Consider the following 144,179-nt stretch of genomic DNA (forward strand, 5'->3'; position numbering starts at 1 on the left):
TTAGGTTCTTCACTTTACTGTTTCTCTGATAGGCATCAAATCCATGCTACAGTATTTTGGTCCAGCTGATATACATCATACGATATGCTGTCCTACAACTGATAGATAGAATTCTTTTACTGACTCACTTTACCGGATAAATTAGGATATTGAGGCCAAGGGACTACTTTCATTTGGCAAAATCACTTTAGTAAACCTGTCCAGCTCATTAGCTACCAAGGGCCATTTTCCAAAAATGGCCTCTTTTCCAAAAGAGGTTTAGATAAGTGTTCATGTGCTGGGCCTTAATGCAGTGACAGGGACTCCAGTGCCCACGTGCCAGTATGGCCACACAATGCCAGTGGCACATTCACAGAACCTTCCACCCTTCCTCATCACCTTTCCTTATTTCTTTTTTGTTTTTATATAATCAGTTGGTAAGGGGTTAATACAGCTAACAAAGAAATCATGTGGATTTCTGTAAACAACAGAAGATTAAGCTGATCATCTTCCTCTATATTTCTGTATGTGTATGCCTTACCAAGGGTGCATTTGCTAGGGGAACGAGAAATATGGATGCCAAATTACACAGTGCAACTACAAAGCCCTATGCAGAAGAGGATGACATTCAGCAGTGTGTGTATATGTATATCTCTGTTCATTTCTCTTTTCTTCTTAAACTTAACTTATTGGAATTGAATTACACTGACCTTTCTCTAAGCCCTTGCTGACTCTCTTCAGTATGTAATATATGTGTACATATATATATACACACATATAGATATTTCAATTCTAATACCCAGAAGAAAAGAAAAGAATCAGTTACTTACACAATTCCATTCCATGCCTGTCATTTCAGTAATATAAACAGTACATACCTTTTTTGTTTTTCTTTTCTTTTTTTTTTTTTTTAATATGTTTTTCCCCACTGAAATACAAAACAAGACAAAGAAAAACACAATTCCATACTGCCATCCACTGATTAACTTGCTAGGACAGTTATTAGCCAGATTCCATTTGAAATCCATGTGGCGTGCTGCTGAGACAGCTGACAGACAGAAGAAGGATGATGGTAAGGGGTCAAATGCTGCTCTGCTACCCAGGAGGAACCCCAAAAATAATTCCACTGACTTTGAAATCAAAGAGTAAACACATTGCCACAAAAGTCCAACATGGAGCAGGACACACACAATGTAATCATTGAGCAGAGCCTCTTTTTTCTGTAGGTATATACTTAATGTTTATTTTAAAATGTTTAAGAAAACACTCTCATCTTCAGTCAAGTTAGTCCAGCTTCAGGGCCTGTTCAAGACCATGACAAGAATCCTACAAACAGCCAGCCTGAACTCTACCTGTTACCTGTTATGTTCTTATGTTGAAGACTTTCAAATTCTTCTCCCATTATTTCACTGACTTCAGTCTGGTTTTATGTTCCCAGTCTTACTATGGAAGCTGAAGTAGGAAAACGATTATTGTATAGTTGTTGCATAAAAGGTGGGCCAAAAGAACAAAGCTGCAGGCCAGGGCCTGGTTCAGTTACAGCAACGCTGCTCTTAGCTTCGACTTCTCTTGAGGTTCTTTCCTCTGTTCATTCATTTTTGGCACCATAAATATGGAATTTCTCTCTTAAGTAAATATCTCATTTATACAGTATCCATGTATATGTTTGTGTCTCTCTATTTTCTCTCCTATAATTTACAATTATTCTAAGACTTTCTGTTTAAACACCCTGGTTTCAAACAGCAGCAAACCCAGCCCACTATGTTATCTTGATTTCTAGTAGTTTTATCTTCTTTGTTTATAGCCTGTCTTCTTTCTATTCCAAGATTTATCTGCAGTACTGCTTGCAACTCATTATTATGTGCAAACATGAACATCTCTGTGGGACAGTGCTGTAATGAGGATCAAGAAATTTCACTTAAAAGATCAGAAAAGGGAGGGAAGGGGTGGTATTAGCACCACAATTTGCTTTAAAAGCTCCTCCTCTGCCAGTCAAAGGAAATCAACCAATGTTACTCTTTGTTCCAAAAATGTATAAAAATTGACTGTAAGTAAAGCATATTTTTTACAAAGGAATACCCAATGGATTTAATTATGAGGAAAGACTGTGACACTTATGGAGTAAATATGACATTATAGTCAAACCTTTTATTATATTCTTCATCCCCTAGAGATTGCTGAGCTGACCCCACTGCAGCTGAATCAGAACTTTGAGTTTTAACGTCATAATCACAGCAATTAGTAGAGTGTGTCTGGATTTTGACAGATCAGGCAGAGGCAGAAGAGTCTACAAAATATGGTCTATTGAGGAAAAAAACCCCAAACAAAAAACAAAACAAAACAAAAAAAAATCCCACATACACAAAAACCCCAAGCACCCAAAAAAACCCTGGATATTAGGGCAATCCTGCAGATCTGTTTCTACACACACAGACGGATCAGTGACTCCAAGGGGCTCAGCTTCCTGAGCTGTAGTTCAATCATTAAACCTTGGGTGCAAATCTAGATTTAGTAACTTTTTAAAGAAAGAGTTGTCTAAATGCTGAGTTATTTAATTTTCATCATAAAATCAAAACATAGATTTGAAGGACAACATAAAAATTACTTGCAGTGTTTCTCTGTGGCAGAACAAGACCTCCAGCAAAGAGCCAGGGGCTAGTGAGCACTCTTCTTTTGGTTCTGAGATGCTAACAGAGGGTAAATGACTTGTTGCAGTCTCTGACCTAAAGAGGTCAATTTATTTTCAGTTAGAGGAAAACACAACTACATGACAGAATATAACATAAAAAAAAAAAAAAATCCCTTATTATCTGAATGAAGTAACAACTCCTAATGTTCTATGATATATCACAAGTGTGGTCAGCCACTTCTCATGTTGTTATTTTGAATAAAATAACCCATACAGGAGTGAGTGTGTATTATAAATGCATTTTAAAGTATTTCAGCTTAAGGGAAATTGCAGCAGATGTGGATATAAAAGACCATATTCTCTGTTCTATTCCATCTATTTTCTCAGTATCATGCCTGTATATGCCTATACAGCCACCTCTTACTTTCTCTGCAGGATCCTTGCTTTATGTGGAGAGATGTTGGAAGACTACGATTCTAATGCAATTTCTGACTGGTTAACAATCATTTAAGGTCTGTTATCAAATAGCACAGATCATTTCAGGCCCAAGGTTAAACTATGCTACACAAAGTCTGGTACTGAGCAGGTTCAGGAATCAGGGAGAGAAAATGAGATCCTTCAGTCTTCTTTATCTCCTGGATACAGGAGAGAAAGGATCAAGAGACCTGAAACAAAGAAGTGTGTCATTAGCCAAGATTTCTTCTCAGTTCTCATCTGTTCCAAAGCATTGCTGCTCTTTCAGCTTCTGCTTCTCACTGGGAAAGGACAGAGTATAATTTGATATCATTTAGTGTATGTTTTGATGGGCTTTTTTCTTCTGTGGTGGAAAGTAGGGATAATGTAATGGTCTCCATGGCTAAAACTTTACCTGCTTTGAAGTTAACAGGACTGGATTTCACCATTTGACTGCCATAATGAAAGAATGCTCTCAGCATGTGCTACTGAAGATGTTCTGCATGTCTTCTCCATCATTAAACAGTTTCAGTTTACAGCAGTTGTGGATCCTATTTTCTGTTTATCACAGGACAGAATTTCATTTTCAGTGTTCAATAAATACATATTCATGAAATAATTTAAATAAGGGGTTGTGGTGAACAGATATGTCAGAATAATATGTATTCAAAGTAATTTGGAAGGTCAGTTTATTAAGTCAAAATTTCCTCCTCTGCTTTTAAACAAATATGAGTTTCATTAATTTAGTGGTAGAATTCCTCTTAGCTATATGCCTAGTTTGGGCTTGTCATGGTTTTCTAACCTATGGAGAGACATGAGCACACCCAAAGACAAATTAGTCCCATTCTGTATTAGAAATCTGTTTCTGGCTATAATGACCCACACACTGAAAATATATCTACTAACTAAAGAGCTGTCTAGATAACCACCTTAGGCTAAACATGTAATTTTCATAAAACCCAAGTTAGGTGAGACATATTCTATTAAAGTGTCTATTAACTTAGCTTCATACCTTTTTTTTCAGGCTAATAGAAAATGGTTACCCACAAAATTCACATGCACAAAAACAGGTTATCAAGAAATAATATGTTTTTAATTAAAGTTTCCACTAGTTGTCAAGGAAATTGCAAGCCACCTACTTTGATGTTAGCACCCATTTTGCAAGTGCACAGTTCATTAACAGTAGCCACTGCTTTGTGGCTAGGCTATAGCAAGTTTACTAAAAATTACTGCTCTGTATTCTTAAAATGTAACCTATGCAGTAAAGGAATTCTACTAAACATCTGCATTCTCGAAGGAAGGCAGATGACATTTTTTTTTTTGTTAAAGGTGGACCTTAATTACTTTCTTGTACCCCCTTTTATACAGTCATTATGGACAAAGGCTAAAATACTTGCTTCCAGAAATGTAAGCCAGGCAAAATTTAGCTCTTAATTTCCCCTTTAGTTCACTTCAGCCTTTGTAGAAGTGCGAAGTATAATACAAATCTATTGACTGTCTATTAAAGAAAATTAATAATTAATTTATTCTGTCTCTAAATCCTCCAAGTAACATACAGTAATTTCCAGCTCTTAAGAAAATCCAGAGGTATCTTTTTCAAGTGTTTTGCATTTCTGTATGCAAGATGTGTGTAACGGTAGTTCAAGGTACTTGGTTCTAACTGCCAAACATAGAACAAGCTTCTTACATTTACTCAAACCTGTTTTATACAGAATATCCTCTCAAAAAGGACTAACACTATCTGAGACATATTTACATTTATACTGGAAGATTAAAGATGCAATTTGTAAGATGAAAGATTTTTTGAAATTATCTCAGACAGTGTTTTCCAAAACCATCTCACAGAATCACAGAGAGATCACGATCCTATTTTTATGCCAGTCCCTCTGTCAAATCATTCGCATTGTCATGATGAAATTTGCTGCCAAACAGGATGGCAGCAGATTCAGTACTTTTCCGTATGTGACAGCCATGTCACAAACCTGCTTCTTAACTATGAAATGTGAAATGTTTGTCATGTTATTGGCACGAATGCACTAGTCAACACAGTTCTGCAAAGATGATAACACATACTGTGAATAGTGCATTTTTCTGTTACATTTTCTCATTACCCACTGGGCAATGTATGTTAGGTATTGCTTTCTGTGCCTCATCTACATAGTATTTAGAGTTGTTACAGAAGAAAGTTAAGATCAAATTGTATTGATTCATGATCACACAGCTGGAAGTTCCCAGTTTGATTTTTAGTGCGTCACAGAGTCATGGCTATGGTAACACTGAGGAAGAAAAGGAACAAGAACTGAGGCTTTGAATGCTTGGTATGAGAGTTTGCAAAAAGAAGGTGTTTTTAAATGTTCTGGAATTGCAAAACCCACTGGTTAGAGCATTGTTGTTCCCTTCTGTGCCTACTTGCACATTATGTGTAAGAGGCTTACTGCTGTGAGACACTATACCAAGGGCTGAAAATCTTTTCTTACTCTTTTAACCCGATGTACCTACTAAAATACTCACCATGTTAATTCCAGGAGACTGAAGATTCTCAAAAAAATGCTCATGCATATTTCAAGCCTCACATAATCAAGAGGTGGCTCCTCTCTTGTGAAATTCTACCTGCCCTGAGCTACAGAAGTTTAATTTCTATTTAGTTTGTCTGAGGCATGTCAAAGGAGTATAATACTATACAATGCAGAACTGGCATGCACCATATTTCATATATTCTTCCCATTCACAGAAAAATCACACTCAGTAAGAGTCTGTCTGTTGACTTGGGACAACGAGAGCAAAACAGACAGACAGACAACACTGTGCATGGAGGCGGCTGAAGCTGAAAGCTTCTTTGATCAGTTCTTTCCTTTTTCTCCTTTTATTTCCTGCTCATTAGGCAAGGAGTAGACATACCACACTGACAAGAACAGTGTGAATGCTTATATTAATAGGTTTTCCTCAAAGTATAATTTCAAAACCATTAATTTGCTCAAATTATCTGTGCATAGGGTAAATCACTTTAACACACTAAAATCCTGCAGAGTTTGACTCCAAATCCTACCACAGGTCATATTCACAACAGTTTTAAAAGAGATATAACTGACATGAACAAAGTGATATCAACTTCAGGTTATACTTGCTGAGTAACGAGGGGTCTTAATATGGTTTAAATGGATATGGCATACCCATGTATTAACAAATATGAACAGAAAGACTCCCCAGTGGTAGTCCTTCTCTACAGTGGCCAGAGGAAGCTGAGAAAACTTCGTACGTCTTTTTAATGGCTAAAGTGTTATGCAATTAGAACAATGCCACTTTTAACTGCTTTAGCAGAAGAGACTCTACTTATTATAATATTGTGGAACTAGTACTTGCTATAAAGTTGCATTGTTTATTTGTACCCAAGTGATGCAGGCACCAATCAGTAATAGATTACAGATTAAAGGACAGAAGCAGGCTTCACAAGTGTTTACATGCTGCACAACTTTTAGACCATAAACAAGATAAGCATCTGAATACAGAAGGATTTTATCACCTTATCAGACCTTGTACATTTATAATGTGATGTGGACTCCAGTCTTTTGCAGCAAATAGATAAACTGATCGTTATTACAGAATGTCAAGAAAAGGTAGACCTATGGCGTCTGGTGAACACTGAGACATTTTCACTATGTGCCTTAATGGTAAAACTGATTAATATATTAAAAAATAGCTTTTCTATTTGTTTTCAATAGATCCTTGAAAGCTTTACCTACCTTTCAGGGTTTTTTTTATTTAAAGAATAACACAATACTTAGACGATACACATGCAGATGTAGAGGTAAAATATTATTAATATTTTTAATTATTTTATTATTCATACAAATTTGGACATTCCTTAAAGATATTAAACTGCTCAAATGAAATGACTGTCAGCAAGAACAAGTACCTGGGCTTTGATCCCTGGGGACAAAAAAATTTTTCTTGTCTCTTTCCTGGTGATTTGTTTGGTTGCAGCTGACGGTATTGGTGACTTGTTCCAGATTGAAGCTTAGAAATTTTGCAGAAGGGGACTATTTCTTGAAAGCTGAGAATGTGCATGAAACCTCTTGCAATACACCAGAGCTGAGAGTCAGGCTGTCAATACTAAATGACAGTTATACTAATCTTTGGAAAAGGTAAATTAAAAAATGGTAAAAAAAATCACTCAAAAAGGTACAGAACCAAAAAGATTTACTGTTGGAGATCTATAGACAGAAAGAAACTTGTATAGGAGATCAGGAAGAACACTGACACTTGCCAGAAGCATATCTACGTGAGTGAAGCTTCGTATTTGAAGTAGTTTTTCAGCCTGTCACTGTTAAGTTTCTAAAGATACTTGTTGCTTGCCATGACTGAGGATATATGTTGTATAAGAACAGGCTGAAGAGAAAGGTAACTACAACAGGTGTCCTGACTGTCATTTATACTGCAATGCATGACGCCAGCATCTCACAGGAAGGGTGCATGGAGGATTACGCAGATCTGCAGAAGAGGCTTACAGAAGTGCAGGCCAAGGAGTTTTTTTCTGGAAAAAGATGGGCAAGATAATGCAAGTGACAAAATGACAAGGTGGTTCAATCATGTGAAAATCTGGGGATGTCTTAGCACTGGGGAAATTCATTCAAGGATTAATTCTCTCAACTGATGAAATCTTTGTAAGTAGCTGGGAAAATACACAGATAAGACGAATTTTCAATTGCTAAATTACTGAAGAAAGTTGAAAAATGTCTTGAAGTTCCCATGCCTGATTTCAGTGCAAAGGGAAAGGAAAATCAGGTAATCAAAGACACAGGAAAGAGAAAGACTGCAAGAGGAGGAAAATGGTAAGACTTATAGGAAAAGGGCGCTAAGAACACAATCATTGATAGAATGAAAGCTGATCTACTTGGAAAATTTGGTGAGGGCAGTAAAAAGCTCACACAGCTTGTGTGCTGTTGCAAGGAACAGAACAGAAGAATCTGAATTACTGCCATAGGACATAAAAAACTTATATTTTACAAGCAGCAGACAGGCAAGAATAATAAAACATAGTTTCTGAAAGATATCTATTATTAAAGATAGCTAGAAATAAAAGTGCTGAGGAAACACTAAGTAAATAATGTCACAGGGAGAAGTGATAGAGCAGACAAAACTGAGTCAAGCACTGGAAAACAGCATGGAGGAATTTGTTTCAAGGTCCAAAACCAACTTTAAATACTGATGCTGTCTCAAATCTTGTAACTATTTATTCATTTACAATATGCAGAAGATTGAAATAGTCCTAAGAACTAAGGCTGGAATCCACATTTCTTATCCTGCATTTGAGCATTCATTTCTTTGTTTTTCACTTTTTTGTCCATTTGCTGTGCTCTGAAGCTCTCTGCCCACTAGTTAATCCAGGGATTCTGGCCATGAGCTGGGCCTGGTTTCCCCAGATTGGACTGCTTCTGTGCCTAGGAGTCTAAGTTCACAGACCTGAAGAACTCTGAGAAATTCTGAGGAACTCTGACATTCAAAATGTTGACACCAAATTAAGTGATGAGTTCTGGGGAATAAGCTTTCTTAATAACTGTGTTGCAAGGTCCAGCAGCATGTCTACATTCCACCAAAAACCTATCCTGGGTGCCAAAGAAAAACCTTTGAGTGCCACATGGTTTCAGCAAGATTTTCAAAATAGAGCTAGAATTCATTTTACTTTCATATACTGTTCCCCCAAGGCAACCTGTACTGATTGTGGAGAGGATGATTTTGAGGTAGAAGGAAAACAGAAAAAGTCAAATGAATAGTAGCACAATTTATTAGAGAGATTAAGGAAATGGGTCCTGCTCTCCAAATACCCTACTTTTCTACCCCTGGCCAATTGCTAATGGAAACACTTTATTTATTTTTCACACCATAGATAAGGAATGTATACATTTGTGAATGTGCTGCTCCTTTCTAAATGCATTTACAAGTCTGTCTATACAAATTTGCAAATACGTAAACAACTGCATGTTTACCTGAGGTGAAGCTAATAAATGTTTAATGTATTCTAGAGCAAGATAACCTTTTCAAGCCAGTGCCACAGCTGAGTCTAATGCTTGCTGACAGACTCTTCTTTGGCAATTATTTTTAAAGGTCTGTTTCTCTTCATTTTATTAGCGCATGATAAAGTCACGCCCTGGGGCATCCAATTTCTGAGTTAAATGATGAAATACAGTAGTTACTCAAGAAGACTAAATTAAAAACATAGAAATGATACTACATTTGAAGAAAAAAAAAAAAGCCCCCATGCAGAGTGACTTTTTTAGAAACTTGGGCTCTTACAACCTAGTAACTATTAGATGACAGTATTTTATTGACAGCCCATGCTTTATAGATCAGCTTTCATGCCTTTCAGTTGTACTAGATGGTAAGGTACATGTTGTTACTGCATGCAAGAGAGAATATTAGCCCCTCTGACTTTGTGCTGCTTAGAATCAGTTGGTTGTTAACAGACTTGGTAAGAAAGATATTGACAAAACTACTGAGAAAGGCAGCAAGCTGGCAAACCAGCACCAACCATGCTGAGGGTGAGAGAACGCAAGCTATCGATTAAAAGCCTCTTCATTTTGGAATGGCAATTACAGAGAATGAAATGTGAACGGAAAAGATGTCTATCATTTCAAAACATACGTCTTTGTCTGATAAAGAAGCATGAAATATCTAATCTAAGCTCAAATACATGCTTCGCTAATTATTCAGACATTTCTAGTACCAGGGAGAAAGGTTTTAAAGCAGAACACTGTTTCATCCTTTTAGAACTGCTTATTTATATTTTATGGAGAAGGCATAGAACTGAATAGTGTTGTGCAATATATAGATGAAAAGAGAATTCGACCTATGTCTTTTTGGATACCTGAAATATACTACAGTGTCAATAGGTAACTATTAATCAGTATACACTAAAATCTTTTGAATTGTACGTGTGAGAAAGAGGCCTGGGACAGCAGTAATACTAGCTTTCATAACCTATTCAAAATAAACAGCATCTAGTCACATCATTGCAGCACGGCTATTAAATGGTCTGTATGTCAAACAAACACTGCCTTTAGGTAAAAGAAGCTTATTGATTACCTTGACCTTTATGGACAAGTATTAGTTACTGGTGTACTGAAAATAATCAGAAGCACAGGAGATGGAATGCATGTGATCATGTGTAAATTCCTTTACTTTCTATAAGTAAGCTAGTATTTTAGACTCATTTTATAATCAGTGGTGAAAAATGGGAATTCTAGTGGTATATCTCATGTTAGAGAAAGTATCTTAAAATAAATCAGGTGAATAATTTTTGTGTTTTCCTTTGATCATAATTGAATACCTGCTGTGGATACGTACATTATAAATGTACCTAAAGAGGATGCGATGAATTCTAACTCCAAATACAACAGAGATTAATGATATGGGCACATATACATGTATGAGAAAGCAAGAAATAGAAAACATATCTATTTTAGGAAGAACACTCACTACAGGAACACTGGCTCATGCTGAGTGGCTGATTTTTTCCAATTCCATTAGTACGAATGTATTTTTTAAAAGCTTCTGCTACTTCACTGTCAATTTCTAGCACTTCTTTTTCAAGTAAAAAGAAGTATAACCCCCAAAATACGTGAACTAAGCCTCCTACTTTCTTCAGTCATGAAAATAATTCAGCCATAGTGTGATGTTCTGGTTTTAGCACTGCACTTCAAAAAAATATGAAGACTAGACAAAGAGATGAGAGGATACTAATAGAGTATATAGAAATGTGTCACATGTGCAAAAAGTCTGAAGGACATAGGTTTGCATAGATTAAAAATAACTAAAAATAAATCAATAAATAGATAAATAAATGGAATGGACATATTTGCAGTCTTTAAACACATAAAACACTGTTGAGAAGAGAAAGGAAGTAATTTGTTTTCCATTTCTGCAGTGGATAGAAACAATGGGTTTCAGTTGCAGCAAGAGACATTTAGGGTATACAGTAAGGAAACACTTCACAACAATAAAGATGATGAAGTACTGCAACTGTAACCTCAGGTGTCTTTGTGACTGGAGGTTTTAAGGTGGTCAATGAAGCCACTGTCAGAAATGCTTTAGATCTAATTGAACTTGTGTTGAAGATAGCAGGAAATGGATTACACGGCCTTGGTCTTTTCATTTATATTGTCTATGAGGTTTATTTGTGAGACCCCAGATTCAGCTTCCCAGAATTGAGGATAATCTACCACTCATAAATGGCACGTTGTTTTTCACCTTCTGATCTTCCAGCAACCACATCACCAACAAGGACAGACTGTGAATGTACTTTATAAAAAATACATAATCTATTACCCTGACCACTCTGTAACTGTCATTCCGTGTAACCTCTTTGCCCAAGGATCTTTGCCCATGTCAAAGTCAGTTATGATGTAGCACAGCTGTGAAACCCTGGTTCAGACCTCTGTGAAGACAACTAAGTTGTGAAAAAGAGCAGTGAGAAGCCTCATCTAGATTTTCTAACCAGGCACTCCAGGTGCATTGGTTTACAAGCTGCATTTAACCTCAGGCCCTGTTTTTCATGGTTGCTTGAGCTATAACATATGCATGCTGTGCATGGCCTTGTATCTTCTTGATCTTGGCCTTATTTGCTTGACTTTCTAGAATGACCTCAAACATTTTTTGTCACTACAAACTTCTCTGGTGATCACTCAATGAACCTGGCTACCATCACCGGACCTGCTCTCCTCTCCTCATTAGGGTTTTGTGGAACTGTGTCTCCTGTCTGCAAGGGATGCAGGTCTTGGAACTTCCTGTTGTTGAATTTTATGAGGTATCTCTCAACTGAACTCTCCAGCAAGTTCAGGTTCCTCTGAAGAGCAGCACAATCATCTGTTATATCAGTCATTTCTTACAGTTTCATGTCATATTCAAACTTGCTTACTCTGTCCCATCATCCAAGTCATTAATGAAGAAGTTTAATAATATTGTCCTCAGTAACAGCCCCTAAGGTATACCACTAGTGACTTTCCTCCAAATGGACTTGGTGCCACTGATCAAACCCTATGGCCCCGGCTGTTTGGCCAGTTTTTACTACAATTCAGTGTCCACTTATGTAATCCATATTTTCTCTGCTAATCTATGAGGAAGTTATGAAAGACAGTATCAAAAGCCTTACCAAAGTCAACACAAACAAAACCCACTACTCTCCCCTTATTCACCAACCTAGTCACCTCATTGTATAATGCTATCAGGTTGGATAAGTATGATTTCCCTTTGATTCCTCCCGATCACTGTCTTATGCTTTATCTTCTCATGCTTCTAGTGACTCAGGACTTACGGCTGCAATCCATGAGGCTGCATGGATTTCTGTATTTTCAGTTTAAGTTCTCCCTAACACGGTCCTTCACCATCAAGGGTAATTCTTCCTTGCTCCAGACTTTCATCTGGTCTCAAGTGTTTGTGATTCCTGAAGGCTGGTCTTACCAGTAAAGACTGAAGCAAAGAAGGCACTGAGTATCTTGATCTTTTCCATGCCCTTTGTCAGCAGTTCCTCTTCGCTTTTCAGCATTGGACTCAGGTTTCCCCTAGTCTTCCTTTTGCTGTTTATGTACTTGCATAATCCTTTCTGTTTGTTCTCCACATCCCTTGCCAGAGATTCAATTCCAGGTCAGCCTGGGCTTTATTAAGCCCACCTATGCATGATTAGAGAGCAACTCTTGCAGAGCAGCCTGTTCGTGCTGCTCCCTGGCATGGAGCTGACTTCCAAGGCTGTAGCAAGTTGCTCGAGAATTTCCCTGCTTGAGATTCCACAACCTCTCCAAGCAACCTGTTCCTGTGCCTAACTGCTCTCACTGTGAAGACTTTTTTGTGCACCTCCAAGAACAGTCTAGCTCTATCTTCTCTAACCTCATTTCAGTAGGGGAAAACCCCCTTAACCTAAACAAATTCAGCTTTGCAGTCTCCCTACATTATATGCTCCAGGCCCATAAACATGATAGTGGCCCTCCACTGGATTCTCTCCAGTTTGTTGATATTTCTCTTGTACTCGGATATCCATGCTGGGCAATCATAACTGTTTAATCACAGAACATTTAAAATTATGGACATCTTCAACATTTTCTCCTCTTCTGAGTAATTATTTTGAATAAAATAACTTCTAACATTACTAAAGGAAAAGCTATGCTGCCTGTTGCATTAAGATAATTAATTAGCAGAAGTTAAGCCCCATGCAAGGCAGCTAGGTTGAACTTCTGAGTGATGCAAATAACCTCAAGTCAGGACTATGAGTCTAATATGCTCAACGCCAGTCTGGAGCACAGATGTAAGAACAGCATAATATATAATATAGGTCCAGGTGCGTTAACATTGAATTCGCACAATTAGATTCACAAATAGTGTAGGCCAGTCATGATCATTGAATCTTCACACTGCACAGATACTCAAATAGCATAATATACACACTGCACAGATGCACGAATAGCACTATAGGTCTGGGCACATTCAATGAGAAATTCTCACGCCTAGATCCTCAAATAATGAGGTTTATTAAAGCAAGAGGTGCAAGCTCTTTTAGATGCTGTTGATAAATACACTGTTTGCAAAACCACACTTTAGTTGAAATAAGATGTTAGTTGCAAGAAGTAAGTATTGGTACCATATATATATAAATTCTAAGATGACTATTAATGTGATTACAAATACAAACATTAAGTCTAAGTGTAAAACTTGGTACAACTAAATGCACAAATCTTACCCAAGAGCATCCTCCTGAGGTTGGGGAAGATAGGCTCAGCCTGTCGACTGGTCCCAGAAGTCCTAGTATGCTGTTCCCTTGACTTCTCAGTGATGGTATCTTTCTCTCCCACAGCCCCCATCCTGTATTGTTAGAGTATTTTATACTATTTTTTTGTTTAGGTGGAGCTTGAGTGACTCTAGTCATATATACCTTTGTTATTGATTGGTTTAGAAATCCTCATTTTGATTTTTAAGGTAAAAACCTCACTACACATGCTTGAAGGTAGGCTGGAGACAGGTATCCTTTGAGATGGAGGTGTGTTTTGGTATTATAATGAGATGATAATGAGCAAAGTTGATCCATCAGACAAATTTCTGGCTCAGTAACTAGCATTTTGGATGGAAATGACCATTTATCTTTTTTAAATGACAGCAGCTATATCTTGTCTTCAAAACTGGCAGGAGCTATACCATCTGGTTATTGTATCTGTCCCCTATTACAACAGGGCCCAGCCATGATACCCTCATATCACTCCATCCCCCATCTTTTAATTGATACTGCACTGAGCTTCCTCAGGCACTACCAATTTAGAATGCAGGCCAGGTGTGTGTGGGGGTGAAGTCATACAGAGCAGATTTCTTCCACTCTGCACAGCTGCCTTACATGCTGAAGATGTGGATGTAGCTTTATTCTCAGTAAAAGTATCCTTGGGATTTAGTTTCAATCATTTGAATCCTCTCAGTAATTATTCCACACTGACATACAACAATAAAAATTTAAACAATCTAATCTTTCTGGCTAGCCATCCTCATCCCCATAGTGCTGGGATGAAATTGATTGGGAAGGATATTTAAGGAACAACAGAAATAGGAAATGGAAACTACAGTTTTAGGAAATTGAAACTTGTGAATTGGATTAGGGTAAGGCTGAATCATTCTCCTTGTTCAAACACCCTTTTTGCCTCTTCAGACTGTGAAATACTTGTGCATCCATTTTGTTTATTCTTTCCAACAGCCAAAGAAGAAAGGAATGGACTGCAGTGATTTGATTTTTCAGGATGCTTTCGGTCAATGCTATAGGGTTCAGAGTCAGTGTTTCTTTTTCTTTCAACAACAACAACAACAACAACAACAACAATAATCTAATGCAGCCTTCTTTTAACATGATGCCTTTGAAAATTTGGACTGAGAATTTTAGGCTGACTACTGAAACTCATAGAAAAGAATAAGGAACAAGGCAAAAGAAAAAAATAAGTCATTTGCTCATATAAAAATGGCCAACAGCATTATTGGTAATGTACTGAAATATAACAGTGAAAATCCAATAAGGTAATAAAAAGATATGTTTAAATAACATTTAAAGCTTTAGCTAGCCCTCACAAGCCAGATGATAGAAGATTTTACATATTTTCTTCCTACATGTTACTACTACTTCTCCAAATGGAAGCTGCAATATTTTAAGGTTTAATAGGCAGATACTATAATAAAATGCTTAAAGAATGGAGTCTAAAATGCTAATTTTGTATTCTCATGTTTTGTGTGAAGTGGGCCCCTATGCGCAATACACTTATGATGAGAGAGCTTCCTGACAAGAAAGATTTGCCTATTTGTTCAGAGGTAATTAAGAAACAAAGCAACAATAGAACATTAGTACCATGCAACATTTCCAGCCCCTAGTCTGAGGAGAGCTACTTCTCTTAAAATATAATTATTAGTTATGATTAATCATGCTCCCATACAGCCTGGCTAGGATCATTCATTCACTTTAGAACTTTTCAGTTCATTGTCTCAAAGGAGGTTATTTAAGGTAATAGCAAACAGGAGTGATGCTGAGATCAAGTGATGTTGAGATACTTAAACCAAAAGGGCTGCAATGCAAAAATATAATCAAAGCAAAAGGACAGTGTGCAAAATTTACATATTTGTTCTCACTCTTCAACAAAGAAATGCAATATAGCACCTGTCTTAAAATCTGCTTGCTGCTTCCATTAGCTTAGTCTGTTTATCCTTCAAAAATAAGTCTGTTGAAGGATGACTCCATGCTTAGTTTTTATGATAAGCAATTTTTTTCATTTGTCATGCTACAGAAATTATTGCACATAGACACTGTAGTTATGGGATACACATACACATTCACCCTTGCATTTATCCCATCCAAATTAAGGATCTCCAGATCCAAGGCAGATTATTCAGAAAACTCTGTTTCAGCCCAGTCTGTGCTACCACCACTATCTGGCTGATCATTTAAACTACCAGCTTATGTGACTGCTAGTACAGATGAAGTCTTCAAAAGCACACAAAACTTTAGTTTATGTTCCCATTGAAACAACAGTTATTTATCACTGAGATTAGCGGGTGCTGACTTGATATAGATGCCTTTGGTAGTTAAGACAAAGAATTTTGTAACGATAAATTTCTGAAATAATAAGCCATTGAAACAGAATTCAGCAGTTTTCATCTTGAAATGAAATGTCAGAAGCAGGATTTGGGAGGTGTTCCAGTCCAGATCCCTCAGCCCTCGTGATGTGGCTGAACAGTTTACTGGCAACCCAGCTGTCTGGGGGCATGAGCAGGTCTGCCATGTAACCTGTTGAATTAGCTTCACAAGCCTGGAATAGCCATTGAATTAACAAAGGTCCCCAAGACTAAATCCTATTCCTTGCTGAAACTATTGCTGGGGAGCAGCAAGAGGCAGGCTGTTCCACAGGGTGGGCAAACCACAGCTGAGGTTAACCACAGCATCAGTGTCCTCACCAGCAGGGCACAGACCCACAGCATCTGAGCAGGGTGAGCAGAGCAGGAATATCCATCACAAGGGGTTCCACCCACAGTGAACAGACCAGACAAAGCTGAGGTAACAAGCTATGTCTAATATCAGTCCAGGAAATCTAACCAACAGCTTGGGGACAGCAGTGAACAGGGCTGGAGAGAGACGGGTAAGGCAAAGACTAGGGACCCAGGCTTGAGGTAAAATGGGGATCCATGGACAGGGTGAGTGGGTGAGTGGACCAGGTGAGGCTCATCAGGGCATTAAGGCTATTTCACAACGGGACTCAGGAGCCTCAGCAGAAGTGGTTTTCATTGCCAGCAAGAGAAAAATGTTCTCAGCAGGGCCACTAAGCTGTCTTCCTACTTCTGTAGCAAAACATCCCAGTCTCATTAGAGTTAGAATTACCTTGGGTAACCGAGTGTGAAGGAAAAGTAAATGACTGTAGACAGACCCATAAAACTAAAGAAATAATTAAATAGGTCGTTGTGGATAAGTAGCATTCCAGAAAACAGAGCAATGGTTGAGCCTATTTATTATTTGGTAGATGGTGTTCTGACTTTATTGGAAGAATTAAACCTGCTTATTACTTCTCCCTTTTTCAGTATTGATCCTGATATCATAAAAAATAGTGCTTGGATTACGATGCCAACTGGTTGATGGGTAGGTAGAAAGTACACAAACCACATATTTCACATTTCCCTCTTGATGCAACAGCATTACCCATTATGCCTGTTTCATCCATGATTAGTGTTAGTTAAATTCAAAATTAATAAAACCCTAAAAGTACAGATAATCTTTTAATCTTGCCTTCTGATTGTAGTCCCTTGCTTTCTGTTCTATAATGCAATTAATAAATAACTAAGCTTTATGTTTGAAGTAACTGGTGGTTTTGCTGTCACTGCTTTATTTCAAAGCTACTCCAAGCTATTTCTTTGTATACCCTGTAGTCAGGATGTGCAATTGTCAACACTAGTAAGTCTTACAATCAAATGTTCCTGACAGATTTAAAAGAAAAAATGGCCAATTTTTCGACTGGCTGAATCAAGTTATTTATTTTATCAAAAAAAAAACCCTGATTATTATTCTTCACTGAATCCATGAATGGAAATGGAAAGACTGTTAGATAATTGATAAGTACAGGGAAGGATCATCAGCCCATCACAGTTTTCTCAGAAATATTACTGAGACTTTCTCAAAGGTGTTTATCAAACTAGTGGCCCAATCAGTATTAACAGATTCACTTGACATCCACATAGCACTGAAATGTTGCAAATAGTTGTGGTAGAGGAAATCTACACCTGACAAATATTCAAAATAGTTCAAGCTATATAGCAAGATTTTTCTGTTTATCAGGTTTCCTTCATTCTCTACTCCTTCTCCCAACTTTTATCCAGTCGGTGGCAGAGACATGTCAATACTTGCTCAATAATGGAATAACATGTGGAAGAATATTCTTTTCTCCAGCTTTGTCAGTTTTTTTCAACTATCTGACTATTTCTACTCTCTGTTTATCTTATATTTCATTTATCTTTATGCTACTGTGGCTACAAGAGTACCACCAATGGTGAAAGAATATTACTAGAGCAGCCTTAGTACTTGCAAAACAGTTTGAGTGCTAGAGTAGCAGATTTGCTGTGTAAATTTGGATAACCTCAAGTTACTCTTACTCATTAGAAAAGTTTACCTGGCTCCTGGCTTACTAGCATCATAGAAACAGAAATCTGGTTTTGAGCATAGTTCACCAGAACTCAAGGGAAGCTGTTTGGGCCCAAATAGTTACTCATTGGTCTTAGTTTAGTCTCTGAGTATTATTTAATGCAGCTATACAGAATTTCTAAAAAGTAAACACATAAAGAATAGGTTCTTCTATTTCAACTGCTAGCTTTAATTTGGGATGTTGTGAGCTGGATCCATATCTCTCTGAACACATGCAAATTACTTTTCCATCAGGAAATCTGGTATAGCAAAACACAAACCAAAACAAAAACATTAGTCCATCCAGAAAGGCTTATAATAACTTACCTCTGCTCTTTAACAAAATCCTGATGTTTTCCCTTGAGGCAAATCAGAATTTTACAACATGAGAATCCACAAATTACATTTTAAAAACCTGGGGTAAAATTCTGAGGGTATAGGTTTTTTTTACTGGAAAAGAGAAGCCAAAGTCACTACTTTTTTTTAAGAGATCCGACCCTATTTTTTATTTTACAGTCATTAAAATTTCTGATTTTTTTACTAAGTCTGCTCCATCTGACTATGGATTTTTTTCCAAAAAATAGTTGATGCTGTTGCAATTACCAATGTTTGTCCTTAATATCAGCCATTATGAGATTTCCTACTGATTTCACAATGATTGGTTATGACAGCAATATTAAATCTATGCATCTATGACAGCAGAGTTTAAAATAATGTATTATATGAATTACTGTATGCCTTTAAGCACTTCTGCAGTTAATTTTATGCACTTCTTGCATTTTATGATGTTTTGTTGCATATTGCATTTACAGGAAAGTCTATTGACAATTTTATTTCCAAAGCTTCAGTGTATGGCTTCTGGTGATTCATGAAGGGCAAAAATATTACATTCCTAGACCTAGGTAGTTGCAGAAAAAAGTTTAAACATCTGAGATATAACACTTATGGCAACTTGAAGCAATAAAGAAACCCTAACTTATTTTCTTAATGGGCCTTTTAATCAGATTCCTAAGCATGAAAGCCCCAACTTACTTTTTCTGAATGCAGTCTCAGTAAATCTGGGTTGTAGGAGATCAGAGGGAGTTTTATGGAAATCAAGCAAAAATTAAGGAAAAGAAAGACAAGACACCTGAGAATTATGCTAGTAAATTAAATTTATTGAGAGTGTTCCTGGGTCTTGAAACCAGCTGGCACAGAAAAGCCTATTCCTACACTAGTAATCACTGTTATCATGGGAAATGGGGTGGTTGCAGGCAAACTATCTATTGGCAGCCCTCACTGGAACTTTCCAACTCTAGCATCATGCCCAAGTATTCCGAGTGAGTTACTCATGGCACATGAAAAAATCATGCCCGAGACACTAGCTAAAAAGCTAAAAGCTTGCTAGTGTAGGCAGTTGTGTTCCAACACTCAGAAACAGCACTACACGTTGCATAAAGATCTAGTAGTTTGTGCCGAGCATTAGGATTGCATGAAATATATATATATATAATTTTAGATATTCATAAAATAAACATATAAAAATATATGCTATGATAGCCATATAATGTGACAACAGCTCCTGTGGATTCCTATGTATATTACAGTCTCAAACACTGTGTCTACTCTCTAGAGACAGGTTCATATTGATTCAATTTTACGTCATGTCCTTACATTGGATTAATCTAATGCTACATTTATATATTCATTATTGATCTCACACATTGCTCTTCTGCCTCAAGTTACAGCTAGCAATGTCCTGGCAAGGGAATCTGCTGCATTTTCACTGCAAAACCCTACAGAACACAGCACAGAAGTGAGACACAAAATGTCTGAAGTGCAACCATTCCTTTTGTCACATATTTTCTGACATTGCTTATAGCTCTGCCATTCTTCAAGAAAATCCTCTGACTCACTATGTCATGATCACAGAGCACTCTCGAATTGGTTCAGCTGACCCTTCCACCATTCAGTAAAACAGCACCTTACATGGGCAAAGCTGGAGTATATGGAGATGACAACCCTATTAACAGGCTCCACAGCAACCAAGCTGTGATAACATACAGCAACAGGGAATTTCTCCTGTCTAGGGACACTCTGTTGGTGTAAAGACAGCAAAAAAAGAGTATGCAAGGAGCACAGCTGGACTAGACAAAATTGTTCCCATGCAGTTACCACCATGCAGACCTGTTCTATTATGGCCAGCCTCTGGAAGGTATTTTGAGTGCACAGATCATGACCTCAAGCTGAGGAACCTTACTGCAGGACACTACCAAACACTTCTTATTGGTAAAAGAAAATAAAGAGAAGAATACTATGGCTCTTGTTGGCCAAAACCAGCCATGATCATCCCCCGTGGCTTTTTTTCAGATTATTTAATTTTTGAGTGAACACTGTCTCAAAGCACAATAAATTTTTGAAGGCTTTGTGAATAAACTGCTTCACAAATTGCAGGCTAGGACAAATGCCATGGACCCAAAGAAAGTCAAAAAACATCCTCATATTGTGAAGCATTTTTCATCTCGAGGACAGAACATCAGCTTTTGGGAATTTACAGACTTGCCAGGTGAAACAGTCAAATTGATTTCCAGAAAAGTGTTTTGAGCAAGAGTGGTTCTATTTGTCAAATTTGGTAGTTCTCTCTGCTGGCAGAGAAAATGTCAGGTGTGGCAGCACAAATCAGACTACCTCAAGTAATGTTTGCATGCATGTAGTGAGAATAAAAAAGGTTTTGTTCTTACCCTGGGCTCTCTGACACGTAACTGCCACAGCAGAGCCAAGCACGCTGGTTAGTGCTGAGACTGTGAGACAGGAGCAATTGTATAAAACATTGAAAGTCACATTTCTAGTCCTGCTTGTGACATAAATCCTCCAAGGACTTTTGTGATTTTATGAATATCAATTACACATCTCTGCCCATGCAGTCAAGCAATCTCGAGCTCATACCTCTGCCAACAATTGGAAGAGTCCTGCTGCTTTGGCCAGCACCAAAAGACCACTTCCTGTCCTCTGAAGCAATGCCATATATGTTGTTCTGATAAGCAACAAATCTGCCTTGTCTTTGTTCAGAACCTGCTATTGTTATTCAGAAAAAGCCACCGCAGTTTTCAAAGAGCTGAACTACTCTCTCCACTTCATGCAAGAGATTAAATCAGTACACAAAACAGTAAAATAATGGAATCCCTTGAAATTTTTACTTTGCATCATGCAATGCTACTGTGAATAGACTATATTGTTTGGTGAAGGGCAATGATATGAAGGAAACTTAATTCCAGTTTAGAACTCCATAGAGCCAGAATTGTTTCATAAGTTTGCATTTTTATTTTTCCTCTTAACTCTGTTTCTCCCTAGTAATTCAGATAGTTTTGCTTCTTTTAACTTGTGGGATCTGCTAAAACATGGCAAAAATCAATTTCACTAAAGTAACATAAGTCACGTGTGTGAAAAGGAAACAGAAGAGAACTGTTAAGATCTAACCTACTTTTTTTTTTCTTTTCTGCCATATGTATTGTAACAACTTCATACTCTGCTCTTCTCTGCAATAGGGAAATAAAAATAGCAAAAACTAGTAAGCATAAAACTTCAAATGGATAAAAATATGAAAGGAATAAAGGCCTTAAGTTACTTATCCAGCCAGCAAAATGAGGGGATTTTTGCTCATCCAAGTGCTTACATGTTGTATCCTCATCATTTTTATAACACACAATGAGAGTTTATAGATATGAGCCAAATATATCCTCAAGGGAAGCACTGAGTTTTCCTAGACCATTGAGATTTTTCTGAAATAAACCTTTGCTGCACGGCAAACTCTCAGATGTTGTTAGATAATTTTTAATGAGGCCAGCCTGCTACCTTCTGAGTTCTTTTCTTTTCTTGAGATTTAAAAATATCTTACACTTTTTTCTAAATTAGTCACACTTGAAGCAATCGCCAGGGGTTTCCTTGCAGGTCTCTCAGAACAGGTTGCTTCACAGAAATGTTGACTTTATGAACTGTGAAAAGATTGGAGAAACTGACAAATTTGTCAAGCCTGAAATGGAATGTAAAGACAGGTGGTTTGATGCAGTAAATAATATGAAAGCTATTTCCAAGGAGCCTTTTGACAACCTGTCAGAACACTGGTTGGACAAGCACCAGGTAGCGCTATTCAAGAGCGAGACAGTGACAATGGTGAGGAAACTAATGTCATTTCAGCTTTGTATTCCACTTCTTGAGAATCAGTTGTCATATGATGGAAAATATCCTTCCTGTCACATTGTTTCTACGTGCTAGGACTCTACAAGCTGGTTGCTTAAGAGGTGCACATTCACAAAGCATAACTTCAGGCACAAGAGTCTAAACTATGCAGGTTTCTCCTTTCTCAGCCAGTGGTGAGAGACAGGCTATTCCACAGAGCCCTTCAGAGATCACAGATGAGGCTCCTTCCATGAAATCACTCAAAAATTGCTTGTCTCCTAGATTCCTGTCAGCCCACTTCTCTAGCCTGTTGAGGTCTCTCTGAGGGTAGGTAGCACAACCATTGGCTGCTCCTTCCAGCATTATATTCAAACCCAATGAGGGTGTACTCTGTTCTGTTGTCCAGGCTATCAATGATGTACTGGCCCTAGTACCAGCGCCTGGGGCACACCACTAGCACCCGTCTTCCAGAAGGACTTTGTTCTGATGATTGGAACCCTTTGAGCCCAGGTCTCCAGGCAGCCTTTAGTCTACTCCACTTATCCACTTATCCTGTACTTAATCAGCTTATCTTCAGAGACAAGCTAAGAAATAGAGTTGATAGCCTTACTAAAGTCGAGATAAAATGCTCTCCTCTCAACTGCCAGCCAGTCATCTGTCACAAATATAAAATCACAGAATCACAGAATGTTAGGGATTGGAAGGGACCTCGAAAGATCATCTAGTCCAATCCCCCTGCCAGAGCAGGAACACATAGATGAGGTTACACAGGAAAGTGTCCAGGCGGGTTTTGAATGTCTCCAGAGTAGGAGACTACACAACCCCCCTGGGCAGCCTGTTCCAGTGTTCTGTTAACCTCACTGAGAAGAAGTTTCTTCTCAAATTTAAGTGGAACCTCTTGTGTTCCAGTTTGAATCCATTACTCCTTGTCCTATCATTGGTTGTCACCAAGAAAAGCCTGTCTCCATCTTTGTGACACTCACCCTTTATATATTTGTAAACATTAATAAGGTCACCCCTCAGTCTCTTCCAAGCTCAAGAGCCCCAGCTCCCCCAGCCTTTCCTCATAAGGGAGATGCTCCACTCCCTTAATCATCTTTGTTGCCTAAAGGGTTACCCAGTGTGCAGGTGTGTAGAGATCATGACCGTGGCTTCTCAGAATTCCATAACAGACAAGGACATGGAGGCTTTATCCTCCAAACTTCCCTACTTTATTGCAGATTACCACACGTACTACAAAAATCACCAGTAGCTAGTATAACTGTGCTTAATAAAGAAAAAAATACATACAGATATTGAGCTATTACAAATTATTAGCACAAATCAGTAATACAGTATCAATCAATGGTATAGCACCATCAGTAACAGTGGCAATCAATAATAGCAGTAATCAACAGTATAGCAACAATTAATTGTATCGCAACAGTTAACTGTATAGCAACAATCAGCGGAATAGCGACAACCAATATAATAGCAAGAAGCAATAACAGCAACAGGCAAGGAGGTATATACTATTACAGGTTATTAAAAACATCATTAGTGAAGCAAACTTATCAGCAATATAACATTCATGTTCATAGATTTATGAAAAAATACTTATATGGATATATAATACCCGTATCAACCAAACCACCTCAGAGAGGGAAACAACCATCCCAGAGGTGGGAGGACAAACTGAATCAACTGAGGAGTGTAGGCCTAGAGCGGGACCAACAGAATGACAGAGTCTCACTGCAAAGTTGATCCATGTCATGGAACCTGGAGTCAGTCAGGCATCCCCAGTGAGAGATCTTGTAGAGAGTTTGTGCAGAAAATTCAGCTGGTTTAGAAACGCAAAAGTATGTGCAGCATGGGAAGTTTTCAGAGAGGGGCTCCACTTTGTGTAAACATCAACTCATTCTTATATCATAGAGACCTAAGATGACAACAGGTCACCACCACTTAGAGCAGCAGAGCATTTTTTTTTTTCACCTAGAGCAGTGAACAGATGATTATGTTTTCTGTTCTCTCAGGCCATTTTTTATTTTTCCAGACTGTTTTCCTGTCCTTACAGTTAGAACAAGCCAACGGCAGTTACTGATCCTTACTTTCTGAGGATATTTTCCCTTTTTTGTGGAAAATTGTGAACAATTTTCAGCAGTATTTAAAAATATAATTATAACTGCACTGATTTAAAGGAAAAGCATTACATCAGACTCATATCCCCACCTGATGAGCTCTGATGTTTCACAAGACCTATCAATTGCTTACATCCTTTGGTTTTTGTAAAGGCCTTATAAAATTTTAAAGTCTACTGTAGGGTTACTTCTCCTTAGTTATCAATAAACCTAAGGACTAATTGTTAGTCTCCTCTTTCTTAGAGTTCTTAATCATCCTGGTTTATGCCCTGAAGGAGATGGCATAGATTTACAGTAAGTCATAGATGTTTAGACAAATAGTAAAATGTTAAATTTATATTTTATCTTTTTAATAGCCTTCTTTTTTCTTGTCCTGTTCCTTTTCTATCTTGTTTTCCACTTCATTTCTTCATATCACCTTTCTCTGGTTTTCTATGTAGATAACCTATGACAGTTAAATAACTCATATTAGGATTGTTCATGACATTCCATAAATAGTCCTTAATTTCTGGAACGTCATTCTATAGGGAGCCCATATCAATTCTGATAGGGTTACATGCAACACCTATTGATATCCATGGAAGCTACGCTTTGTGATACATTATCATTTGAGGCAGTACTGATAAAATTTTCATTTTACCAGTACCACCTGATAAACATTTCCAGAACAATCTGATTCCTGACACGTATATAAGAAGACTTTTAATATTCTGAATAGTGTCGACACTTTTAAGATCCAGCTGGACAGGGTGCTGGGCTATCTTGTCTATGCTGTGCTTTGCCACAATGGTTGGACCACATGATCCTTGTGATTCCTTCCAATCTGTTATTCTATTATGTGATTCTATGATACTTTGTTTTGCAAGCACATCATATGGAAAATCACTCTGTATTTCAGTGATTATTAAGTTTAGAGTAAGATTATGCTAGTAAACATACTACCAATCAATCACTGTTGTATTATTATCATCTTGCCTATGAACTTCATGATTGTCATCTCTGCATCTTCCCACTTGTGAGCTGTGCCAAAAGGCAGCACCACCATCCTAAGAAAACTCTGTAGAAAGCCCCCTCTATAGAGAGGTCAGAGGCACTGGCCCACAGAACACAGAAACTGTTATCTCCTTGTTTTCTTCTTCTGATCCCAAGAGTTTCATAAAAGGGCTATAAAGAAGGAGAGGTGAGAAAAAAGCAGTTAACAGATAGTGATGGCATTTTCAGAATTTAAGAGATGTACAAACTAATTACCTTTAATCACTACTGCTGTCTGTTTTTTTGCCTTTTTTTTTAAATTATCTTTGTGATTTTTACTATAATTTAGCCAAATACATTAGCCGTGGGATATTTGAATCCTCTGGAGTGGTTATTGGATGTTTCTCCAATGAAGGTAATGACCTACACTGTTCATTATTATCCTTTTCTTTTTAATCTTGTCTACCACAGCTCATGCCTTCTGGCTTTCTTTCCCTCCTGACTTTTTCTTCCATGTGGAGACTGGCTTCTGCCAGACCAACAGGAAAATGGACAGATGACTCACTAAGAATTGGACTGTGACCTTGGCAACAGTTAATTTGCTGCTGTGCTAAAACTACATCTCTCAGGCTGACCTTATTACCTCACTGGCCTTCTCTTGCCTTCTAGTGGTTGAAAGCACTTACTGTCAGCAGCTGTTGCTCTCTTCAGGACAATTTGGTGTTAGTTCCTGATACAGCTGCTCCTTGCTACAGTAATAAGCCTAATGAAAAAGAATAAAATTTTCTCACCTTAAGAAAAATTTATAGCTGGATGTCAATACAAATGATAAATTATCTTTGTCAAAGCACAGCAATTTCCATTGAATGTAACATAAGTCATACTAACAGCTGTAAAATACACAGTTTATATATTATTTATTTAAATTAAAAACCATGAGGCAGGCTGAGAAGACAAGAATGATGAAAGCTGATGAGAGCATGCAGAACTTCAAATTTCTTATGATTCTATTCAGTTCTTAAAGAGTGATGATGGGATATGGATTTTCTGTCTGAAAAGGCAATGTGGATAAAAGTTTCTGTGTTGGTGTGGCAAGGTTTTGGTAGTGGGGAGTTGTAGTGGGGGACTGTGTGGAAGATGGTCAGGGCCTGGCCTGGCCTATGCTGGACAAGGCCAGTTCCAGATAGCTCTGGACCCACTGCAAGCCAAAGCTGAGTTTTGAGGTGGGTGTTGCCTCTCTAAAAACATATTTAAGAAAGGACAGAATATGCCAGAGAAAGGAGGGGGAACATGGAGAGAAGGAGGGAACAGAGAGAGGAGTAGAGAATCAGAGGGAAACAGCAAGAGAAGAGTGAGGTCAGAGGGGCAGGAGGTGCACCATGGCAGAGTGGATAATCCTGATAGGACAGAACCCATGGAATACCTGTGGAGGAAAAGAGCAAAGAAGCAGCAACAAACAGAAACCACTGTGTTCTGAATGCAAACACCAGCAACCCTCCACCATTGCCGTTCTTTGTCCCACTGAAGGCACCACGCGTAACCTGCAGAGATACCAATGGGGTATGAGGGGTGTCTGATGAAGTGAGCCTGGTAAAGAGTGTGTTTTTGCTAAATGTTTTAATGCTTTTTCTTGTTCTGGTTTTTGTTTCTTAATACGCAAAAAAGCAACTACATATTTCTATTAATTTGCAATAAATTAATGTCCCCAAGTCAAGTCTGTACTGCCTGCCACAGTAATTGGTGTCTTTATCTCAATCCACAAGATGTCTTGCTCGTGTTCTATTTTCTCCCCATCATGCTGAGGGTGGGGAAAGTGAGTGAGCAGCTGGGTGGGGACTTGGCTGCCAGCCAGAGCCAACCCACCACAGACTTTCTGGTAATTATCTCTTTGGTAATGTTGCTGACGTCTTCAGTAGTCTGCACTCTTAAAAATAAATTAACCTAGTGTAGAAGAATGCACCTGTCTAAACCACAGAGAAGCTAAAACTCCTGCAATCCTCACTGCTCTAAGTACCTGAGATAGCTTCACATCTGAGAAGACATATTCAGACATAGAGTGTTTAATCAATTGTAGTGTTGTCCTGTGAACTGAATCACACAAAAGATTTACATGAAACTACCAAAGAATACTCCTGTTCACTGAGACTGAGACAAACATGATCTACATGACTATTCCTAATATGTCTTGTTGAAGAAATGTCCTGTTTTCTTGGAAAATGTCTTCTTGGAAATCCTCTCTAGAGGTATGAATTATATCAACATTAATAATCATATGCAAATAAAATGATCTTCTCTATTTGTATTAGCAAGGGTTGCAAGCTGGAAACTTGGTGTGCTATTATGCTCCTTCATGCTTGACTGCTTTGTTAAAGATGCAGAAATCAGTATGAGGAGCCCTTGTCCACATTCAGTGTAAATGTAGCATTCAACTGCAATTTTTCAAAATAATTAGATGCTTGGTTGAGCATCTAGTTTTAGCCAATTCAGCTGAATGCATGTGTAATTATGATATATCGGAAAACACTGTTTACAATGTTTACTCGTTTTTGCCAGTAATCAAATTATCAATTAAATTTTAAAATTTGGTTTCGAAACCACTTAGCACTTCTTAGATTTTTATGAGTTATTTAAAAGATGACAATCAAACCAATAACATTAAAACACACAAATCAGAAAACTGACTGACACTGTCAACATACAAAAAAGAACAAAGAACTAAATGCAGCATGAAAATGTGGCAATTAACAATCATGCAAGATTGTGTGGAATAGACCTAAATGACAGCTTTTAAGCATGTATTAACTACATCCAATCAAATGCAATGAACAAACACTAAGCCACAAAAAAGCAACAAATCGTAAATATTTATTTCACAGTCTGCATATTATACAGACTTCCATCCTTGGCTAGCCATTGCTTTGGGTTCATGTAAACAGGTTAGAATACTGCTGTCTGAGAAAAATATAGCTTTAAGAAGTGAATAAAGTTAAAGTAAGTAAAAGTTTCAAACCAAATCTTGTAGAACCACAGAAAAATAGAGTTGAAATGACCTTTAGAAGGTATCTTATCCATCCATCTACTCTGAGACAGATCAGCTATTTAAACTTTTATACTTTATTAACCTGGTCCAAAAATATCGATTCAGCAACACAGATTTCAGGAAAATTATTCCATGCCTCTACATTATTTTTTTTACTCAGAAAGTCTGTCCTGTTGTCTAATATGAATAATTCATTTTGGAATTTAAGCTTATTAATTCATTTATGTACCATGGATACACAGAAGCAACTATTTCTTCTTTGTTTTTATTTTTTATACACCACATGACTCCACATGAGAAAAACATACTCTTTACTTCAGGCTAAATAACCCCAGGTCTTTCCAGCTGGTTTTGGAGATCATGTTTCCTAACCCTTTCATCATTCTTGCTGATGTCCTTCAGAACCTCTCCAACTGACCTATGTTTTTTAAGATTTTTTAAAGTTAACTAAACACATTACTTCAGTTTATCAGAGCTCTTGAGCAGAAAGGTCATCTTATGCAAATGTATCTTACATGTTATTTATGTAATTTGTTCTTTTTCAGAACAGAATGACATGGCCGACTCGCAATCAGCTTGTGATTCATGTCTTTTTTCCTAAGAACTGCCACTTAGCCCATTGTTTACCCTCATGTATTTATGCAGTTGACCATTTTTGCTTAAGTGCAGTATCTTTTCCTTCTCCCTGTTGACTGCATCTTATTTTTAAAACCTTTTTTTTTTTTTCAATTTGACAAAATGCTTTTGTAGTACAACAAAGGGTCAACATCCTCAGTATATGATACTATTTAAGAGTCTTCAGACACCATGCTTCCCAGGTGTGCTGTATTTTAGAGACCATGGCAACAACTCCATTGCCAAGGCTGTAAGAGCACATAATTCTGAAGGTCCTGAATATCTGTTCTGATGCTTTTATGGAAATTGAGCTCAAGCAGCACCTCTCAAGAGATCAGTAGTCTGTTAAATAAGGTCTTTTATCACAACTAGAAAATCCTTATTTCTGCAAAATTCCACACGGCTTTAAGTCCACAAGAACATAAGACATCAGGTCCCACACAGGTGCACTCAGAAAAAATGGTCACTAATGGATGAAATCACAAGCACTTTTGAGTTAAGCAAACTCTAGAAGTAATGATGAGTGCAAAATCATCACTAAACTGTTACATTAGATGCTACCGCACAGGTCAGAAGCTTTTCTTTTCCTTCCCTCTTATTCAGTTGCTGAGACATACTTTTTCATTTTAGTTATGGTCAAGAAACAAATGGCGTATTTTGGCTCCCTTTGAATATTTTGGCTGTTTTCATATGAAGATGTTTATGCTTACCATGTTTTGGAAAAAGCTGTTTCTGTTTTCCTGTAACACAGAAGCTTCAAAAACCAATCATCTAGCCTAAGAAAATAAACAGATGAAAACATTTTAAAGACAAACATCTTCAAAGTTATAAAAGTTTTAAAATAAGGTTGTCTGTCATTCATGGTAGGACAACTTCTTTTCAGTTTTTCACAGAACACTGAAGCTAAAGAGCTTAAGAGCACTGGATGCCTGACGCTTTAGCTTCAGGGTACCCAAAACCACTTAAGGCCCTTTGAGTCAAAACCTGAATTAAGGACATATTTGAAAACATTCAGGATATCTCAGAACAGGAGGTAAACATGACTAGTGATAAAGTTCTATTTAAGCCTCAGGTCTTTTCCCTCCTTTATTTACTTAGTTTTGATTTTCATTTAATTTTCTATTTTACTTTTATCTTACTGAAAGTCAGAAGAAATATATAACTAAAAAAATACACTGATGCAAAGCCAAAGTGAGAATTAAACATAAAAAAGCAAGGAAAAAAAAAAAAACAACACACACACACAAACCAAACAAACCAAATGGGGATATGGATATATAGATATATATATACACAGATATATATATATATATATATAAAGAATAATCCCACTACAGTCCATGAAGATAGAATTATCAGAATTAAGCCTTAAGAGCTAAAGATTTTTCAAGAAAAAAAAAATGTTTTTTTAGGTATCTAGTATATACTAAAACATGTATTTTCTTAAATTCCAATTAATTTCATGTATTGAAGTTTTCTCCAGGCTGGAGAATGCAACCATGTCTAGAAAACTGGCACCATTATCATACTAGTGAAAGCTCAGGAACTGAATAGGAATAAGCTTCCCAGTAACACCTCTTCCCAAGTCTCCTGTTGCTTCCTGATGTATTTTTTTTGTCTCAGAGTATGTATCAATTAACTGCAGTTCTAATTGTCTCAGTGTATTTTGACTGTAAAACTAGTGGGGTGCAGACTGGTATTTTTTGTCTGCCATTGCATTGTTAAACACAAAAGGATTCCAGTTCATGATGGCATCTACAGATTTCCACAGGGAGGACAATGATGCCTGTGATAATAAACATAGTTAGACTTTCATTCCTGAAACTGAAGAAATTGAATTTTCCAAGTAAACTGGTTCATAAAGAATTCTGTTTTTAAAAAATGGGAACAAAACAAACAAACAAACCCTCATGCTTTAGTATATATCATAGAAAAGTAATTGCTCCACTTAATGAAAACAACAGAGCAAGAAATACTTTACTATTTTACAAATAATACTGAAATAGCTCTTACAGAAATAGTTCTATTTGTCTGTGCTCACACAACAGCATCCTTTAATAAGCTCTTTTAATGACTTTCTTGAAAATATATGCCTAGGTTCCTGTCCACTGTTGTCTACAACAGAAGCACACTTCCCAAAATTCACATGCATTGAATGGACATACAAACAAATGTTCCAACAGTTAGTACAAGCACTTAAAAGATTCATCATCTCAGGGATGCAATTTTATTTTTAATTACCTTGTACCTATGAATGTTGTACTTTTCTTGCATAAATGTCTTAAGATATCTCTGGTTTCATTCCTCTATTTGCAACAAAAGATACAGTGCTTCTGAAGTGCTAGGGTTTCTTTTCATTATTTTACTCTCACGATACATGTCACACTAACACACCAAACTCTTTGGGAAATTATACAAATTATATTTATTTTTGCAGTAACCTTCTTAGCCAGTATAAACTTATAAGCATCACTGAAGGAAGCACAAACTGCTATATCTAGTCAGACATCTGAGGTTTTAGAATAAAGAACAATATTTCAACATTCTTAGAGGTAGGGAATATTTCATTTAAAATATAGGACAAATACTATGCAAAGACATAACAAACATCCATTATTGTTCATTTCTATAGAAAGCTTTTGGATAGTTGCCTCATTAGAAAACAAAATCCTATTGCTAAGCAAATTAGCTAAGAACACAACCACAGAGCACACATAATTAGTGAGTGTATTAAATTTAGAAAATAAAAAAGTGTCATTTAAAAAAAAAGAAGCAGACTTAATACTGGCAAACAAAAATGTAATCTGCAGTATCTGTAATGATTTGATGAATAAGAAATCCTTGAAACCAATGAAATGACTAACATTGACTTCAAACAGCTTTGGCTCAGGTTCCAAAATTTAAGCTAACTGTAATAACTCTTTATATTCTATTAACATCCATCTTACTAATGCTCAGAACCACAGTAAGTTTTCAAGTAGCCATTAAGCACAAGAACTATTCCTTTGTGAGAGTCTCCATGTATAATTTACTGTCTTATTTTACAAGAAAACTTGGAGGTTTTCAGACATATTTCTGAGTTGCTGAATCACTGAATTGGCAAGAGCAGGGATGCCTCCAGAATCACAACAGTTGAGACCTTTTTCACATCCTTGCCTACATTCAGTCTCTTGCTTTTCTCTGGATCCTCTCCCATTTCTTTTGCTTATCTCCTAAATATAGGAGAAAGTTGTCTCCTGCCCAGAATGATCCTGCCTTCACCCACCACTCCATCAGTGAGTTCTTCAGAGTTGGCTTCCTCTGATCAGGGAGCCAGTCATGCATCTGCTCTGTGAGTGAGCTACTGAAATGCCAGCAATAGTCTGTGGAAGTGTTCTGCTACATCCATAACCTATACCTATAGTACAGCCTATAACCTATACAATTTGGTCTAATAAAGGGTTTATCCTCCCCTACAAATCTTGCTTCTAAATTACCATAATGTACCCACTAAAAACCCATTCAATGTGTGTTCTATTTAATTTACATTCACATAAGCTGTATATATATGTGAGCTTCAATTACACAGAACACTAATATAGTACAAATAATGAAGAATTACTCATTTTAATACTCCATATATACTTATTTCGAAAGACAGAGATAACAAAAATTCATGGATCTGACAGTCCTTCACAGAAAAAAAATCATCTAAGCACAGCACTTTGTAGTAAGAAGCATGCTATAATCATATGTTTTCTTATTGATTCATTGCACAATAACTACATTTATAAAGATGCAAGTAGTCAGTATGCATTCTTGGAAACCATCTAGAAATTATTAAACATTTATACTGTCATCATGTCAGTAATTTTAATAAATCTGGACTTTTACCTTCTATTAGCTTCTATTTACAAGCAACACATCATTTCAGATGTACTGCAAAGGTTCTCTGTCCCATAACTGACTGAATTTGGCCTGTATCTGTAAAAGTCTACCAAAAAATAAAGTGCTGTCACAAAAGCAAAGTTGAAGGAACAGAAAGGGGCTGCCTTCTAGCTGTGGAGGTATTTGGAAATAGTTTTACAATAGCTCTCAAATGAGATGAAAGCTGATTGTTTTTGAGAGCTGCACTATTTAGAATCTGAGCATATCTGTCCTTCAAATTTCACATTGTAGAAGCAGCCCATGAAGTACCTCATGCCGAACTTGGAAAACATTATACCAGGACAGATGCTAATGGAGACGGCCTGTATTCCTACAGGCCAATTCTCTTGCTCTTGTTTACTAAGATATCCAAGGAAAGCGAGGTGCAACATCTAGACTTTTCAATGTTGCTGTTGGACTTGACTGTCATTGGTATGTGTGTTTTTCAAAGTATATTTGAAAATCTTGCCCAGTATTTTCAAATAGCTCAAAAAAACTTAAAAAAAAAAAAAAAAAAAAGAAAGAAAGAAAAAAAAGAGCTTGAGGCTAGTTTCCCAAACCCTTTTTAGTGTCCTGCCTCACGAAGAGGCAGTCTTCAGGAGCTTCTGAGAGCAGGTGTTGATTTAATGCATAAGGCTTTTATTTCTGAAAGCTTTGATGCAATGTCTTATGTTACAGATATTTTCAACACACAGGGGGGAACTTTTGGTCTTGCTGAAGTGATTGGAAAGTTTTCATTATTCTCAGTGGGGTGAAAATTTCAGTTGTATTTGGGGATTTCAAGAAATCCTAAACCATTCAGGTGCACGGGCATCAGTTACCTGTGGACTCTCTTTGCAACTTCCCCATTTCAAAACACATGTTCAAGAAAAAAGGCCACCATGTTGCTGGGTTTGTGGTTTTCGTTCGTTTGTTGTTGTTGTTTTTCCTCTGCAGAGGACATACAGCACATACTTAATGAAACATTAAAAATCACCTTCTGATGTAATGTAATTCAATATATTGTTCATCTAAGTTCTCCTATTGACTGTAATATTCTGCTGGCAGAAACTGGCTAATTTCTTGAAGAGAAATGAATAAGTGAAGATGAAGATGACTATCATTTAAAAAACAGTATCAGAAATTCAAGAAAACCAGATTTCAGTCTAAATTTATGATAGACCTAACAGCTATTCTGCTGACACATAAAGCTGGGATCTATCTTTTTTATCAAAATTCTGCTTATATACAGCTTCTCCTTCATTTGTTTCCTTTGATTGTATACAGAACAGCACATACAAAACTCAAAGTCCTCTAGGTTTGAGGTGACTTTACAAAATAATTTTATAGTAAATTGAGAAAAGGTATCTGGGAACAGAAGCAGCAGACTATGAGAGAAGTACGATAAGATCAAGTAACCATTTCAAGTACTCAGGAGTGCAACTTGCTGTTTCTAAATTATTTTAATTTAATTCATCTACAATGTATAAGTTTTCCATGATTTCACTTCACCAGAATTAAAATTGCTAAGCAGATCTTATACAGACATGAAAAAAGACACAGAACAGAAAAGAGAAGCACGTCAGCAGGTTAAAGCAGAATTCCCTCACTTTTCGCTCTTCTGAATTTTCCAGAGTTTTTTTGACTCAATGATAAGGGACTCTGAAAATGTTTAATTCCTGATTGTGTCTTTCACTGCTTTATCAACTATTTTTGCTGATAAATTTTTGTGATTAAAACTGTTGTTTTCAAAATGTGGATTTAAAAACATGAGGTCATAAGAAAGGACAGACAATATTCCACCAGAAATGCTCACTTGACAGAACTTAATAGTCTAAAAATAAGGTTGATTTCTCCAGAACTTTTGATGGAAACAAGGAATGTGGGGAAGTGACACTGATCTTCTCAGCCTATCTGCTCTGTTGTAGTTGGCTCTTCAGATGGCCAGATTAGTCTTCCAGGTAATCAGGCATGCTTAAATTCCCAGTTCCACCTTAGCTCTGTCAGTTATTTTTATCAAGGTTGTATGACAAGGTCTTAGTAATATAACCAAGTAATATAACCAAGCATGCTACATTAATGCTCAATAGAAGGTATAGGTTTAAAATGTATTGAAAACAGTCAAAGAAAAGAAACCTTTTCCAGAAACGGCTGTCAACAATGAAAACGAGTACAAAACATGTCAGTGAACCCCTCCCAGAGGCTTCCTGAACACGGATGGGTTTGAGTTCCAACTCTTTAATCAAATTTGGATTCACAGTGGAGCTAGAACACTTCAGAGACTTAACTAAAACAGTTACAAAATAGGGGGGCAGTTGTGAGGGAAAAGATTTAAAAAAAAAAAAAGCAGCAGAAAATGATTTCCAGTGGGACTTTTTTCAAGTCACTAAGTGATGAGAAACAAGAAAAGGAAAGCTGTCCCAGATATCCAGGACTGCAGAGATAAGAGAGCAAGCGCACAGGCTGGCAGAAGACAGATCTCTGAGGGACTGGAGAAAGCAAGCTCAAGTCTCTAAAGGAAAAAGCCTTGCTGTTGCAATGTTGAGCCATGTATGCTGTAGTTTTGTATTGTTAAGCAATGCAAATGAGACCTTGGCATGTGTCAACTTGCAGCAAACATCAGCAAGCCCGAGGGACCCTGTGTCTCTGACAATGACGAATTCAGCTTTTCAAAGCTTGGCCTGATGCCTCCTGCCATTTAAACACCACCAGCAGCAAGCCGCGGGCTTTTTACCCGTTATTTAACCCTCTGAAGGTGACACCTTTTAAGTGCGTTTGAACCGGGTAACGGCATCCACGTTTTACCGGCCACCAAATTTCGGGCCGGTCCCTGCGTGTACTGGACAGCCCCTTCTATGAGGGCTGGGAGCCGGCGCTGCCTCGGGCCTCCCCCGACCCGCCGGCAGCCCGAGCAGCGCTGAGGAAAGGCCGGGAGGAGGCCGCCCTCGGGGCCGGACCAGCCCCATGGGGCGGGCCTGCACCGCCATGGCCGCGGGTGGCGGCCGCGGGGACACTTTGTATCCCCCACTTTTCCCTCTGCCGCCACCCCTGGCCCCGCCTCTCCCCGCCCCTGCCCGCGCAGCCGGTGCGGGCACTGGGCACCGCCCCCACCGGCCGGAAGGGCGGGCGGTGCGGCTAGTGCGCATGCGCGGTCCGCCCGGTCGTGCTCGGTGGGTGGCAGGCGCGTGGTGCGGGCGGAAGTGGGGCTGGCGGTTTCCTCAGCGCGCGCTCCCCGCCCCGCGCTCGGACACAGGTACAGGGGCCCGCGGGCCGCACCCGCCCCTCCGGCGGTGCCGCAGGGGCGGCGTGGCGGGGTGCGCTGTCCCCTCCGTAGGGCTGCAGGGAGCTGGGCGGCTGTCTCGGCTGTGGAAGAGGGGTCTCTTTGCCCCAGGCCCGCCGGAGCTGCGGGCGGGCAGAGCCCCTGCCCTCGCTTGTGGGGCTCTGGCGCTTTGCCAGGCCTGGCTTTCCTCTGCCAGAGCCGCAGTTACCCTGCGCCGGCCTTCCCTCCCTGAGCCAACCCGCCTGAGTCCCTGCTCTGACAAACACAGCGCTTTGCGGATTAGTTCTGTTTTTTTTCTTCATAGGCACTAAGTGTACTGAAAATCAGATTTTGTTGTTAGTATGCCTGTGCTCATACATCTAAGCTCTTGGTTTTGAAGATCCCAGCTTCTTGCAGTTGCTGAATTGACTCTGAAGTGATTACAGTTCACATCCTGAAAGAATCTGCTTTCTAGCCCTGTCTTCCTCAGATCCCTTGTTGTGCAGTGGGTTTCTGCAGCTGAGGTACTACAATTGGAATAATTGACACTGTAAGAATTCATTTTCCTCGGGTAGCATTTCATTGTGGCCTCTTTTGCACAATATCAGATAGTACATTTTAATCTGAAATTCATAAAGGAGGTGGGGTTTTGTTAAGAATTCCAGTTGTATTATTGTGAAAGTAAGTACCAGCTGTGTTAAGAGTAAGAATGGTCTAGGACATATTTCCAGAGCATAAAGTGCCTGAAGATCTGTAACAGCAGCAAGCTGAAGTCTTGCAACTAAGGGAATAAGACATGTCACGTGGCTTTCTGTTTTAGTTAGCTGACATGGTGTTTTCTCCTGAGAATTCTCAAGGAAACTGCAAGTTACAAGATTAGATTGTTACAAAAAATCTAGACAACAGATGCTGTTCTTCATGAATGGTCTTGATTTCATTAAAACTGGTGTATGATGAAAGATTTCTCTTGTGTCTGATTGCAGGGTGAGTTAATAGTAGTTCTGTACAATATGTTTTGTTCCATGGCGTTCATGTTCTTTTTTATGAGAAACTATATAACAAGTGTATGGCTATGTCTACGTATGTCTTCACATTTAAAGTGAGGCATTACCTATTTAATAATTATTTTGGCTTTTCACAATTAGCCCAAATATTGTGCTGACTAGTATTTGTGTTTACAAGGGCTTCAGAAATCTTCCATTTTGACTGACCGCATCAATCAGATGGTGATACTCTTGACTGTTCCTTCATTCTTCGTGAAACTTTGTTGGGGTTTCCTCCAGAGGCCCACACTATCATGTATTTTATTCTCTGATCTGGAGAATGAGTTTGTGTCTCTCTGTGAGTAGCATCTGCTTTGATAGATAAGGAATATCCTCATACCTCTGTTTCAGCTTCCTTTTGCCAAAATGACATTAATCCTCTTTAAGTAATTTTCATGAATCACCAAAGTATTTCTTGGTTGTAGAGAAGGGAGTAATCTTTCCAAATTACTTCTTGCATCTTGTGGCTGTTTGTTGGTGGTGGGCTTTTTTTGTTTGTTTGGTTTGGTTTTGCTTATTTTCTGCTCCAAAGCTGATATCTCATTAGTTCTTGAAGAAAAGAGGCTGTAGAGGAAAAGTCCATTTGTCGTGGTGACAGCTGGAGTCAGGACCCAGTATCTTTGGCTTAAGCAAAGGCCCAAATGTTGGGTGGATCTAAGTAATTCAGGCAAAGAAGTGTAATTATTTGCTACTCTGTGCACTGGATTGGTGTACTATGGTGATAAACCATAACAGAAGAACAGATCCAACTTCAGTTGCTCCTCCATGAAGTTAATTCTGGAGTCAAGATGGAGAATACTAATATACTAGGATGTTATCTGGGGCTTTGGACAATTATAAGACATGTTGGTACCTTTAGTTTTACATTTGAAGTGTATGAGAACCCTTTTGTATACAAAGCTTGCTACCTACTGCTTTTTGTACTTAGATCTTTTAGAAACTGTTTACTGCCTTACTATGTTAATTGCTGTACAAAATTTGGCTGTTTCAGGTTCCTTAGAGAAGCATGGAGGAAAGGGAGAAACAGTGATGAATTGTCTTGATGATAAGAACAAATTTGCCTTTCCTATGTGGCTTATTTTTCTTTCGTTCCTGTCTTTCAGTTGTGTTGTGCTAATGTTCATGTCAGTAGTTCTGTATTGTTTGTGGCTGTGTGGTGTTAACTTCATTTGCAACTGCAGCTTGTGGTTTCTTAATGATTTTCAGTGTGCACTGAGGGATGGTATAACTAATCTGAGAGTTTAAATTCTGGTGTTTTTGCAAACATAATTTAAGAGTTAAAAAAAATATAATGAAAGTTTAAAAAGCCTAGAGAAAAAAGATATGAGGCTTTCACAAAAATGCTTAAATAGTCAGATTTTTTACTACCACCCTATTTTGGAGTGCAAAGCTCAAAAATTACAGTCTTTAAATCACTTGTAGAGCCACTGTCTGATTCTCTCTCTTCATAAGGATTTAGATGTATATGTTGTCTTAAACACTGAAGATACCAGGCTCCCAGAGCTTGTACCTGGGATGTGCTACACCTAAAAGGAAACGCTAATTATTTTGCTTTCTGTGTGAACTGAAGACCGTGAGCCTGAAAGCTGCTCTTGTTTCTTGTGCATGCACTCCAGATCATACCTAGCTGCCTCCTTCAGGTCTGTGGATGTTTGAACTGTCAAGCTGCAAGGGAGGAGGTAAAGTCCTTCAGATATGTTATAGGAATTTTTCTCTTGCTTCTGGACTTAGAGGAATTCTGTGACTGCAATATTTTTACGGAATATGTCCTCGTTCCAGAAGAAAAAAACTGTAAAATGACTGCTTATTTCTGTTGAAGGTTAACCCTTGCTCTAGGCCATTTCTACTAGGCAATTGTTTTCTGGTGTACTGTGGCTTAAGATGGCTTTTATGCTTTTGGAATACACGTTAATATTCTGTACGCAATTAAGGCAGAACTAGTGGATTGTAGTAGATTGTTTCACTGTCAGAAACTTAAAGTGTAGAAAATCAAGGATAGGGTAGAGCAGCACATGAAAGTTCAGCCCATAACCATCCTCAGTGTTATGTTTCACTTCCTTAAGCAAGTGATATATGTCTCTTCCAGGGTATTACTTTTGGGTTCTTATGCAGTGCTCATCCTTTATTATAATTCTTTGCTTGTCGAAATTAATTTGGTCACTCCCTTTCCATATTTTTGTCATTTTCAGCTATTGGAAAGCAAATGATAGTTTGTAGTTCACTGCTTTCTTTATTCTACCGTGTGTGTGTTGTGCATCCCTCCTGTTGCAAGAGTGTCCCATGATGCTCTCTGCGTTTCTTGCAGCCTCTTTGTTTTTGTTTGTTTGTTTTTTTTAATCACCCATCCTTATGAATAACTCTATTTACCCCACTTACAGATTTCTTGAGCAGCAGACTCAAGTTGGAATGATTCTTGTTATTGTTATGCAGTCAGCCATTTGAGAATAACAGAGGTACTTAACAGACTTACTTTCACTTAGTTGCTATTCAGGAGAGCTGTGAGTACCAGGCACTAAAGACATCCTCATGAAGATTTGTGAAGCTAGTGCTTTAGCAGTTTGTTTTTGAAAATTTACTTTCATAGCTTTTAGAGCTGGATACAATTTTAGTTGCAGAGAACAAGAGTCTGAGATCTTCAGTGGTTAGCATTTAAAATACAGGACCTTAGTTTTATATGTACAGAAATTTAAGATGTGAAAAAAAAAATGTTTTCTGTTTGAAAGCTATTTATATAAATGTCCTAAATTGTAGGAGTATACAGTAAGTAAATAGAATCATAGAGTGGCTTGTGTTGGAAGAGACCTTAAAGATCATCTGGATCCAACTCCCCTGCCATGGTCAGGCACACCTCCTACTAGACCAGGCTGCTCAAAGCCCCATCCAACCTGGCCTTGAACACTTCCAGGGACGGGGGGATCCACAGCTTCTCTGGGCAGCCTGTTCCAGTGCCTCACCACCCTCATGGGGAAGAATTTCTTCCTTATATCTAATCTAAATCTTCCCTCTTTCAGTTTACAGCCATTACCCTTTGTTCTGTCACTACATGCCTGTGTAAAAAGTCCCTCTCTAGCTTTCTTGTAGGTCCCCTTTAGGTACTGGGCAGCTGCTGTGAGGTCTCCCTGGAGCCTTCTTTTCTCCAGGCTGAACAACCCCAGCTGTCTCAGGCTGTCTTCACAGGAGAGGTGCTCCAGCCCTCTGATCATCTTTCTGTCCCTCCTCTGGACTTGCTCAGGCAAGTCCATGTCCTTCTTATGTTGAGGGCCCCAGAGCTGGATGCAGTACTGCAGGTGAGGTCTTGTGAGAGTGGAGCAGAGGGGGACAATCACCTTCCTCGACCTGCTGGTCATGCTTTTGATGCAGCCCAGGATATGATTGCCTTTCTGGGCTGCAAGCACACATTGCCAGTTCAAGTTGAGCTTCTCATTAACCAACACCCCCAAGTCCTTCTCCTCAGCACTGCTCTCAGTCCCTTTTCCACCCAGCATGTATTCCTGCTTGGGATTACCCTGACCCACGTGCAGGGCTTTGCACTTAATAAATATTGATATGGGCAGGTCCCACTGTATGAGCATATATATGGCTGCTTTTTAGAAATTTTCCTTTGTAACCTTGAAGGCACATGTAGAATGTTTGTCCCGTTGAAATAAATGGCAAGGGCTCTTTTTAAATGAAAGCAAGGGTAGTCATCAGAGAGAGATAGAATTATAGAGTCATTTTGGCTGGAAAAAACCTTTAAGATTGTCGAGTCCAAGCGCTACCCTAACACTGCCAAGACCACCTCTGAGCCATGTTCCTTAAGAACTTCATTTGCATGTTTTAAATACCTCCAGGCATAGTGACTCAAGCACTTCCCTGGGCTGTGTGTTCCAATGCCTGACAGCCCTTTCCATGAAGAAATTTTTTGTAATATCCAATATAGGATGAGTTATTAAACCTCAGTACTGTTCTTTGTTTTGCTTTAACATTGATATTTGAATTGTAACAAAATGTGTCTTGTTAGATATCTTTGCGGGGGAAGTGGAGGTGGAACCAGGAAAATCTATTTAATTGCTCAAGTACCATAACAGAAAGAAATATATTTAGGAAAAAAAAAAAAAAGTGTTAATCCATTTTGTTGTACATTTCCCTAGGTCATTATAGCATTGCTGGATGGAGATCAATACTGCTGATTAAATTTGAAGTTAAGTGTTTCAGGGTGAAATAGATCAGCTTCTCAGCCTACTGGAATACAGTGTGAACTAGATACTTTCAACTGAGAGCTTCATAAGACTTCTGGTTGCTCTTTTCACCAGAGGCTTGAAATCCTAGTAAGCTAATGACAATGCTATCCTGGTTCATGTTTGAAAACATGCAGATAAAGGCATAATTTTTAGCACCATTTAGTGGTATTTTATAGAAATTGTAACTCCTAATAGTTCACTAGTTAAAGCAGTGTTAAAATTCAAACTTGTCTGTTGTTGTACCTCCCAGCTCTGTGCTGTGGTGGGTTGATCTTGGCTGACCCCCAGATACCCCACTAAGCTCCTCATTCCTCCTCGTTAATGGGACAGGGAGGGAAAATAAAATGAAAAGCTCATGAGTTGAGATAGGGAGATCACTTATCAGTTACCATCACAGGCAAAAGAGACTCAGACTTGGGGAAATTAATTTAATTTATGGGTATTCAAAACAGACTAGAATAATGAGAAATAAGAACAAATCCAAAAGCACTTTCCCCCCACCACTCCCATCTTCTGAGCTCATCTTCACTCCCAGCTTCTCTACCTTCTCCCCCTAAGCAGCACAGGAGAACAGAGAGTGGATGTTCTGGTCATTTCATCACACTTCATTTCTGCCACTTCTTCCTGCTCATCTCCTGCTCCAGTATGGGGCCTCACTCATGAGAGATGGTCCTTCGTAAACTTCTCTGAAGTGGGTCCTTCCCACAGGCTGCAGTTCTTCATGAACTGCTCCAGCATGGGTCCCTTCCACAGGGTGTCACTGTATCCTATTGAATATGTTTTAGAGATATGTGCTGGATCTATCTGGGATGGAGTTAACTGTCTTCATAGTAGCATGCATGGTGCTGTCTTTTAGGTTTGTGACTAAACCAGTGTTGATAACACACCATATTTCAGCTGTGGCTGAACAGTGCTTGCACAGCACCAAGGATTTATCTCCCTCTGCTTCCCCCAGTGAATAGGCTGAAGTTGGACAAGGAGTTTGGAGGTGGCACAGCTGGGACAGCTGACATTAGTTGGCCAAAAGGACTTTCTATACCATATAGAGTCATGCAGAATAATAAAAGATTAGTTTTTTCTTGTGTATTCCAGGGAAGCCGTTGGTCAGAGGCTGTCAGGGCACAGGAGGTGTTGTTGGAGGTGTTGAGTGGTTGCCATTGCATCACTTGTTTAGTGTTTTCTCCGGGGTGTGGGGTTTTTTTCCTTCTCTTTCACTTACTAAACTGTCCTTACCTTGACCCATGAGTTTTTTCACTCTTAGTATTCCTATTGTCTCCCCTGACCCACTGCAGGGAGATGAGTTAGCGGCTCTGTGGGTGCCTGTGGGCTGGGCAATCTGCCACAATAGCACAGTCAATCAGAAGGTAGAACTCGTGTCCAGTGCTTCTTACAGCTCACTGGTGGGGTTACGGCAGGACTGAAAAAAGTGTCATGCATGCTGACCCTTGATTAATGTTGTTGTGGCATCTTCCTCTGTTTCCCCATCTTTCCCTCCCCTCCAACCCCTGCCAAAAAAAAAAAAAAGCACCAGCACAGAAACCAAAATGGGTCAACACCATTAGTGGTGAGCTTTGTGGATGTGTCTTTCTAGCTCTTTGCCCATTGGGTATTATGAAGGAAAAGTGTGTTGAGATTCCAATTAGAGATCTGTGAACCCTTGTAAGAATTTAGTATCTAGTGTTTCATGTCAAGTAACTGTCATTTGATAATACTTCAGTTTTACCCCAGTAAAAGAGTGAGATTTTGTTGCTGTTTTATTATGTGCTGAAGCTCCCCACCTTGCTGTCCATTCCAGGTAGTTGATAATTGTTTGTGTCTTCTGGGTTCCTTTCAGAGCAGTAAAATTCACTATGAGGCAAAAGACTCAAAAGCTTAAGTAATTAGGCTTAAATTTGTTGCTTGCTTGTTTGGGGTGTAAGGTAGCGTCCTGCTTTGCAGTTTGGATAGGTTAACACTGTACACAAATAATTACTGAGGTGAAGAGTGATAATTTGTGACTGTAACTAATTCTTTTCCATTACCTTTCCCTATATAAATTATTTCTGCTTGTATCCCAGGTAATAAACTTTTCGAGTAGTCTCTTCGTAGTAGTCAAGTTCTTAAAATTATTTATCAGTATTTTATAAGCTATGTCTATTGTTCAAAATGTGTGCGTTTTGAGTAACGGTGCCTCCTGGAGCTTCTGTGTCTTCTGAAGATTTTAAGGCCACCTTATTTCATGCACACTGGGGAGGAACTTACAGAGAAACAAGTTGCTTGTTGACTTGTGTTGTAAAGTAGGGGAATATATATTTTAAGCAGGGCAGATACATGGCAGTGGAGCCTTGCTACTCTCCTCTTACCGACTCCTGAGTGCTTGGCACTGCTTAATATTTTGGAATAGATGAGGACTGGTTTTCAAAGTCTAAGCTACAATTTAAAATAAGATGCTCAAGTTAAGCACAGATGTTTTTTCGGTTTGAGATATGGTGTTTATCAGACTCACTAGAATGTATTTTGCTTTTAAATGCATACTTTATTGTCTAGATACAGTACTTGAGAAACCAGAGGTTCTTTTGCTATTACTGCTTTTTCAACTCTTAGATGTTAGGAAAGAAACCTGATTTTGCTAGTGAAAGGTTAACTCTTGTAAGAACTGCAGGTTTAAAATTAATGTATATTATGGCCAACATTTCAATTGCTTCTCTATATGACAAAGTAAGAGCTGCAGTCTGGGACAAGCAACGAGAGAGAAGTATGCAAACTGGAAGCTAAGAGAAAAATATACTCATTTTGCTTATAGTCATTTTAGCTGAGATGCTCTTGAACGGAAGTATTTTATTCTATAGAATCTCATTAGCGAATGTGAATACTTGATGTTATCTGTTAGTCAAGAATAACAGAGGTGGGGAGTTTCCTGGAAGATGGGGAAGGAGAAAGGATGGAGTCATTCAGAACTAGAGAAATAGTCATGAGCAGTAAGTGAAGTCTGATATTTTTGGATACTGGAGTGACAGTAAGTTGGGATTTTGATTTATCTGAATAACCTGGTATTTTTTTTTAAAGAATGTCTGTAATATTGCTGAGTGTCTGCACTTATATGCATTGTCTTACGTTTGTAACTTATGATCCAGTGGTCTTTCCATTTGGCAATGGCTTTCTATTTACATTTAATTGTAAGTGAATATTTTATTAGAATTCAGTCTGTCTAGCACTAGAAAAGCACTTCTGAAGTGAAATGACAGCATATTTTAAGTTTTATTTTTTAGAATACCAAGTTTTTGTGTGCATCCTAAAGTATAGGAAAAATAATGTATTTTTTGTACTTCACTGTCATATAAGGATTGCTAAAACTCTGAGATTAGAACTGTGTCGATAGTACTGCCAGCTGGGGTTTTAGAAAATAGAAAGCATTCTTTCCATAGTTTATTAAAACATACGGAAAACAGAAGATTGATAATTCTGTGAATTTTCTGTAGATACCCACTTCAAATAAAAATTGTACAGAAAAAAAATGGATACCCCAAGAAGAATGACATTACCATGTAATGAGAAAATACAACAATAACTACTTATGGCTGGATCACTTTCTTGTATTTCTCATGTGTGTAACTTCACCATAATAGACTACTCTTCCTCTCCCCATTCTCATTGTTATAACAATGATATCACCAAGAATTTATTTCATTGACTTTAGCACAGTGAGAACAAACAATAGGCAATGCAGACATATATTACTTAGGTTTTTTTTTCCAGTGCATTCAGTTTTTAGCATTTTTAGATGACCATCTCATTTTCTTTATTATTTTTTCTGTACTTCATACATAGATCACTTTTTTTTAATCTATATATAAGCATTTTTTGTTCATTTTCAGTTAAAATGAATGATGAGGCAAATCCCTCTGAAAACTTTTAGTCTTCTGTAATTACATGTTCTTACTATTAAATAGATACATTAATATTTCCCTTATTTCCCTTCTGAGTAAACTGCAAATTCTAGTAACTTTTAATTTGAACAAGATTAGTTGCTTCAGGAGTCTGCTTATCTTTTTTTTTTTTTTTTTTTTTTTTTTAGATAAAGCAGCCATGCCTGTTCAATTGCTGAAGATCATTAAAGGAAAACCTGAGACTCCACTGCCAAGCCATTTGCAGGAGGAGGATTTGAAAGATTTGCAAGAAGGCCTTGATCATACCAACAAATATGTTCAGGTAACTTACTAATAAAATAATTTTGGCTTACTTTGAATTACCTTCTGAGATATTTGTATGGGACCTCCATATTCCGGCTCAGTTGATGACTTGCTGCAGCTGTGGGTCTCTGAGTACATCTGTTGCATATCTTTAAGTGAGGCAAAATTATGACCCTGTTGGGCTTTGTGACATTGTTGCTATTGACTGCATTGATTGACAATTCTGCCCCTTTCTCTTACGTTGTCAGACTTAAGTTTTATAAGAGGCTTCATTTTCTTAGTTTTTAAACTCTGGGCCTATTTAGAAACATGTTAATATGCAGAAGACTATGCTGAAAATAGAGGGATTGGGGAGGTTTAGTGGTATTTTTAAAAAATGGTAATAAACATCACCATCCTGATTAAGATCAGTTTTCAGACTAATGACTTCTAAATGAGGGGTTTTTTGTAGGAAGCAATGCAATATGCAGTTTTATGAAAAGAGGACTCTGTAGCAACTACCAGCATCAGGATACAATTAGGTTTTTTATCATTATCAAGTGTGCATTTATATTTTACAATAGTCTCAAATATATTTCAAACTGAAAGTCTGAATGCTAGTGTACTAGTGAAATGCAGAAGTGTTTTTTCATACCTAGAACAAGTATACTCTGTAAAATGCAATGCCAGTTCTTGAGGGTTTTCTTTTTTTAACTGGTTTAACTTTTTTTGTGTGTGTTTAAACAGTTCTGAAAGTCCTTTTAATCATCCTGATGCTTAAGTGGTAGGAAATCAACATCATCCTAGGCTTGCCTTCACCCTATTACAAAAAAAAAATAATGGGGAGGGGAAAAAAAGAAAGCAAGTAATTCTGTAGAAAACCTTACGTGGCTTGAATCCTTAAAAAATGGCACAAATATTTTAAAAATATGAGCTGAACTGGTCTAATAATTTTCTGTATCCAAAAAGCATGTTTGCTTCTCCAGTTGTATGTTCCCAGTACGAGATCTAATGCTTATCTGACCCTGTGATGAGTCCATTCATGAGAAATAGACTGGCAGAATACTGTGCATATTGATGGACAGGGGGTAGTTTTCTGCTGCTCTTGCTCTCTGGATTGGTTCATAATCGTATCAGAGAGATACCAGAAGTAGCTCAATTAGATAAACCAAAGGAGCAAAACTGCCCTTTTTGGAAGCAGTCCGCAGTAGAGTGAAATAGGAGGTGATTTGATTGAGAATGATCCAGTGTCCCTTAGGTCTCATAAAGGGACAAATGGAAACATCAATAACCAATGCTGCTGGTAAGCAGGGTTTTTATTCCTCAGGGTGTAGTTTTCTGTCCCCATACACCTTCAGGGCATATAGGCTTTCCTGCTTTTAAAAGCCTTGTCTGCAAGCCCCCCTGACACTGAAGGATAGCAATTCTAGTTCACAAAGGAAGTATTGAAACAGTCAAAGACTGATTATCAATTAGAAAATGGTTTTTGCCAAAATAAATGTTTCCATTAGGAAAGCAGAACAATTATTACCAGGCTATCGTTTAAAGCATACATGCAGCGTGATAGCTGGTTGCTGAAAGTGCGTAGAATCCCCTTCTCAGGCTTCTGCCTTATGTTAAGAAAACTTCACGCTGCTACTGACAGGGATCAGTAGGTGACTAAAACAGCTTAGCATGAAAACAGTGCAACTGAAGAGCTGATAAAGCTGATGCTAATGCACCATTAAATAAGTAGGAAAATGCAGTTCTGCAGGCTGAGCTTGAAGTGAACCTTAGAATGCACTGATGTTAGGTTATCTTAGTGGTGACACAGCACACTGTCACTCTAGACCTGCCAAAATAGGGACTGGGTCCTGCTTTGAAGAGAGAGGAAAGGAAAAGGATGATTTTTATAAAGTGTGTTCTGGGAAGAAGCAAAAAAAAAAAAACCATTCAGGATGCTTCTGTCTAGCTTGTGTGCCTTAGTCTTTTCATTCTTCTGAAACTTTTTTGCTTTATGGCATACTTTTGAATAATACAAATATTACTTTAAATTTGTGGGAACATAGCACAAGGAATATCCATAAATCTTCAGTTGTGATGTCCCCTAACTGAACCTGCTGCCTTCTCCCATTAATTCATCATCCTCTGGATTTTACTGTGACAAAGTAGAACCAAAAATGAAAATCAGCTGCCAAATCAGCTGCTGGACCAGATTGAGGAATGAGGCTGCAGCAAGGAAGGAGATGCATTCACTAGAGGAATTGCATGTAGTTTGATAGTGAGTCTAGTGGCATATGGAATGGAAAGACTTTGGAAGAAGTTCGTCTATGGCTTAATAAACAGTGCAGATTTGTGGGGGAAGAGTGAATTTGAGCAGGTTTTGGTAGGGTGGGTTTGGAGCCCAAGAGTTTCAGGCATGCTGAGAAAATGCCACTATTTCTGCTGAGGAAGAGAGCTACACTGTAGGTGTTTGGGATACAAAGGGAAGTGGTGGGGGCAGACTAATATAGCAAAGAATGTGATCCCAGAATTTGAAAATGCATTGGAAAATACCAGGGTTTAAAAGGAAAAATAAAAAGTAAAACTGGTCAGAAAGCAGTTTATCTCATAACTGTATTCTGCTTTTAAAGAGCATGCTGGTGCAGATTGAGATTTCTTTAGTAAGAAAAAAAAAATAGGTAAATCCAGAGTGTTCCTGAGGTTACTCTGTTTCATTGCAAAAACTTTCTTACAAGAAAAATTGTGTAGTTTATTTCTCTGTGAGTACTGTTCAAGACAAAAAATCTCAGCAAGAGCAATTATATATAATATTTGGAATTTTAAACAAAGTTGTAATTTTGAAAACAAGTGACAGACCTTTCTGTAAGTATTCATAGGCAAATCTCAGAACATTATTCTGCAGATGGTGATTGTTTTGATAGTTAAGTCTCCTTATAAAACTCATTAGTCTTCCCTGTGAAAAGTAGGAACTTACCTGTTAAAAACATTTCATCATAGATTTTTGACCTTCATTGTCTCAAAAGCAATAAAGCAACATGGTACATATTAAATCGAATTCAACATGGATGGGTTTTTAGTGTAATAAAATTAAAATATACTTTGGATTGGAAAAGGATGATTTGTGAAGACTTAGTATTTCTTTATAAAACAGATAGTAAAATGAATTGTTGAATTTGATTTGGATTCCTCCTCAGTTAACGTGTCGTACGTCTAATTTTACTCTGTAAAGCCTCTACAGTAAGAATTCACTGCTATGTATTTTATCCTAATTTGGTTTAAGAGGCGCTATACTAACATTTAAGTCAAGCTTTCCACTGTATACATGTGCTATAAAAACATGATTTACCTGACTGTCCTCTTAATGTTGCTTTTTTCCACTTATAGACAGATTGCTCCTAATTTTTGTATTTTTCTTTATTGAACCAATTTCTATGTTGTTATCCTTGAGAAGGATATAGCACCTTACCTGCCATACTCTAGAAGAATACATTTGACTGCCATTTTTGCTCTGTTGAAGAAAAACCTTTTTTTGATGATATCTTTCTAACAAAACACATTTGTTCCAGAAAGATGTTAACATAACTGAAGTTGCTGACCTGTGATTTTTACTTCATTGTAACTTGAACTTCACTATAAAGAGCATTTTTACATAATCAATAGAACCTTTTCATCTTTTAGAGCATTTGTATTATTGACAAATTAATAGCTCACTACAGTTTCAAAACTTTGTAATACCCTCCTCCCGGCTGTGCAGGTTTTCATTTTTCACAGAAGATTATTTATCTTCATACGCATCTTTTATCTCTTGACTGTGGTTTTGTTCTGATATTGATGATGAAATCCTTTGCGAATATTTTCTGTATTTTGATCACTCTACCTTTTTAGCTGCCTTTTAGGTTTTGTGCTAAAACTCTAGCTGTTATTGTTACTAGTAAAAGGTGCTTCCATAGCTACTATTTTGTAGCAACTAAATTGTTTAGACTAAGCCTATCATCTAGGCAGTAGCATCTAAGTAGTATTGACCTGTAATATTTCCTTTGTTACTTGCTAAGAACATTGCTCTTCACTGGTGTCTTTTGCAGTTTGATTGTTTTTAGTTTTGTTTTTTTAAGAATTCAGATGGTAATTTACACTTATCACTTAAATTCTACCTTTTTTTAGCTTATAGATGTTTCAGCTGTTTTCAGTGTTAACAAAACTTAGAGGTGTATAGTCTTAGTTCACTTTTTTTTTTACTTTTTAGGGAATAGTTATTCTTTCCTACCCACTAACGAAACTTGGAGATGGGACAGACTTTTTCAAGGTTGTTCTTCAAGGTATTACATTTAAGTATACATATTAAATTTATTTTCTTGAACTTCTTGACACTTTTTTTAACTTCCTGTTTTTACATCACTAGTACCTACTTTTTTTTTCAGTGTTCAGTGAAATGTTATATTTAAAATACTCTTTAAAGTGTTTGTTCTCTACAGAAATAGATTGTTTTAAGCCTATGTCAGGTAAGTTAATAGAAACAATACAGTCTTTATATTTCAGTAGACTTCTTGTTGCAGAATCTGTAAAAAACTGTCCTGGAAGGGCATTAGCTATATGCACAGCTATTAATAGTGTGTTTTTAACCTGCTTATCATAAATAAGTACTATAGAAAAATACACACTTAATAATTACCATATAATACAGATAGTATGTACTATGTAATTGCACATTTAACAGAGCTCGGTAGGTTGATTGGCAGAAAAGTATTTGTATTTCATTCTGTTGTAATCTAACCAGTCAAATGGAATTTCTGCTGATTACTCAGGTATTAGTAGACCCATTAGCATACTGAAAGACTTAAGTTGTTCATCATGTAATAAATAAATGACACTAAAAAATAATATGTCCCTTTTAAGTCCAAAGCTCATCACCACCCCCAGCCAGGAAGGAGGAGATGTCCTTAGTCAGGGGTTTATGTTGGATTCAAGGAACTTTCCGTTTCTTTCCATTTCCTTCTCAGCTCCTTCCTTACACTGGCTGGAGAATCACTTGCTCCCTCTGAGCCTACAAACTCTGTAACTGTGACCAAAGAGCAGGTTGGAGGATGCAGGTCCTACCTGGTCATAGCGCTTGTGATGGTGCCAGCAGATGGGACCTGAATCAATGTCCCTGCTGGCTTCAGGGTTCCCAAAGAGGGACGCAAAGCTTCCTTGAGTCTTTCTAACTTCACATGGCTGTTCAGGAGGGTTGAGAGTTTCTGCACATTATCCACAGCCTCAAAAAACAACTTTGTGCATCTAAGTCATTACCATTGTTTCTGAAACAGTAACAGGTAGAAAAATATTTTAAAATAACAACATAATTTATGCTTCAGTCCTCCTTGAAGGTTCTTTATTATCTACATCCTGGAGTAACTCCAGTTCATATAGTTCTACCATATGATCTGCGCTAGTGTAAAAAATCAAATGTGATTGGATAATATTTCCTCTTTAATACTATACACTGGATTGTCCAAGTGGAATTTCTTGTCATTCCTGTTTAATGTACACTGATATACAATGTGTGCACATTGTAAATGGTCCATTTTTGAAGAGTATTCTTGATATACCTATAGCCACAACACAAAAAGCAGTTGAATAAGTATCTGAAAAGATTTTCTGTTTGTAGATTAATTAGAATGAAAAGTATTAGACTCTGTAGGTTAATTTATTTTGGAAATCTCATTGCTGTTTTGTGTTGGGGAAGATATGGTAAATAGAATTGCTTCTGCTTTTTTATCTAGATTTGCACAACTTGTCACGGATCAACAGCATCAATATTTTAATATACGGAAAAATGGCAGAGGACTGTGCAAAAGTTATACACAATGCGGTAAGATATATATATATTTATTTCTTATTTTATTCCACAGGTGTATGTTGACTTCATATACTATCTTTGTATAACTAACATCACCAAAATTAGAAATAGTCTATTCTGTCCAATTCTATAAATATGAACTAGAAAAAAACTAGAAAAGGAAAGAAGTATTTCCTTTTAACAACAATATTGAAATAAAGCAATTCTTGTTGTCAGTGCTGTTTACCTAGAAAGTAAAGGATCATGAATATGGAGGATATGAACATAAATGGATGACTTCTTAATTTGAATTTCTGTTGTCATTTGATAAGATAGATTTTAGAATTAAATTGATTTAAAATACAGTTACACTAAAAGCTTTAAAAAAAAAATTCAGACTACGCACACTGTTTTCTTTATTAGCTGAGTGCTGGCATCTTTGTTTTGATTAGCTCCGGAATAAAAGACATTGGCGAGTCAGCCTGTGTGTTTGTGAGACAGTGTTGCAACTGAAGAAGGAAAAAAAGCTGAAAACAATTATCTCAACTTAATACTGTTTATTGGTTTGCCCATCACTTTGCTAACATTGCAATATAAAACAGATATCAAATTAAAATTAGCGTATAATACATTATGAAGTCATTTTAGGGCTTTTTCATTTGTGATTTAAATTCACACTAAATCATAGAGTGGTTTGGGTTGGAAGGGACTTTTCAAAGCATTTTATTAGATTGCAGTCCTTTCACAGGTGTTTTTTGGATATCACGTTAAGCATTGCATATTACATGAGTAATAACCAGTCATTTAATATTATTCACAAAAAAAGTTTCCATTTATTGTCGACCTGTGTAAAGGCTTGAGTCTGTCTAATTCTAAAGTTCCTTCTGACACTGGAGAACGAGACAAGTCAAGTCAGCTGTATAGAGCTCCAGTCCTGACTCAGCAACCAAGTTCCAGAATCTTGTGTAGCCTGCAATCTAACAAAATGCTGAAAAGGGAATAAAGTATAGCAGGGCATAGCTTTTTAGATTAAGTTTGTTTTCACCGTTGAAGGAACACCGTGAATGAGCATCGGCAACAGCGAAAGGGAAGACTCATGCTAACACCTGGTTTCTGCAGAGTAGCTGAATTTTCTGAAGCTTGTGTTTGTGTGTGTTCGTATCTGGAAAGAATGAAATAACTTTAATGTATGTTAGCAGGGTGTTGTGTTCCAGGTACAAGGAATATTGAGTTGTCTAATTGTTTGGACCCATTTTAATTTACTTACTTAGAGTATGGCTTACAGTTAAGTGACTTACCTATTATCTTTTATTCAAAATATGCATTGTATTCCCATTTGTGATGCTAGCTGAAAATCACTGTGCCCTAAGTAGTTTCATTGTTACTGAACTGTCTGATCAAACTCATGTTTTCTGCAGTAGTTTTTTTTTATGGCAAAACTTTTAATAACTAAGTATCTCTCTGTCACTTAAGCTAGCAGCCTTTCTTGCACAAGCCACTAAGGTTTTGGATCAGAAATAATTTAGAATAGTATTGTCAGATTGCTGAAATAGCAAAAAGGAGCTATCATAGTGCAATGTTTGGCTTAAACTGTCAACTTCAATCAGAAAACTCTGTTATAATCAAATAAACACATGAACAAAAGTCATTCGGTAAAAGCTTATGGAAGTGCTTTCGGTAGAAGGTCAAATAGAAATAGGGTTCCAAGTCTAACATGTCTATTAGAATGGATCACAGAGGTACAGCCCTGCTATACAGTCCTGGTGTCAAAGGAGCTGACTGTAAAGGAGCTTTACATTGTATCATAGTTCCCAGCATTATCTCTATATCCTAAATTTATTTTCTATCTTCTCCTGGTGGTTTGGTTTTGTTTTGGTTTGGTTTTTTTTGGTAAAGTTGCTACTAAAAAGAAGAGCTACTGCAGGGGGACATAAATAATTTACCCCCTAAATCATTCTTTTCTTCACTTCGTAGTGTCTGAGGAACTTTGTTCCAAAGTGAAAGTGCAGCTGCAAATACAATTGTTTCCTGTGCCATAATCTCAGGGATGACACCAGAGAAGTTTGTAATGTCTCTTGCTACCAGAAACCTAGCTTTTGTCGTGGTAGCTTCAAGAGGGAAAATGTTATCAGAATTTGAAAATTTGAAAAAATATTCTTGCTGACATTGGTTAGAAATATGAATTCTGCAGGTAGAAGAGCTTAATAGAGAAACGCAGTGTTCAGAATTTGTTCTGAATTTCTGTTTCTTGAATGTCTTGACACTTTAGGGTAAAAGGTCATGTCAGATACTCTTAAAATAGAGTACGTGATTCAGTCCTGTGTAATCATCTGTTTATCACCCTCTCCCCACAGGACACCTTTGTAGTTGCAGGATTTAAGTTGGCAAAATCACCTACAGCAAAAGAGGATGGTAGACATGGTTGCCACCTGGAGGTGTCTGAAGAAGCTGGATCAGCCATTTATGTGCGTGGGTACTTAACTTTCTTTTAATTTTTTTTTTCCCCAAACACCAACATTAACACCTTTTTTTTTACAGTAGAAAACACAATAAAATCCATTAGAATCTGAAGTACTACAAGTTATGTTAGTTGGCCTGTCTATCAGGAAACAATCAGAACACATTTGTGTGTGTGTGCATACAATTCTATAATACCCTCATCCATCCAAGACCCAAATGTTCCATATAATTGTTGTCTGGCAATAATTTTAAATTTAAGAAAACATGCCTTTTTATTTCAGAAAGCTATTTTCTTCCAGAATTGACTTCTGTAGATAATTATAGCTTGGCATTCAGAGCAATGAAAAACAATCTGAATTAAAATTATAATACAGACTGTTTCATGACTTCATCTGTTGATAACAATGATATATAGGTAGAAAAAGTATGTTTCATCGAAGACAATAGATAGCAAAACTATGCCCTCAGTCTGGGTGAATGTGTCTAAACTAAATGTACCTAAATTTTAGGCATTGCATGAGGCACGCAGTTGAGTTTTGACAGGACCTCGTGATATGCACTCAAATCCCAAGGAAGATATGCAGCTCACTGAACATGTAGGTTGTACTGAGGAGATGTCTGTCCCATCATTGACCACAGAATGGAGCTTGTGGCACTTAATTTCCTGACACACTCATTGAACGCTTAAAACTAATACAAATGATCTGAATTTTTTGTGTGCTTGAATTCCTCATTTATACTGTTCCCCCAACTATTTAAAATAAATAAATAAATGTAAGTAAAACTAGCTTTAGGAATGCAGTTGAGGGTAGAGAGCAAAACAAGACCCCTGACAGGAGTCTGCAGGCGATGCACAGCTGTGACATGGGACTGTGTGTCTGTCGGACAGGCTGAGCTGTCACATCAGGATGGCAGCTGAGCCCCATGTTTCTCTTGATAGGGTGGGTATGTGCTGCTGCTATGTCAAGTCACCACAATTAGTTCTATAAAAGACCTTACACTGAAGAGAAGTCTGGTGTATAAGCATGGTTCTCGAAGCTTAGGAACTGCCTTTAAACTGAAATTATCCCATTCTGGTGAATTTTCCTGGACTTTTTTTTTTTCCCGAGGGAGAATAACGAGTCACTGAGGGTAGACCTGCTCTAAGCATTGTCATGTACAAAACCTAAGTCCATTTAAGTTCTCTGTTCAACAAGTCACTATTAGAAAATACAGTTTTAAATTTGTGGCCTACAACTTTCAAATGCTGATGCTACTAATGTGACCTGACTCATTCAGCCAAGTGTATTTCTACTTTACAAAATGCATGTGTTATTTAAAGTAGCTTTTGTCTGAGTATAATTGGAGTTAATAGTATTTTATTTTTTCTGTGGAATAAAAGTTTACTAGTTTCAGAGGTAATTCACATAGCGGAAGTGCCGATAATGCTGTTTTGTATTTGCTTACAGTGTTATATTTGCTTTAGTGTTATCGAATCTTGTTATATTTGCAATGCCTTCAATTTTTTAATCAGTTTCCTTTGTTTTTTGTTTGTTTGTCTTTCTTTGGGCTTTTTGTTTGGTTGTTTTTGTGTTGTGGTTTTTTTTGGTTTTTTTTTTTCCTCTTCAGATTTATACTACACCAAAAAAACATGCTGCTTCAGAAACTGCATCGGCGGTGAGTTTATATTTGGAATGTTTTTAAACCATGTGAGACTAACTGCATAGAAATAAGAATGTGTGGAGTTCTTTTTCTTTCCTGCTTATATTAGTTCCATACTCTCATCCTAGCAGCCATTTGTTTAGCTTTTTATTTTTCAAATAATCTGCCTAGAAAACAGAATAAAAAATGACAATGCAGTACTTTTTCTATACTTGCAGTACAGTTCCCATCTTGATCTCAAAATAGGCTGCATGGTGGCTTGGGGAATATGAACCGTAAAGGTAATTTCCATTCTAAAGATAATAGGCTTCTGCTTTAAAAAAAATGGAAATACAAATCCTCCTTTGATTTAAAATCAGACTTCATGTACTAGTCTTATCATTTGTTTGATTATTGTTTGGAACAAGCCTTATGTGCCTAAATTAAAATTCTACAGGAAATACTATATTAAAGGCATATAAATTGGTGTATGAAAATTTATTGTTTATCATAAGGTTAAAGATTTAGTATTGAAGATGATACAGCTTAACTTTGTGTTAATTTTATGAAGAGTTTCATTTTTTGTATTCTTTAAAAGAGACTAATCAGCATATAATGTAACCTTAAGATGAGAGGAGAATAGTCCTAACATAGAAGATAGTCTTTCATTTATTTAATCCACCAACAAGTGTGCTACTTTAATAGGAGGACTTTCACAATGGCTGTGAGAAGTAAACCCCCGCCCAAGACACTGATTCTGTGCAGTGACACTGCCAATAAGAATTACAAAATTATTTATGGATGTGCTTTAAAAAGCCCTTTGGATGGACGTATTAAAATCAAGTAGTAAAAAATTACATTCCATCATTCTTTATTATAATGATTTTTATTCACCTGTTTCTTGTACTGAAACTTCCTTGAACTGACTAGTTAGTTCATTGTAAGGAAGATGTCTTCACAAAAAGAATGGAAATAAGTCATGTGCTTTATTGCCTGTGAATATATGTATATATATTTAACTTTATAGAGTCTAAAGTGACTAGGATAAAAAGAAACAGATAATCTATATATTTAAGATGAAATAAAGCATATCTCCGGTTGGATGGTGTTAAAAAGACATTCTGGGTGAATATTTGAATAATTTTTTCTTTTGTTTCCCAATTTTATCATGCCTTTCCAGTCTGTTGCACCAAAATATATGTATACTCCTCTGAATCACCTTAAACACGGAACTGTAGTGAACTTGTATGGCGTTGTGAAGTTCTTCAAGCCTCCATATGTAAGCAAAGGAACTGGTATGTACTATATTCAAGAGATTTAAAATCTCCTCCTCCAAGGAGAACTGTTTCTACCATGTTTGTTAAAAAAACACCAGAACAACAAATTCAGGTGATCTTTTAACCATGGTTCTCAGCTAACATCAAGAAAACAAAACACTATATAGGTAAGGGATATCAGACTTGGCTTAGACAGACTGGTGGAGATAGCAACTGAAGAAAGTATTTATCAAGTTAATACTATGCATACAAGACAGGGAAAAGGACCTGTAGCAAAAAAAAAAAAAAAAAAGTACAAAAGCCCTGCACCTGTCCTTGTGGGAGGAGATTGTTGTGTAACTATGTATAATTCTTCCCTGAGATTTTGACAATAAGTGTTATGGTATGTTATAAATGAGCTGCCAGCGTATTTGTTGCTTTTGAAAGCTGTGCAACAACTGAATCATTTTTTCCTCTCTGTGAGGTGAACACCTACGGATTGTGCTAGTTTTGCCAGAAGACTGTCATTTTGCCAGGTGCTCAGCAAGTACACATCTACGTGATAGCCCTGCCGAATTTGATTAAGCAGAAGAATTTCTTATTTGATTCAGAATTAAAGTATTTTCTTATTAATATAAATTTACTGTGCATTTTAAAGTTGGGGTTTTTTTTCCCTTCTAAATATATTTCTCTTGAAATGAAAAAGGAGATACTATGATGGTGATTGATTTTTATGGCCTTAATTATGCATGCACGTTTCTTGAATAATGTCAAGAGCCATGAATTTGGCTTCTAAAAACAGGAATTTAAGTGAGCATTAAATCACAACCGAGAGTTAGTGGCTTGTCTACAAAACCTTTTGCAAACAGATTTGTGTGATCTTGCTTGCTCAAAAACTCCCAGCAGCAGTCTGAAGGTGATACACTCAGCATAAGTCAGTGAATATCCTTGTAAGAGCACAGCGCTACACCTGTGGTACCATGGCTTCCAAAAATGAGGTTTGCTTACAGTTAGGTAACTTGAAACATAAGCACAATAGCTGAAAGCTGTGCAAACATGGTGACATACCCCAAAAAGTGCCAAGTCCAACTGAGGTTCAACTAATGGCTTCACTTTCTGAAGACAAAGCAATCTTCAGCCTTTGTTTGAATCAGTTTAGAGTGAATGAGTGAGTGGAACGTCTGGGAGGTCTGTACAGAAATGTGTATGCTGGCTTTGGTGTGTTCAACTGAACTGTACTGATATAATCTGGGTGTGGGTATGCTTAATTGCTTTAATTTGGTGCATGTAGTATTCTAGATAAACAGATATACTGGTATGTATGAAAGACCCTATTGAAGGAAATATTTTCCCTCACTTGTCGCTGAAGTGTGGCTTCACTTTACTTGTTGTCTATCACGTGCCACAGAAAAGACAGAACATGAGGGTGCTACTCTGTGAGCTCTCATACACTGGGTGTCAGCTGTGTTAAAAGGCAGAGCTACATTGTGCAGTGCAGCATAGAGTTTTTCAAGAACATATTAGATTAGCTGGGTCCACAATCTGATTGATAGCTTCTGGAAATTCAACAGCATTTTTATATACTGTTGACCGTGTCAACAGAGGAAACCCTGTACCTGCAGCACTAGGGCTCAGTGCCCTGGTGTCTGCAGGAGAGCAGCTCTGTGCTTCCCATACAGGTAGCTGTCGAAGACGGTGAGAAGACAGTAGTGTTCCCCAAAATAGCTCTGAAACATAAACAAAAAACAAGGCTGAAGAATATGGGATAATCTAATTTAAATGTTCACATTTTAAAATAAATGTAGTCATTAAGTTGGGAACTAAGCCAATAATGGTCCATCTGTTTTTATAGCAAATATAGTGCATGTTTGTTTTTTTTCATCTTGAGACTAATTTAAAATTAATATTATCATATTCTCCGTAGTCATTGATCAACTAAAGTTATTTTGCTAAACAATAAATTGCAAATCTTTAAGATGAAATATTGTTTTGTTTTATCTAGGAAAAAGAAAATAATAATTGTTAGAGAAAGCTGTAGTAAAGTTGAATGTCACTGTTTTTTCAGAAAATAATGGGGTTTTGATAATACTGTAGACCAGTAAAATTGGAGAAGTGCAAATGTCAATTGTTCTATGTCATGAATGTTACAACACAACAGATATTTCTAGATGTAAATGAGGAATAATGGTTAAGTGAAAGTATCTGCAGGAACTCAATGCATTTAGACTGGAAAAAAACAAGCGTTCTGGCATCTAATTAGAAATGCAAACATTCATAAAATATTATACTAAATTAAGTGTGTGCATGTTTATTGTGTGTATAGCAAACCAAGTTATACTGCTGACTTAGAAGTAATAGTAATAAAAAATATTCTGCCCCTAGAGCTGAATACTTACAGAACTGTCTTGTGATTTAGCTACAGTTAATACTTAAATAATAATATTTCAAAAGTATTAATTCAAAGAAAGACTCTAGAGGGAGTTCTCCAAAGGTTGGAGGACTATCACTTGAGCAGTGTTATCCCAAAGGACTGCAGCCCATGGGAGGACCTGTTTTGGAGCAGGAAAAAAGTGTGATAAGAAAGGAGCAGAAGAGAAGAGGAGCTGTTCTGGACTGACCACAAACCCCATTCCCCTGTTGCCTCTGGAGGGAAGAAGAAGGGTGGTAGAGATGTTGGGAATGAAGCAGTGAAGTTAGGCCTGGAAAAAAGGAGTGGGGTGGAGGTGTTTTAGTCTTTATTTCTCACCATCTGGCCCTGTTTTATTGGCAATAAATTCAACTTCCCCAAGTTGAGTCTGTTTTGCTCATGATGGTATCTGGTAAGTGATCTCTGTCTTTATCTCAGTCCATGAGCTTTTTTCTGCCTTATTTTCTCCCCTGTCCTGTTGAGGAGGGAAAGTGAGGGAGTGTCTGGGTGGGTGCCTGGCAGCCAGACAAGGTCAACCCAGCACACATGCTGGGACTCTCCAGGTTTTTCAGACTTTCTTGTTCTTTGGCTTATAATAAAATGAGGACAACCCTGGAGAAGGGATCTTGAGGAAGAAGTTTCCTTTAAAAATAAGAATCTCAGGGTAAAGAAAAATCTCTTTTGTGTAAAAAGGAGAACAATAACAACACGTAGTTTTTATGCTTTCTCAAATGCAAGGACCCAATTTAAAAGTTTACAAAATAGCTTCTTTGTGTAGGAGATATCATCACTGGTACTGTTTCCTGCTTGACTGTAAGAAACTTCATTGTAAAGGTAAAAATAATCTAGACCTGTATAGGGCATAGAACGTATTTTGTTTTTAATGTAAAACTGATCAATGATTTCAGTATTCATTTACTCTGTTTGATCTTTTCTGCACAGGCTGGCAAACAACATGTTTGTCACTGTAGCGAGCTTCTCAAAATCTTCATTTTGTGGTGGTATCTGGTGATTGCTTGCTTATGCTATAGACTTGTTTAAATGCTATTATTCTTAGAATATCTATCTAGATATATAGAATACCTATATATATATATTTATATTTGAAAAGTTGGACTCTCACTGATGTTGTCAGCCTGCAATTGTAATAGATTTCTTAGCTTTGTTTATAAGGAACCAGAAACATTATCTTTATCTGTAATAATTCAGGATATTGCCAGTGGTAAATGGGATGTGCTTTCCTCTTGAAAAATATTGTGGGTTTAAAACTCAGGCTTAAAAGCAAAGAAACAAACAAGACAACCCTCACAAATCTTTTAAAGGTTTTGTTTCCTTTGTTCACATTGCTGACAACAAAACGGGTAAGAAGAAAATAATTAAAATGTAGAAAGTACTACTTTTAGTCTTTGACTAAATCATGAAGGGCAGTTCTTGAAGGATCACGTAGTGTAGATTTGTCATTTGTCCAGCTGCTTTAACAGGACTTTAGAGACTCCAGGACTTTGAATGTCTTACTTAGACAAGTGCTGGAAATTAAGACGGCCATTCTTTCCAGATATGCAAAAACAATACAGTTAAATGGACTGGGTTTCAAGGTAATATGTCTCTGAAACAACTCAGTTGCAAAAAATCTGTACTATTAATAGTTATTTGACAACTTAATCACTTCAGTTTCATAAGTAGTAGAAATTTAATAGGGAAGATGATGATTTATTTAAGAACTAGTCCTTGTCTAGATGTCATTAATAACTTCCTAATATATCTTCCCTATATATTTTCAGCTGGTAATATTAAAAAAATATAACATCAGTGGAGATCAGGGACACAATCTAAAGTTTCTTATTTATGATAATAGTTATTGTTCACTTGCTACTTTATCATTAAAATCTCTACAACAATTTTAATTTATTTGGGTTTTAGTATAAAAATATTCACTACTCAGTTAAATATTTCAGTGTTGGTTTGTTTGGTTGGCTCTTTTTGTTGTTTTGGTTTTTTTGTTTGTTTGTTTGTTTTACACTATCCAGAGCTATGTCTGTTTGAGAGGGTGCAAAATGCATAATGGTTGCTCTGAATTGCCAGTGCATGAAATGGTTCTTGTCAGAAAATTCTGTAGTCGCGCTGTATCTGGCACAATCCTGCGCTAATATGTTCTCTTTCTGACACTGTGTTAATATAATCGTGCAGCTTTCAGCTGGTACCTACTGGAAGCATGGGCAGTCAAGCCACTGTTCTTAATCCATACGAGTCTTTATTCAGTGTGTAGATATGCCCTAGATATGAGATATTGCTCCATCCTACGTATTTTAAAGCTTAAGGCTGAAGCTTTGCACTGTGTTCCCACTGAAAGCAAGTGGTACCTAAATTAACTTTGTCAGTTTATGTAATCTGTCATTAAATGTTCATCGTTTTGATTACCATTATTCCGATTAATGTCAAAACACTGAGTGAAATGAGTTTTCAATATGATAATAAATAATTATTTATTCCAGAGAAAGCTGTTGTAACTGAGCGTGCTTCAGTTTCAAATGTCTATATGGGAGAATTTTATGTGTTCTGAAAACCATCCAGTGAGGTCCTGCTTGGTGTAACAGACAGATGGTTTCTGTCTGCTGGAAGGTCTGTTGAAAGTGTTCAAAATTATATTCTAGCCTTCCTTCCTGAATAGTTTAAGAGTCTTAGATATCTTAAACTTTTTAACAAAGGTGATTCCCTGTTCTCTTTCCTACCTTAAGCCCAAGCATACCTCAAGTATTTAGCATGAGTAAAACCAGTAAATATAAAAGAAAAAGAGCCTCTGTCTTTGTACTGTCCAATTACAGAGATTATGTGCTTGACCATGAAACTTTTGTGACATTACAATGTGACACCACTGCTTCCACAGCTCTTTCTGATTTTTTTCCTGCAGATATTAGCCAGTGTTTTCCATAATGCAGGGAAGTATTATGGCAAGAAGAATCCTTGCTACTGTTTAACGACATCGCAAGAGTAATGTCCTGTTTTCTTGGGGAAACCTCCACTCTGCTTCTTCTCTTAGATATATGCAGTATATTCATATGTCTTGTTGAATTAAAAACTCAATTTAGCCTATCTAGATATGCATGTGGATGGTAACTATTTTATTTTTTACAAATGTTTCTTAAAATCTAAATTAATAAAGAATAGCGTTTTCAGAAATTATACTTCTAAAAACCTTGAACAGTTCCACGTCAGCAGTTCTACATGCTCAAAATACAACTTAAGGAATGTAGATCAGATTCTTAAAGGTATTTTGAAGCCATAAGTTTTATCTTTATTTTCAATTTTTATCTGATCTTGAGCCAAGTTTATCAATGTTCTTAGTCCAGAATTGGTTTAAAACTATGTAGATGAAAAAATATTATTTTAAACTATAGCATGTGGGCAACTTCAATCAAAATAGTAATTTTTTTAGTAAGTTATAGCAAACCAACATTAGAGTACAAAACAAATCAGTCACAGAATGTTGTGGTACCTGATGGTCTATTTGTGAGGAAGCAGAGTCAGAGTTAAATCTGCAGTGGTTTTGTTCTTTCAAGTATTGTGTTCCAGTTTGGTTTTTTCCAAATCAAAACGTTGAGGATGTTTTTTAAACTCTGCAGAACAGAATAAAAACTGTTGCAGAGGTAAAGCTTCTGTTTTCATTTCGGGCACCTAAAGATGAGAGTAATGTTCTGTTCCCTTCACAGTGGTTTGCGTGTGTTTCTTTTCTAAATGATCAGGGTTTCCTATCATCTAGTATTGAAGATGAAGTTGAAAAAGTTTTAAAAAGGAAATAAACAATTAAACGGTTGAATAAATAGTTAATAGAAAGAAACCTCAGGACAGTTACTTTGATCTACAATTTACAAATGATGGCATTAAAGCATCTGTTTAGCCAGATGCTTCTGGTAGTTACTGAAAGTATCTCGTAAGTATATCGCCACGTTAGAAATAACAAGGTGTAGTAAAACATCTTCAGTTTGGTGTTTTGTTTTGTTTGGGGGGGGGGGGGTGTTTTGTTTTTTTTTTTAAAGACATTTTCTTTGGGGTTTCTGCAATATCTGTGTATGTACCTATGTATACACACACACATAGTGTGTGTACATTCGTACTATTTTTCTGCGTTTTGTTGAACATGGTAAGTTGGCTAGTTCAACTGCTTGGTTTAAGTACAAAGACACTTGTGTACTGAATGACATCCGTAATTCTTCAAAACAGTATTATTGTTTGGTGTAGTTCTGAAGAGAGAGTAATTTGCTACAATAATGACTCTCCTTTCGTATGTACTGAAATACAAGAAACAGAAGGCAATCTCTAATTAGAGTCCCTCATTGCCAACAACATAGCCCAATATCTTTTTATCTCTTTGCAGGGGGAGGTTACTGATTCAGGATAATGGCTTTTCCACTGAAGTGTTAGTCAGGAATACATATGTGATTGTCCAAAAGGGGATTTGTAATTAGACTGAAAAATTTATGCAAGCGTATTTGTTAGGAACTGCTGAAGTCCTCAGTAAAAGTAAAATAAATGTTTAATTAGTAAGTACTAAATGCCTTCCTACAACATCAGGAACCACTAATCTGGAAAGCTTTTGTAGCAATTCTGGTTTCCTGAAGATGACTGAAAAACAAATTTGTAATTGAAGCTGTGGGTTTGGGGGTTTTGGTTGGATTTTTTCATATATCTGTACGGTGTGCAGAGATGCTGACTTTCTGAGCATGCTCATTACTGAAATAACAGTCTATAAAAGAGTGCAAAAACAATGGCATTTATAAAAAGAAAGCTATGGCTTGAAGAATGAACCTAAACCATCATCACAGTGGAGGAAAACTTACCTTTACAGGGCTACAAAATATTCATATTTCAAACTATGTGAAGTCAAGACGTAGAGGCTTGGAGATGAGCACTCTCCATGTAGTTAATGTAACCTTCTAGTGATCTTGACTTGGAATTATATTGATTTCAGGATAGTACTTGCGATAATAATGAGTTCCTTTTGTTGCATAAATTTATTTTCTGTATAGCTGCTTCACTGCATACTTGTGGGATTTTATGAAATGAAATAAAAAAATAAGGAACAAGTTAAAGTAATTGTATTTTTTAAGAATAGGAAGGATGTCAGAAGCATATCAGACAGATGCATCACTCTGTACTTCTATTTAAACCAAACATCGCTCTCCTTGTTGCTTTCATAAACACCAGTTCTGAGGTGTTAGAAGCATCCTTACAGATAGCCGTGCATTGCTGGTGGTCGCTCACATGATGTTAAACCTGAGTGGTTATACCTTTTCATAATAATTAAGTATATTTAAAAAACAGGTGCTTTTTGTAGTTCTGTATAGTATCAGCCTAAAATCAATGCTTTTACTGAATCAGTCTAGTACAAATTAAACACTTATTTTATAGTATATATTTATAGTATATAAATCTACTGAACCGTGCATCCATTGTGTCATATTTTAAGGCAGATCATTACAAATAAATCTTGCCAGTGGTAAAATTTGCCTTCTTTAAGAAGAGTAAGTTTATCTAGTGAAGGAGAATTGACTCCAATGTGTAAACTTTCGTTTAGGCATTAAGGTGTGTTGTTGTTGCTGTTGTTTGGGTTTTGTTTATTTGTTTTAGCTTCGTAACGGAGGCATTTTGCTTCATTGGAAAGTATATTGTGAAAATCAAAAGTATGAGCAGTGACATTTAGTATATCATTTCCTATAACACTGGGGCACTATTTAAATTCAGTAATTCTATTTAGAGTTTGACAGAAAAGTGAATTCAGTTGCTGAACTATAATGCTGCTATGGAAAGCCAAAAGCAATTTTCACATTCTAGCTGGAGAAGGAAATACAGGTGGCTTTTTATTTTTAACCTTCCAAAAGGACTTGCTGGATGAGGATTTATTTACAAGAAAGTCAGTCTTTTTGCTTTGTTCTTTAAGAGCTCTATTTTAGTTAGATTTATTGTAGAAGTCAAGTTTTGAGGTGATAGTTAAGAATAGAAGACAAAAATCACAGAGAACCTATATTATTTAGAAGGTTTTCCTCAGGCTATATACAGCAAGTATAATACTTTATACTACTTTGAGTAGGATGGTTATTAGTCATTTGAGTATGCTAATTGCACAGAAAATGGAGGGAGTGTGTTAACTCTTCCCCTCTTAAATAGGCAGCTGCAGATGTATGAAGCTGATCAGGTTGTACAATCACAGCATCGGAGAGTAACCACAGTTCTAATGTGGAATGTTTTTGTTATTTCACTTTTTATTTCTGTGTTTGATTGTATCAGTGCACTGTAGCATGTTATCTTGTATCCTCAAGGATTGTAAATCTGTGAACTATGTTTGTTTTTTTTTTTCTTAATGGCTCATTTTGCTCATATTGCTTTGCAGCTGACCTGTTAAGTTAACCTCTAGAATTCATACTTGGAGAAACACAACGATCACTTGTTGGGTTACAGTAGTAAACATTTGGAGTTTTGTCAGCCACTGACTGGACTATATTCATGTCTGCTTATCCTAGCGCAGAACGCCAGAATAGGTGCTATGTGACAGTTAATTGTGTGCCTTTGGTGGAAGTCTGCAAAAGAATGACACTTAGCAAATTCTGAATGCAGTAGATGAGAACCGATGATTATTGAGTCTGTGTAAAAATCTTGGGGAGGAAGAATAGAATATATCTGTAGGAAAAGTAGCTTTATTTTTCTTGGTAAGCCTTCACTAGATTTCTTCCTTCAACACTTCAGTCCCTCAAGTCATTAGAAAATTTTAACTTTTAAGGTTAAATGATAATAAAATGTAAGGATGCATTTGCTGGAGATGGTGGAGTATTTATTTTGAAGGCATCGACAGTGAACATACAAGCATGTTATTTTAATCCAGTCTAACACATGTGTCTTAAAGTTTGGGGAATCTGTTCACAGAGTTTACATATGACAATTGTCATCTTTTGACTGCCTTCCTGTAGTTTTTATATAAGGCAAATGTGTCAGTTTTAGTAGACAGAAAATGTTCTCTTTCAGAGCTTTCTAGCAGCGATTTATGTGTCCGTATCTTCATAAAAGGCATGATGGAGATTTTATTGACTTTTTTGTTAGTGCTATGACAGCTTTGTACAGTTTCCAGATACGTAAACTCTGTTTTAGTGTCATTATCAATAGCTCCCTTGTATAATTAGAGCTGGGGTTTTTTTATTTGTTTGGATTTTGTTTGGCGTTTTATTTTGGGGAGTCAAAAACATGTCTGTCATAGGAAAAACTGATTTGACTTAGGGAATTTAATTCATTGCTAGTCAAAATAGACATGTCCTACCTGATTCAGCTATTGAGAAACAAAGAAGAGAAGCATTTAAATGCTTGGGGAAAACACCTTTCCTCCACCTTTCCAGGCTCAGCATCACTGCATACACCTCTCATTCCCCCTCCTGTCTCATTCGCTGTAGTGTTACAGGACACATAGTGTTTCTTAGGAGAGCGAAGGGTGGCACAGACTGGGATTGGTATGTGGCAGTTTCTTTCTGCTTCTACTTGTTCCTTTTATTTTGTATTTTTTTTTTTTCCTCTCCCCTCCCTGCTGTACCTACTTAGTAGTGTCCTCTGCTTCAACGGGGGTTCCTCCATGGGCCTCAGTCTTTTTGTGGGTGTATCTGCTCTGGCATGGACGTACCCACAAGTCATGGCCACTTCAACCTTGAACTTCATTCATAGTCTTCTGGTGTTTATAGAAGCTGAGAAACAGGAAGCTTCTGGTCAGTTGTTTCAAATATAGTACTATAGTTCTATAGTTTGTTTAAATATCAGCAATAGAATTCATAAAGAGGTTTATTTGTTGTTTGTTAATTTTGCTTCTTTACTATTGACTTGATGCCTACTGAATTATGATCATGTGTCTGTGTTACTTTGTTTAGAGAGTTTTATATCTTGAACAGTGTTCCTATTCTTGGTATCTCAGGAGAATGCATGCAACTCGTCTTGCAAATCGGTTTTTAAGAGTTACAACTACTTTTTTTTTTTTTTGTACAGTGTTGAGATTCTGTTGTTGACTGTTATCAAAATGCAACATAAAAATTGGCAAAGAACTTTTAGTTTGAATGGGGGTCCCCAATAGTAGGATTATAGCAGGAGTAAATGGGTTCTGTATGTAGGGAAACTGTTCCTGCTTCTAGAAGGCATATCTGCGTTTTATATGCAGGTCAGCAGTGTGTATAAGTAACTTTTACAAGGAAAACTTATGCTCTTAAAATAGGATTGTGAAGGCAAAAATGTGAGTTAAAGTAGATGGCATTAGAAAATTGGCGAGTTGCCTAGGCCTTTGGGGTAATTCAGATCTAGAGATTTAGATTTTTTTTTTCCAGTCAGAATGAATAATAGCAAAATCATTTCATTCATGATTCCAGTCTGAAAGCACTATGTGCACTGCAAACAGTTTAGGCATATCCACTCTCTTCAGAGTACAGAAAAATGCTAAGATAAATAGTAAATCAGTGTTATACCAATGTGGAAAATTACAAAATTATTTGTTTCAGAAGTTTTTGTCACTCTTACTAATACCGTTTTTCTGCTTTCTCATTCTGAGATTTAAGAAAGGTATGCTCAAATTCACCACTGCAAGCGTTCAAACTTTAGAAATGTTAAATTGTAAATCATTAAGTACTGTTAATTTAACACCTAAAAATGATGTGTTTTGCTTGAAGATCTTGCTAACTCTTTCTAAAAGCCAAAATTTTGTGTGTATAAATGTATCAAGGTAAAAATAATAGGTTGTGATGTCATAGTTCTGCTGATGTGCTGAAAAATTTGCAATGCAGCCCCAAACTGTAAGTTTCACTAGCATAATAAGCATCCAAAACAAAAGCACTTGGTCATCTTGATTAAAAGCAAGTAGGACAAGAAATGCGGATGTTCGAGGTTCTGAACATACAGCCATGTTGATATTTGGTATTTGAAACGTTCTCAGACAGGTTAACCAACTACCATGCTGTGAAACAGCAAGTGTACTCTCCATTCTACGTTTGTGAGATATCTGTGCACACATGCTTCTGTAAGCTGAAATGGGAAATACAATTGTCATTTATGTCATCTGCAAATACTGTTCTATTCTGAGCTGTTTTCCTGTCATATTTGTATCTTGTTTTGAGTTTGCTTTTTAGGTCCTTAATAGAAGTGAAATTCTATTAATGAAGTTTAACTTCAAAAGGACATATTTCAGATTCTTACTATACTTTCTGACTACCACTGTGTGACTCTATCCTTGCCGTATATATCTTGCATGTTTTGTTGAAGTGAAAGATAAGCAATTTATGCTTTAATTTGCTTTTAGAACTTTCAGAACTCATAACCTCTTCAGAAGACAGTGCAAAAATAAATCTTAGGAAAGGATTGTATAAGATTGTACATGTACTCCCCATTTTATAGAGGAAGTAATTGAAAAAATTGAAAAAATAGTGTGCCTGTTGCAGATGGAATAAAAAGTTTCGTGTGTTACTGGCTCACAGACCTGTGCTGAATCACCCATTTAATTTTCAGTTATTTGGGCTAATTATTGGTGAGAGAGGCCACACTTCAGTTGTTATGCTACTCTAACTAAATTGACTGTGGATGAGTTACACAGATCACAGCAGAAAAAAATTGCCATATGGTTCTTCATCCCATGTCTAATATCTGTATATTAATAACTCTGTAATGCCTGTTATTCATTGAAACACTTTCATATTTTACAGATTATTGCTCAGTTGTAACACTCGTGGATCCATCGAATGTGAAGTTAACATGCACTCTTTTTAGTGGAAATCTAGATTCCCTACCAAAAATTTACAAAGTCGGAGATATTGTTCGATTTCATAGGATAAAGGTATGTACTAGGATGTTGGGGGGTTTATGTGCTTTCTGTTTTTGCAGTGAGAGGACCCTAAGAGTAATTTAATTCATTGCGTGCTGAAATTAACACATGCAGACATTGGATAAAACAACTGATTGATAAAACAGCTATGCTGGAAGTAAACTCAAATTTATTAAACAACAACAGCACTAAACTGGTATCTCCGTTTGAAAACAGTGATACATGTGGTTATGACAACTCAAGAACAGCATTTTTTTTTTCTTAGTACTTGTTAAACTAGTTGACAAAAATCATGTGATAATACTTCTAGATGAACAGAATTTAACTGACATAAATGTGCACGTTATCCCTCTTCAAACTGATAGACTTGAGGGATTGCTTTAGAGCTTCTTTTGTGGATCACTTTAGATTGTCTGGAGAGTTACTCAAGTAAATGTAATCTATGTCTAGTTAGTGTGCAATATGCTCTGATGGCTTCTTTGATGTTTTTCCTGCCTTACCCCATATTTGTCTGTATCGAAGGCCATGAAGGAAATAGGGCTTATAGCTTTGGTACTGTTTCTGCTGTGTGTTTTTCATATGCCTTCTGCAACTCCATAGAGAAGAGGAGCCACAATACAGAGACTGAATGAGAGTCTTGTAATGCTGGATCACACAGGCTTAAAGAAGTGCAGAATAGCACCAAAGACATGATTCACCTTGTCTGTGTGTACTCCCTCCTTTAGTTTAATCCAATTTGTTCCATGCAAGTTGGTTCCTTCTCTTTCTTTCTCCTTGATGCAATATAGAAGGCATTGAGACAGACATGCAGGAGAAGTATCCACTCACTTCTTATTTCTAGGCAGCTCTGGCTGTAGCTGTCAGGTTGATAAGGATGAGAGGGGAAAGTCTGGAGCTTAGATGTAGAACATATTGGGTGAATGTTACACTTTGGCAGAATTTAACTGCCAGATGCTTGGTGTCCTCTGAGTAAATGTGGTCTAAATATATAAACTTGGCCAAGGTTAGGTTTGAGACTTTTTGCTAAAAAGGATCTCAAAGAACATGTTGTCTGCAAGACTGCAACCCTGTGGAGTGATAGAATTTCTCCAAAAATTGAAATTTTAGAATTTTGCACATATGTTTTCTTAAATTTTCATCTGAATACTTTTGGTCAAGTTACCTGATCACGTCTTAAATATGTAGGGAATATTCCAAAATAGTAATTTTTTCTTTTACCACAATTTTCTCAAATATACTGTGCCACTTTCTCTGAGGAATATTTCTAAAGCAGTGCCTGCTGTTTTGTTAAATTATTATCGAAACAAATTATTTCAGCTGGTTTAAGTGTATATACTTTTTGCATACAGCTTTTTCTGACAAAATAGTTACGATATATTCAGGTCAACTGATAAATGAAATGTACAATGTATTGTTCATTTTCTTCTTTAATTTGGGTTTCTATTGCTGCAGATGTTTCTGATAAGCTTATTTTGCAGACAGCAATTCTCAGGAATAGTAGACGACAAGCTGTAATTTATAGCCCTAATATCTAGATGTATTTTTCATGTCATTTAAAAAATTTTTTTATTTCCATATGACTAGCCATGTTAACTTTCATTTGGAAGGTGTCTGTAGGTAGTTTTTGTAGTTCGGTCTTCTTGCTGTTATATTCAAACATGTTCAAAACGTTTTAATTTATATAAGGACAGAAATTATTTACTAAGTTACTTCAAATTGCTTCCCTATTTCATTATTACATCTCTGTTCATGGAGCTGGAGGTACATGTACACAAGGATTACATTATGAAAATAGAAGAAAATATGATCAGCATACCATATTATCCAAACTTGTTTAGACTGTGATTCACTTTATGTGAGAAAACATTTACAAAATATAAGGAAATATACCAAATGCATTCAGGTGTTTTTTTTGACAGAAAACTTTTTCATATAAACAGCATCAGTGACAATAATCAAACTGCTACAAAGAAATTAATCTCTGGATCTGATATGGTGTTAAGGCTCAGGTTCAGTTGTGGAGCATATTTTTTAGCAATAAGTTGTTAAATTAGTAACAATTTTGACAGATCATAGTGATTTTGGGGGGTATTGGAGTATTTGTCTGTTTGCATGTTCTGTTATGGAATGTGCATATCATTCACATTCTTTATCTGAAACTTTATTTTAGCTTGGAATTTTGTCTTCAGTGTTTGTGATGGGTTTTATTTTTAGCCTTCCATCCCATCCCACGCACCCTCATGCACTGCATGACACTCAGAATGGAAAGCAGGCGTTTACTGTTTCCAGATTAGTTTTAGAAATGTAGGACTGAAGTTGTTCTCATGTTGCCAGGTCTGGAGAAAGGGCTAGTGAGAAACATCTCCAAAGGTCTTACTCTTACTTTTAGCCTCTTAGCCCTGGGCAATTCCTAATAAAGCTCAAGTGTTTCAGCAGCAGTGGAACAGGGACAGACTAAGGGGAATAGTTATTAATATCCTTGTAGGTGATGCTGAACATACAGTGTATTGTATTCAATGGGTACAGTCTCCATGATGGGCAAATCATCATAAATCCAGGACATGTGTTTAACTGAGGGGAATACATTGCTATAATTCTTGCAGATACATTGCCTATAAACAATTTCGCACTCTTTCCTTTTCACTAGTATCCCGCATATAGTACTTTTCTGCAGTTAAGGGAAGACTGGGTAGCAGCACATGAACATGGATCTTCTCTTATTTTGTTGTCAGCCGTGAATCACAGGGGTCAAATGTTTTTGACGTCTGATTAGGTAAATAACACCTTACAATTAGGTCTTCAGCTGAATATATACTCGAATTGGAATAGAAGATGCAATAATTCAAATTGAAAAAAAAAAAAAAAAAACAGAAAACAACAACACACAACTTGATGTCTTGAAATAATTTTATAAGTATAAACAATAATTAAGTTTTAAGCTTAATGTACTTACGTTTCAAAATATTATCTTGAATTCCTGATCCTTCCACATATCAATAGTTAAATTTATTTTAGAAAATCTTCCTACTTAGTGTAACAACACGTACAATAGCTTAGTATATGTTGTTTTACAAGGCATTTTATTGATATTCTGAGATGATCTGTGACTGCAGTGGTTTTGTAATAGTCCTTTGCTTCTGCAATTTAACAATCAGTTTTGATGGAAAACTACCTTGAAGATGCTATTATTCCAGCTTTATACACTACTCACTATCACACTTTTCTATTGAGTGAGGTGAATAACACCAGCTTCAGTTAAAAAAAAAATCAGGTGGTTTAGGTTGCTATAAATCTTATTTATAAATGTTTCAAGATTAGCTTATTTTCAGTAGGCAGATTCTGGATAGAGTTGTACTCTATAGAAATCACTAGATTTTATTGTCCACACAGTCTGTTTAGGTGACATTTCACCTTTTGTTCTTTAATTCATATAAAGTATGCCAAAGATTCTTGCAATATGTACTGGAATTTATTTGCCTGCTTAGAACAAGCCAAATACATTGTATCTGCTCGGTTTTTGTCCCAGAAGATATTTTTGCTTAGCAACCATTATTTATTGAATTTATCTAAAATTCTCAGGGAATTTTTAAACTCACAGGCATCTGACCTCTTTCCCTGTTCTTCCCTCACAACCCAATTTTGTAAAAAAAAACAAAACCCCGTGACCTCTAGAAATGACGAAAACCTAGTGAGAGAGAATTATCATCATATACAAAAGTCCCAGCTTAGCTCTTTTCCCTAAGGTTAATTTCAAAATTGTTTGTATGTGGAAGACATAACTAGTTTACAGTATCACAGCTTAAAGTGATTTGAGATCTACTTAGAGTGCCATAATGAAACAACATTTGCCCATGGATTTAATTTGTTTTACACTCCAGTGATTTCTCGTCACTTTAGCAATGATTTGTTTTTAAAGGATAAGGCCAGAGAATGTCTGTTGACCATCATCTGTTCTGTGTGTCTGACATAAGTAATTTTCCAGCTATGAAATATATTGTTCTGTAGCCCATTCTACATTTACTTTTCCTGTTTGGGATGGAGTTGTTCACTAAATAATAATGTTGAGTGCTGTGTTTACCTTTGAGATGACTCAGTGGCTTCTTCACACACTGATGCCTAAGGACATTTGGTTTTGCTTCAAGATCATTGGTAATTTGCTCATCATGACACTTCAGGTTTACCTTCTTACATATTTTATTTCTTTTGTTGTTTTATTACTGCCTTTTCCTACATTAAGGCTGATTTCAAATCCACTAAATGAGGGTACTAGGAGATGTCAGAAGTTCAGTATGTCCAAGCACAGCCTCATGAATGCTCAAAACGTGACATAAAGGATTGGGGAAATGGGGAAAATAGACTATTGTGAAATATTAGTGGAAGCCCAGAGAGACAAAGTAGTTTCTTGAACTGGTTTCCTGGAAGGTTTAGAGCCCTCATAATCAGTCTAAGGTCTAGGACAGAATTTGTAGTAAGAAGGTATTTTGATAATGATTTAAAAGAATTAGTGAAGTAATAAATAAGTAGGTAAATTGCAAATTAAAACACTTTGAGAAAGTGTTACTTAAAAATACCTCTTTTGGTAGAGGGTGAGTGTGGAAAAGTGATGAAACAGAGTTTTCCTTCCCTCTGGATGTTACGTATTTTGAGGAGCTATGAAATATAAGGCCAGTGGCAGCAACTAAAGTAAATCTGTGTATTTATGTTAGATAAGGTCTTAGTGTTATAGTGGAACATTTTTTTCCAGATCAAGTGTAATGAGCACACATTTATTATGTACCTTTGTATTTTCCTGATTTGTCCATGGGATTTTCTTGTATTTTCAATATTTAAATGTAAAGGCTAAAAGACTAAATCTTTTCAGTGTTATAGTGAAGAAAAACTACATCATGAACTGATGTACTCCATTGGTCAGGTCTGGAGAATGCTTAGGGAAATGAAAGTTTATCCTGGAGATGATCTGTAATGCATTTAAGTGTTACGTCCAAGTGGCAGGGATTAAAGGAGTTCCTGTCATCAAGATTGAGCTGCTTTTTTTATTAATTTCCAAGGAATACTTGATTTGTGTGCTTTTTACATTTCAGCGTGTTTATGAAATATAGGCCTAAATCACTGGCAATGGTTTGGTAAAAAATGTTGCTGTTTAGACCTTCTGTCACATCTTTCTGATCCTGTACTTCTGAATCAGTAGGATTTTCAACCATTTGAAAATGGAGCACTGGGAATCCTAAACTAGATTGCCTCACAAATGCTATATGTCCTGTTGGTTTTTTTTGGTAAGCAAATTTTAATTAAAAAGGGATGGATCAAAACAAACGCTTTGAGATTTCTGGATAACGAGTCATGCAGTGCTTTGATATATATAAAAAGTGCAGGGAACAGTAAGTTTAGACTAGATCCTCGAAGGAATGCTTCAGACTTTGAACACTGTGTTTTATATGGTAGCAGATACACAGCTAAATCAGCAGGATACAGGGGACCTGCCATGTGCAGGCAGTAGACACAGGAGTAATTGTGAAAGCTGTGTTCTTTATTCAAGGGATGAGAGACGATCACTGTTTGCTTTACATATAAAAAAATAGCTCCTGGAACTGATACTTTCATTTTCAGTTCCATAATATCAGGAAACAAGGCTGTTGTTAGAGGCAGAATACAGGAATCCATAATAACTTTGTTCTGCTATTGCTCTGTTGTGTGACCCCTAAAAATTAATTTATCTTGTGCCTCAGTTTCCCCATCTCTAAAAGCAAACTTGATGTGTTCCACATACAGACATTTTGAGATTTGTGACTAAAATACTCTGCACTGATGCTGTATATTTACAAGTAGGTATTAGTCTGCCTCTTAAAAAAATGTTTGATGTTAGATTATATTTTCTGCTTATTCATTTTGTTTTGTCGTTAATTTCCTTTTTTGTTTTGTTTTTATTTTGACTCTCTTCTCCTAATAGCACCACAAACAAAAATCATCAGTGGTCCATTCTTCATCCACATGATAAAAGAGAAACATACGTATATTTCAGTGCACTGCAACCATTTTTTTTTTCCTTCGTATTTTATTACAGGTCAGGGAATACAATGGACAGATGCAGGGAATTACCAGTGCAGGATTTGCATCCTTGACATTTGATGGAACTGTAGGAGCACCAGTACTTCCTCGAACCTCTAGCAAAGTGTACACTTTCATGGGTGAAGAACAGAAAACAATAGAAGAATTACGTGTTTGGGCAGCCAGTAATCTTACCATCCCTGGACCAGCCACAAAGTTGTCTGGTGTTCAGCCAATGATGTTCTTTGATCTCACTTGCCAGCTGGTAGGAAAAGCAAAAGTAGATGGATCTTCTTTTCTTCTGAAGGTAAATTTATTTGTTAAAAATAATTCATTAGATTTATTTATTTAAGACATTGTGATTCAGTTTTCAATGAAACAGACATATTCATTGACTTAAATAATGTTATGTAGATAAATATTTTGAGGTTAAGCAAATTTATGATCCTTGACCATTTTATTTCTATGAAAACAAGACAGAAATCCCAGCTCTCTTTAAAATTGTTCATCTGATTAATTTCTTTAGAGAGGTTTTGTAAGATGGGATTGGTATGGATCATTGTTTCGCAAACATTTTTAGATAAATATTTCAAGATTTCCTAAACTCGAAAAATTAGTTTTAAATTTTAACCTTATTTTTTAGTTAGCAGTTATCGCTTTTTTTTGTAAATCTACTGGATATAATTAATGCAGTAAGCAGCACTATCTGGAAAACAAATGTTACCTATCTCCAAAGATTTTAGGTAACTTCTTTTATTTATACATAGGTACTTTGGCTGTCAGTGCTCACTGAAAGTACAAAATGCAAAGTGCCACACAGCAGGAGGCCACTTGCCAAAGGTGGCCCTTAACATCAGCTCAATTAAAAAGGAGATCTGCATAATTTTTCAGATATATCAATCTGATGCTATTCTGGAACTCCTTAGTATTTCCTTTTGTTTCTTTTATAAGTTGGTTGTTAAGATGTTAGAGATGAACAGCCTGTTATTTTTCCATTTGATGATGACTTAATAAAATTATTTATTGGTTCTGCTGTATTAAGCTGTATTGTTACAACATTTTTAGAAATGGTGCACTGCATTATTCCTTCGTTAAAGCAGCAAAGATTTTTCTTATGCAGAACAATGCGTGCATTACGCAGAAACAAACTGCAAGTGTCATCCTATAATATGCTTTGCAGCTGTTACAAATATTTCCATTATTCCTTTTGAAATAGATGTCAGATGAGACCCAGTAAAATTTCAGAACTTTGTGGACTGTAATTAAGTTGTTCATTAATAAGCACATGTTCAGCATTGAAGGACACCTTGCAAGGCCAGAGAAAAATGCTTTCTTAAATTATTAATAGTTATTTATACTCTTTTCTGTATTGAAAGATCTGAAGTTGATTTTGTCAGTTTTGTGTAGCAAAGATAATGACTCGGGGGGGAAAAATGTAAGATAGACTTAGGAAGGTAAAAGTTTGAAATCAAATAACAGTAGATAATTTTTTTCTTATAGGTAATTCCTTTGACAGTATACATTTTTAGTAGTATAAAATATTAAATAATTAAATCTGTATTAAAATACATCAGACAAGCTTAAAAATGGTAGACTGACATTGGTATGCTGTTGCTAATTTCCTCTATTTTTCAAGCAGGGCAAAATCCCTTTCACGTATCAAATGTTGGTCATGATAGAAGAAAAGCGTTTTTAAAATATTGTAGACAGATCTCATGATTATTTTGTTGATTCACTAAACAAAAAAAAATCCATATCAGCTCAGATGGAGTGATCATTAAATATTATTAGTGTTATGTTATTTTGGTTATACATTTTATAATAATAATTTAAATTTATTATGTCATTCCAAAGTACAGCAGTTATATTGACAGTCGATTAATGCTATAAAATATAATGATTATTCCAAGCATTGAGCTTATGTAACTAGTGAGGATTGCTTCAAAGACAACTAAAATGAAATTCAGTGATTTTGTGCATCAGCCAGGGCATAACTTTTAATATTACACTTGATAATTAATTGGGATATGCACAGCACCTGAGACTGACATGGCATAAACACAGTATTGTTAACTTGTTAGTGCTTACCTTTTTCTGAGAATTCTGTTATTCAAACTGCTGCAGACTAAAAACCTCACACTAGAAATTATTCTGTCATTTATGCCTTTCATAAGAGTTTTACTATTATTCTTTACTTTCATTCTGTCTGTCAGTTAAAGTTAAGGTGTGTCACACAAGTCCCATACTCTGCTGAAGGGAGAAACAGGTTTCATTGTGTGTCTCCCATTTCAGTGTTTTGCCGACCATGGTGATCAAAGGTGTAACTCACTGTTCCTTAGCTCCAGATTGTTCGTGACTAGTAATAGAACTGTTTGCTGTTTCTTATCCAGAATTAATTTAATCAGTGTTGCTTTTTAGATCAGTGTTAGTTTTTGAAATTAGAACTTCTGTGTTTTCACCCATTATTTGAATAAAGTGATGCTGGCAAGCTCCCCAGGTAGGGCGCTTGATATGTTTTCATATTTGTGCAAGTGAAAAATAAAACCAACTACCTTTCTAAGGACTTTTTTTTTGTTGTCTTATAAAGAAAGTTTACTGGCTTACAAATCCCTCCAAAAAATGGCCCGATGCTAGCCCCATTAGGTCGTCTGGTGAAGAACATATTAAAGCTAAGTAGTCATCCTTGTATCTGACAGGGAGTATTCAGGTTATTTCAATAGAATTGCTGGATCCATCTCTCTACTGTAGAACTACCAAAGTGTCCCAAGTAAAACCAGTTGAAAAATAAGGGGAAGCGTGACAAACTGGAGGTTCTTTTATTTAGTCACAGTGACTAAATTCATAATATGTATGCACTAAATCTGTGTTTCTCAAGCTCACTTCTGGAAAAGGTTTGATAATTCAAGCAATGGGCAACCTCTCTTTCAAAGATGGTTTTAAGTATTTCATGCTACAGGATCAGAAGATAATAGGCTTTTTTTTTAAATCTGTGGCAGTGTTTACCACTTCATTATCTGGGTCCTTCCGAATACACTCTCATTTGGGAATGTTAATTTGATCTTATGGGTCATTTTCACTGTGAACAGTTTACCCTTTTATCTCTCGATTTAGGATGAGTATTTCAACCATGAGTTATTCTTGGTGTATTTACACATGGCTTTGCTGATTCTTAGATCTTTTCCTGTGGGTCCTTTGATCCACAGCAGTTAAGCATAAGGGGTAGAAACGCTTTAAAAATTAAGCTGTGGTGTCTTTTTTTCTCACTCTCTACAGTAGCTCACTCATGGGACAAAATGCCTCGATATCACAAACTGTCCGAAAATTAGCTTCTGTTGAACCTATATGCATGAAATCCTATGAAATGCAGCATTTCAGTCTTACAGTCCTCATGCCTCCAGGTTTTCTCTGCCAGTATTTCAGACCATTCGTTTTTGTCTTTGAAAAGAGTATATCTTCAGGAACTCAGGAAACCATAGTTTACAGAATACATTGTAAGGAGCTATCACTAAAATGTTAATATTTGATTTAAGTGGTAAGATTTTGATTTCAAAGTGCTAAGTCTGCTGGTAATCTTACTTTTTCACAGTAACTTTGATAGCTCAAAAATAGCTCTATTGACATTTTAATTTTTAAGTGTCTTAAGAATTTAGCTTTAGGCAAACAATTTCTAAAATCTTTATTATGTATTAAATACTGATGTTTTTCTAGTACATTCTGGATAACTAGCAGTGTATACTCATATAGGTGATCATCAGTAATTAAGGGAGTATACGCTGTGTACTCAGTCTTCACATACTGTAGCTGGAGTGTTTAAAAAACCTGTAGCAGGGTTAAAATATTAAATATCGGCAGTTCTGCATATAGTGAATTCTAATAGTTGTAACTGCTGGATGAAGAGTTGAGGTTTTGCTAGTGCTATTTTGTTTTGATTTGGTTTCTTTAATAGAAATAAATCTCAGGTCTTAACACTTCATTATATTCTCTATAGAGGATGTTTTATAATCAAGAATAATAAAAGTAAAAGCAACAAGAAGCATAAAATCTAATTTAAGGACTTGGAGACTCCAATAAAGATTTCTTATTAATCAATTATTATTATTATCAATTTTTAATCAAACAACAATTTAAAAAAAAAAAGCGCTATTTAAAATCTCAGTCTAAAGTATTCTGAGCAAACTGAAGTAGTTCCTTTGCATTGCAGGTGTGGGATGGCACAAAATGTCCCTACCCAACATGGAAGGTGCCTGTGGAAACAGGAGCCCTGGAAGGAGAAACAGTTCTTCTTCATCATCTGCGAAATCTAATGGTGGATATTCTAGTCTATGATAACCATGTACAGCTGGCAAAATCACTAAAGGTAATGAACAGTTCGGTATTTCTAACTCATTTTTGGCCTATTTCCTGCTTTGAACTCACTTCAGAAAATGTATCAATTTAATTCTGCTGTTAATTAGTTTCAAATGTTCCTCTTTATCTTTCACTATATTTCCCATACCGTTTATTTGAATGCGAAACTTCTTCAACATGTGTAAAACAGCCTCATTACTCTAAAATTGCCATGAAAAAGTTCTTCTAATTAAGCAGTTCTTGCCAGACATTGTAATACCATATATAATCGTGTGAAAATAATGCACTCAGAATATGTCTTTTATGCTTTAGAATTATTTTTTAAATTATATAAAGTGGGGTTTAACTTGCAGTCCTATTAAAGGCCCGTAATTCTAAAGTCAATAAAAGATTTTCTGTTCTATAAACTTTGGCAATTTGCAGTGCAGTCTTCATTTAGTGGGTCAGTAATGTTGATTATGCTTAGAGAAAACAACAACATAATTAAACATTTGATCTTCAGCAATACTGCCATCTTGCTTCAGAATACAGTAAATTAGCAAAGAATACGTCTTTCAGTTTATGCCTTGCCTCCTATACCCAAACATTGTTTTCAATAAAGTGTTTACTGCAAAATAAAGATAAGTGATAGCCATTTGTGAGTCTGGGGCTATCAGCAGACGTCAATTCAATTTGATATATTAATGCCCATTTATAAGTAAGTGACATATAACAAAATAACTTGTCTTTGTGTAAGAATTCATAACAAAACTTACAAATGTATTTCAGAATTTTTCTCATGCTAACTGCTGTAATCTATTGATACAAATAACTACTGACGTTGCAGTGAAGCAATATGTTTGGAAAATTAATGGAAAAATATTTTAATAGTAATAAAATATATTTTCTTGAGTAGCTGATGATACTCCCAGTATTACCCTCTCCCATTTATATTCAGGAATTCCTACTGAATATGTGGGATGTCTTCATCAGCTCTCTCAATTTTTTCCTTCCTTTGAGGCCTTTGTTTCATATCTCTGAAATATCCGTGCCTTTGCTGAATACTTCACTGTGTAGCAGAACCTCTAATGTCAAAGGAAACTGTTAAGAAACCTGGTTTGACTTACTGAGCAACACAGGCTGTTTGTCTCTTTCTGGAGATGTCCAAAATTCAGTAGTTTGTGGAAGTTTGTGGAAGGTTTGTGGAAGGTTTAAGTTGGACCGTTTTTGAACACTGCTTTGTAGTGGATTGTCTTAGTCAAGTTATTGAAGAAAAAGCGCTGATATCCTAACAATTAAACTTCAGGAAGATTTATTAAGTTCAGGTTGCAATACGTACAGCTAATTTCATTTCACAGGATAGTCTAGAGATGATAAAATTTTGGAGAACTCTTCTTAAAGTGGAAGATTTAATAAAAGGTTTTTTGTTTTGTTTTGTTGTTTTAAATACTAATGGAAATTGTTTCCTATTATAAGAAAGTATAATAGAAATATTCTATATTAATTTGTATTATATTTTATTTACTTCACAGTCTTGTTATGCAAATATTATTTTTTTTAATGGTTTATGTAGAAGTATAAAACTGGCTAGCGTTTAGTGTATGCATGTGCAACTCCTCGAGAATGAACACTATTCATCCAGCATGGATAAAAACTCTACTAGACCTTTTGCCAGTTTATGGTTTCAGAAACAATGTGAGTGCATTATTTTTCAGCCATCTCTTCCGCATTTCACAGTAGCTTAGAATTGCATTTTTTAATGTAAAATGTTATGGAATTGTTAGGTTACACTATCCCCTGTTGCTGTGTACCATTTGCAGTGACAGTCGCAGCTCTGAAATGATATTTTACGTAGGAACAATCTGTTTTATGAAGCCTTGTTATACCAGAAGGGCAGATTGAAGGAGGGAAAAAAAATGTTCTCATTTTAAAATTATTTCTGTAGGCACATGTTCCAGCAAGGGAGCTCTGAGTAAGCACTACAGTCTAGAGGAAGTGGGTAATGTAGTGCAGTGAATTTTTAGCAAATCCTGGGGCAGAGTGTCAGGGATATTCCTACAAGAATTTGTTAAAAGCTACTTGTTTGGATTGTCTGTCCAGAAAACACAGAAGATATGACCGTTTTATCCCATTTTCTGAGTTGGTTAAATAATATTTACAATTTTCGATTGAGAGAACTTTAGTAATGTTGAAAGTACGCTTCTTGGTACTGTGAGTAGACCTTTTGTCCCCTGTATTTGCTGCCCTTCCTTTCCTGATAGATGAGATTGTGGCTTTTCAGCATTTACTGCCTTAGCAGAGCATAAACAGAATTTTCGGAAATCTCATCTCAGAAGTAGATTATTTCCTGGGGCATAAAGACACAAGCATGAGCTACAACTAAGCAAAGGCAGTGGTGTTTACCACTTTTTCCTGAATGTCCCTCTTCCCCTGTGGTGCATGAGGCTTTCTTGTTACTCTAGGAACCCCAGCCTGCAGTGCTGACTCTCTGGAGTACAGTTGCTCCTCGTAGGCTGTAGCCTTTCATATTCCAGTTTTTCCAGAGGTTCTCAGAATTCACTCAGACCTTGCCACAGAACTTGGAAATAGGTCTGTGACATGGGTTTCTGCATCTGGGGCATTTTGCTATTAATAGATGGTTGAGCATCGAGGTGAGTGAGCATCAGTGGTCAGGCAGTGCACAGGAGCGGTCCAGCTGTCCACAGCACGTTGGAGATTTCCTTATGGACTGTCATTCATTGAATATGTGGGACTGTGGTACTCTTATGGCTTATACCATCAGTTTTGTGTTGCCATGCGTTTTCTGGATAGCACAGTTCAAACAATTAGCCTTTTGCATACCTACAAGTCCTACTCCATTGTTTCACAGTAGTTGTTTGATGCTATATATGAGCAGAATTTGAGTCTTTTCAGCTGTTCCTCCCACTGTGTACAATGGCATGTCTTTTTTGATAGTAGTTTGGACTAAGACTTGCTTGCTTTTCTAGTATCTGAGTTACATTTCCAGCCTGCGATTTAAATGAGTTACATGGCCGTTGTTACCTAGCTTCATATTTTTCAGGCCCGGGTAGCATTCCTTTGACCTGTCAGTGTTATTTTCACCACTTCTGTCTTTGTACTCATTAAAAGGGGAAAAAAAAACAATCCACAATACCCGCTTATCCCACCCCCAAGTCCTCCAAACCCTTTAATGGAATTAAGTTGGTAGTTTTTATTGCAAAGGACCACACACAAATGCTGTGTGTATTCTTCCTTTCATTTGTAAACAGTTGTGCACTATTTAGTCAGTAAAATTAGACTTGATATGGTTAAATGAAGACAAAGAAATCTCACTGAATATCATCAGCCATAAAATAGGCATAAAAATTAGTACAGATGATTTTGCTATCCTGTAGATAAACACAGCCTCTTGTCATGAGTGTCTTTCTGGCCAAACCTGGACATTAAACAGCTGTGATAAATGACTGTTCCGAATTCTCAGTGCCTTAAATGTGAACACAACCCAATATGCTTTGAAATAATGACGAGAATTTGCTATGCTAAAAAGTTGTTTTAGTTGGCTACTTAGAGAAAACTGCATATGCCACTTCTTCATTTTAATTCTTTTTTAAATTGTCATATTTTAATTAGACTGCAAATAGGGTATTAGTATATTTTATATTACTGCAAGAAAAGTGTTCTTGTTGCTTTAAGTTTAAATGAACTTTCTCTAAATGAGATAGGTAGTTCATAAACAGAACTGCTGTAAATTCAAGTAAGGAGTTGGTTTTGTACTAGATTTAATGATGGCTCTGTAAATCATTCTGTTCACTTTAAAGTATATTATATACTTGACTGAAAAGAAATTATAAAGTGTGCTTGGACTACAGGCATTGTGTAAACAACAGAAATTCAGGAACATTTTTAGCCGCAGCACCAGCATTTGCTCGCCACTGCTAACAGTAAGCAATGCTGCCTCTGAAAGGAATTCACAGAAACTGCACTTCAACTTGCCCAGTCAGATCTGGGGGTTTGTGCTGAAATTTGTCACCTTTCAATTTGTCACCTTTCAATTTGTCACCTTTCAATTTGTCACCTTTCAATATTTGGCAACGCTGATTATAACGCATTTTTTTCGTATAGTTCTGAGTGATATTAAAATATATAAGATAATAACATTTTCATAAAAGGGATCTAATGAAATGCATATATAGGAATATACATTTTGATAGTGATTATAAATCTTGGGAAGTTGATTGTTGCACTGAAACATGCAATTTGCTGGACTTCTGTGTAAATTTCAGCACGGGAGTTTAGAGGGCAAAAGAAACATTTTGTTTTCTGGGCTCACCTCTCCCATGTTTAATATTTTATATTTGTATTTACAGTAAATATTTAGTTTTTTCATAGGTTGTGGGGTTTTTTTAAAGAAATAAATTCTTCAATTATAATCAACTTTTTGCTGCTTATATATAAATTACTCTTGAAGAAAAACTAAGTAGTTTGGCACTATTGTATTGACATAAGGTTATTTGATAAACAAAACTTAGCTAAGAATTTTTAAAAAACTTTCTCAAAAAGCATTTGTCATAGTCATCAGATTAGTTTTATAATATGACTGCCTCTTGTATTTTTGGATAATAAACATAATTAAGTGAAATTTATCATGTGGAAAGAAAAAAAGAAGCCTCCAGATGAGCCTCTTGTCTGCCATCCAGATGCACAAGCTGACCTGTTGATATGCTTTGAATGAACAAAATGAGCAGCACCCTAATGGTGCAGATCAATTAAAAATCTGGTAAGAGCTCCATACCAGAAGCAAAGTAGGTGCAGACTGAAGTGCGCTTTTTGTGTCCCTGGTGCCTCACTTTGAAAATATGCTGCCTTTTTCATGTGTGATTATTGTTTAAAAGAGCAGTTTGATACTAACATTATATGGTGATAGTTTGTTCCTTGACACAGAGGAGGATTCCAGCATCAAGATGCTGCTCTGTCTTCTTTTATGCGTATATACATACATATGTAATTGTCATACTAAGGCCTGGCCAGTCCCATCTAATAGGAATACTTTTTAGGTTTCTACTGATTAAAGCAGGAGCTGAAGCTGAAACAAGAATTAACAGACTGGCTGCTGTAATATTAATGTTAATTAAAGACAATTTAAAATAATTTATCATTTATGTAGGGCTATTTAAAAGATATTTAGAGGGAACATAAGTCCAGCTTATTGAGTGTGTGTAGCTTGCCAGCCATCAGCTGGATCTTAGGTTATATTTAAAAAAAATTTATTGCTAGTTAATTGATTCAAAGGCCTTTCAAACACATCAAAGGGAAATTAACTGTATAATTAAGTCTCTAGGTTATCTACCCTTAGAACTTTGGGTTTGGTTTGCATTTTTGTTTGGTTGTTGTTGTGTTGGATTTTTTGTTCTTTTTTTTTGGGGGGGGTGGGGGGGTGATAGTGGGATTGGTATTTTGAAATAAAAGCCAAGTTATGAAGATATGTTCAATGTTGAGCACTCCATAACTTCTTTTTTTAATAGGTACTTGTGTAAGTTAGCCTAAGTCCATGTTTGTAACTTGATCAAGTTGTTTCAGAGAACATAAAATAATTCGAAGCAAAAAGAGAATTATATTCCCCATGTACCTGAGGAGAAAATCTAGTAGAGTTAGGAACAGTGCCAAAATCTTCAAATTTCTAGCACGTGTTGCCTTTTGTCATCGTGCTGAAAAAAATGTTATCTGTAAGATATGATAAAGAAATCTGGGTAAGAGGATGTGTTTGCCTGTATACGTAAACAGAGAACATGCTATGCGTGATGATGGACATGAGGTCAATTGCTGAGTGCGATCATACATGGACAAATCACAGCATGTCAGTCTCTGGAGGGCTGTGTTGTGAATATAGAAGACAAATTATGCCCTCAGGAAAGGAATATATTGACTCGTTTGATCTGTCTTCTGAAGACTGCTTGAGAAACAGATTTAGTAAGAAGGCGTGTTCTGGTTCTGAATCAGCCTTTCTGCCAGTACTGTTGTCTGATAAAGCAAAACAAACAGGTTACCCAGAGAGGATTTTGTGTGTCCACCTTTGAAGTGATTCAAAACCCAGCTGGAGACAGCCCTGAGAAACCTGCTCTGGGTGACTCTGCTTTGGGCACAGAGTTGGCCCTGACAACTTCAGCTATTCTGTGATTCAGTGAAAACACAGAAAAGAGCTTTACGAGGCCTAGAATTTTCCAACTAAATAGCTAACTTCGTGTTACCATATTTTTTTTTCTTTTTTAAGATTGGAAGTTTTCTGAGAATTTACAGTATTCATACGAAACAAGCAAATTCTGACAGTGATGTCTCATGTATAGAATTTCATCTTCATGGTGGCACCTGTTACGGTCGAGGAATAGGAGTCTTACCAGAAAGTAACCCAGATGTTAAGGAACTGAAAGCGTAAGTTATATTTCTATTTTATAGTGCTGTAATAATAAGGCCTGGCCACATTAACATCCTTAATCAGTTTCATGGTGGAATGTAATCTTTTAAATATAAATGCTATGGTTAAGCAAATTAGTTGAGCATGTTTTAAGCATGTACCTACGTTTTACTTTGAAATTATGAGACTTAAAATATGTTAAAATGAAGCATATAATATAAATGCTTTACTGAAATGTGTTATATACATAAGGAAAGACTAAGTAACCAAAGTCTACATTCCTTTATTGGGAATTCTGTTTACAGTAGTGTACAGATTTATTTTGGCACTATATTGTGTTTAAAATTCCAGAAGAGGTTGGAAAAGTGTGTCTCATCTGCATCATTAATATACACTCCTTTAGCTTCTGGCTCAACTGAAGTTTATGTTTCTGCTTGAGAATTCATGTCTAAATGTTTTAACTGTCTATTAGTAAACAGTTAAATGTATGTATAGTTATATATATGTGTGAAAGACTATTCTAGGTTATAAAATATTTAACCATTTATTTTTAGATTCTTAGAATCGGTGGATCTGGCAGAGAGTCAGAATATGGAAAGCATGTCTTCATTGGAATTAGATGGCACTTTTAACAATATTACAGGTAAGAACAATTGAAAGCTGATCTGCCCTTTCTTTTAACATGTATATGGTCAAGGTAAGGTCACAGTTATTGCTTTTCTAAGCATGTAATGTTACTTTCACTTGCAAAGCTTTAGAGAATTCTTTTGGATTATTAGACTGGAAGATGATGTATCCTGTCTCACAGCAGAGGCCTTTCATATACAGGAAAAATACTTTAATAGGCAGTAGTGAATAAATTATTAAACACAGATGGTGTTCTTCATCATAGTATATTAAATCATAAAGCAGAGGGATGTAACTCCCTCCCTCTAAACAGGGATTCCTCAGAGACAGGCATTGGAAACACTAATAAACAGCTCTTTGCTGAAAGAGCCCTTCTAAATCCATTGGACAGAAAAGTAGTCTCATATAGACAGTTCCACAGATCCAATATTATTATTTTAATGATGTTTGTTGTTGTTGTTTTAGTCCAGAATAAAAATAACGAAAAGTTAATTAAACTCTGAAGTTAGTTGGACATAGTCTGCATCTTTGCTTGTAGCTTTTAAGATCCTCTGTTACTTAGCCATTAGCAACATACTGTGACAGGATATTTGTAAAAGGATGCAAAAGTCAAGAATTAATAAATACTTCATGTCTAAACCAAAACAGTGCTCAGGTTTACTGCACGGTGTATGTTGTAGTCAGAGTTGTTCAGAGGAGGGACCAGACAGTCCATAGTTTTTTTTAGAATCATTTTTGTATGCTCTGGTCCAGAAAGATTACAGAGGTATGAATGCAGTTTATGTCAGCGTGATCATTCATTGTATACATTTGAAAAGTGTTCATTTTGATGGGCATTGCAATTTAATATATGCATTACTTCCTCCTCACGTATATTAACTCTTGATATCCAGTGTTTGTCTCCTGTTTACTTTTTCCTTTTGCCACATTGTTTGCATATAATATTAGGATTTCCACTTTCCTTTGTTCAGCTTTTTGTTCTGTATATCTGCCTACCTATCTGTTTTTGTGTGTCCACATGATAAAGAAGATAAGAAGGAAAATAATTAAGAAATTCTTCTTGATTTTTAGATCTTGAATCACACCTACAGAGATGTCAGCAGTTATCTGTTACAGGTAGGAAACATTTTAACCTCAAGGTTAGTTTTATTTTTGCTAAAGAGCAGAAATATTTTTGAGACATCAGCTCAAATGTTGAAATAATATCTTTTACTTATTATAGTAACAGCTATTTTAGGAGTGCAAGTTTGTGAATGTTACGTTGGTTTTATTCTGCTTTTAAAATAATATGACATATTTGTATATTGGACTTTCATTTTTTTTTTCCTACATGTTGAATTTCTGTACCCTGAAGTACGCCATGCTCACACAACCTATTGTGATTTATCTTAAAGACTGTGGTAAAATGTTGTATTGATAAAACTGAGGCTGGAGCTGGGGAGAGAAGGTGGGAATTAAGGGAAGATACGTACCTGCAGCAGCCATTTCCCATATTCCAAATATGATGCTTAGAAGGTATGCGTGGTTCTTTTTTTGTCTTGTTATTTTGCAGTATTAACAGATCATCAGGATTTGAATAACACAGAACTGAAAGCCATTTTGAACAGCACAGCTCCACAACAGTATCGCATTAGAGCAAAGCTGAGAACTTACAAACCCCAGAAGCTCTATCAGTCTATTAAACTTCATTGTTCCAAATGCAACTCTTTGTAAGTGTTTCACACAACTGAGGTAATTAGGAATTGTTCTGTATGCTTTGGGATACCTAGATTTTCCATGTGTTTTCATTTTTGTGTAAAATGAGCTGAATGTAAGTGTATTTCGTATTTTGAGCAGAGACTTGAAATTCAGTGATAACTAATAGGTAAGAAAATTTTAAATCATCAGATGAGCTCTAGTTACAGATTTTTTTGAGTGGTTTCAAAACAGTATTTTTTCTTTATTTTCAAATTTAGCAGTGCATTTTTTCCCATACTGAAGTTGTGTTTCAGTACCTGTTTCTGTTTTGAGGTTTCAAAATAGGTATATGCAAAAATGTGTGGTAGTCTCCAAGTGAAGGAATAAAATATCTTTGGCTAAAGTGTATCTTCCAAAGAAGTAATCTTTTGTTCATCCAAAACTTCCAGGGAAACACCATTCATCTTGGTTTTTTTGTCTTTTTTATCTGACTTGAGTCAATTCACTGCCATTTTATCTTTATTATTTCCCCTTTAATGCCATTTGTCATTATATCAAATAGTGTTCAGTCAAATAATCATATGCCATTTCTGCTGTATATTCATCTCAAAATGAAAGAAAGTTTGTTTGAAATGGCCTATTTCCAGTTAAAATACTCAGTGACATACATTACAGTGCTATTCATGATCATCTGAATCCTGTATCACTTTTTATTTGCCTAACTTAACCTATCATCAGTCCCAAGCAAACAATTTCATTGTTACTGGTGTAAACTGTTGCCCTCTTTAAATGATGGCACATTAACATTCTCCTAGCCTTTTGAAATTTTTTGTGCAATCAGGATTTATTAGATACAAATATCACTGAGACATGAAATTGCCCCTACTGTCGTGTCTTACAGCTTTTGGATGCAAGGTAGCATGCTTGCAGCTTGAACAATATTGGTCCTTATCCAGATGATGTTAAAACATTCTCTTAGTTGCTAATGAAAGAGGAAGCATTTCATCATCTTCACAGCAGACAAGTACATGGTCTTTATTGCCAAGTATAAAAAGGAGATCATTACCAATTATCTCTGCCACTTTTGTCACTTTTCTGATGTATTTACTAACTCTCTATAGTAATAAGCAGATACAACTGATAGAATTTTGTTTGTTCCTTATGAACTTTATCCTTATCCCACAATTTTCCGTAATTACTATAGCCTTTTTATAGATTCTTGACTTGTTAGTGTCTTCATTTCTCTTTGAGCATATCGCTGTTTTCTCTTTGCCACAGAATTAGGGCAAGCTTTTAACCAGATAGATTTATGAGGCTTCATTTAGTATATTTCCCACTACTACTTCCACCATCCTGCTGCAATGATGGGATAAATTGCAGTGATTTTCCAGAAATTTAGCTTCTCTTTTGGGTGAGCTAAGTGGCCCAGGAAGGAAACATGATTTAGGGGCATCTTTCCCTGCTACATCTGAAGTTGTTTGCAAATGCTGAAGAGCCTGGCTGAACAACGCTCAATGCAAGTTTGATCCTGTTTGATCCTTCATGCAGTAAGATGTATATAATGCTTGGGATATAAAATCCTTGTAAGAGATGTCTTTTTGGTTTTTAGACTTTGACTGAAAGCTTCTCTGTAAGTAGCAAAATATCGGTATATGTGGATCTAGTATTATTCATGTATCCACATTATTAGAGAATTTTAAATCCTCATGTTTAGTTCAAACCCAGTTCATTCCATTCCTGCCTCTGTGGGAAATCTGCTGGCAGGCTGTAGAGGTTGGAAGAGTTTAATGAGTATGTCTGGAAAGATGACCTGCTATGTTAGGTTCTTTGCTTTTGCATTTAAAATAGTAATCCAGGAACAAAGGTGGAAAGAGCTCATGTGAGCAGCACTGTGTTCATGGAATGAAAGTTCAGGCTCAGAAGTTCAGGAGGACCTCTTGCGTGCCTGTTCTACAGTCATAGCAGAAGAATATCAAACTTTGGTTTCATAGGCAAGAATTTTTCTATTCAGTGGCAGAAGCAGCTGCTCTTGAGTTTAAAAATGAAATTGTAGGAATAATCTGCAGGAGTTGAGGCTATTTTTTTTTTTTTTTAATACATTGTCCTTTTTGTCTCAGTTCATATTCCACCTAAAGCCAGCAGGTCTGTCTTGCTTACAAGAAATCATTCTAATGCTTTTTTTCTTTGTGTGCCAACTACTGGCTTTTTGCCTGTTGCTGGTAATACTGGTAAAATTTGAATGGCCTGCATTACTTCTCTGTGGGTGAAAACTGGAAGTGCATGAGTGGTGCACTCTAGCAGGACAGGAAAGAAACTGTGTCATGCAGAGCTGCAGATTTTTCCCTTTACAGTGCACGTGGGAAGATCTTCTATTCCTGCCCTTTTTCTTTCCCCTGCCCCCCAAAATATGCTAGAACATAAAACTTGAAGTTATATGAGCTTATATGGTCATTTCACTCTTCTGAAGTGGCGTGCAGTTGTGTGGCCCTTTTAAGGCCTAAGTGAAACCACATCAAGCTGATATACTTTTCTTTGGATTTATATGTGTGTGGATGAAGCCACTAGACTATCTCAACTCCTAGGTAAGATTAGATTATGTAACATATTTACTAACATGAAAATTAATTATCTTGTTATAATTTGCTATACAGCTCTGAATGTTTAAACTGATATAACAACCAAGTTATTTTTCCTGTATATACTTCAACTCTGATGTCTGTATTTTAAAACTTATTTTGAGTACTACCTTCCTTGTTGCTAGATTGCTAGATTGCTTAAGGAGAAGCTGCTAGAATTTACTTATTCATTTTGGAATTGGTTTAGGCAAGAAGTTCCAGATGGAGGTGATTTTGACTTAATTTTACAAGGCTCTGCAGTTACTGCTCCAAACCTGGAATTACACAATACATCCTGGTATGATTCTGTAATGTGGACTACACGAGACCAGAAACAAAGGAAAATAGTTATCCATTTTGTAAAGCCTGATGAAATGCTTCAACAGCCCGAAGATACTTTGCTTATGATAGAAGGTAAGACAAATTGCCACTTACGGCACAGTTTCCACTCAGAGTATCTACGAAGTTAAGATACATTGAAGTTCTATTCAGTGTAACTAGTGATAATCATAAAGGCATTTTGAAAGAAAAGCTCAGCTAGAACTTAAAGTTTCTGTTGTGCAAACAGGAAAAAAAATCATCTGTGAAGGTCTCACAAGGTGCTTCTGTCTATTTTAAAACTATACCAATAAGTTTATTGTTGATTCTGCTAAAATTACCATGAGAAACTGTGCTTACTGATTTTTCAGTTTTGATTTGAAAACTTGCTGAGTCCTCTAAAAAAAGCCTTATTTTTAGTCCTGATGCAGAGAAGTGCTGAGAGGCTTCTTGTAATACAAGCCTACGATGAACTTCGTCAGCCTCTGGATGTCAGTGTTGTTTCAGATTAATAAAGCTTCTTGCAGCATGAGGTTGGTTTGGTTTATCAGATTTTCTCAGAGAAGAACTTTAGCTGCTGAACTTTAAACAAAGTAATTTAGCAAGAATACTAATAAAGAATGCTTTGAATAGAATAAATAGTTGCATATAGTAACATTCCAAGTTCAAAACAAAGTTTTCAGTTGTTCTCAACTAGAGATGTGAATAAGCAAATGTAAGCCAGGTGGTCCTTTGCACAAGGGTCAATGACAAAACCCCTTCTGTTTTGTTTTATATTCAACTAGTTCTGATATGTGCTTTATTTCTAGCATGTTCTAAACTGACTTCTTTTTTTTTTTTGGCAATCTAACCTTATCTTTGTGAAAACAAAATATAAAAGAATCTACTTCTACTCGAGTTTCCTAAAATAACTGAATGGTATAACTTGGTAAATCTTCTTCAGACACTAAAATGCCAGCAGCTAGGTATGTGGTTATCTGTGTATCACATTGAAGCACAAGGAAAAGGCATAATGAGTGTTTTAGCACTTTTCTTCCCAGAACATTGTTGATGAACCTTGCCAAAGATACATCCTATTCTGATTTTTATATTTAAGTTTTTGCAGGTGGAGATTTTGAAGTCTCCCTAGAAATATTCCCAGCACTTTTCCAGATACAGAGCACCATCAAAAGCCAAACACATTATGACATTTCTTAGACAGCCGTGGTCTAGGTTCTGCTTGCTTGTTAAGGACAAGTAATTTGCTCTCCTACAACACAATACTCTGTTCATCCCTATATTCATTATGCTGAGCCAAGGACTTTGTTTTCAGTGTTTGGCAACTATTGAGCTGGAATTGAGGAAAAAGTTGGATAACGGCCCAAATTTTATGTGACCCTGAAGTGAATCCATAACCATTGCTACAGATCAGTTGAACTGAAGAGTGAAACATTACAGCTAACAAGTAGACTAATGCTCCTTGCATATCCTCATTATTTGTACATGAAATCATTGTGATTCATGTCATTGCCGACCACTGGTAGTTCTCTGTGTTTTATGCCAGTCTCTTAGAAGCCAGGATACATTTACTCACTGTAACTTAGTATTACAGCAAAGTTGAAATTCTGGAGAGCTTTGAGCAATGTCAGTTAAAATCACCTTGAATTTGTATGTTAACATATGAGACACTTTATCTATGTCACTGTACTTGGAGGACCTTTGTTTTCTAACCTTTTGGGAAGCCATTTCAAATATCTGTGCCTTTTTTTTTTTAATTAGAAGTTGATTTTTTTTTTACTAGAAGCTGATTAAATAAAATCTTTTTATTGAACTGTTTCCACATAACTGTTCTCTGTGTGTTAACTTAATAAATTTACCGCATTTCCACTGAATTGGTGATATGTCAGAAAGATTCCATAATTAGTTCTGCAATTCATACTACAGACACTGAAGACAGCTTTTCATGTGATTTAAAATAAATTTGAAAGAACTTTTTCCAGTCACCAGAATTGGAAAATCTCAGGGTTCCAGCTGTAATATATTAAATTTCTTCTGTGTTCCTAGCATGGCCCCAATTAAAGTAGCATTCAAATTAGCATCAAGTTGGGTGGTTCTGCTTTTCCCACCTTGTGTCAATTATGACACAGTTGAACAGCTACTTTTTCACAAACTGCTCGTTAAAAATTAATAGAATTTTTCCCTTAAAATCTAATAAAACAGTTACTTAGGAGCAATCGCAAAAAGTCACTTATTATCCCCCTCTCAAGAAAATTGCTAGTAAAATCATAGCAGAAATTATATTAAAGTGATGCTAACTAAATACAACTTAATGGCTACAGTGATAACTATGAGAAAGATATTAAGGCACCTGTTCTGATAAATGTCCATCTTTGTTTCTTTATTGAGTCTGTTGTTGAAAAAGAATGAGAATGTTACAGACCTTTTTTTTTTTTTTTTCCAGTTTTCTATAGTGGGTCTCAATTCTTGTTGAAGGTGCTGAAGTCAACATCTAATTAGCCAAGAAATGCAAGTTGTTCAATTTATTCTTGATTGCAGTTTAAAAAACCATGTTTTTCTGTTTTGAACAGGTGGTACACTAAAAGAAATCTGGAAGCTTACAAAAAGATTCAAATGTGTTATTCCTGTGAGATCTACAGAAGACGATCTTGAATTACTAGATCTTTCAGCTCCTTTTCTTTTACAAGGGAACATAAAATATTATGGGTAGGTTAAAAGTACTTGTTGCTATTTCAGTAGTTGCAGTAATAGAGAACATTATCAAGGGATAACTTACCTAAATTTTTTGATGCAAAATATATAACATGATCAGTAGTACTGAGTTCAGGGATGAAATGCCATACTGCTACTATATATCAAAGGACTCAACTGCACTTGCACTTCATCTTCTGCTATAAATGTTAACCCCTTAATGACACAGCACCCCGGGTTCTGTCCTACCTGTGGTGCATGGTTAGGGCAGTGTACCACAGAGACAGAAATGCACAGATGAGTCTCTTCAGGCTGCAAAATGCCAAAATCTTACTATTTTAGTCAAGATCTTCTATTTTCTGGCCTTACTATTTAGATTAAGGTCAAAAGATATGTTGCTTTAAAAGTGTAAGCTGATTGTTTTTTTGTACACAGATAATATTTAGAGACCTGGGAAATAATTTCAGGCTGTCAATCCATGTCTCATTCTTTCTCATTGCTAGTGTTGCAAATGCTAGGACTTTGGAAGAAATACAGGATTTTGAACAGTCTTTCCTCGCTAAGTGCCATTTATTTGTATCCGCAACACTGCAAAGTGCTTTACCTATTTGTAGACATCAGTCGCTGTAGGGACAACTTCAGGAGGTTTCTGGATTCCACAGTTGCAGAGCTGTGGACCATGGTGCCCACATCTAGGTGTGATATTGCTGCTGTGTCCTGCAACACCGAGTTCCTGCTCAGTGGGAGCTGGCAGCTGTGTGTTCTTCCAGCTCAGAAATACCAGTCTCTGCCATGCAGCTGTTGAGTCCTCCTACAGCAGCCCCAGCAAGTTCAAGCAGAACGCTGTGTTGCGCTACTTCAGTCCTGTGGGCAGTTAAAAAATTTTTGTGCAGAAATATTGCCTGTTTCATGTGAACCTAAAGCTTCCCATAAGGGACTGATACAACGCATACAGATAATTATTTCTCTTGGTCATATATTGTTTTGACCTTTCCAGATATGTCTGTCCACAGCTTTTTTAAATAAAGGCAATATGTGGGTATTCCTGCTGGGAGTACAGAGTATTTCCCCTTGCACTTTCGTAATCCATATATTTCCCCAGCTACGCACAACTCACCTTCAGACATAGTTCTCTGTTTAAATTACTGTATTGTATAAGCCAATGCTCTATAAGATAGTCAATGATTGTTTATAGGATATTTTTGAAGGAACTTCACAAGTATGTTGACATTTGAGAGCTTTGTTCCCTGTTCTTTTTTATCAGTAGCATATACTTAGCAAAGTCTAAAAAAGATTCTGTGTAGCAGAATGAAAAGCAAACTTATTTTTGCTCTAGGAATGAGCTTGAATACCCATATAAATATTTATGTGTGCATATGCATGTATATTCATATGTATGTGTATATATATATATATATAAAAATACACACACACTTGCATACAAAAAACAAAATTCACAGCTAAGTTACTTTATTGGAGTTTGAGTGTTTTTTAAAGGAAAAAATAACTTCTTTAAACTTGGCTTTATATCACTGGATCAGAAGTAGTATTAATTTTTTTGACACTTTGTATGTAATTCTAAAAGATAATAACTATTTTAAGTTCTAATTGAATATACTAGCACAGAAAAAATAGTTCTGTAACTTTATTTCTTCAGCCAAATGAGAACAATTTTGAAAACTGTTATTCTGTATTGTCATCCACTTGCATTTGCTTACTATGTCATGTCTAAGAGATTTTTTTAATTACTCATAGTTAATATTTTTTTAACATGGATAAAGCCAAATTTTGCCTCTAACCCTTTGTGCTACAAGTTCAGATTCATTCCTGCTTTTACAAAGTGTGATGTTGTTTGTATTGAAAGTAGTGATATGTGAATATATGTTTAGCAATGTGGTGATCTTAGAATCATAGAATGATTTGGGTTGGAAGGGACCTTTTAAAGATCATCTAGATCCAACCCCCCTGCCATGGGCAGGGACACCTTCCTCTAGACCAGGTTACTCACAGCCCCATCCAGCCTGACCTTGAACACTGCCAGGGATGGGGCATCCACAGCTTCTCTGGGCAGCCTGTTCCAGTGCCTCACTATCATCATGGTGAGGAATTTCTTCCTTATATCTAAGATAAATCTCCCCTCTTTCCATTTAAAACCATTGCCCCTTGTCCTGTCAGTATGGGCCTTGGTAAAGAGTTTCCATCTTTCTTACAAGCCCACTTTAAATACTGAAAGGCTGCAATAAGGTCTTTCCAGAGCCTCCTTTTATCCAGGCTGAACAACTGCAACTCTTTCAGCCTTGATGTATAGTTTTCTTCTTTTCTGTTCACTGAGGTGGTCTTTCCCAGACCAAAATGATTTATTTCTTGTCCAGGATAATTCAAAAGCAACATTAAGGGTTTAGATGTGGTCTAAAGCTTGTGTGTCTGCTAAAATAGTTACTTTAAACAGCAATAGAAATACTTCTGTATTCCCACTGGGTAAGGAAATTTTTTATTTTTTTTTTTCTGTGCAGAAAGCTTCTAGTATCAATAAATCAGTGTTTGGTTAGTCTCAGTATCTTGTTTTAAATGCTAGGTGCAAGCAGTGTTCAACTCCAAAGCCTATCAAGAGTCTGAGTTCCCTTGCAACAGAACAACAACCATCATGGGAACCAGCTGAAATAGCACAAGGTGAGCTGACATGATACTCTCCTGAAATACTTTTCTGTCTTGACTATGAAGTGTTTAAATAAAAGAGTTTTGTTTCTTGTGTTGCAGTTTTGTCCAGAAAGCGCGTAACTTATGGTTATGCTTGAATATAAAGCTGTAAAATGTATTCACCTTTTACCAGCTGAAGTAACATATTTACTTTTGAAACCGTTACACTATAAATTAAGGGACTTTATATGTTGAGTAGCTTCTTCTACTGTTGGTGTCACTAACACGCATCATAGTACAGATATGAATTTTTGGTTGCAGTAGTCATTTTTAAACTGTGTACATACTTGCAGTCCTAGAAGTTATTCTTGCTTTTCCTTTTGAAGATACAGTTTTCCTGACCTGAATTAAAGAGAGTTGTATTTAATGAGAAGTTAAAGTTAGATTTTTATCTTCTCTAAGCCTTAGCAATGCTAAGCGTATTCCAGAGAATCTGCAAGAAGTAATATTCAAAGGAAGGTAATTATACCATAACATATATGTGTGTTCCATGCTTTGTGTGTTCCTTGTGTTACTTTAAGTAGTCAACACATTCAAATGCCGGGGGTTAAAATGGAGCTTTAAACTTTACAGCACGTTAAGGAGAACAATATTTTTGTGTTTATGTTCTAATATATTAAGTTGAAATACCTAGAAGTATATAAGCTTGGTAAAGACCTTAGAGAAGAAGAAACTATTTGAGCAATACAGTTAGTTCTCTTAAACTGTCATATTCTATTAAATAGATGTCAAGTAGTATATAACTGGCAGTGTTATAGCATCTGTGATTGACGTTTAATTCTATGAATGAATATTCATTAAATGCTTTCTGGCTTTTAAATTATTTTATGTGTGTTATTGTCTTATCATCTATATTTTCAGACCAAATGATAACCTGCAAGTATATTGGATCAGTTGAAAATAAAATGACTAGCCAATATAAGTAAATGTACCCAGAAAAGACTGATGCAGAATTGCAGTAACTTTGTATGTTTAAGATATTCTATATTTGCAGCATAAAAATCTCTGCAGTTTATAGACACATCTATTAAAGTGTTTCTAGGCAAATTGCACTCTCAAAACATGAGCCTCCAGTTTTTGACCTGTCAGTTTGTACTTTCAATTATACAGTATTCATCAGTTACTATTAAAAGAGGGATATTGTCAGCTTGAGTTGTTATATTTTGTTGCCCGTAGTCACTTTAAGAAACAGATTAATATGTTTTTACTCAGTTTTAGGTATTGAGCTGCTCCAGTATGTTTTTATTATGAAGTTTACACTGGTTGATGGAACAGGAGCAATAAATGCATACCTTTTCGATTATGTAAGTACATCTAGGTAAAGGTAGCCTATAGGGATTTTGTGGGTTTGGATTTTATTTGTTTTTAAAATAGCAAATGTATGTACAAAAATATTCATTCCATGTTACCTGCAGTCTTTTGTGGGGACAGTTACAAGTGTTGCGATGTTATTAATAGTGTCCATCAGTTAACATAGAGAGAATGGAATTTTTAGTAATTTCTTAATAAGATATCCGCATATAGAATATTAAAGCAAAAAGATAGTACTGAAGCTTGTAGGTAGATCATTTGGTATTTCCTTAGCCTTTTATACATTTCCATCACTGAGTTTCCCTTTTATTGGCAATGTAAATTAGGCAGCCTTAATGCTGTGTGAATGATGGGAGTGTTTCAGGATTTATGCAGGTGACTTCTGGATTAGTTCAAAATCTCATTACTACCTTTTTTTTTTTTTTTTTTAACTCCATTCAGTAATTCTTGATTTTTATTTCGTATCACCATGAGGTAGAAGAGGCCTCTGCAGAATTCCAAAAATCTCTACTTCAGGGTAACTCAGGTTGTTATCAGATACTACTCAATCCTACAGTTTACCTGCAGGAAAAAGGCCCTCAATTTCTTCTGAAGTGCCAGCTACTCGCATTCCTGCTGGTGGTATTTCAAACACAGGCCAACACCTTCCACACCTAAGGAACTGGGCTACTCTGCAGTGCAACTCTACGCTAGCTTCCAGTCACACTTCTGTAGGAATGCTCTCAGTTCTTTCCTTCCTCTTCTCTTTATAGGAAAAGTAATTGAAGGAAAAAATTGAAAAGTTTTATAGTCAGAAGAAGAAATGGAAAATGAGAGGAAAAAGTGATCGGTCCATTTTTCTGCTGGATTATTTGTTAACTTCTGATCACTTCCATTAAACATGTCATACAAAGATGTTAGGAAGACAGATTATTCTGTATTTGTATCTTTTAACAAAAAGGAGAAATTGCCATCAAAAACCTTAGCTCACTTTGAGAAAGTATAAGATGAGACTTTGGAGATACAAAATCAGGTAACAAACTTGGGAGGAATCAAATGGGAGTTTTGTCAGTCATGTTTATTGTATATGGCTTAAAAATACACAGAAAATGTGTCTTTAACATTTAAGTGTTTCATTCTTTATTTTTCTTCTTCATTCAGAAGTGTATCCCACACCATAAGCCTTTCTTCATCGTTTCTAAAACTATCAAAACATGAAACTTAAACTAAGGGAGTTCTGCTCTCTGCAGTCAAGGAGTGCAGAGGACTGACCATCCTCTCTGGCCATAACATTATGGAGGTTTATGAGGAATATCTCGAATGTGTGCTGTCTGGGTGACTGTAGTCCCTGAATAGTCAGGTGTACTGAAATACAGACTATTATTTTTTTCAGAAAGTTTGAGGTTTTTTCTGTATCTGCATGGTTATAGAAATAATATTCTGTTGTGTAACCTATCTGCATAATTTTAAGCTCCTTAAATTATAAAAGAACATGGAGTCAGGGTTCTGGCTAATGATTTCTTACCCCTCTTCCAACACCTCATATTTTTGTGTTCTCTTCCAGGAAAAGTTTTTCCAAATTCCTGCCTCTGAAATCTTAACTAATAATTTTCTTCAGCAAAAGATGCAGATGACAATGAATATGCTTTGCCCTCCAGGAAGAAAATTAGGTCAGTTTGACATTATTTTAACAGGGAGATGGGAAAGGAAAGAGTTTTTCAATCTGCTATTGCATATACAAAGTCTTAGAATTCAACTTAGGCACAAGCAAAACTCAGAACAGTGAAATACAGGAGTCTGTAAGGAGAGTTCCAATTAATTTGTTTTGATACATTTATTTAACAGCAGAACTCCCTCTTGAGAAAGAAAACTAATGGTTCAATAAATTCTCATGTAGCATGCAGTGATGTGTGAATACAGGCACTAACATTTCTGTTCAGATGGCAGTTAACCAGAACACCCTTATACTGAATGCCGCAGCATGGTAGGGAAAATGGAAAGGGTGTTCAGCACATGGCACATGCTTTGCATGAGATTCAACTCTTCAAGCACATGCTGAGCTAGAGCATCCCTTGCTACAGGAAACAACCATGGAAACTGAGAAAATACTTAATCCAAATCCAGTCGTGGAAGTTCTTGTGCGCTATTTCTGTTGTGCTTAACTTACCTGTGTCCAAGCTTGCTGCGTCTCTGCCGCAGCTCCGACCTCTGGAGCGTGCCCCTCTCCGTACATGGCTGTCAGTGACCACCACGACCATGATGGAGTCTTTGCCATACTTACAAAAAGCATATAAAGAATGTTCCTTTTGAGAGCAAGGAAATTGTCTCATTGGGACACATGGAGAGGAGTTTGTATTATTGGAAAGTCTTTGTGAGCTGTACTGTGGTACACTGGTACCAAGGGTTTTGGGGAGGCACTGGGGCAGAGAGGGCGAGGCTTGGAAGGTTGTCACTGAACACCATTTCAGATGGTGCAGGATATTTTAAGATACAAATTGGAATTTCAAAATTAGTAATTCATGTTTATTCCTATTAACTGTTGTATACATTTAGATATCCTAGTTAAGATCCTGTTCAAGTTATACTTCTTTCCTATGAAAGTTAAAAATGAGTACTAAACAGTAATTTGGCTTTTGTTTGTAGATGACTTGCCATGGCTGGAATGCTTCATCAAGTCCTATAATGTCAGAGATGCAACAAAACCTCGAGTTTGTTACCAAATTTTTGACACTACAATTGCTGAAGATGTTGTATAGTGATGTGTTGCTAGTAGGAGGTAATCCAGAAGAGTTCAATTTTGGGTGTTTTTGGGATCAGAGACTGTATACAAGAACCTTTGTGCCTTTCAACCCATATGACGTTTTAGTTTGTATATTTATGTGCATGGGAAATATGCTTTGATGTATTTACTACTTTCCTGGTGTACAGCCTTGTGACCGAGTGCAAGTGGAGGTGCTAAGCTTTTCACGGGAGGCTGCTTGGCTCAGACTGATGGAAGCAATCTAGTACCCATCTGTCCTTCAAAAGGGTGGTGATGAGGTTACTCTAAACTGGTGAGTTTTATTCAGAAAATATAGTCAGAATTACGCTGCTTTGTTCTTTTCTGTATTAAAATAAAGAATGTTAGCAGAGATAGGGCAAAGGAGCTCTTCAGTAAACTTTCTCTCAGACTACTTTGTGCAAGCATATATTACTGTTCTCAGTTAGCAAGTTTGACAGGGAGGTTGTCTGTGTTTAGAGACTTTTTTTGGTTTTGCACTGATATGTACATTTAGAGAGAACTCTTCCTGTTAATCATACTAGGATAACTGCTATGCGTACTAGTTACTGTAGATTCCGACAGAACTATGAATGTCACAATGTAATGATTATCACTAAAATTTAAGTCAAGCCATGAGAAGTAAGTAGTGTAAAACTGTAAAATGCATATTGACATTTGCTAGATGGTAATGCTTTCTAAGGTGGCCGTATTGGGTACCACAGTTGACAGCATGCTTATTAGCTGGGTCTGAGTTTTAAAGGCTCTCACATGTCTGGCTAAATCTACTGTCAGATTACACTGCCCAGATCTTCCTTTTCTGGCTTACATAATCAGATTGTATGACTAAATTTAGAGATACAGAACAGTGATATCATGGATTGTAAATACTGCTGGACTAGAAAAATTACTTAGTGGTTTTACTTTGCGTTCAGAAGTCTGTAAGAGATTCAGGACATGTTTCTCCAAGGGTGATTAATGTAGAAATCCTTGTCAAATCAAATGTTTTCTATCAGAGCAAAATTACTTAGTATTTGCAACAGCTGTTTCTTAGGGAAGTTCAGAAGCAAGATGGAATACTTGTAAGAAGATCATCATTCTGATAGTAGGTTATGGTTTATTTTTGCATTTTTCAAGGCTGTTTAATAGATTATGCAGTTTGTCATTTAAAATTTCATCTAAATATCTTCTGATAATTTTCTGGTACTCTAAAAAATATATCTTTATTGATTGATTTATAGGGAGAATCAATAATAAAAGTGGTTAGTGGTATTTCCTCTAAAAAGTATGGGGAAAAGAGCAAACAGTTTTGGAATTGAACAAGCAGTTTACCAAAGTGCTGTACTAGCTTATGAAAGCTTACTTGAATCTGTGAATAAATGCATAAACAAAAAATAGTTGTAACAAGTTATTAAATTAATATTATGAAACTTTTGACACTAGCCATAGCAAAATTCTTTCAGAAGCTAGGGGTTAATTTGAAGGCAATCTTTTTCCTTTGCTTGTACATCGTGTGTGAGAACATTGGAAGGAAATGTTTTTATTTTTACATTTTTGTTAACAACTATGACAGACATTGCTATTGTACATTTGTTCTAAATAAGTCTTTGTAAAATAAGAATATGTTTTGAACTTCAGTGTAAACTGAATGTACTTCACCGCATCTCCTGTCTGAGATCCCTGCCAGAAAGCTGTGTATGCATCTCTTGATTTTTTTACTTTTGAATATTGTAATAAAAATGTCTAATAAAGATTTTTCCAAATATTGATGTTTTCTTGTACTTGACTTTTAGTTCCGAGTTCATAAGACTGTGAAAACTTTGCCATCAGTAGCCTTTATGCAACAAAATGCTCCAAATGAATGTTTGTATAGATTGTTGGATGGAAATGTGTATGTTTAACTCCCTTTGTAAATATAATACAATTCATAGTTTCCCTTGGCCAGTTTCTTAACCAAGTATGTGATTTAAGTTTCTAAAACATTAATAAAAGGGCAAATTTCTATTTTAATAGTTAAAAAAATGCTGAAATAAATTACTGAAATAGATCATAATGTATTTAAAGACACTCCAAAGTTGAACCAATAGTAGTTCAGGTGAACATCGGTCCACTCAGATCAATGAAAACTCCAGGCATGTCTTCCTCATGTCTCTTCTTCTTCCTCCATGCACATAGATCTCAGCATAGAGGGCAACTGCTTCAGAACATCAGCTTCTTACTGGAAATGTGGACTAAATGGGAAAATGGCAGATACACAATGTGAAGTATATAGCACACAGCAACTTCACCAGAGGCAAGGTCAAAGAATATCTGATTGTAAAGGAGGGAGGAGCTGTGAGGGAAAGCAAAACTGTAAAATAACAATAAAGGAACATTAACATTATATATATATACAAGAAAACAAAATAAATGTGCAATAGTATTTTCAGGAGTGCCTGTATGATTTGGCTCCTTGAAGTCCTTGTTTTAGGGGAGTTTAAAAACTGAAGATCAGAAGTCTTTCCCAAGTCAGTTGAATTTAAGCTCTTGGGTGCCTCACACTCTCTTGAAACTCCAGCTGGAAAGACAGAATGTAAATAAATAACATACAGTGCAGAAATGAGACATTCCTGATGGGTCACCTGCTGTTCAGTGGTGACTGAACTTTCTCATCAGCTTTTGCTGTTATGGGATCCGGAGATTTACAGACAAGAATTTGAAATGCTTTGCTGAATATTTGTCCTTTGGCTGCTGAGCAGCAGAAGTGGGATTGCAAAAAAGACGGCAGAGCCCGCAGGCCCACGGGCCGAGATGTGCAACAGAAGGATGAGCGTTTATTGTGTTAACAGGGATGAGTGCTCAGCTCTTCAATACCATGGTGTTTTACATCACAAGAATTTATTCATGTTAGGTCACATTTTGTCCAAAGCCATTGCCTTAGGAAGTGAAACTGGCAGGAACTGGTGCACTGCAATAAAGGGCAAGGCCGAATATTGAAATGAAGTTGGGAAAAAAAATAAGCAAATATGTATGTTCAAGTTCTTCACATGGAATGGGAGCACTGCAGAATTTTTTTTCAGTGGAGGAGAGGAAAAAAAAAATCAAATAAGAATTTATTTCAAATAAGCATTATTCCAAGTGTACTGAACAGTGAATAGTAAAAATTGGAAACAAGGAAATTCAACAGGAGTTAGAAAAGAAAGAACAGTTTCAGAGGACAGTAGCAAAGGCAAGAGGTGAGAGAGTGTCTGTGAGACAGTTTGCTGCAGCTCCTGTTCACAGCATTTCTTATACATTAATTTCTCAGTAAGATCTGTGGTTTGTGGAAACATCCATCTGAGGAAGGGTTACCAGATTCACAGTGCTTGGAAAAAGCAGAGCAGAATTATAATTAATGAGTTCAGCTGTGGCTGGACTTCACCCCAGAACAGTGCTACAACATGTTTTCCTTCTTGTTTTCTGCTGCAACTCAGATACATGAATATGGAAGCACCTCCATAAAAGTGCTGCAGTGTTACAGTCTGTCTGGATAAACCCAGCGCATTGAAAGTGTAGGAATAAATCTAAATTTAGTAGATACTTTCTATTAATTTGAATTTTTGCAAGTAATCTAGGAGGAAATAGGGTTAATGTGGAAATATGTGCCAGACAGGTAAAGATTTCTCTTTTTTTTTTCTCTTAACTGTTTATTACACTCAAAGCTTTAAGCATAAATTTGTTCTATACCTTCTCTGTGTGTACAGCCTGTGGGCTACCACTGTTAAAAAAATGCAGTTTGGTGGAGTACAAGCTACACCTTTGTAATTCAGTCTATATTTAACTGTAACTTAAAAGTTTTGCTATCAGGTAGCTCTGAATTATGGAAGTGTAACTTTACTGAGGGCAGTCCTCTGAATGGCAGCAGTTTAGAAATGCTGCTTGAATTTTGTGGCTAAAAGGGCGGCAAAACGGAACATTGAAATCTGCTGATAAGACTGATCTAAGTACAGACTTCCTTTCTTTCTTCTTCTCTCTACAAATGACCCTTTAAGCAACGCAAAGCCCCTCTGAAGCAAAGTTTCAAATGACACATATGATCAGCCACAGGTGAGATGTTTATTACCAGGGGATTTTTACTGTTTTTAACAGGGAGGGTGGGTGACGAGCTTGCAGCAGGGTTTAATACAATTATTCTGGCATAAATTCTTATGATACTCCATCTTGAAGGATGGTCTTTTCCTATGACCATTTACCAGGCTAAGGTGCAAAATCACATAAAAAGCGAAGCAGTTGCAGTGATTGTGTTTGACATAAACCCACAGTATAAAGAGGCGCTGCCCTTCCATCTCTCATGCGTAGGTACCCTGGTACCTGTAGTGACAGGCTTTCCTCCTACAGGTCAGTTAACGCATTTGCTGGTGATGTGCTGCTGCTTGGGTCCTTCTCACAGGAAAAAGAACCAGAAAAGGAATCCTGAAAAGCTTAGTTTGAAGGGATGGGAAAGGTCAGAAGTTAGACGTGAAAGGACAGTTAGGAACGAGGAGTACCCTTGAAATATCTAAAAGTGTGCTTCTCAAAATGAGATATTGTAACTTGAAAATTGTGATGCAGATTTGTTGACTGCCATGATCTGTATGATTTAATAATGAATAAACTTTCTATTAATTCACAATTATGTTTCTAAACAAATTCTAAACAAATTCCTCTGGATCTAGTTACTGGAAATCATTGCTATCTGAACTGAGAGTATTCAGCTTGTTATTCCTTTAAAAACTGAATGTGTGAAAAGAAAAAACAAACCTTGGCAAAATTACAGTATTCATAATTAGCTAGACTGATTCTCACACTTCACCAAGTGCCTGGGCCTGCTCAGATAATTCTTTCTGGCAAGGACTATATCACAAAATGAATCCTTATAATTGTACCTTTTCACAGCAAGCTTACTAATAAGGCATTATATAATAAATATAGCAGGAGTTTTCAAAGCTCATTTAGCTCTTCTGTAAGGCCCAGAAAAATGTGAATGTCTTTGGCTTACTTTTCAATCTGAGTAAAGAGGTGGCTGATCTGATGTGATGGAGCAGGGAATTCTTAACTCATTTCTTAGTGGCTATGGCAAAAGTACTCAAGCCTCATTTAAATATTGAGGTCATTGGCTAATATGTGTCAGGAAAGCACAGAGCTGTACCGAACACTCCTGTCAAGAGCACATGCAGCAAAGCAAATCGAAATTGGAAATCAATTCCAATTGAAACTGACACAAGGAAAAATGTGGCAGTAAAATATTCTGCTTTTGGTAATTCAGCTTTGGTAAAGCATTCTGGTCTGAAACTGTCATGTTTTAACCCTAGCCGGCAACTAAGCACCGTGCAGTTGCTTGCTCATTCCCCCTTTCTCCCCATGGGGATGGGGAGGAGAAAAACAAACAAACAAACACAACAAAACAAAAAAGCGAAACCAAAACAACAACAACAAAACTCATGTATTGAGATAAAGATAGTTCAATAGTACAGCAAAAAAAAGAGAAAATAACAGCAATAATGATAACTGAATATACAAAGTGGGTGATGCAGAGCACAATTACTTGCTACCCACTAATCAATGCCCAACCCATCCCTGAGCAGCAATCACCCAGCTAACTTTTTTCCTAGTTTATATGCTGAGCATGATATCACATGGTATGAAATATCCCTTTATTAGTCAGGTGGGGTCAGCTGTCCTGACCACCCCCTCCCAACTTCTTGTGCCTCTCCAGCTTTCTCACTGAAAAGTTCTTGACTTGGTATAAACCTTGCTTGGCAACAACCAAAACTTCAGTGTGTTATCAGCATTCTTCTCATACAAAATCCAAAACACAGCACTATACCAGTTACTAGGAAGAAAATTAACTCTATCCCAGCCAGAACCAGGACCGAAACTTAAACCAAATAAATAAAAACTTAATCTGATGAAAAACATAATGAAACTACCTGCTCAAATAGAGCAGCGACCTCTAGAAGAGGCACTGTATTGAGAAGCACTTTTTTTCTTATTGAAGGTCAGCTTGTATTCCTTGAGTGTTTCATTCTTTAGGCTTTTCTCCCCACAGTCAGTATTTAGGTTCCAAATCCATTCCAACCAACCCTTTATTTTATTTTACTGGAACTGAAATCAAGTCATCTATGTCAGCATAGAATCACCATCTCTTGGAGACTGTCATTGCTTGAGGGTCTAGGAGGCTATCCTGCACACATCAGGTGATGAGAAATGTCATTAATATTAATTAACAACACCTCCATGAAGTCTTTCCTATCTGTAGTGAGGCAGCTGGAAGACTACTGTAAGAGCAGTTGGAGCACTGTGTGCTTGCTGCCTTCTCACGTGCACAGGTACACTGAATAGCATGGGAGTGCTTACAGAGTAATCCAGGATTACTCAGGTGTATGTCTATGTACCCTGTATGCCATGCAACTGCTTTATACAGTAGCATAATTAATCAAGGTATACCTAATAAATGCATAAGTAACCAATTTACATGTATTCAATATGTATTCATCATATGTAGAGTGCCTAATCTTGTGCACTTCAAATCATATATGCACCTCTTTGGAAACCATACCTTTATTGAGATAAGAATATAGGAGCACAGTGTCCAAGAGACTCGTCGAAGCTGAGTCCAGATTCCAAACTTGACAGCTGTCAGTAACTGATGAGTCTTTATCTAAGAGTGCCAGTGAACACAGAGCTGTGAGCCCCACCACCAACCAGAACAGCGTGTAGTGTGCTGTGACCCAGGAGGAGAGACCCGGCTGATTCCGCAACAGCTGCGCTTCCCGGCTTCGAGAGGGACACAAGATCGCTGTCACCTTTAGTATGAGTTCCATTCTTAATAAATCATCTAACCAGCTTTGAGTGTCATTGCCTTCCTTACTGACAACACAAAAGAATTGGCACCTCCTCGGTGCAAAACACCTTTTTTTTCATAGAACATATCAGTACTCCCTTCTTTTTCCTCAAATTCATTCACAAAGGTTGAATATTAAAAAATACAACTGTTGATCTTGATCAAAGGGAAAATGCTGACAGGTTCAAAATAGCAGCAACAGATTAAGTCACAGTTTACGATAGCTGTGTCTGCACAGTTGCAAAACACGTATGGATGAGCGTGTGTAATGCCAGGTGGTACTGTAGTAATACAGCCCCTTAATTCCTCCTTTTTGATTTGTGCTTACTTTCAGGGTTTATTTTGTTGTAAAATAAATTTATCCTTGGTTAAAAAATTAAATTTCCAGTTTTTGCACAGGGAGCAGAGGAAAACAATTGCTAATTAGCAGTGTTTGAGTCTTGATAAGCTTATTTTTATTAGAAGACTGTAGAGAATTAAGAGCCATAGCAGATGGGATCGGTGGTAATAGATATATTTTCTGTAACACTACCCAGCATCCCACCATATTTCATTGCATAATGGCTTAGAGAGATGGGCTATGTGCAGTATTCTCACTACAAACAAACAAACAAGCAAACAAACAAACAAAAAACCCCACAACTAAACTTAAAAACACTATCAAACTTTCTCAGACTTTTTGTAGTTGCAGTGGTGGATGTGGATGTATAGAAGGCACATAGGTGTGGTACTGACAGCAAATGCAAAGGCTCCTGAACACAGTACAGCTTGCTGAGTGGTACCCAATGGAGACTGGAGAGACAAATTAAAGTGAGAGACAGACTTATTTGATTTAGACAGTGATATTTTATCAGAGAGGACCTCCTGGTGGCTCAGTCTCCCTACTCTGAAGACCTAAGCCTTTTTTTTTTCTTTCTAAACCAAATTAGGGAGAGGTTTATTCACCTTTGCATACAGAGTACCTAAATCTGCATCTGTAGGAATTTACTCACCTTTACACCTCTGCTGACGTGTCAGTGGGATGGGAGGGAAAATCCCAGTTCCTGCCTCGCCGCAGTGGGCTGACTCGGGCTGGCTGCTGGATGCCCACCCAGACGCTCTCTCACTCCCCCTCTTCAGCAGGGCGGGGGAGAAAAAAAAGATGGAAAAGCTCATGGGACACGATGAAGACAAGGAGATCACTTATAGTGGGCAAAACAGACTTGACTTAGGGAAAATTAATTTAATTTATTGGCAGTCAAAACCAGAGTTGGATGATAAGAAACAAATATAAGAACTAAAACCCCTTCACCCCACCCTCTTCTTCTCAAGCTCAACTTCACTCCTTCATGCCTGGCTCCTCGACATCCTCCCTCCTGAGAGGCAGAGGGGGTGGGGAATGGGGCTGTGGTCAGTCCATAATAGCTCCTCTGCTGCTGCTCCCTCCTGCTCACGCTTCACCTGCTCCAGTGTGACTGCAATGCTCTGGGATAAAGCCGCTCCAGTGCAGGTCCTTCCTGTGAGCTGCAGTTGCAGTCAGGAGCCTGCTCCACTGTGGGCTCTCCATGGGCCACAGTTCCTTCAGGAAACATCCACCTGTTGTGGCGTGGGCTCCACCACAGGCTGTGGCATGAATGATCTGCTCCTCCACGGTCTCTCCACAGGCTGCAGAGGAGTCTCTGCTACAGTGCCTGGAACACCTCCTCCCCTCCAGCTTCTCTCACCTCGGTGTCAGAGGGCTGTTTCTCACACCTTTTTCCCTCGCTCCTCACTGCCATGCAGTGATTTTCCCTTCACAAAGTCATCATTTGCCACTTTCCACCTCATCTCCCCCCCACAATCATCTTTTCCCTTTCATTAACACTTAAGTATATTTCCCAGAGGCACCTCCATGGTGTCTGAAAGGCTCAGCCATGCCCTGTGGTGGGTGGTTGGAGCAGCTGGAACTGGCTGTGTCCGGCACGGGGCAGCCCTGACCTCTGCTCACAGAGACGGCCAGTGCCTGGGCATGGAGCCTGACACAGTGTCTGGCTTTGCAGGTGCAGGAGCAGGCTCACACACACTGAGACACTGACGTCTCTCCATTGGTGCCTGAGATGCCCTGGTTTTATAGTTATAAAGGGAACAGCGTGAAAATTGACAGCATAATAAATTATGTGGAAAGTTGTTAATCCAAAAATTCTAGCCTGTTCACTGATGGAACAGAGCCAGGCTCTTGATGAGATGTGAGGTTTTGGTAAACACAAACGTGTTTGGTTATGATCCATAAATAGCCCAATTTCCCAAATTAAGAGCAGAAATAATGTGGGACAGAAATGTGCAGTGTTCTACCCTTCTTTCCCTAGCTATCTAAAAACCACATTATTAAACACTTCAGGGTATATTCTTCCCTATTCTAGATGTACACAACTTCGATGATAGTTGGCAATAGAGTACCTGAGTGTTTTAATCAAGAGAAGAATTTAACACTCAAGGCCTAATTGTACAAATAACCCATCTGTCTTGTAAAGTACAGAACCAGAGTGATATTTTTAAGGCTAAATCAACCCCTTAGAAATTAGACAGTCTGTTGCCACTTCTACCCAGCTGTACTTCAGGCAGTGGTACTATTATCCACTAACTTACTTAGTACTGAGCAACATGGAAGGGGAAGGAAACAGCTGCAAGTGATCATCACATCTCTTCTTTTAATGGTACTGCAGGTACTGCAGCCCCAAAGGTATATGTACTCACTGAAACAAAATGTTGTTTCATCTATAAATGTGTAAAAGAAGGAACTGGGAAATTCTCCACAGATTTCTCTCAATCTATATTTTATTATTATTTGCAGATAATGTATAATAAGTGCTTTTCATGTAAATAAGATTTTCATGACAAGCCCTCTAGTGTGAACCTTTTCCTCTTCCCCTTTTTCTGTAATGGGAATCTCTTCAGCATGTATCTGGAGGTTGTTTAAGCTTTTGTTGTTTACCCTTGTGGTTCTGGTTGTATCAAGATGCTCTCAAAGGGAAACCCACTTTGAATATACACAAATGGAGGATGATGTCAGAAAGTTGGCTCCAGAGAAGGAAGTAGCTTAGATACAATTCCAGTAAGCCTTTTGTGAGTCCTTCTGCAGTCCTGTCCAACAAGACCATGACCTTTTATTTTAAAGTTTTGCCATAGGCTTACTCATTCGGCCAGCCGTGTTAGCTAAAATCCAAAGACAAAACCTGTGCAGTATTTCTAAGGCAGTGACTATCATCTGGGCAGTCCAGTACATTTATACAGCTATTATCTTTTGCAGCCACTTAAGATAATAAGAGCTTTGTGAAGCTGAAAAAGAAGCTTCGAAGTACACAAGTAAATTCAGATATTCATTCAGGATAGATTAATAAATCAAGCAGTCAGGTGAAACTGTTCCTCATTATCTAAAGAAATTGCTAATATCTGAAGTAAACAGTAACGTCTCTGGTTGAAAAATGTATTAGATATAATACTACTTGGGAAATAAGATCTTCACTTGCCTTGTTTGTTTGTTTGTTTGTTTGCTTGCTTTACCAGAATCAGCATAGTGATAGAGAAGTATTTTGATTCACTGTGGTCATACTTCAAACTTAGCTGAGCACATCCAGTGAGATTCAATCACAGAAAACAAATAAGAAAAAAAATCTGATAGAATGGGCTGAAAGAGAAGTGGGATTAGTCAGAAAAATTGCCTTCGGACAATCACACTAGCAGCCATATTTCATTGTAATTTACTTAAAAGTGTAAGACCTCAGCCTGAGCAATCATGTTATCTTGTTAGAAGAGCTTCTGAAGTATTTTCTATTTGATCTCGGTGGACATAAAACATCTGACTAATACATGTTATTTTGAAGCCAGTCAAGCCAGGGACCACGGTCAGAGGTGGGAGTCATGTGTGTTACGCCCCTCACAGACAGGCATATGGAGACAGTCCTTGTAGATTATGCGTGTTTATGATCAGATACAACACATAAATGAAACAGATGAACGGAGGGCATGTGAAAGTAAGGTTGTCAGGATAACAGTATAAGAAACATGCATAGCAGCTACAGGCCAGCCCATCATGTCTGATTTAATGGGAGGGGAGTCATTCCATCTCAAATGCACTGAGTACAAGCAATTTAGTTGTCTTTCTTGGCTTTGCTACATATCAAGGTTTCAAATAGTGCTCATCTCCCACTTGAGAAAGTAACTAGGTTTTCAAAAGCACTTTTTTGAGAGAAGTTCAGCTTGTCTTTTGAAAAGCTGGCAAGAACTTAGCCCAATAATTTTGTTAGAAGCTTTCATTCAGCGCTCTGAAACAGTAGTAAATTATTCTTTTTCCTGATGAAACAGACTCAAAGCAACACGGCATTGTGCACAAAGTATGAAATAGACCTTTCCTCTGTGTTTAAAATATTGTAGAAAAACTAGTGTACATGGGAAAAACCAAGTCTGATTAAAAGAAGTAGAAAAAGCTCCTACTGTTTAGGATTATACACCAGAGTCTTGACACTGTGCATAATGCTGTGTGGGTATGAAAAATAGCTAAGAACTGGATCTTTACAACTTCATGGTCATTTTTGTGCACATTCAAGTGAGGCAGGAATCAATTTTTGAATGTTTGCCCAATGTATCCAGTGCTGGCTTTCATTTTCAAGCAAGGTTAAACATCTTTTTATGCCAGCAGTCTTAGAATTTGAGTTGAGATTGACATAGCCCTTCTTAGAATGTGGATGAGTGATCACTATCTTCAACATTTTATCTTTGGAAATATGGAGATGAGTCCTCTTGTTGCTTCCTTAAGCTCAATGAGCCTTATTCATCCATTGTGTAATTATGGCAATTTCAAAGCAGTTACATTACAGATAGGTTGGACCACTCATGTGAATCCAATTCCTCAATGTACAGCTATTTCTAGATAATGGAATGAAGACCTAAATGTATTGCACTTTATAGCAAAGATTTACTGTTGGCTTCAGACTGCTCCAGCTGATTGCTAATTAGACATTTGGCCTTAAAAACAAAACTTTATGTGAACACACAGAAAAACTTTCATTATTATCATCATTAATCTTGTTAGAGTGGCACAGTTACCAAAACCATCGTGGGAAAGTAAGTATAGTTATTGTACCAGTACAGGCAGTAGAACTTTGAAACTCATTTCCTTAGCAAAAAGCTAAAGCTAAACATGGAAAGCAATTATTATATCTCAAACCCTCTAGTTCATTATGTGTTGGTTTGGTACACAGAAAATAATTCCTCTAACAGATTTATCGCTTTAACAGATAGGCTATCTCTTACGTTCTGCATTTTTGAGAAAAAGGAGCTTGTGTGTATATATTTAAAAGGTTCAAGGCTCCTGCAGAAATTCATGTCAAATTGCTTCATCTGTAACAAAGAACACAGGTGGAATTGATGCACCTGCATGTGAGAGGAGCTGATGGCCCTGTCAGCCTGTCCTGGCTTGATACCAAGCTCTGTGGAGCTGCCTCTGTGTCTGATTCACCTGGCTGCATTCCGAAATGCTGCCTTGCTCTGAGAACTGTGTTTCTGGAAGTGTAGCACTCACTTCCCAGTCTGGGAAGGACAGTGTTAGTTCAAGGATCCCACACTGATAGTGAGACTTAATGTTAGATGGTAGGTCCTCTGAATTACATCTGGGTTCTGTGAATCCAGCTTGTGGCTTTGCTCTCACACACCACTACTGATATCCTGAAATATCACCACTGGGTCTTGAAAACAATTACTGCTCCCTTAACATCTCCATGGAAGGCCCTGTGTGTCAGCAAGTTTTGCATAGACACAATTCCTTCTGAAGATGCAACGTCATAAATTACTTAAGCCCCAGCAAATCCATTATACCACCAGAAAGATGTGTCCTGTGTTTGTCTCTGGTCATAAGTTCTCAAGCCCTCCTTCATGCTGGTAGTGGTAAGGTTGCATGATCTGGCTCATAAGCTCCCTGATGTAGCCCAAATCTAATCTTTGCAGGGAGAGAGAAAAGGTGGGAAAAATGTCGAAACTACGTAGATGCAGGGAGCAACCATTCATTTCAGCAGAGTTATTGTCTTAGGACTTAAGCCATTAAGAAACTGTGTCCAGTCAGGGGCCATTATAAAAGAAGTAGTTAGTGGTTGGCTCTCCAGAGCTCCTGGGAAAAGCTCAATTTGCCTCCTCTTGCTGCTGGAAAGATTTTCTATTCACAGTGGACTGTGCAAATCTTTGCAATATGATTTCTCCTTGCAGTGTGATTTGATCACCAGTAACGTCATTAAGCATATGACCATAAATTGCTCTCATTACTTGTCATAGCCAAGATGAGAGCAGCTTACATGTTTCAGGACTTATCTCAGCTTGTCTCCCTGTGGACTGAGGGAGCAATTCCTGTGCTGCTTTATATTCATCTTGCTTTCTGTTCCCAACTAGAGTTTAGATATTTAATTTTCTTTATTATCTATCTATTTATCTACTTAATTTTGGGAATAGGAAGAAGAATGTACATTTTTGAGGATAATAGGCAGGAAAATACTATTTGCATGTCCTTGTTTTTGCAGAGTAACTCTGTGCCCTGCAATGGCTTTAGCAGCTGCCTACAAAGCCATCTGAGCTCCTGAAGTCCTCTCGCAGTACAAACATGGCTTCAAGATTCCAGTTTTACAGTCATTTTTCAAAATCAAAGTATATTTTAACCTACAGCAAACCTTTTACTACCATCCCAGCTGCTTATTCATGACATCGTAATCAGCTAAGGTGTTTCTCCTGAATATGACAGATATTCACAAGAGATTCAGCACTGAAATTGCTGAATTACTTTCTACAATGTCACAAGATACATGCAATATACCTTAAGAACAGCTTTCCTAAAATTACCACCAATATAAAGAGACAACATGGTCAATACAAAAAGAGGCCTCATGTAGGCCAAAAGTGAAACTGTGTTAGAGAGTGACTCAACAGCCCAATACTGAATCTCAGATAAAAGGTGTATTTAGATGTTGATCTGCAGACAGGAACACAAATATTTTACAGCTAGGTTCAATAAGGAGTTTAGTACTATGCATGCATATGTATCTAAGAACTGCTACATAAAAACCAGAATCAATCAAAATAGCAGAGATTAGGACCCTCCTGGTCCTGCAGTAGAAGAGCAGGAGGTCACGTATAAATAACCTCGTTCTCATCAGCTGGCTCCAAGTGCTGCACTCCCCATGAGACATTTTGAGTTAAGATTGCAGGAATGCAACAGTTTATGCAGGGCTAATCTTATGGGGCTGAAGTTCTTTACTGAGCCTAATCATTAGCCTCTGATTTCTAGCTTCTTCATATTGAATCTTCTTTCTACTTCATCGTCTTCTCTCCTTTGCTGCTCAGTGAAGGGCAAAATAGCTTGTTGAAGATCTGCGCACTTTCCTTTACCAATGAATAGAAAGTGTGTCTTTTTTTTTTTCCTTGGGTACTCTCTACTTAGTAGGGTTGTCCTGACAATATGCAGAGAAAGAGGTTTCATCTTTAATAAGTCTTGGTTTCATTCATCAGCACAACCTACTGGATTATTTTTCACCTCCATGGACCATTAAGAGTCTGGTGGCTCTTCCTTACTGTCCTGTTCTGCAAATTCTTTGTGAATTTTGAGAATGTCCCCATCAAAACCCAATAAAAAGAGAGCTTAACTGAGAGGTTTCAATTTTTAAATTACAGTGAATTACCAGCTAGGGGGAAGCAGCTTTCTCGCCACACAAGCTTCTGTTTCAGTGACAGCAAATCCACTTCTAGATTTATATTTGTACACAGCTTCTATATCCACTCTCCAAAAGTTTATAATCTCCTCTGGATCTGAGCATGGCAACTCTTCAAACAATTTTTAAATGGCTTGGGTTAAAAAGTGACCACTTTAGTCTACATTATTGCACAAGTGCAGCTGTGGGAACAGTCACACAAAAAGTTGGCTTGCCAGTGGGAATAAGTAACAGAAATGGTGGAGCTAACTTCCTAAACTGGATTTCCTTGTGAGAGTAAAGTGAAATGTAAGCTAGAAAGACCAAATGGATAGGGCAAGCCTTGGGTAGCGTACCGCAAAGTATCTGTACTATCTGGTTTTACTCCTTGTTAGGTCTTAAAATCTGTTGTACTGGAGGATATTTGGAGATTTTTTTCAAGTTTCAAAATTGTCTTTGTTAATTTCAGTGTGCTTTTCAAAAATAGTATTCCTGGATAATATCAACCCTTCTCTTCAGACTGAACAACACAGTGTTTTGTGCTGCTTTGCAGGCTATACACCACCCTCACTCTGAGCTGGCCAAAAGCCACAGGAATGTGCTAGGACAGTGAATGATGACACCAAGCTCAAAACTGTGCTAACCACACCAACATGGATTTCATTCAGCTCAGAGAAGTGGCAGGACACGTTTACCTTTTCCTATGAAATACCCCATGTGAAAGACTGATTCTTCTGCTGAATAATTACAGCACTTTGTATAGAGAACATTGTCTTTTTTAAGATGTGGGTAGCCTTGCCCTAGGAGAAGACCCTTGTTGCATTGAACTCTGAAGTAGGCAAAGTGAGATTACACCCAGATGAATCCATACAAGGAGTACATAACCAAGGAAAGAAAAGCAACTTTCTTAAAGAGCATCTGTGTCCTAGAATAATGCAGGAGGATCCTATTGGCTAAACTTCAGAGAAGCTCACTGAAACATAAACTGTACAAAATAGAGAAAACAGAGGAGATGGAAGAAAAGACAACATTACATCTTACGTGCTTGTAATAAACCTTCCAAAAAAAGCTTGTGAATTGCAGCCAATGACTGTAGATATAGAGGTGAAAAAGTGAAGGAAAATGTTACACAATGAGGGAGACACTGGATTTGTTGCTCTTGATTTTAGTTGCATTTTCTAGCTGTTCAGAAGGGTTTCTAGCAAATCTTTGGTACTTGATTGTCAAGTGAGTTTTCATCTTTCTGAATTAAAATATCTGTATTTTCCTCCGAAGCAACTTAAAATATTTTCCACACCACAAGTTCTACCCATGTCCGAACTGCAAAGTCCTCACAACTACAAGTTTGCTTTTAGTACATTGATAGGGAAATAAATGTACCCACTTCCTAACAGAGACGGATGACTTGTGAACATGGAAATGCACAAATGAGGAGAGTTCCAGCCTAAACAGTTGACAGCCAGTTCAGAGAAACAAACAAACAAACTGTCCTGGTTTTGTTAAAAACAAGTTTCTCTTTTAGTGATTTTGCCTGTCAGCTAAAGCCTTCATATTAACTGCATTTTCCTGGAGAACCAGACACATGTTTTGGTAAACCTAGCAATGGAATGCAAACTTATTGATAAGCACGGATGGACATCTCGCGAGAGGGGCAACGAGAAAGAAGTGACCAAGAAACTGACCAACTGTGTATAACGTTCCATTCACGTGAATACTTCATATAAAAGTGGGAGATCACGAGGATCTCGTCCCTTTTTCCCTCTTTTCCTCATGGCTGACATTAGGAGAGGACCTTGCTAGTCATCCCTGCGAACTGAGGCCTAGTGACAGACTGAATCCAGCTCCGGTTGGCTGCAGAGTCCAAACCAGGACTTTGGTTGCCAGCTCTGCAGTTGCTGAGACTTTCAAGATTGGTTTTGTATATTTTGTATTATTTTCTCTATTCTTATTAGTAGCATTAGTAAAACATCTTTAATTTTTTCCAACTCTCTTCTCTCTGTTCTTCTTTTCCTCCCGATCGCCTGTCCTGAGTGGGAAGGGGGGAGAGGGAGGGGCAAAAGGGGCAAGTGGGGGGGAGAAGAGGTTAACAATACATCTGCCAGGGTTTTATTGTCACCCCGCAATCTAAACCCTCGACACAAACACAATTGCAGTGGCCTCAAAGTCCATGTGGAAAAGCCTTTATGCAAAGAGTACCTTTGGCTATTTTCCGAAGAGTACCTTGGGCTATTTTCCAAAACATATGGACACATTTAAGAATTAGAAGGTGGAGCAGTGCTTTCTAAGTAGCTCCATATTCCCACAAGGGCAGAGAAATGGACAGAAGAAGTGCTGCTGTGGGCTGTTGACCCAACACAAATATGAGATGTGATATCACAAAAGTAGGCTAAAAATTGCTTAGTAAAACTGAAAATGCCAACTAAGTTTTAACACAAATATGTTACAGAAATGCATCCCATTCAAACCCTTCTGCTGAAACATAGACAATGCTCAGCTGGAGGCTTGCCAGCTGCCTGACAGCACCAGATGCTGAAGAGCCTTGTTTTTTAGGGTTTATTGCTCTAGGGCTGCGTCACCATGTGAATGGCTCTGGGCCTCCAGAGTTCCCAGGTTATTTGCTTCCCATCATGGAGTCTGGAAACGAATAGAGCCTTGACCTGAGCTGAATGTGTGGAGGACAGTCTTCTCACTCCTTAGCAGGATGACATCCATCCACAGAACCAGCATTAGGGTTTACTTCAGTATTGCTTTTTGGTTTTAAGTCACTGTTTTGGAATTACTAGCACATCTGAAAAAAATTAAATTGCTTATAATAAATACATATTTGCATAGGTTCCAGTGGAAAATCAGATTTTAACAGACCATCTAGTCTTTTTCCCACCCTCAGACAGGATAGCTATGCCTGGACCTTTCCTATGGATGTTTGCTTTGACCCACTGTAACTGACCTTACTGGCCATGACACAGTCAAGAAAAGGAGCTGGACAGGGAATACTGTGAGGTTAAGTGATGCAGCACAGCAAGAATGAGAATCTACATGTTGTTGTGTGAGGCACAACATTTGTAGGATTTCCTTAAGTCTATTTCACTGCATAACCAGGATGACCTACATTGAATCAACACAACTTCATATTTCCGACTGGAAAGACCGGGTGAGCCACCTCACAATGCACATGTGGCCACAAAACCTGCAACATGGATTTAAGCTTGTAATGGTGATAATTCATTCTGAATTTTGTGTAAGTAATAAGTACTAAGCAATAACTAGCTAAATTAAAAAGTCAATTGGGTGAGGGAAACAAGAAAGAGAGAAGCACATTATAAAACTGAAGTGCTGAATAACATTTGAATAATCAGTGAATATTGCATGTCTTTTTCTTAATAATTCAGGAGAAATTTATATATAGATTTCATTAACATGTTCTAAAACTTGGCATGTTATGAGAAATTGTTTACAGAGAAAATGCAGCCTTAAGATCTCACCCAATCTGTCACTAACAACAACAAAAAGCTAAATCACTAAACAAAGATCTTGTTTTGAGAGCTTTGCTATCTAACCAGCAACATTCATGATTGTACCACATTTTAATCACTTGACACATTCTTTATAAGACCAAAACTACATATTTGAAAGTGAAAATAAGAAAAATATGTTTATTAACAACTTGCATAAACCCTGATTTCAGAGCAGACAGTGCAAGTTTGTCATGTATCATAAGAAAAAAACACAGATTGAACTGGATATTTTGGTGAAGTAGCAAAAGGCAGAAACGTGAGAAGCTAAAATCTTACTAGCTATTTGTATTTACCTTAACTGTGTCAAACCTTCAGTTGAGTTAGTAATAAGCATGCAGGTCATTAAACAGCTTAATTGAATTTGAGTGACATCTGCTTTTGAACAATTAGGTGGCACAGCATATTTTCATAATGAAAGAATTGACTTAATTTCCCTCTTCTCTCACTGAAAGTTTATTAAGCGGTTCAGTCATTAAAGTGCTTATTTATTAGCGAAGCCCAGATGGCCAACCACTATAAGCGTAAAGATTAGCTGAGCCATGGCAGACCTTAATTAAGTGATTGCAAATTAGAGGAACATCACTCAAAGTATAGAAGCTGAAATTACACTTTTCTACCATTATAATTCCATAATTATTTGTGGAGAGAAAAAAAAAATCTAAATATGGCCCTTTCAGAAAGTAAATATAACCACAGCACAAGGAAAATGTGTAACATCCCTGCTGCCACCCCTGTACTGAAGCTCTGACACTGATTCTGTTGGACTTGCAAGCCCTGAATAATCTTTCTTATATGTGTTTGCAAGGTGCTATCACCCCTGTATTTCACATGCCCTCAGTGGGAACTGAGGGTATTCAGAAGCTGAGAAGTTAGGTGAGAAATCTGTCATATGTATTTAGTTATAAATCTGCCCTGTTTTCTCACTCTGAAAGGTAATAAGCATGTAATAACCAGGCACAATTTTTTTCACTTTTTTTTTGTGGCTAAGGAGTGCAACACGGAGGGAGACAGGTGTCTTTCTTCTCTTGTTCGACTGATTCATTTAACACGTGTCAGTTCCTGTGGGACTGTTTTCTTGGATGAACAGAAAGTAGAGACCCACAACCCTCCCAGGCTCCATCTTAGCAGATTTTTTTTTTTTTTTCCCCAAATATCTTCTTTACAAAGGATGGAGAAAGGAATTGTGATTTGGAGTATAGTAAATTTGCATTTCCTGATGATCCTTAGGTACCACTCGGGCCAATTTTCTGCCTGCTTTGAACAAGGCTACTGGAAAAGACATCCAAAGACCAAGTTTATTAACAAAGGATCATGACAAATTTAAGCCTTTTATAAATATAGATTTATGGTTCTCATGAGATGTTGGTTTTGGTAACCAGGTTTTTCTGTGGCTCAGCTTTTGTTTTCCTTGCTTATTTCTAAGTTGAGTACTCACCAGAACTATCACAGATTAAATAACAAAAGCAAATTGTGTTTGATGTTAAAACTTAAGCACAAGAAGAGTTTCCAGAACAAAGCATAATTCTAAACCGAGATGGGAACCATTGCAAGCCATGCCTTCAATACTGTTATTTAAATAACTGCAGATGCTAATTAGACCCATTGTCCAGTCTAGTGCTCAAAAACTGAAAATCAATTTAAAGCTTAACGTTGCACATAACCCTTCCTAGTATAAAGACTGTGAAAAATCTATAACACATTTAACTTTTCATTTAAACATTTAGGGACTTTCTGTATGTTACTATAAACAAAACAACTAGAAGACAACAACTTTTATTTGAATGCAGTCATGACACAAGCCCACCAGTCCTTTTATTCCTATCACTGGGTCCTTAGTCTATGCAGTATCACGAGGAATGATTTCTCAGGCAATGCACCAAAGGTGACATTGTTCTTAACTTCATTCTCTTCCTTTTGATTTTAACTTTTTTCAGTTCTGAAGGCCACAAGCAATGAGGATTGCTTCACAGCCAAGGCTGGTGTTACCCCACTGCAATCATGAGACCTTACTGCAGGAGACACTTGATAAATTCAGCCGTGGTTTTAGGGCATCATTTGAAACTCTCAACAGTTTGCTCTTGTGAACTGAGAAAGCCGCTGGTCATGCTACTTTTCTAGCATGAAACAAGAGGTGGATTTCACACTGCATGCATTTAGGATAAGAAAAGCAAACAGATCGAGGACAAAGTGGCTCATGAACTGGTAAATGATGCAGTCAATATGTTGCTGATGCTGCTGAAATCAATAGGTGTGTTTTGCTTTCAACTTCAGGAAGGGCTGGATTTCACCAAAAGCTTGCCTGTGTGTAACTCCTGATGGGATTTATGCCCACCGTTAATTGCTTAGCAGTTCCTATTTGCAGGCTATTCTTGACTAGTTAGAAATATGAACTCCCTGACACAGGATATCCCTAAACCACTAGTGCACATCAAATGACAATAGCCATCAGTGCTCTCTCTTATACTCTTCCTCATCTCTTGTCAGATGGGAGAGACAGGGCTATATCTTATCAGATTTTTACAGTTAATTGACTTGAAATTGTCTTGCAATTACACCTGGAGGAAAATGGAAAATGTTTGAGAGTTTACAATTCCCCTTGTAACTTTGTGATGAGTGTACCAACTGTTCCTCTAGCTCACATTGTGTACAATCATATAATATCTCAAGTTGGAAGGGATCTATAAGGATCACTGAGTCCAACTCCCTGCTCCTCACAGGACTACCTAAAACTAAACCGTGTGGCTTAAAGCATCATCCAGATGCTCCTTGAACTACGTCACGGTTGGTGCTGTGACCACTTCCCTGATAAGCCTGTTCCAGTGAGCAACCACTGTCCCAGTAAAGAACCTTTTCCTAATGTCCAGTCTGAACTTCCTCAGATGCAGCTCCATTCCATTGCCTCAGGTTCTGTTGCTGGTCACCAGAGAGAGGAGATCAGCACCTCCCACTCTGTTGCGCCTGTTGAAGAAGATGTAGACTGCAATGAGGACACCCCTCAGTCTTCTCTAAGGTGAGTAAGCCAAGCAACCTCAGCTGCTCCTTGTAAGTCTCAGTATATTCCATTATAGTTTACCAGTGAGTCTGATAATGCAAAAGATACTATTCTTAATGAGACAAAACTGTCTTTTTTTTTTTTTTTTACAGGACTACAGTGTATTTGTTCAACCGATGATAAACTAAATGGCTATCTATTCAATCTTCTTAAAAAAGCCTTCCTTTGTATTATAAAATGGGTTTGGCTTTTTGCGTCAGTAACTATTCTCACCATTTTTTCTTTGCTAAAGGGATATCTTTGAAAAATCAGATATGCTGCACTGGAAGCTATATGTATATTTATGTATTTACATACTGTTCTCATCTGTGGCCAGTGTGTCATTTGAAAGAAACTGGGACAGCACAATCAGTCTCAGTAAGGTTATGCCATTTATTGTGTCTGAAAAATTACACTCCAGAAATAAGATGTGCAGTCCATCAAACTCCAAAGCACCAACAACTCCAGAAAGTAATTGTGGGCTTTAAAATATTTGCTGGATGAAAAAAAAAAAAAGAAAAGGGAACAAAGAAAATTGCATCAAGAACTCCATGTTACTAGTTCTGTCAGTAATAATTCTGTAATGACTGTGATCAGATCTTAATTCCTATTGCATCTTGGTCATCTGGGAAGATTTGTCAGGAATCAAAGAAAATTCAGAGAATGTTACATGTCAGCAGTGACAGGTGGAGACCTGAAGTGCTTTATATCCTGAACCCTGCCTAGTGGCCTGTTCTCATGGAAATGAGAAGAGAGATGAAACCTCTTAGCTGATCACCATCCTTTTATTGTTCTTAAAATAACCAACTTCCTTTTGCCAGCTTCTCCATAAATGTGTGTGTTTTATCAAATGCAAGAGTGAGTGTTTCACAAGAACTCTTATGTCATATATCGTGGTCAAAATCAAGAAGCTTAGCAATTTGCTTTTGCTGTAAACATGCCATGGTATTTTGCAGATCGGATGCTGGAAAATCATTGACATTCACATTTGACAAACAGTTTTAATGGCTTCTTATTAAAATAGCATATGTCTGGATCTACTTTTTTAGTATTAGTGAGTTGCTCATTTTTTGTTATTAAGCATATGTTGAGAATGATGTGTATAAACACTGGGAAGATTCTCTTCAGAAAATCGAGCAAAAGACTCTGAAATTGGCATTTATTAACTCTTTTCACTAAAGCAGGCTCAATTCCCACTTGTGTAACTCTGAGGGGGATGTTTTGAGAGTCAGAGTTTAAATTTCTAAGGTAAAGAGATGCTTCTTTACAGCCATACTTTCAGAATCAAAAGAAGCATGTTAGTGGGAATAAAAATAATGGACTCTTTAGTAGGTGTTATATAGTGAGATTAATAGTCGGTTCTGTCACTGTGGGCATGCAAAAATACATAGGATCTGGCAAACTTACAATAATTTCTAGTGAAGGTCAACATATAAACTTCTTATTTCAGTTTCAAAATCCAAGTGCCTCGCTCTTTCCACCCACTCCACACCAGAAGGGGACAACTTCGATTCTGGGGTGAGCAGAGGTTCATGCACGCAACTAGACCTGCCCATGTACACCAGGGCTCTGGCTGTTTATGATCTTAACCCTGGTATTATCTGAAGGTAATGGCAAAACTTTCCTAGATATCAGTGGAGTATGTTCAAGATTATAGTTTTCTCATTTAATTTCCTAATTCTGGGAAAGTCTCTGATATGAGGAATGAAGACTGGATCAAGAATACAACTGAACTAGAATAGATTTAGGTAAGCAGCTGGTTAGTACCTTACAAACTCTTTGCTAGCCCAGACCGCATGCTGGGGACCTGAATTTAGCTGCGGGCTACTTATAGTGTAATCAGTGCATGTGGGAATAGAAATGGACTCTTAATGCCTGTTTACTAGCATCAGCAGCAGTTCAAGATCAGATGCACCTGAAAAAACAGAGATGTGGAAATATATTGTGACTTAAGGGACAGATAGAAAAAGAATTGCCAGATTCTGACCAGCAAACCTCTGAAAACAACCTCCTCTCAGCTGCAGCTCTGAATCTGCCTTGGCACATTTTATTGAGTGTTAAAATACCTCTACAAATTTGATGGATAACAATATAGAAGTTTATTGTTGTAGATATTATTTTTTTTTAAATCCATTCTATTGATTCTTGTAATTTCATACTTCTAATCTTAGCACTAGGGGAAGAGGGGGACTTCGATCAACGCTCACATTATATTTATTATTTGTATTGCTGTTACACCCAAAGATCTCAATTAGTATGGATATTTCTAAACACCAGTTAAGCAAAGGCACACAGAAAATATTATCTAAAATATTTTTCTTCTTTAGTAAACCTATTAATTTACTTCTTAGGCTATACCTCTTCCAGAAGGTGCACAATCTGTTAAACTACTTCATACATTTTCTTGCAAACACATGATGTGTTAGGATTCATGAAACTGAATTGTAAAGCACCAAACCCTGACCCTATAATAAAGTGCTTTTGGGGGGAGCTTCTTTTTTTTTTTTTTTAAGGAACAGATTGCTCTCTGTATATGCCAGTCTTACTTTTTCTCAAAGCATTTGACATCAAATACTTCTTAAGACAACATATTATGAGAGATGGACAGACACAGCATCTGCAGTTCTTGTAGTATTTGTATTCTTACACTGTTGTGCTGACTATGAAACAGATGCTTCTTTTATCTTCTTTTTATTGGAAGAACAAATTAGCCCTCCAACCAGAGAAGTCTAAGAGATGCAAAGTTTGCTTATTCTTAGGGAAGAATTTCCTTAATGAGCTGTTTCTATTGTGTTTCTTAAAGATTTTTATTATATTTGCAAATGAATTTACAACCTAGATGTCTGACTATAATTCACAAATTGCATAGTCTACACATAGGAAATACTGTACAAATGGATCAGCAAGTGCAGTTTACCACTGGAATCCAATTAGACAGGCTGATTTTCCCCTTAACACTTCAGGAACAGGTACAAGATTGGCTCTGCATGGCTTGCAGCAATGCCTTCTGTTTTGCAGGGGAGGGAGCTATTCCCTACATATTTTAGGATGTGGATGTATAAAATCATTCAGTGTGCTAAAGAGAAACACACAGCAAATGCAGCTATGCAGGATACACTAGGAATGTCTGTGAAACAGATATTGTTTTGTTCTGTCTCCAAGATTAAAAAAGCGAAATAGAGATTTTAAGAACAGAAGAAATGCTCTTTCTCACAGATCTTCAGCCTAGCAGCATGTTCCAGCCACTTGCTTTGCCTCTACATCCGCATCTCATCTAGGGAGGAAGGAATATTTAGCTGAATCTTCTGGTCTGTTCATAGGTAAATGTGTTTACACATGTTTGATAGCGTTAATACTGCATTTTTTTTTTCAATACAGATGAAATATAATGTTAAAATGAATATAATTCTTCTACCAAATTGTGGCTATTTGTTGGCATTTGGTGAAAGATTTCCATCCCAGCTTTGTGCCCTCTCAAGGTGGTCAGTCCGAACAGGGATGCTGCATTAAAGGCCTTTAAACTGTGAGTTGGAAAGTCACAAAAATGTCTTCATCTGTAGTATCAGTAGCACACAACTGTTAGGGCACATTACAGGTGGCACTTGCAGGGCGGACAAGTGGCTCCTGTGCAAGTCAGAATGTGGGCAATGCTCATTGTGCTCTGTGTGTGTGTACACCAGTTCATCCACCTGTGTGGTACCTGGGAGGGCAAAATCTGAGGCAAAAATGGTTTCTTGTCTTATTCATATGTAGCCCCAAACTACTATTTAAAATGGGAGAAGTATGCATTAAAAGAAAAAAAAAAAAAAAAAACCACACACACCACCATTTAGAAATATTGATAGTGACAGCTGGAATTATCTCTGCCTCCTTTCATTTAGTTCCCAATTCAAATTTCCATACAGGCCATGTTTATGCTGCATAACAGTTAACACTGCAAATTGATGTGATTTCAACACAGCCTAAACCATACAGATGAAAAATATACAGAAACATATTCACTATATTAACTAGCAAAATCATTCATTCACTTGCACTGTAAATTGAAAATCGCAATAGGAGAGATTGTATTGGCCAAACACTTTCTGAAAAGCGCTGAACACCCTCTGGATGGGAGGCAAGGGAATGGAAAATAACTTCCTAGGGTTCATAGCATCCCCTGCACCCAGCCTTCCCTTCCTAAGACTGTATTCATTAGTAAAACCTGTTCACAAGGGACTGAATATTCCCTCACATCTGCTTCTTTGTACAAAAGGTCAAGCAAAAAAACAAGTGTGGCTCAAGTTCATAAACTACTGCAATTTCAAATTAGGAGATAATGATGAAATTGGTAGGGCTGAAATGTAACTCCTTCTATTGCCATTTTTGCTCTGTAATGTTAACATATTTATTTATTTATTTATTTATTTATTTATTAAGTCTTTAGCTTCCAAAGGGAAAACATAAGTGCCAGAAGCTCATCAGTTTATCTCAGCAAGTCAACTGGACACAAATTGGAGGAAAAGTATTGTCATAAAGAACAGAATCACTTTGATATTGACTGATGGTTGTTATGGAACATAAAGAAAAAACTATTTTTACAGTGATTGTCATAATTTTGAATGGCATCCTCCTCTATAATTTTCTCTCTTGGGCAATTGTAGATGTTAATAGAGCTATTATTTCTGTGCAAATTCTTCTCCTGCAAAACAGCTACAAACACTAGTATAAATTACCTGCAAAAATCCTCTTTAAAGATCAGTTTAAGTCTATATTGAGCAGATTGATGTTGAAAAAAAACACAAAAATGTTGCTCATTATTACACAGAGAGGTTCTTCAGGCTAGAGAAATAGCCATCCCTTGCTTCTGTCTTGGAACCTAATGTTGTTCACCACTTAATACTATTTATTACCTATACACAAATAATTTTTAAGTAGCTTTACATTTTAAGGTCTTTACTGAGTGATTTTTTAAAAAAGTGTTATAGCTTTATAAGACAGGTTCATGATAAATATTTGCATTTTAAAAGTTATATTTATGTGCCATTCTTGGTGCAGTATTTTTGTGCAAGTATTGCTGTAATTCCGTCAGTTTTATGACAAATACACTGCAACAAAACTCCTCTGCATTTTACTTTTGTATTGTAATTTTTACTGGCTCAGAAAAAGGAGCTTCAAAGCCATCTGATGCATATGTCTAGACACATTTTATTTGATCTTGGTATGAAGTTCTATTTATTCCCTTTTGTCAGTCAAAGCAATTACAGCAATATGATAAATAATCGTATGCATACATGAGTTTTGGGGTTCCACAAGCTGGACAAATAACTAAATATGATTGCAAAAACCTATCCTTTTGGATAAATTTGAACAGCTTGACTCTGATTTTGCTCATGGTTATTAGCCTGAGTAAAACCAGGAAAAATAGCCTGGAAACAATGAAGAATAATTTCAACAACAAACAAGCGTGAGATCAAGGGCCTAATCAGTCAAATCCTTTTCTTGTTTTTGTGTGTTTTCCTGGCTTTTAGAGCAAAGAGGTACTGCCCTGAGCTCAAGCCAGAAATGAGTACCTGAATCTTTGAATGGAGCCTTCAGGTCCTCAGGAGAACACCAGGAGCTCAGCAGAGCTCCATCATGCCTAGTGTTTTTGGACTGCCAGGGCTGCAGCTCCCCATTTGGGAGTGCAGCTGACAAAGTATCTCAAACACTCCATCCCAAATAGTATTCATTTTCTGTCCACGTTAAGATTTCTGTTGCCAGTAGAGCTCAAGAAATGTTTCCTCCCGCTGGTGGATGGATGGTCAGCAAGCTGCTCTGATTCTGCTTTGTCACCAGTAGAGTTCTACACACAGGTTTTCCCCTGGATGCTCAGGATTGCTTCTCAGGGTTTGGATAACGTAATGTGCAGAAATGCCCTGACGAACAGAGGTGGGGGACGTGTTTGTCTGCTTCCCAGGAAAGTCCTAGCCCTAGGACATGAGTTGGGCAGGAGATAGGTGTCTGAGAGACTCAAAGGAGGGAACTGAACATAGGCTGCTATTTCCCCGTGGATGGTATTAGTCACTAACCTGTTATGCAAAAGATGAGTGTCTAAGCCCTCATTTCTGGGGCCACTCTTTCTTCCTTCCTTTTTGTTCCTGTAATTCCTACATTCCTTACTACATAAAGGAAGAGAAAATCTGTACTGGTCTGAAAACTGTCATATTCCTGGCCAAGCACCTTAACCATTAGAATATAAAAGGAAAATTGGCTGCTACTACTACAGTGTCATCAACTTCAATCAGTTTGGATCAGACATTTAATGCTTTACTACCTGTCAACTTCAGAGAGACTAAAACTCTTGTCCCTTCAGTAATTATCTATCTTTGCTGCTCCATTTCTTCTGCCATTCTTTATGTCCTCCCCAGCATTCACACTGCATGTTTCTCACTAATGTCTCTAATAGTTCTTGCATTCTCTGTTAGTTACAGCTATGAATTGCTAAGTTGCAGCATATTTTAATAGTTTGCTTGATATCTTATTGTTAAATACTTAAGTTGCAGCTCATCAGTTTAATTTTTTATGCTGTTACAGCAAGATTGTTGAGTTTTCAATGGTAATAACAGTAGCATCCTTAGAGGATTTTCAGAGATGCTTATTGCTAATGGTACTCAAACTTCATCAGTCTTACAATGAGGTGAGTGTATTTTTTTAGAACTGTCAAAGTATCCCATGAAACATAATTTCTCTTTATAGAGCACATTGCAGCAGAAATGGCTAAAAACTTGCACTCTCTGAACAGCTGATTGTCTAGTCCTTCCTTACAATATCTAGATGCTAAGATGTCAGAAATAGCAGTATTCTGGTAACAGGAGAGAAAAATGGCTACTCCTCCACTTCTTGTGATTATATGCAGCGGGGGAAACCAGCAAGAACTTCTTGTCTCAGTTATACAGAGGCATGTACCAGGCATGAGTGGCACAAAATGTCACAGTTAAAAGAAATATGATAGACACATTTCTACAGGGGCAATCCAGCATTTGTAAGTGTGTGCATGTATTTGTGGTCATCAGTGTCTTTAAAAAACAAAGCACTAGGGCACATGTTAATCAAATGACATTCCCATTCCTAAAAGTTCTGCCACACTGAGCTGGGTTGTCCGACTTGACAATGACTCTCTAGGATAACAAATTACTGCAGACCCCGCACAGTTGGTACCAGGATGCATCACAAATATATTTTTAGAAATTTGCTGTCAAGCACAAAAGTAAAAAGGCACAAATGTTCTGAAAAGTATTAATTCAAATTTAATCAGTTAGAACATCAGCTGAAACAGTTATGTGGAAGTACTGAATATTTGCCCTCAGCTCCTTTGTGAATACACAATTAGCATAATAGTTAGTATTCTCATATTAATAAACATGAATAATTTTCTCAATTGTTGTCTGCTTGCTCTGCCAGTCTACCAAGCTATTAGTCCATGTCAGTCTGATGTAAAAGGTAGTTTAGAACAAGTGGATAGAAATATGTCAAAAAGTGGTACTCAGACAAAATAATAGATTGATAGGCTGGTCACTCATTTAACAGGCTGGTCCATAAAATACCAGCAGGGATCCCATTATTTTATCCAGTGTATTGTTTCAGGGAAGTGTTATAGGTGTTAGCATTCAGATTTTTGAATATCTCTTGATGCAGCCAAGGTCCTGCTGCTTCTCCTTCATGCTGTCAGTCAAGACCATTCCCCTCTCTTTCATTCTGTGAATATGAATCATAGAGACTAAGAAAAATATCTTTAGTAGCATATATGGCTAAGATGGAGAGGCATTTTGCTCAGAAGGGGCAAGATCTTGTATTTCACACAACTTGCAAGCCATTTCAGTGTGCATTCACTGTATGCAGCAGGCACGGGGTTAGAAGAGCTGCCAGTCCTCTGGGGGAAGCTGCTAATTGAACCTTCACGGTTTCAGCCGGGTACACAGAACAGCCCCCTGCTACCACTGCTGCAGCACTCCCTGCATCCCCTCCTCCCCTGTCTTTGGTGACTGATACTTTTTGCGATTATTACCAGCAGACACACAGAGCAATTTCCTGACAGGGTATGTCAGGGGCAGGATACCCAAGGCAGCATATGTCCCTGTGTGTGTGTGTGAGAGAAAGAGAGAGGGAAGGACTGCAAATGCAGCCCTGCCTTGAGCCTACAGTGCCTGAAGGTCCTACCCTTTAACCAGCAAGAGAGAAGAGCCCAGGCTGCCTTTGCAGGGTGTGTGCAGACCCAGCACTGCCAAGATCCCCTGAGACAGCTGCCAGTCGCTTCTGGGTGTCTGTTACTGTCTGCATGCAGTAGGTATTCATGGCCCATGAGCTCACGGCACAAGAACTGCTCCTGCTCCTCTCTTGTGCAGTAGAAGCCCAGACCAGGCTCTTGCCTTGACACACTGACAGTAAATAATCTGAAACAAGAGGAAATTTGCCTCTGGAATACTTCTGAATCTGTGGAGGGCTGCAACTGATACTTTCAGCTGGAATAATTTCTAAGTGGAGCATTTTCTCTGTGAACCTTTTTAAAATGAATAGTTGTGCCTGTCTTGAGCAATCCAGAGACCTGAATAGAGAGTGAGGATGCAGAGTTGCCACAGAGGCACACAATGGGTTTAGACTTAGGAGCTCCAATTTGTCTCCCATGGTTTGGTATAAGTTTTGCGTGAGACTGCAGCAGATTTGTCTTTTATTTTTGTATTTCTTTTGTACTTGTTGTCCCAGCTCCCTTTCCCATGTTGGTGACTGAAAGTGGTGCCTTAGCTCCACTTCCTTGCCATTTTCTCATGGTTTGCCTGTCTGTGAGTGGCATAAGATGAATGACATGTCCATATGTTTCTTTTGAACATATTCCCATTCAGCAGAGGTGTGTTTGCTCCACCACTACACTTTGCATTTGTGCTACACCATACTGTGTGTGTTGTAACAATTCTTCTTCTTAACTATGACATGTGGCTTTTGTTCAGGCTTGTTTCTTGCATTACTCAGAGTTTTATCTCAAGCTCCCTTGGCGTTTCAGATCTGCATGGTCAGTCTCCATGAGAAAGTCTGGAAAATTGAAGCAAAATCTATTGAACAGATTTTGATTCAAGCAAGCCTGAAAAATTACAGTCCCATCTTTTCCTGATCAGAAATATTGCCCTTGCCTACACTGATAATCTTTAGTTAGAGCTATCCTACGTTTACAGCAATTGTATTAGGAGCAGTCTGAAGCCTGATCTGCCAACAGTCTGTCCTATGTTTTCCAAAGCCTCTCTGAAAACAGTGCTGGCTTTACAACAATGTGATTGTGTTTCCAACCAGGAAATGACGATACATTTTCATCGCTAAGGTGATATTTTCTTTCTTGGAGTTTCCATGTTTATTATTAGGATGAAAGCTGCAATCGTTAAACTGCGTTGCAGCCTAAATTTCTGACTCCTAAACTGAAAATCAAAATCGAGCTAGAGGGAGAGAATAAATGAGAATGGAAAGAAGCCAGAGGGAGGTTAGCAAAGCTACAGAAGCTTTCTGGAATGTATCAAACAGAAGAGGAAGTAGAAACGAGGAAGAACTGGAAATCGGTAACTCGCAACTGGCTAAAGTAATACATTCCTTTGTTTTAACTGGGCTTTGTCTGAGTGAGCAGAACGTCGCATTGGACTGTGCAGTGAGAGAACAACCACAACAGGTAAGTCGTGCCCTGACGCAGCAGCAAGTCTTCTTCCTTTGGCACCTCGCGGGGCCACGGTCCCCTCGCAGCTGCAGCCAGGGCTCCCATCCGCGCCGGACACCCTGCTCAGCAGGAGTGAGGCTCGCACAGCTGGATCCCGCCTCAGTCGCTCGGTCGCCAGGTTTTCTGGCTTGGCAGTTGATTCTTGCAGCTCCTTCAGACAGGCCCTCATCTTGTGCAGCCGCAGACGTTGTTGACAGCAGGGCTGTTCTCCATACATTTGTTGGGAGCTTGTGCAGTTCAGCCAGATGTACCTACCTACCTACCGACCTGACTCACCAACTCTCTGGCCCTATCGGCTGAAAAGCCTGTGGGAAAATTTTGGAAACTGGCAAACCCGTATGTGAAAAAAGAAGTGCACTCAGTACACAGCTACCTACACTAGAAACTAACTAACTAACAAAATAATGAACTTGCTAGATAACTCACAAACAAACAAACAAACAAAAAAACAAACTCTCTTGCCCTACTGGCTCAAAAACCTATGGGAAAATTTTGGAAACTTGCAAACCGGTATGTGAAACGAAAGTGCACTCAGTACACAGCTACCTACACTAGAAACTAACTAACTAACTAACTAACTAACTAACTAACTAACTAACTTGCTAAGTAATAAACTAACAAACTAACAAACAAACTAACTAACTTGCTAAGTAACAAACTAACAAACTAACTAACAAACTAACTAACTTTCTAAGTAAGCAACTAACACACAAACTAACAAACAAACCAACTAACTTGCTAATTAAATAACTAACTAACAAACAAACTCTGGACCGTCTGGCCGAGCCAACATGAGGGTGGCAACAGGAGGGCAACTTCCTCAGTCAGTTCTTCAACCTGCCTTGAGAAAGAAGGGGGGAAAAGACAGTCATTAAGTACAAGGCTGAGAGGAGAACAAGCAACTCGTGCTTTGCCGGGATAGGCAATCCCCATCCACAGTTCTCCTCTGCAGGATTCCTTAGGGCTGGGGATTAGGCTTTGGTGTTTTGCTATCAATGATTTAGACTGTGCGAGTTTGGGGAGGCTTGAGCGGACACAGCGGATTTGACTCAACTGCCGTACAAAACTATGCTTAAGGGTACAGCAGCAGTAAGAACGGAGAGTAAAACTGAACCAGGGTAAAGCAAGAAGGAACAAAGACAAAGATAAGCACAAAGACAAAGGCAAGAGGAAGCGCTGTTTTATAATGAGTACGGTGAAATACTGGCACGGGTTGCCCAGAGAGGTGGTAGATGCCCCATCCCTGGAAACATTCAAGGCCAGGCTGGACGGGGCTCTGAGTAACCGGATCTCGTTGAAGAGGTCCCTGCTGATTGCAGGGGGGTTGGATTAGGTGACCTTGGAAGGTCCCTTCCAACCCAAAGTCTCCTTTGATTCTAGGATTCTAAGTGCCAAATGAAAGCTGCCAATGCTGGAGTGCTCTTTGCCTCCAGACATGCCCCTTCTCCCAAGGGAAGGTGAATGCTTTCTCTCTGGGGCCATCTCTGGGCACCACAGAAATATTTCCTAGACTCAGAGCAGCATGACAATTGGAAAGAGGGAGAGCAGGCTCTTCCACACACCAGGGCTCCCTGTTCCTCTCGCCCCACCTGCCTTGGCTCAGTCGCCCGCTCCTGAGCTCTCTGGCTCCAGGCTCCTCCTGCGCTTGCTGGGCTGCGCATCGCTCTCCTCTTCGCGTGGGAGTTTTCTCTTCCGGGGGGAAGGATTTCCCCCCTCCCGCGAAGAGCCTGGCGAGCTTTCCATCCAAAAGGATTGTTAGGCAGGTAAAGCCATGACAAACAGGAATCAATTCTACTCTAAATCGCAGCTAGCTCATGTTACCTGCTCTGCCCCGAGGAGCCATTCTGAGCTTTGCTTTCTGCAGCGACTGCAGGCACCTGCAATGGAAATGTAGAAGATGACCCCTGCCCATTTTCCAGCTCAGCTCTAAAAGGCAGATCCCTTGGATGGCTTTGCTCAGCCCAGCCGTGCCACTTCTGCTGGGGTCACTGCACAAAGAGTGATGGCCAACCTGCATCAGCCTCACTCTGCACTTGGGCAAAGCTGCAGGTTGGTGGATGAACTTGCTCGTCCCTGCAGCGGCAATCCCACCTTCTGAGGGGGGAGGCATTCTCTCACGCTGTTTGTGGACCTCGCCTACCTCTGCAGTTTCCGCCTCTGCTCCTGCTGCCGGCGACTCCTCGGCCCCTTCAGCGGCGAGCCCAGCCCCCTCTTCCGCCTCCTCCCGCTCCTCCTCGGCCTCAAAGAGTTCCTCCCGGTGGTTAATGAGGAACTCTACCAGCTGGGTGACCTGCACACAGCAAACCATTGGTTTCCAACGCGCTGGCTGCAAATGGCTCCAACAGCCCTTCCCACTCCTCATCCTGCCTTGCGCACAGAAAGCTGCAGCTGTGCGGCTGCTCTTCCCAGCAGCTCCCCTGCCAGCACTGGCTGAAGACAGGAGGCAGCCAGGAACCTCTGAAGAGCAAAGCTGGCGTGGGCCTGGAAGGCTGCAGCGGGCTGGGAAACGCAGCGTACCTTGGCTGTCACCTGCACCAACACGTCCAGAGGGAGCGTGTCCTCCTCTGGCGGGCCGAGGAGGTTGGGCCCCACGCAGATGGCCAGGTTGCTGGCTGACATCTTGCTGACGGTGGCATTGCTGCTGATGTTCTGCAGCAGCCGCAGCAAGGTGTTGAGGAGGAGGAGGTTGGCCTCGGGTAACTTGCGGGCAACCCTGTGGGAACAGGAACGCAACGTTCAGAGATGAAGTAGGTGTTGTCGAGACAGGTGTCCCATGCTGATGTCAGCCAAGCCCACCCCAGGGAAGGCTCCTTGGCCTAGCCAGCTCTACGGCAGAGGCGCTGCCTTCCCTGAGATATTGCCACCTCCCTCCCTGCCTGCCCTTCTGGCCAGAGTCCCTTTGCACAAGGAGCCAGCCCCAATGCCTGCATCTTTTTCAGGCAGGCTGTGGCTTTGCAGGCAAGTGCCGGGCTCTGCCAGTCCCTGCGCAGCAGCCAGGCTGCTGGCCACACTTACTCTTTCAGCCCCAGCAGCCTCTCCTCCCTGCTGCTCTTCTGCAGGGCAGCCATCCACTGCTGGTAGAGCTCCGCCACCAGGAGCTTGGAGGGGATCTTGCGCAGGAAGTCCTGCAATGCCAAGGGCTGTGCGTCAGGCTGTGGGCGCTGCTGCCGGGAGCACGGGCAGCATCCCCAGCACGCTGGGTGCCGAGCAGCTCCTGGCTTTGGGCTCCTGCTCGGGCAGCTGCCCGTCAGCAGCGCCAGAGCCGGGAGCTGCCGGACTCCAGGTCAGCAGGGCTCACCTTCAAGATGACGGCCAGGACGTGCACCGGCTGGCTGGCCAGGTGGACCTCGGTCCCGCTGTCCAGGGCCTCCCTGATCTCCCGGGAGGCACGCTCGCTGGCCGCCAGCCGGAAGATCCCCTCCGTGGATGGCCCCTGTTCGTGCAGCAGAGCCAGCAGGTCCTGCAGGGGAGAGAGGAGGACGTTGCTGGGCTGGAGACATGCCCTGGGAGAGGCCAGGCTTCCTCAGGGGCAGGAGCGAGTGTGGATGGGTCTGCTGCCCTCACTGGGGCAGAACAGAGGGCTGGCTGGAGTTGGGTGACGTGGAGAGGAGCGCGCTTTGTCCCCAGGACTCATCTGGGATGCCTGCCATGGGGACAGCGCCTCTCCAGAGGAGCCAGCAGGATGGGGACCCCCTGGCCAGGCTTGCTTACCTGCATGGGCTGGGGCAGCATGCCGTCCTGGCTGCAGAGATCCGCCAGGGGCCGGCCAAAGAGAAGCCCCGTGCGGGCAGAGCCCGACGGCCCCGGTGCCTCTGCAGCCGCCGAGGTCCCTGGCCGCACAAAGTGCCAGGGCAGCCACCTCCCCCTCCTGCTGCGGGCGCCACCATCTGCCAAGGAGAAGAGAGCAAAGAGAGGTGGAGCAGAAGCGCTTGGCCAGTGCTCATGGACCCTGGAGCGCACGGGAGAAGTGTCCTTTGGCAAGGAGGGATCCCGAGGGCTCAGGTCTCTCCTGCCGCAGAGTAACGGGGACAGACGTGCCCTGCGGGAAGGGCAGCAGCAGCCCCAGTGCAGCCTGAGTGCCCGTCCGCAAGAGGAGGAGGGAAGGGCCGTCCTGCCCTAGTCTTCTCCAAACTCACCAGCCAACTGGCCACTTCCACCGTTGGGCATGCGTGGGTGCTGGGGCCCAGGCTCAGGCTCGTCCCTGCGGAGCAGACGGCGGTGGGCATGAGAAAATCGGCTGCTGCACGGTCCGGCTGTTCTGGGGTGTCCCCGAGCCGTGCGTGGGGGGAGCCTACCTGGAGCCGCGGCAGCAATTCAGCTGGCCCATCGCCACGGAACCAACAGTAGGGCACGCTTGTGGGGCGCAAGGTGCTGGCCAAAGAGATGGACAAAGTCCGGCGAAAGCGCCCCAGTGCCGTCCCAGTGGTGCAGGGCAAGAGCTTGGCTCTTACCCCTGGCACTCCGAGTTGGCACAGAAGCGTTGCCGGGGCAGCGCGGGGTCAACACACCCCAACATTCTGAGCGCAGTGGTGGGGGAGGGGCACTGGGGGCTCTCCCCACTATGCCCATGCCTCTCTCGCCCTGGGAGCCCGGCCCCGGGCACAGCACTTCAGGCCTGGCCTCAGCAGCGCCGAGCAGAGGGGAAGGGTCCCCTCCCTCCAGCTGCTGGCAAGGCTTTGCCCCGTGCAGCCCAGGGCACCACTGGCTGCCGCCTTGGGCCAAGGCCACCTCGCTGGCTCCTGCTCAACTTGCCGTCCACCGGGAGCCCAGGACCTTTTGTGCCACGCTCTTTGCCAGCAGCTTTGCCAAGCTGCTCTGGGTCACAAGTCTGTGTGCACGAGTCCCACGATGCTTCATGCCCATTGCATTGCCAGACATTTCTCCTCATTTCCTAGGCAAGAACTCACCAGTGCTATCATCCTGGCTGGCTGATTGATAGTAGACACCCACAATGAACCTCCTCTGCTTTCCAGCCCCTAATCCTCACTCCCAGGCTCTCAACTACATCACCCCCAGCCGTAAAGGCTGCCAAGTCAAACCTCTCCCTTACATACCCTGCGACTCCCCCGACCTCACCTGCCCTGTCTGTCCCTCCTCAACAGCCTGTTTGGCGCTCCCAAGCACTCATGCTTTCTTACCATTCTGCACCAGGGACAGGAAGGCTTGGGTGCAGGAGTTCCAGCTTCGCAAGAGGGCATGGTCGCCTGAAGTGTGACGTAAATACGGCATTGGCATGGAAGCGTGAGCGATTGCTTACAAAAAATAGATGTTTTTCCTCAGTCTGGTGACCCACAACAGCTGACGGCACATGAGCTTTTCATAAGGATCTCTCCAAGCCCTTCCATTTCTTCCTGGATATTCCAAAGGCACCTGAGTCGCATTTGGACAGGGACAGCCATAGCCCGCTCCATGAGGCTCTGCAAACAAAACATCGCTCTTTCCCGTGGCACATGCCAGCTGACCCCTGGAGATCTAGGCTGGGAACTCCACTAGCCACCGTTGACATACGATAGAGTAGTAGTTTTTGAGAAGCAGGCAGAGGTGCTGAGGCCACCCACTCCAACACCAGACACCAAACTGGGTATTCAGCTCCTCTAGTGCAGCTTTGCATGTGAAATAATTGCTAAGATCCCATTCGAGTTAGCGGAGGAAGGACTTATTCCTACTGTCCTTAAGCAGACATCTTTAGGACACCTTTAGACTTAAGGGAGTGTGTCGACTAAGGGCTCAGTTGGATTTCCTACGCGCAGGCAACTTAATGCCATTTCAGATGCCGTAACGAAACCAGCACCTAGAGATCAGCAGATGCGACGCAGGACCTAGGGATAGTCTGGCCCTTCTGAGGGGACAGCTGGAGGCCAGAGAACATCCCCTCTAGAATCTCAGATCATTCCCAAACCATGCCCAGGGAGAGGGTCTGTCATCAAGCCCTTGCTGCCCGCTCACTCTAACGGCTTTGTGGAAACCAAGTCCCAACACAGACACCCAAGTCACAGTGAACTGAATCCCACCCTGGTTGTAGTTCCCTCTTCCGCCAAGGAGGTTTGTGTCTTGTATCCCCATAGCTGAGACCTAGTGGGAGCGTTCTCTGCGCATTTTTGGTAGCTTATGCAGTGAAGAGTAAATACTGGGGCTAAGGAACGCGCTTTGTTCTTGTTGTTCTTGTTGTTAATTTTTTTACTGTGTCTTGTTATAACCATCTCCATTTGGCAAGCTTCAAGAAACACAATGAACTTAGTGAAACAAGTTCTTGACCTTTGAAGAAAGGATGTGTCTCATGTCTGTTTACTGCAAAGAAACACTCTTCTATTGAAGAAAATGTATTAATCTATAACATATCTAAATACTACAAGACATTGGCTGAAATGAAGAGCCATTTTTAAAGTAGTCATGAAACAGCAAATACATAGGTCCACCCATTGTTCCTGATTTCCATTTAATACCTGAGTGAGTTTCACAGGCAGCGTCTGGTCAACCAACATGCTGAAAGCAACAGGTTGTGCCCACAGCAAAGCGCCTGACCGCAGCTAATGCATTGTGCACTACCCATTTACCACTGACATAATTTCAAGAGCGCCAAGCAAGCGACCGCTCTTTGTGTGCTGTCGAGCACCAGCACAGTTTAAGATGAAGAATCTCCCTTTTTCACATCACCTTTCAGATTACGTCTTTTCATTCTATCATGAAGCGTGTCTCTCTCTAGTAAATACATTTTGATACAACAAATCTGCTCATGGAATACAAGGTTTCTCTAGGTAAACATCACATTTCTGTAAACTGCATTACAGACTGTTTGTCGCCTGCGTCTCACTGTTTCTTATGTTCCATGAAAACTTCTCTAACTTGACCTTGGAGGTTCTTCAGGACTTCTGCTTTGATGTCTTCTCCAGGTTTCGTTCGTTTTGGCTTTTATAGGTCTCAAAGCAAGTGGCTCGTGAGCACTGTCATGCTGAGAAGTGAGGGGATTGTGATACGGTTCACACGCAATAGGTCTGTCACCGTTCCAGACTACCTGATCAATCAAACAGGGAAAAGCACACAGCTTGCTTGTGTGATGCAGCTCCGCATGCAGGTTCCTTCTAATGCAGTAAGAAGGGCATAAAGCAGCAGCATTTCAGGAGGGTCAAATGCCTCCCCCATTTCCTTGTGTGTTAATGAGAGATGGAGATCATCTCAGTGCTTGTACCCGTTTCCTCCAACCTGCAGGAAATGCCTTCAAATGCCCATTTTATTACCTCTTCCGCCAAGGAGGTTTGTGTCCTGTATCCCCATAGCTGAGACCTAGTGGGAGCATTCTCCGCACGTTTTGGGTAGCTTGTGCAGTGAAGAGCAAATATTGGGGCTAGGGAAGGCGCTTTGTTGTTTTTTATTTTTTACTGTCTTGTTCTAACCGTCTCCATTTGGCAAACTTCAAGGAACACTAATTTAAACATTTAAATATGGAAATCACCTCAGTGCTTGCTGCCCATTTTCTCCAGCCTGCAGGAAATGCCTTAAATTGGCCCTTTTATTACCTGTGTCCTTAGCGGAAATTCTTGCAGCTCAACACGTGCCTTCTGCAGCATGTGCAACTGTGTAGAAGTATTTGTCACGTCATATGAGCAAGACATGTTCGAAGATGGTCAGAATTTAAAATGACTTCTTTTGAAAGGATGTACACAGGATACACAGCTTTATCTTCTTGATATTGGTCACCTACTAAACGGCCCGGGCTGGATTTTTGGAGCATATTAGGAGAAGAACATAATACTGGTTTATGGCAAAGGCATTTTTTAGCTGCTAGGGTGTATGCTGCATGTAAGTCAGCTCACCTTGCTGACTCCTGGTCAACTCGGTGTGCTCCAGGGCCCCCAGGACATATTCTGCCACGTTGCTTTCCAGAAGCCTGGCCAAGCTGCTTTGGATCACCAGTCCCAAAGTGCGGAAGTGTCCCGGGATGCTTCACGCCCGTGCCCGTGCCATCCACAGTCGGTCCCACGCTCTTGCCGCACGTCTCCTGTTGCCACTGCCGTGAGGATGAGGAGGGCACGTTTCCTCCAGCCCAAGCAGTGGTGCAGGCGGAAAGGCTCTCTCTTGTTACGGGACAGGGAGAAAGAGGATGCACCCTGGTGACAGAGTCCAGAGACGGAGTTTCCGTAGAACTCCGTCCTTTGTCTTTTTTCCCTAACTCCAGCTTTTTCACACCAACTTTGTTCTTCACAGAATACCTGGCTAAAAGGTGGTGGTTTGTACTGTCTTTTAGACTCCAGCCTCTAAAACATTGAGGGGAAACTCCAAGAAGCAGAACAGATCAGAAGAGTGCAAGCCAGGGCGTTGCAGTTACATCCTGCCCACTTCCCACTCTTCCTGGGGTGCCTTAGACACTTGGCAGAGACAAGAAAGCTGTCCTTCTGCCTCCTCGGGCCAGTCTTCTTGTCTCTCTGGCCCCAAATCTATGAAGCAAAGTCAGGAGAAGCCCAAAATCCAAACCCAAGCTGTTGTGTTACATTTTCTAGAAGGCAGGAGGGGAGGCAGGGAGGGAGGGAAAGAAGTGTCACAGAGGAGCGATTGAGGGTTCTGCTTGCCCCAGAGCTGTGTTTCAACCACTTAGAGAAGAGTGTGACTTCACAGAGGTTGATGGCAAGGTTCACCCTTTCACTGCGTGGAGGAAATGTGCCAAGAAGAACTGGGTGAGAGTCATTTTAGAATGGCCATTTTATTACCTGTGTCCTTAGAGGAAATCCTTGCAGCTCAACATGTGCCTTTTGCAGCGTGTGCAACTGGGTAGAAGCCAAAGGGCAGTGACGGGAGCCCTTGGAATGAAGTTTCTGCTCTTGGTATCTAACGCACATCAGGCTTTGGGCTAAACCAGTTACTATCTGAGGTAATATCAATCCTATATTGTGCGGGGGTCTTGATAGATAAAGACCTGTTGCTGAATTAGTCAGGCCCAAAGGAATCTCAAGGCCGCTTGGAGAAGCAGAGTCTGCTGTGAGAAAGAGGGGCGTTCCTCAGTCAGCGGGGTCCTGGCGTGGCGTGAATCATCGGACATATCATCAGTGAGACTCCAGAGCACGGACAGCCCACAATACTCATTTAGCGAATCCATGCTTGGAGCGTGGACGCGTGATTAGAATATAGTTACGTATATAAGGAGACTTGTTTCTGTAATAAATGGCTTAGCGTGATTCACATTGAATCGACTGGTTTTGCTGAGTCCTTATCTCGCTCTAACAAATGGTGACCCCGACGTGATACTCTGAACGGCGTACCACTGAAGTTGGGGAAAAGCCTAGAGCAGGCCCAGCCGGAGGCGGATCAGCTGGACTGAAAACCGGGCGGAGTGTACGGACGCTCCGCGTTAATTGAAGAAGTCACCGTAAAAGGGTGAGCGGCTGGGAGCGGGAGGAGGGGAGAATGAAGTTATGGAGCAAAATATATCCTCGAGGAAGAAGTTATAGTTAAACTCCTCCTGCCTATTCTCTCTATGAGAGGACTTTAATAAGAAGAAAGTAACATATGTAGACTATTAATTCGGTACAGAATTAATGGCTACCCGGGAGAAAACGAGAAGGCTTATAAATGTTAACTTTGGGATGATAAAGGGCAGAAATTATGGAATAAGGTCAGCAATGGAGATGATAAAGAAACTAAATCATTAGTGACTACATAGAAGCTTAAAATTTCCACCTTAAAAGACTTTAAGGCCGAGCGGGCTACCGTTGCCAGAATTTTTCCAGCGTTGCAGCCTGATAACAAACCTAAAAATGACTGTGAAGTTTACCCGGATCGTGTTTTTTGACCCCCTCCCCACTCCATCCCCCGTTGTGCCGTCCCCCCGATGATACAGCAGTCTGGGGCGGGGGGAGGAAAAATGCCGAGCGGGTGGCCTCCTGTACCGTCATCTAACCCTGGTGAGAACAGCAAGTCCAGAGGATTGGAGTCAGACAACTTGCTCAAAGAACCTGTGACAGATGAGAATGCTAAAGTCGTAAACAAGTGTACTATCAGTCCTTTTACCAATCTGCTTTTACTGTCTTTCAACCCTCTAACTCCTACAAAAGAGCAGAAGGAGTCGCCGGATGAGAACTGGGCAAAAGAACTCTGTGAAAGGTAACAGCTATAGATCGTTTAGGACAGAACAATGCAGATTCTTTGAAAGGGGCAGGTATCCCACAACTCCTGGAAGAGACACTAACTGACACACCACAGCTACAGACACGATAAGTTTCTGAAATCCTGAGGCAGTCAGCAGATCTTGCATATCAAGCTATGAGAGAGGTGTCTGAAACCAACAAAACAGCCAAATAATTTGCAACTGTTAATCAGTGTCCCAATGAGAATTACATGCAATTTGTTGACTATCTTCAAGAGGCCATCAGTAAGCAGGTTGAAAACTTAGAAGCTAAGGAAGCACGGGTGTTTAAATTAGCAGTAGAGAATGCTAATGTTTGCTATCAACATGTTATTTGTGAGTTTTACAGTACATATTATGTGCTCCTGTGTATTGCCTCTCTGAAAATCAAGCAGCTTGTCAGGAATGTGAGTTAATTGTTTTCAAGCAGGCCTGTGCGTTCCCCCCCCTTCCCCTCTCTCCCCCTCCCTCCCTCCCTGTTCTCAAGGTTTTTACTTGCAAGATGGGGTCAGGAATAATTGTTTTCAGTTGTGTTCCTAAAAAATCAGTATTGGGAGGTGTTTTAAAACTTGGGAAAGCACTCGGAATTATAAGGAAGGAAGATCTTGTAAAACATTGTAATTAGTGGTGGTTGCGGCATAAGTTAAATGATTGGGAATAGTGTCCGGGGAATAGAATCTTAAAGTATAACACCTTGTTGCAATTAATGTTGTTTTTAGGGCGAGAAAAGTGGAGCAAAGTAAATCCCTACAAGAGATCATTAAATCATTTCAGACAGCTGAGAGAGAGTTAACTGATAACACACAGGTCACAGCAAACTTGTTAGAGTCTGCAAGATGCTTTCCTTATTAACCTGTTTTCTTTGTGGGTATCTGTTTAAGTATGTTGCAATTTTGGTAGGTCTGTGCTATATGATATGATAAGTTCACAGCCTGTTAAATCATGAGAATCCGTTGACTCAATATGTGCATTTTGTAATAATTCAGAAGATCATGAGTAATTTAGTTCTTTACTGCGTGAATGTGATCGTAAAATTTTGCGTGTGGTAGCTGTTATTTTTCTCTCCAGCATGCTAGCTTTATTCCAGCATTCAGACTTGCGCAACTCTGTGACAGGCTGTCTCTCATGTCGGTGCACTAAATTTGGCTTTTTCGTACGCACATCAAGTAAAGAATCCAGGTTTTGGAATAACAGTTGTAGCGCACCAGATGAGACACTGAAAACAAAACAAAGCAAAAAAAAGCTCAGTCCGGCGGGGGGGCCGATGGGCTCCGGCGCCACTGACTCTTTTTGTCAGGGAGACCCAGAGGTACCTCCACCTGGCTGAGCAGTGAGCGGCCCAAAGGTGCAATGCAAAAATTGAGATATTGTCTTAAATTAGTGTGACTGTGATCCATCTGCATATTTGAACTGGGTATTTGGTTTTCACATCTGAGCTCAGTATTTTGGTTTGCATATTCATATTTGGTACCAAAAGAATCTTTTCTGGGGAGATAATTCCAAAATGGGAACCGGTTCCACTGCTAAAATTCCACCTTGCTCCCCATTAGGATGCATCCTTACACATTAGAGTAACTGCTTATATTGTTAGAAAAGCATTTAAATTGTTAAAATGCTATGATAAATGTGAATTTAGAAGAGGTTGTATTTAAAAGTTGCTAGAATATTAACTGATTTAGATTTAAGAAAATAGAATAATGGATTGATGTTTATTATACTGGTTTATACTGTTTTTTGACATCTCTAAATTGTAAAAGGTAAATGGAGCTAAGGAATGTAACTATTGTTGAGCTACTTGAAATTGCATATAAAGTGTATTATGGCTGGAATGAAATGGGAAAACAAAAGACCAAAACATCCCAGGCCTGTGTGCAGCTCATTGTAACTGAGAAGTTTCCCAGAGCCTCCCACTTCGTACCAGCCATTATGCCAGCTGCGTGACCTTGGTTATCTCTAAACTGCAGCACGAAGAGAAAGAAAAACAAAAATGGAAAAACCTGGCTGCCTGCTTTTAAAGCAGTGAAAGGGGGGTTTTCTCTCCCCCCTACTGCAGCGATGTAATACTGAATGGAGCAGTCCGAGGGTGAAGTTTAAAGGCATCCTTAGCAGACCCATAGTTCTAATGAAACTGGAAAATTAAACCAAAAATTTGTTGATAGACTTATTCTGTGGTAATTAGTTGTAAGAGACTTCTTAGTAAATTCACCATGCTAGCTTTTGAGGTCATGGGAGAGAACGAAAGAAAGGCCATTTTTTGAGACCAATAAAATGCCAAATTTGGAACAAAGTTTTAATACATGAATTCTTATAGTTGCCAGAAAGTCCTATACCTCTCTTAGGTTAAAATTTGTTAAGTAAATTAAGCTCAAATAACGTTTTCTGAGAATTCTGTTTAGTTGCATGGCCTACAAGAAGCTGCTGGGATGGTGCAGATCTGCTTGCTGCAAGTGAGAAATCTCCAAGGAAATCTCAAATGCTGTATTTCCACTAGCATTAACAGCCAATGTTTCGATAAAGCAAATTCTACACTGATAGATCTGAAACAGGACTTCGATCCAGTAAGGCAAAACAATATCCAATAAATATGACAGCCAAAATGGAGTTAGAAACTTTGAGGAATGAATTTATGACAACCTTACAGGCTGACTGCATTCGATTGGACTTGCAGATTTGTCTATAGCTACAACATAGAAACAACCTGTGGCTATTGTGGGACAGTATGATGAGATTGCTAGCAAACTGATATACTGACTGTTATATACCAATTGTCACTCTGATTTT

General features: G+C 38.3%; 1 protein-coding gene across 5 annotated transcripts; it reads left to right on the top strand.

Moving 5' to 3' along the window:
* The first annotated feature begins 36,145 nt into the window (after nt 1-36,145).
* Nucleotides 36,146-102,268, top strand: POT1 (protection of telomeres 1). 5 transcript variants are annotated; one of them, XM_082066337.1, is made up of 20 exons: nt 36,146-36,267; nt 45,591-45,724; nt 49,910-49,982; nt 51,426-51,514; nt 53,836-53,946; nt 55,550-55,597; nt 56,742-56,856; nt 68,935-69,065; nt 75,115-75,405; nt 79,300-79,455; nt 85,693-85,850; nt 86,388-86,476; nt 87,532-87,576; nt 88,013-88,169; nt 90,961-91,166; nt 93,638-93,773; nt 96,334-96,428; nt 97,668-97,759; nt 99,310-99,415; nt 100,389-100,647. In XM_082066337.1, the coding sequence occupies exons 1-20, from the start codon at nt 36,159-36,161 to the stop codon at nt 100,499-100,501; spliced, it is 2,454 nt and encodes an 817-aa protein (XP_081922463.1). In that variant the 5' UTR covers nt 36,146-36,158; the 3' UTR covers nt 100,502-100,647. The 5 variants fall into 5 exon arrangements, with proteins under 5 accessions (XP_081922463.1, XP_081922462.1, XP_081922465.1 ...); XM_082066336.1 differs by lacking the exon at nt 99,310-99,415 and having other exon boundaries at nt 36,150-36,267; nt 45,597-45,724; nt 100,389-102,268; XM_082066339.1 differs by lacking the exons at nt 36,146-36,267; nt 99,310-99,415 and adding an exon at nt 36,279-36,823 and having other exon boundaries at nt 45,597-45,724; nt 100,389-102,268.
* The last annotated feature ends 41,911 nt before the right edge of the window (nt 102,269-144,179 follow it).

This window comes from Streptopelia decaocto (genome assembly GCF_964273445.1).
Source record: "Streptopelia decaocto genome assembly, chromosome: 1".
Lineage (NCBI taxonomy): Eukaryota > Metazoa > Chordata > Aves > Columbiformes > Columbidae > Streptopelia > Streptopelia decaocto.

What these genes read in the sequence shown, in the direction of transcription:
- POT1 (XM_082066336.1), top strand. Translation starts at nt 36,159, where the DNA reads ATGCGCGGTCCGCCCGGTCGTGCTCGGTGGGTGGCAGGCGCGTGGTGC. An exon ending in TTTCAAGGTTGTTCTTCAAG is followed by an intron (nt 49,983 to 51,425) that starts GTATTACATTTA and finishes TTTTTTATCTAG; the next exon opens with ATTTGCACAACTTGTCACGG. An exon ending in TACTTTGCTTATGATAGAAG is followed by an intron (nt 91,167 to 93,637) that starts GTAAGACAAATT and finishes TGTTTTGAACAG; the next exon opens with GTGGTACACTAAAAGAAATC.